This window comes from Micromys minutus (assembly GCF_963924665.1).
Source record: "Micromys minutus genome assembly, chromosome: 1".
Taxonomy (NCBI): Eukaryota; Metazoa; Chordata; class Mammalia; order Rodentia; family Muridae; genus Micromys; species Micromys minutus.
This window is the reverse complement of record NC_137969.1, coordinates 231422455-231566633: the sequence shown is the minus strand read 5'-3', so window position 1 is coordinate 231566633 and position 144179 is coordinate 231422455. Positions and strand designations below refer to the sequence as shown.

The 144179-nt window shown below is 45.8% G+C and overlaps 1 protein-coding gene across 5 annotated transcripts; it reads right to left on the bottom strand.

Annotated features, from left to right (window-relative positions):
- Positions 1–28984: 28984 nt before the first annotated feature.
- Positions 28985–127158, bottom strand: ADCK1 (aarF domain containing kinase 1). Of its 5 annotated transcripts, none has more exons than XM_080924547.1 (11): positions 127099–127158; positions 119266–119411; positions 116179–116262; positions 86424–86627; positions 59083–59241; positions 49291–49449; positions 43961–44077; positions 35005–35154; positions 33673–33870; positions 31392–31585; positions 28985–29681 (listed from the first exon to the last, which is right to left on the bottom strand). In XM_080924547.1, the coding sequence occupies exons 2-11, from the start codon at positions 119398–119400 to the stop codon at positions 29510–29512; spliced, it is 1572 nt and encodes a 523-aa protein (XP_080780673.1). In that variant the 5' UTR covers positions 119401–119411; positions 127099–127158; the 3' UTR covers positions 28985–29509. The 5 variants fall into 5 exon arrangements, with proteins under 5 accessions (XP_080780673.1, XP_080780675.1, XP_080780674.1 ...); XM_080924549.1 differs by lacking the exon at positions 127099–127158 and adding an exon at positions 126922–126973; XM_080924548.1 differs by lacking the exon at positions 127099–127158 and adding an exon at positions 126727–126851.
- Between the last annotated feature and the right edge of the window lie 17021 nt (positions 127159–144179).

Sequence of the window (144179 nt, the reverse complement as noted above, 5' to 3'; positions counted from 1 at the left end):
TCCGGGCCAATGAGAGACCCTGTCTCAAAAAGCCAAGAGAGAGTATTTGAAGAATGACAGCCCACATCATCCTTTAGTTTCTACATGTACACACACATACATACATCTTCACACACATGCGCGCATACACAAAAAGGAATATCAAATGTAACTACGGCTAACTAGAAAAGAAAATAGCATCAGATGAACTCGATGGTCAACTTGGGGGTCTTTCCTCTTTGGATAAAAGGCTCCTTCTTCACTGACATTATTTGGTGTAACCATAACCTCTTCTAGATGGAAGTACATTGTTGTTGTCCCTAATAGTAATTAAATGTGAGCAAAAGGATAGACATAGGCACTAAGAAGCCAATAGCCTATGCTGGTGTACTAGCTGCTGCTACTCATATCTCTTGCTCTCCCTTTCACCCTCCCACAGGGAGATAAGACCGGTAGATCCCAATGGCTAGACGCTCTTGGAAACTACTTTTCTCCCCCAAATGAAATCTGACTACAGTTAGCTTCTGCCAATAAGATCCACTCACAAGAGATGTGAGACTACAGAGGACAGAGGTGGCTCTCCATTCTGGTGGCTGCTCACAAGCAGCTCTTGGTCACTGTGACGTTTTGCAATGGCCATCTGTCTCTGGTTTCATGGCTACAAAGCAGATACAACATTGGCTGTAGCGACCTATCATCTGGGTCAAAGCACCAGCATTCAAGAACATTGGTGATAGCTGGCAGCAAAGAGTCATATAATATCAACTCCAGGAAGAGTCATATAATATCAACTCCAGAAAGAGTCATATAATATCAACTCCAGAAAAAGTCATATAATATCAACTCCAGAAAGAGTCATATAATATCAACTCCAGGTCCTCCAGACCTTCCAACACATTTACTGTTGCATCGTCCCCTGTGTCTTTCTGTTTGAAATATTTCAGATGCCTCCTGGCCTCTGTCCTTGAACTCTTCACAGCCTTCAGACTGCCCCGAGCTCTCACAGAGTTGGCTAACTCCTGGAGCATCTTGCTCCCATTCAGATCGATTAAAAAAAAAAAACCCACAGGTGTCCCGATCCATTTCAATATGCATTTAGCTCATTACAAGTGACAGTGAGTGTTTTGTCACAGGTCTAGAAACCCCAGGGGTGTCCTTTTGTATGTGTTTTGCCTCTAGCTCACTGTGCCACACAGCTGCAGCCCCAAGGCTTAGACTGTAATCCTGGATCGTGCAGGTCACCAAAGATCTTCACGTCACCGATTCCAATCAGCCAGCTGCAATTCTGTTTTCAGCAGCATTTCACAAAAATCACCCATGCCTCTCCTTAGACACTTCCAGCATGTGACTTGCAGGTCCATCTCTCTGTCCTATGCTCTGTCCCATCATAGCTCCTCCGTGTTATGTCTGTAAGCTGCTGCAAGTCCCGATCCTCATTCCTGTCTCTTAGCTTTTGACTATCCCTATACCAACGGTCCCTCATTTCCATCTCCGACTCTAGCCTGTCCTCTCAGAGGCTTAAAAATTATCTTAGACTCACTGTGCCTAGATCACTCAACCACACACACATGTGCACATGCAAACACATACCAAGGCTTCCTCATTTTCAGCTCATTGTTCCCAGGAGTCCACCAGCTGCCCACAACAATGTCAACCCCTCTCTTCTCATTGCTCTCTCTATCATCAGAAATCTATCATATTTTCCTTTAGAATCTATCTGAAACATGATGTCTAAAGACCCACCATGACTCTTGGCTCAGTGCAGTAGCCTCTAACTGGTCTCCCAGTTTCTATTCTTGTTCTATAAGCCTTCTCAATGTAGCCGTTGAAATGACAAGCTTAAGTCATAAGTCATATCATATTGTCACTTCTCTTTCTCTTTCTCTCTCTCTCTCTCTCTCTCTCTCTCTCTCTCTCTCTCTCTCTCTCTCTCTCTCTCTCTCTCTCACACACACACACACACACAGAGAGAGAGAGAGAGAGACAGACACACACACACACATGCAGGACAGGGGATTCCCAGTATAACAACTAGCCAGTTCTGCAGTAGCTGAAAAGCAGGGGGCACAAATGAAGAGCTACAAAAGAGAAGAACCATATATGAGAAATACCAGCATGCACAACTAGACAAAATACTGGCAGTCTAGGCTGAGGATGCATGAATGAAGCTCTGGGTTTGATCCCCAGCATCATATAAATGAGGGGTTAAGAAAAATATCTATAATGACAGCATTTGGGAAGAAGAGGGACATCAGAAGTTCAAGGCTATTCCTGGCTACTTACCAAGTTTAAGGCCAGACTAGTGTGTATGGAATCCTCAGAAAAGGGGGTAGGGGTATTAGTTTCTAAGATGGACAGAGCCCAATGGGGAGCCTGTGAATATGGTATCAGGCAAGCACAGTAAGCAGTGGTAAGCAACCTGTGAAACACTTCATGGCCTTCTGAGGGCTAATCAAGCCAGACCACACTGGGAGTTAATTGCTCATGCTGTGTCCAATCCACAAAGGAGCACACAGGTTTAAGAGCTGTCCCAAGCACAGCTTTGTACCTTGGAACTTCCATTCAGCTTTGGGTTCTGTACATACTTTCTTTGTCCACCTATGTATACTATGAACACATGTGAATATAACTCTCCTAATACTGCACCCAGATTTCCCTTGTCACAGTGAAGACAGAATGGGCCCATGAGCAGAGTCCAGGCTAAATTTCTGAGTAGGAAGGCTAACTTGGGACACCAGGCCTGTTGATCTTCCTCCAAAGTTCTGGTAGTGTTTCAGTGTCATGACAGGTCACTTCTCTTATCCTGGACACACATGTCTGTGTGTCTTCCTAAAGGATAGGACCTCTTAGAGATCTTTTTAGTATAATAATTACAATTCTAAGCAAAAATGGCAGAAGAGAAAATAAGGGTAGAAATTCTTGACCCTCTAGATGGTGAAAGACTGTACTTCCCAAGAGGAAATATTTAGTGCAGACACTGCTGTCTCTAAGTGAAGCTGGAGTTGCTTTATGCACACAGCTGCCCACACTCTTGTGCCTATGTGCACACACTAATACATGTGCATTTCATAATTCACATATATATAATTATATATACTTCATAATTCATATATATATATATATATATATATATATATATATATATATATACACACATACACATATGCATGCTAGGAGTAGTCAGATATAGGTTTATATGTTGGAGTCTGGTCCTTTAAAATGGAGATAATGACATTGAAATTATTCTAAGCTTTTCAAAGACCTTGGTGACCAAACTGCTGCCTGCCTCTGAATTACATTACCAGAAAGAACTTAATAACATGCTATTATCGCTTCTCCACATTGACAGGATCTCTGGGCTGAAAACGACAAACAAGGACCACACTGAAGATCCGCACAGTCACCTCCACTGTGCAGGGACTGTTGCTAATTCCAGGTAAATGCTTTCCCAGAGGGGAAACCTGGGGCTGGTAACTCTACTTGGTCCTTGGCAACTGTTGCTAACACTCTAGCCTGTCCTCTAAGACAGGCTCCAGGGAGGCAGCAGAGGGTACCATGGGGTAAAGGACAGTGAAGAGAGACTGCATTGTGGAAACACAAATAGAATTTCTCAGTTCAACAGAGATAATGTAGGTGAAACTCCTTGTAAACTGTACAAATAAGACTGAAGCAGGGGTGGCAATCGGGAGTTGGTCCCTCTTGGGCACAGCTACCCAGGCTGTGCACTATTCAGTGTCTAAGTGTGCCATTAATAAAAGAATAAATGAATGGATAGCAGATGGATGGGGCCCCCTGGATGTCAGCTCCAAGGGAGACCGGGTATGGTACTTATAGGACAGCACTCAGTGGGCAATCCTTTCTAGGATACAGGCCATAGGAAGCTGCTGGGAAAGTTTAGTGAAGGCCATGGGCATGTCGTAGGTTCAGCAAGAAACTATTCAGGGATTTGTGATGTGCCTGGTCCAGTGCCAGGTGCTCTGGAGATGAAGCTGAAAACTAAACAGAACATAGGTCTTGGTGTTTGACATTATTAATCCACGGTTTATGATTTCATGAGTGATATGTTTATTAAAATGTAAAATAAACCCTAATACCAATGAACAGAAAGACCTGTCACGGATTCCAGGCTAAAAACACAGGTTTCTCTTCCCTATTTCACTCATCTGTGCAAATGCAATTGAGGAAAGTGGGACACATTTCCTCATAAATTTCCTCAAAATGAGGAGATTATGACTATGAGGAAATCATTACTATGTGCAAGGTTTGTCAACAGAAGATTTAAAAACTACTGTATTTAAAGTTCATAGCTTGGGCTGGAGAGATGGCTCTGCAGTAAAAAGCACTTGTTACTATGGTACCGGAGCCAGGTTCTAGTCCAGCATCCACACGGTAGCTCACAACCATGTGTAGCTCCAGTGCCCTGGATCTAATGCCCTCCTTTGACCTCCATAGGCACCAGGCAGACATGTGGCACACATGCATGCATGCAAACACTTGCACACAGAAAATAAATCTGAAAATATTCTAAACTCATGGCTCATAGCCTGACACATGATAAAGGTTTTCATAACATTGATCCTGTACAAAATTCTACTTTAGGGTCTAAGAGATGGCTCAGCAGTTAAGAGTTCTAACTGCTCTTGCAAAGGATAAAGATTCAGTCTCCAGAGCCCATATTAAGCACCTTACAACACCTAGACGTTCAGATCTGAGGAATCCAATGCCCCTTTGTTTTGTTCTTCTGTATAAATAGACTTGGCTGTCCTAGAATTCACTCTGTAGACCAGGCTGGCCTCAAACTGACAGAGATCCTCCTGCCTATGCTTCCTGAGTACTAGTACTAAAGGCATGTGCCACCACCACCTGGCTAAGGAAAATTATATATATAGTTAGAACTTTATTTTAAAAGGGAGCTGTGTTGCCTTATGACCTCAGAGTGCAACTTCAAGTGGTAGGCTTGAGACACTACAGGATCCAGGGCCTCAGTTGGTATCACCAGGCCTCTGTCTCTATCACCACCCTTCACAGAAGCTTTCCTTAGGGGTTAAAAAGATGTACTTAGGGCTGGAGAGATGGCTTAGAGGTTAAGAGCACTGACTGCTCTTCCAGAGGTCATAAGTTCAAATACCAGCAACCACACGGTAGCTCACAACATCTATTATGAGATCTAATACCCTCTTCTGGTGTGTTTGAAGACAACTACAGTGTACTTATATATAATAAATAAATAAATCTTTTTTTTTCAAAAAGATATACTTAGTCCCAGAAGAGATTCTTTTCTTTGATAATGGGAATGGTGTCTTAGAGAAGACTCTGATTAGTCCAAATGAGTTCATCAGACCATCCCCTTACCCAATCAGTGTGCTTAGCATGACTCAGTGCTATGAGGGCTGAGGCCTGAGTTGTGTGTTCCACTCTTAAGCATGATCTTAAGAATTTAGAATAGTCTTAAGATCACTCTTAAGAAACACCCTGTGCTGTTTCTATGAACACAGATAACAGATATAAAGGGCAGCGTCGTAAATTTGGAGGTGGTTGGGGAAAACCCGGGTTTCTTATGGAAACAAAAAAGAAAGAAACCAATGCTTCTGAGAGTTTAATCTGCCAATGTAGCATATAGATTCCCTAGGCAACTGGGTCTAAAGATTACCCAGTTTGACACTGCTGACGAGCCTGAGCAAACAAGCTGTGATTTGAGGCCCTTGGTGAGCAGGCTCTGTACCAACCAAGAAAGCCCACTGGGATAGCCTGTGGCTATTAAAGGAGAAGGTCAAAACAAAGCCCTGGCTGAGGAGGACAGTTGGCAAGCAATGGAAAGGAGGAATCCAAGACTGGATGAGAAGGTGGGAAGGATGTGTAGAGCTCATGGTTCTCCACAGGAACAGAGCTAATAGAATGAATTTCCATAGACAGAAAGGGGGTTCTTAGAGTGGCTTACAGATTGTGCTCCAGATATCCAACAATGACCATCTCCCAGTGGAAAAATCTAAGAACCCAGTAGTTGTTCAGTCCATGAAGCTGGGTCTTCAACACTCACCAGAATCCCAGAGTCCCACAGAAATGGGCTCTAATGCCAATGAAGTAAGAGCAAGGACAAGCAGGCAATGAGCAAATGCTTCCTTCTTCCTTGTTCTTCCCATAGGCTGCCACCCAGTGTGGCTCAGGGTTAAGGAGGATCCTCCCACCTCAAAAGATCTGAACTTAGGGAGGGTATTCCAATTCAGATAAATCAGTCAAGAAAAATCCCTTAGATGTGTTCCCAGCTGCTTGGCTTTTTGTTAATTCCACAGGTAGTCAAGTTACAAGCAAAAATAACTTCCTACTATCACTCAACCCTTCCTTCCTGCTGATGTAACGTGAACAATGTCCTCATGATTCCACCAACATGATTTCTTACCATGATGGCCTGAACCCCCAAACTGTGAGCTGAAATGAATCTTGCCTTTCCTTCCAGGCTAGGCTCAGGGTGCAAATATTGACTATGTATGCATTAAACATCCACCATAACCTCCTCTCCCCCAGGTATTTACAACCCAAAGACTACTCCTCTAGAAAGATGACTTCTGCCTAGATTAGCTAAACTTGTCTTCTTGATCCAGCTCTATACCAAAACCCCTGCCTCCTCATTTATCTGAATCCCACTTCCTGGTCCAGCTGTATGTAATAACCTAGCCTCTCTGTTCAACCATAGAAAGTAAACACTGAATTTCCAGGTGCTGGGGTGTCTCCATCAGAGACCCAAGACCACTTGACCCCAGCATTTGCCTGTTTATCTTTGTTTGTCCTTCATTCTCTCCCTGATTCTGTCAGGTCAAGTCCCTGGAGTCATGCAAGGATATGATAAAGTAGCACCTGAGCAGGGACCCAAACAAGGACAGGAACACAGACACTGGCTACAAGGACCTCTCGTTGCTTGGATGAGGGGGACACTCCAGAGAGATGAATGCTTATGCAGGTAAAGGAAATAATGATAATAATAATAATAATAATTAATGACAATAATTAATAATAACAATGAAATAGTTGATAAAAAACAATGAAATAACAGCTCTAAGCACTGGGTGTAAAACACTGGGACAAGTAGAATCTAGAGAGAGACAGGCGGCTCAATGTTCAGACTTGGTGGGAGGTAGAAAGTAGAGGTGAGTGGTTAGATGTCTGTGCTTTGGGTGAGATTTGGGTAAACCTCGAAGTGAGCTGGAGACATTGAAGGTTCATTGGTTCTTGGACTGTGAATGGGAGGCAGGCCCTTGGTTTCAGTAAAGAGGGGATAAATTTGGCTAAAAAAATATATATATCTGAGGAATGGCTGCTGTGAATGGCTCCTATGAGTGGCTGCTGTGGTGGCGCACAACTTTAACCCCAGCACTCAGAAGGCAGAGGCAGGTGGATCTCTGTGAATTCAAGGGCATCCTGTGTACAGCCAAGGTTAAAGGAATGGATATGCAGACAAGGGACCCAAACACATTCTTTCATTCTCTCATTCTCTCTCTCTCTCTCTCTCTCTCTCTCTCTCTCTCTCTCTCTATCTCTTTCTCTCTCTCTCTCTCTCTCTCTCTCTCTCTCTCTCTCTCTCTCTCTCTCTCTCTCTGCTTTCAGTTTAGCTGCTTTCATGTTATAGTTGGGGAAAAAAAATCAGTGTTCAGGTGATAGATGCAAGAGACATGTAGGCTGTGGGCTGGCTCTGGCTGGCTGTGTGGGCTGCAGTGTCAGGTGCCAACAAAAGGAAGCAAGCAATAATCCTACTAATCGTGATGCCTATTAATGTCAACAATGACCGGTGTGGCCAGATACCCCTAATGGTACAGTGGCACTTACATATCGGTGGTAACCAACAGCTGTCAAATTGGAATTCAGGCCTGCTTAATAGGAGTGAAAATATGTCTGATACTGGAAACCTAGCCAACTTCGTGGGTTAGTGAGATCATGAATCATAGGGAAGAACGTATTAGTGCCACTTTTCTGAACAGTATAATTCCTAACTGCATTCTAAATATTTATCTTTATACCCACAGATAAGTGCACCCTCATTCCCTCATCAAAGATGCAGCCAAAATCATTACAGAAAGACAAAATTGGTCAAGATGCAGAGAACTCTTGGTGGGATGCCCAGCCCCAGTCCACACACAATGCAACTCTGGCACCCAAGGTTCAGGGAACAATGCAGAAGAGGGACAGGAAGAGTAAGAGCCAGGAAGTCAGGTGCAAGTTTGTTTCTTCTAGATAAGGCAGGGAAGAAACACTCATAGATTCTCAACAGGCTGACTAAACAAGACGTTCTTCTCAAGCACAAGTTGATATCCCTACAGGGATAGGGAAATCTCAGGGGAGTTATGCCGGGATGAAGAGCTACACACAGTTAACAACAGGGGAAAAGTTAGTCTTCTCCAGGGATGAGCCACCTAACTGGTTATTCAATACCAAGAAGTGGTCGGACCTAAAACATATACATATGATTTACACTAGACAGACTCAGCAGGTTATATTTATATACTTATAAAACAACAATAATTAAAGCAAAAGAGGCCATGGGTTTGAGAGGTCATGGATTTGGTGGTGGTGTGAATATGGGAAGTGTTGAACAGAATAGAGGGAAGGGGGATTGTGTTAAATTTTAATTTCTAAAAAATTAGGCACTAAAAATAATTAAGAGCTTTTCTTGAGTTTCAGGTCTTCATTTGCTCCCTTTGATTTTATTTCTGTGTAGCATGAGAAGCAGAAACTTATACTGTCGTCACACACATGTGGGGACCCAATTTTCCCAGCTCCACTCATTGAGAGAGGCCGTCTTTTCTCCAATACATGCTTTCTATCAAGAATCAAAGGTTACAGCTTTACAGATTTAATTCTGTATACTCATTTTTTTTACCACTGGTCTCTGTATCTGTTTATTAGGCCAATGCTATGTCTTTCTGTTGCTATGTCTCCATAGTGGAATTTGAAACCAGGAGTTGTGACTCTACCATTTTTATCTTTTTGCTTGGTTATTTGGGATTGTTTTGTAGTCCTGGGGGTTGACTCTTTTTTGGGGGGGGTGTTGACTCTTTAGGCTTTCAATGGGGACTGCATTGATTGCTTCTAATAATATGGCCATTTTCACTGTACTTACTATGCTAATCCATTAATATGTGAGGTCTCTCCATCTTTTGTTTTCCTTACAGTTTTAATTATGAGTTCTTTTCCCTCCTTGGTTGGATCTATTTCCAGGTTCTGTGTTTGAGTCTACCATAAATGGGATCAGTTCATTGATTTTTCTCTCAGTACATTCATTACTCATATGTAAAAAAGTGGGTGGTTTCCATATGTTTATTTTATGGCCTTCTACCTTTCAGGAAGCATATATCTGACCTAAGAGGTATTTATTGTTGTTTTGGGTTGTTTTTGAGGGGGGGGTTGTTTTGTGAAGTTTTGGTGTCTTTTAAGATCATATGATCTACAAAGAGGTACAATTCAACTTCTTTATTTCTTATTTGTAATCCTTTTATTCTTTCTGCTACTTTATTCCTCAGGCATTATATTAAATAGTGAAACTGGAAGCCCATGTCTCATTCAGAGACATGCTTTCAGTTCATAATACACAATATGCTGCTAAATTACCATGTGATGTTGAACACTGGTTCTGTAGGCAGGGTTTGCTCTCCCCTTCCTACTTCAGGTCCAAGCATGCATATTCCAAGTGTCCTCCAAACTGGGGGAGGCTATCCCCTATCTCCATGGCAGGAACAAAAGACAACAACAACAACAACCAGCCTAACAATTAAAACAATGTCCTAGAAAACAAACAGAAGGTAAGACATTTTCAGCAGAAGTTACTATTATTTTTACCCTGGTATAAAAATGCCTGCAGTGGGAACTGGATGCCAGAAGTTCATGTGAAGAAATCTCTCAGCTGAGCATCTCAGCCAACTGCCTCACCTCAGCTTCCCTAGCTAACATCCCCTGACTGTTGTAAGCACTAATTTGACAGTGTTAACTTTATTGGCTCTCTCAATTCAGCTACTCCAGCCATCTCTGCTAGATGTTGTAAGAACCTGATGTGATGTTTTAATATCTATCTGTTTCAATTCGAAATCAAACATAAAGCTATCGTGTCTCGTTCTCCAGACCGTACAAAACACAACCCCCACTCCACCCATTCAGGACAGTATTAATTATTGGTTCTCTTACATAGCATTAAGGTATGGGTGGGCCTTCTAGCCCTACTTTTTGCAGGGTTTTCATCATGAAGAGATGCTTGATTTTTTCCCCCAAAGGCTTTTTTCTGTCCTTTGAGAAATCATGTGGGTTTTGCTCCTGATTATATTTATGTGCTATTTTACATTTATTGATTTGCATATGCTAAACCACCCTTATATCTCTAGAATCAAATCAGTTTGAGCATAGTCTGTAATCTTTTAAAAGTCTTGTTAAATTTGGTTTTCCAAGTACTTTACTGAAGAAGAAAAGTGTTTTGTAGTTTCTGGGTTTTGTGGTATACGTACATACTGGGCTTTGGTACTGAGGAAGGTCTGGCTCTGCAGAAGGAACTTGAAACCTCCCCTTCTCTTTCTGTTTTATGGAATATTCTGAGGGTTATTGGTACTAATTTTGCTTTAGAGAGTTGGTAGAAATCATCAGTAGATATATTTGATTTGGGGCTTTATTTATTTATTCTAATTTCCAATTAATTACAATTAAGTATTCATAATATTCTCTATTGATTCTCTGAGTTTCATTGTTATCTGTTATAAAAGAGCGGATCTATAGTAAGCACTGAAGTAACTCACTATTATTGTATCTGGACCTGTGTCTTTATGCCCAGTAGAACATGTCATAGAACAAAAGTTCTATGAATGTCAGCAATGTTCAGTGTGTGTATATATATTCATGATTATGATATCTTCTAGATTGATTTATAAATATTGAACAGCCCTATTCACTCCTTGTCATTCCAATGTGATGTCTACTTTGTCATATGTGAGTACAGCTATTCCTACTGGCTCTCAGATTCTATTTTCTTGGAATATCATTTTTCATCTGAAAGTATTTGTTTTATACCTTTGTTTCACAGGTAAGTTTTTTAAGATAGCAAACCATCAGTTTTGTTTTGTTTTAATATGTTTGTGGTGATTTGGAAATGTTTGGCTCAGAAAATGACACTATTCGGAGGTGTGGCCTTGTTGGAGGAAGTGTGTCACTGTAGGCATGGGCTTTAAGACCTCCTCCTAGCTGCCTTCAGAACAGAACTCTCAGCTCCTCCACCACCATGCCTGCTTAGATACTGCCATGCTTCCTGCCACAATGATGATGGACTGAGCCTCTGAATTTATAGGCAGCCCCAATAAAATGTTGTCCTTTCTAAGAGTTGCTGTGGTTGTGGTGTCACTTTACATCAATGAAACCCAACTTAGACAACATTTTATGGTCATATTTATTTGAGGTTCAAAATGCAGGTTTCCTGTATTCAGGTGTCCTTATCCTATCCTGGACTTGAGAGACTTTCTGCTGTAGATTTTATTCAATAGATTTTTCTGTGCCTTTGGTCTTATCTCTGTCACCTCTTGTACATCACTGGCTCACTGGTTCATCTTTTAATCACATCTAAGAGATCTTAAACATGTAGCTTTATTTGATTTTTATTTAACTCCTGTCTGATTGTAAGTATTCCCTCAAACTTGGTCTGGTCTATTGGTAATGGTTTTCATTCCACTTTTAAAATGTTACTTCTTGAACTTTTTATTTTTATGTTTTTTTCTGAATCCCTATTTCTACTGAATTACTCATCCACATTGTTAAACATCTTGGGTTGACTTCTTTAATTCCCTTATATATGCATCTGAGTCCTTTCTGACATCATCAGCATCTTAGAATTACTTTTGTATTCTTTGTTTGGCATTTCATCTATTCACATACATATGGGTCCAGTTATTGAGCATTCATGAACCTTTGCAGAAATTCTGTTGCCTTCACTGTCCATATTCTTATTTCTATGTTGCAATTTGCACATGTGATTGCCCATGTTTTTTCTAGCCAGTGATCCAATTTGGGACCCCAAACTATGCTTGACCTCCATCCTGAAATAGGATTTTAGTCTTTGATGGCCAAGTATTTTCTGACTTGAACACTTTAAAGAAGACTAGCCATTCACTTGGCAAAATGTGCTTCTATTTGAGCCTATAATGTTTCCTCATAACTAAATTTATTTTGTGCATCTTGGATAAGAACATCTCAATCAGTGCTGGGTCCTTCTATAGACACCCACATCAAAAGGTACATTTTGTCCATATTTCTCATTACTGGAGACATGATGATTGATGTTAACCTAAATCACTAGAATAACACAGTGAGTTTCTGTACTAACATATTTTTTAAACTTTTAAATAATATCTTATAAGATACAAGTATTTGAAAATACTCAAATATCTACCTGGTTTTCCTTGTGCGTTCCCTCATATTAGTCTCTACTGATGATCCTGCTCTCAACAATTACTACTATTTGCCAAGTGGTGATTTTTCTTTCTTTTTTTTTAACAGGTGATTTTTATAAACTTATGAAACTACACCTAGATAAAGACATAGACGATTATGTGTACTCCGGAAGCTTCCTTCCCACTTCTGCCCAATCAACCTTCCCTTTCTCTTCTTCCTAAGGTGACACTATGTTGACTAAGTCTCCATACACTGGTGGTCTTCGACCTTCTCTCACTCAGTTCCTAGTGTCTGTAAGATTATCCATGTTGTTACACATCAGTCATCTATTGCAGCATAGTGAGTTTCTTTTTTCAGTTTCCATCATCTCGTATACATTTGTGTCCAAGTTGCTTCTGGCTGCTATAGAAGAATGTCATGGGCTGGATAGTTAAAGAAACCATTCACTTCCCATTCACATGGTTCTTGTGGCTCAAAAGCCCAAGATCAAGACACAGACAGATCTTGGGTGTGATGGGGGCTTTCTTGGTGTGCACATAGCAGCTTTTTTGTTGTATCCTCATATAGCAGAGCAGAGAAAGGCATCTTTAGTCTGTCTTCTTGGAAAGGCAGAAATCCCATCATTGGGCTCCACCCTCATGACCTCATATAAACTTGACCACCTCCCAAAGGTCCCATCTCCTAACACCATCCCATGTATGTTATGTTTTAACATATACATTTTTAAATGATACAACCTAGGGTATATACTAATTAAAATTCTATCAGAAGCTTTTCTCATTTAGTTGTTCAACCACTTACTTGTCATTTATCAGTATTCTGCTGCCTCAGCCTTGGAGGATTGAGATTACAGACTAAAGTTTCATTATTTCTAGGCCTTCTTAACATAATTAGAAATTCTATGTACATATATGCATAGATTAACCTACCCACCTACGCAAGTATTAACTATTACATTGACACCTCTAATCAATTACAGAGTTCATTTTAATATCTCCCTTGCCTTATTCGCCATACCATCCTTTGCCAGTGAGAAATGTGACTCTCTTTATCCATGAAGTGTTTACTTTGTTCAATCATGACGTCAGCATCTCGAATCCAAACTCCTTGTGTAAACTTTATTGATTAGAGAACAATATTTATGAGTAGCTCTTTATCTGTGGCTTTACGATATACATCACCCAATCCTGTTTTTAACCCCCCCCCCTCTGTTCACCACTCTTCAGTGGAGTTGTATTACTCGGTTGTAGAGTAAGACCCATTTGTACCTGTTTGCTTCCCATTGTGACTTCCCCCATGTTCTAGCTGGTTTGAATGATTTGGGGTTACATAAAATGTTGACTTGATCCCAAAATCAGAGTTGCGTAGACAGATCCTAGCTCTGCTGAGTTTTGTTCCTAGTGGGGAGTTCAATTCCCCCATGCTGGTCTGAGCCTGTTTAATTCTGTGGAGAGAAATGTTTTTCACATTCCCTCTGCCTCCTGGGGCTTTACTCGGGGAGTCATTTTTACCCATCCAGGCCTTCCGGATGGAATTAGTAATAATTGTGTGAGTTCATTCTTTGTCCCCTAATCATTTGGGGAATCTTGGTACAATTCATCAGATTCCTAGTTCAATGGAGCCTTTTCTACCAGTGCAGAATAGCAAAGTGCAGGTGCTGTGGGTGGGGGGAGGGATGACAAGCTCCCTGATGGGGGTCTCCCTGAGTGGGATCTCTTGTCTGATGGGATGGTGTGTGGCCTCTTTTTGCTTATTAACCCTTTCACCCCTGCAGCTCTTCCTTCCAATACATGCCTTCCATGATGGCAGCTTCACACATTCCACACCCTTAGTGTGACCCAAAGATGGGTGATACCAAATATTCAAAATAAATAAAAGGGAGCCTTCTCAAACATGCTGCCTCAACCCACAGGGCATCACTGTAAGCACAAAAAGGTCTGGGAAGATAGGGGCTGGAGGAAAATAAACAAAAAGGGACAACCAGCGAAAGAATGGGAACCTGTCCAGAACAGGCCTAAAAGAATCTGAAAACAGAAAAGAAAGGAGAAAAAATCAAAAATCAGTAAGGCCTCTGCTAGACCCAAGCAGAGCACACGGCTTCTAGTGGAGAATGGGGTAGAAAGGAAGAGGGAGATATCACTTGGCAGCTGGAACTCCCATAAATCAAAACAGACTGAACCACCTTCCTGTAGAGTCTTCAGCAAATGGAAGACTTTATGAATTTATGTCGGTTAAAAGCTTTCCCTCCATTCTCACCATTTCCTTTTCCATTTCCTTCTATCCCATTCCAGTAACCAAACCAGACTTTTTTTCACATTCACTTTAGGGAAGAGAGGAGACTAAGACGCAGAAGTCAAGGGAGAATGGCAGGGAGCTGTCACTGGCATTGCAGATCAAAATGCCAAGTATCTGAACCTTTCTTAAGAGAACAGAATGTTTACACAGTATAAGCAAAGAACCAAGAGAAGAACATCACAAGTAAAAGTGACATTCCTTTCTTCTGCTGCCACTCCCTTCAGATCTGAACTGAATATACATAAATACATACATAAGAGAGGTAGGTAGGCAAGTGATGTAAATATATAAAAGGAAGATATGATAGACAGATAGGTAGACCTGTATAGACCTCTGACTACAAGCCAGGCCTTTGGACAACAAATGGTCACAAAGCTTAGATGGGTTTGGGATCTCAGAGCCTCACCGTGCCCCAGCACGGCTCAGGCATAGTAGATCCTGGAGTTGCTGTACTCCAAAGTCATGAACTACCTGGGGTAGAGAGAAATGAGAACTGCTACCCAAGCACATGACGTTAGAGGTTTACTAAGTCTGTTCTCCGGGAATAGCTCCAGGGGATGGAAGACCTGACTTCCCAAGCTGATGCTTTCACAGGGGGAAACATCAAGACTCAAGTTTCTAAAGAAACTCTCAGGATAAACTGTCATCCAAGAAATGAGCTGGCAGAAAAGGTGATGATGAAATCTTCCAACTCAACAGGCTTGGGTGGAGATCCAAGGGCCATTTTAGAGGACCTCCACCTCCCTGTGGGTTATTGGAACCCAGGAAGGGAAGAGAAGAGAAAAAACACTGTGGTTAAAAAAAAGTTGGGGGAGGGGACATTGATGTGTATGCTGTGGGTCTGGGAGGGAAGGGAGACACCAGCAGAGGGGCCAAAGCTCCTGAGGTTCTCGGTCTGACTGAGGAGACTTCTCAGACCCACACTGGCAGTGACAATACACTTGATGCTCTTCCTCTTTTCTCAGTCACTAGTCTTTCCCACTTTTCTGAAGGCCTGGGAACTAGCAACCTCCTCGGGGTTTGCTAAAAGCAGAGGACAAGGGACATGGAGTAAAGCAGAGGCAAACATGGAGGCCAGGGGCGGAGCTTGAGGGGTGTGAGCTGCTTCCTGGGGCCCTCTGACTCCCAAGCAGACTGTGCTACCACCAACCCTGGTAAAGTGGCCGGACCAGCCCTCTGAATCAGGGATGGCACAGCTGGTCCTATGGAGTGCTGAGAACACCGTAAAATCACAAAGTAGCCTGCCTTTCACCCCCACTTTTCACCTTTGTTTTTACCTGTGTCTCTTTCCTTTGAGGGCCCAGTATTTCAGGGGCAGGCAGAAAGAACAACACAATAGTCACTCAACAAATCTCTAACCTGGTTCTGGAACAGGTCATCTTTCTTACCACACCCAAACTCATGAAAACTTTGGTGAACCACTTAGTACTAATTACTACAAGAAGAAATAAGATATCTCCTGCCCTCAAATAAGAGCACAGGATAGGGAAAAGCTCCCAGAGCAAGCGGACAGTAACTGTCCCAATATGGGAAGCCATGGTACAGCAATCTCCTTGTTGAACACCATGAGCAAAACTCAGGAACATGATCTGAATGTTTGTAAACCCCCCCCCCTCAACCCCCAATATAAAGTTGAAGTCCTAAATTCTAACATGGCTGCATTAGAAAGTAGACTGCTCCACCCTCATGACCAAGATTCATGGCCTTATAAAACAGACCTCAGAGCAAGTTACAATGAGACACGTCTGTAATCCCAGCTGTAGGGAGTACAGTTCCAGACTAACATGGGAAGGAAGGAGAGGGTTGGGGAAGAGGGGAAGAGAAAAAGAGAGACTTGACTTCTACCATGTGAGAACAGGAAAGCAGAATTCATAGATCAGGAAGCAAACTGTCACCAGCAAGTGTGCCATCAGCCCAATCCCATGCATCACAGCCCCTGGGACTGTGAGAAATGAGGCTCCGTGTGGATTCAGTCACTAAGTTCTCAGTATGTTTTTGTCACTTCCCAAACTTCAGCACTCAGCAACTCTGCTCTGACCTCTCCCTTAAGGAACAACAGTTAGAAGATGCTGACAACTCCAAATGCTTCCCACGGGCAGCTCTGTCACCACCAGCTGGGAGGCAGTGGATGAAGAATACTCTTGGGTGAAGCAGGGATCCAAATGCATGTTCAGGTTTGAGGAACAAAGCCAGGGGCTACAGTATGGTGGTGGGAGAGGTAAGAGAGGTTTAGGAGAAGGGAGACTAGAGAAGAGATCCAGAACACAAGAGTTGGCAAACACTCATTGTAGGAATTAAATTTTGTTTTAAACTTGGGACATATCATTTACCCAGGATGGGTTTGAATGGCAAACTCAAGTGGCCCTCTTGCCTCAATGTCCTATGTAGTCTGGACTACAGGAACAACCATCACACCTAGCCAGTGTCGATTAATATTTTAATGAATTATTTGAGTCAGTGAAAGTGAAAACCAGAGAGACCTAGATTATATTGTGTGATATCTGATGCCAAAGCCAGCTTGCCCATTCCCAGAGTGTGGGCCACATGAGGTTTTCAGTGTACAAACATTCAATGGTAACTTCAAAGTCCAGCAGGATTTACCCAGTTCCCCTTTTTCCCACCAACCCCCCTGACTACAGCCAGCTGTCCCTAGATGGCTTTCCTCAACACCCCCCACTTCTCCCCCTTTCTCCCTTCCCATGAGAAATTGACCAATTCCTACTTTATTCCTAACACAAAGTAGGCGCTCAATAATTGTGTGCCACATAATGAAAGTGTTGTGCTAGCAGGGTTGGATCAATTAGTGATTGTAATTGAAGTTGAATGTAATTAATTATATAATTTGGAGCTGTTCAAGTTTAATTCCATTCAAATTGCATCATGAAAACAAGGCATGAGCAAAGACTACGAATAAAAGGGAAGGAGCCACGTGCAACACTCCCATACATAGAGGACACATTGGAATTGGGTACTTTGATGAGGTCAGGCTATTAAAGCAAAAATACCATAGGCTGAGTGGAAGAAACAGATGTGTTTCTCATGATTTTTGAAGGCTGAGAAGTTTAAGATCAAAGCACCAGCAGAGCTAGGAAAACCTGTGTCCTGACTTACAGCCACCTTCTCCTGTGTCCTTCCAAAGCTAAGAGAACTCACCTCTTTTACATGTGTGTGTGTGTGTGTGTACATACCAATCTTACAGACAGGCTCTACACTCATGTCCTATCCATCATATGTCCCCAAGACCCCACACTTCAGACTTAGGTCTCAACATATATAACAGGAGCCAAGGGCAGAAACATTCAGTCTATAACACCTACATTCTTTAAATCACAATAAAACATTTAACAATGTTTTAAAAGTCACACAACTAGTAAGCTCTGATCCTGACTCCTATTTAGAGTCAGAGTTCAAAATTAAGCGCTTCTCTGTGGTACCTGAGCTGTACAGCAGAGTTCCATCTCAGCAATGAACACTATTCATTTTTACCATTTTCCCATGGCTGTGTGTTTTCAGTTTTCCATGCTGCCCCTCAACTCTCATGGACTGAGGTTTTAAAGCTAAAAGGAATCTTTAGACTAGTGGTTTTTAGCCTAATGAAGCCCAGTCACTTTTTACAACAAATTCTTGGTAATGTCCCCTCACAATGCGAAAGTGAAACTTATGAACTATAGAACTTATAACACTTATGAATACCCACACATTTAATTTTCTTAAGTCATACTGATACTGAAGTCTCCCAAAATAGTGAGCAGAGAAACAAACCCTTTATCCCTGTGATCACTAAATTCCTGGAATACTTAACAGGCGTTAAAACCATACAAAGACTGTTTTGCCTGTAAGTTTTAAAACAGAATCAGGTATAAACAGGACTTTTGCTACAAGAACATGCTTAGTAGCATCTGGAAATCAAACTTGTCACAGAAAAAGTATTTGTTGAATGAATCCAAACTGACTGCAGAAAGACATCTGGCATCTGTGACCCCCAACCTGTCAATCAGTAGGAGTGGTCAAATAAACAAACATATGCATGCATCTGCAGAAATCCCCTAAGGGGATCCCCAGCTCCATCAGGAGCCACTGACATAAGGTGGGATCCTTAGATGACAGGTGCTAACTCAGAGGAAGGGTGGGGAACAGACTTTTCCCTAAGTTGCCAAGTGTTTTAGTTAGGGTTTTACTACTATGAACAGACACCATGACCATAGCAAGTCTTATAAAGGAGAACGTTTAACTGGGGCTGGCTTACAGGTTCAGAGGTTCAGTCCATTATTTTCAAGGCAAGAGCATGACCAGGCAGACATGGTGCAAGCAGAGCTAAGAATTCAACATCTTCATCTAAAGACTGCTAGAGGGAAGACTCACGTCCAGCAGCTAGCGTGGGGGTCTTAAGCCCATATCCACAGTAACACACCTACTCCAACAATGTCTCTAAGCCAAGCATATAAAAACCATCACACCAGGTGATCAGCAGCCATAAGCCTCAACATACGGTGATCCTCCCCAGGAACATAACTACAAGAGATGGGCTCTTTCAGAACTACTTTGGGCTCCAGTGCAAGTGACTCAGGATGATGTCTTAGTTGGAATTTCTATTGCTGTGGGAAAAAAACAAAACAAGAAAAACAAAACAAAACAAAACACCATGACCAAAAGCCATTTGGGATGGAAAGGGTTTATTTCAGTCTATAGTTTCATATCACATCATTCAAGGAAGCCAGGGAAGAACCTGGAGGCGGCAGCAGAAGCAGAGGCTATGGAGAGGTACTACTTACTAGCCTGTTCCTTCTTATACACCCCAGGACCACCAGCTCAGGGACAGAAGCACCCACACTGAGAAGGGTCTTTGACACCACAATGATCAATCAAGAAAACGTACTTCAGTCTTGCCCTAAGGCCAATTTGATAGGGGTATTTTCTCAACGGAGCCTCCCTCTTCGAAAAGGACTCTGGCTTGTGTGGAGTTGACATAAAACTAGACGGGGCAGATGGATCCTCACACCTCACAAGAGCAAACTCCCTGCAGAAGACACAGCTACATAGCACAGTCTCTAAACTAGAGACTGTTGCCACAGTGCCTCTCTCATCACCGAAAGACAGGAGTGTTCTGACACAGTAGAGGAGTTAACAGCTCATTGCCCCATCTTCGAGAGCCCTGAGTCTGTCTGTCCGCAGTAAAGAAAGGCTCTGAGTTAGACAAGCCTCAGTTGAGTCAAAGTACCACCCTGCTCCATCCATAGCAGGCATTTGCCATGCTGTGTGAGAAAGGGTTCTGGGAACACATCCCAGTTTTGAAGAAAGGATGCAGCCATCCATCTCTGGAGTCACCATCATCCATAATGGAAATGGGGCAGTACCATGCTGAGACTTGTCATAACTGTTCTAGAGCCCCAGACAACGCTGGTCTACTGCCGTGACCAGAAGCTCACACGTTCTTTCCAAGCTGGTAGTCTATTTCATCCCATCCATGCCTCTCCATCGGCTTCCTTAGAGCTGCTGCAACCCAGTCACCTCTTCTTAGTTCAGTCCACGTTAAGTACACACTCCATCCCAGTCACTGGCTACAAGAAGAACTAACATACTTGCTGCATCACATATATAATCATCATTTTGGGGGGGGGTCTCTAATTTGTGGTATGAACCACAAAACTCAATGATGATACTAATTCCCTCCTTTGGAAATTAATGTGCCCTTAGTTAAGTGGGTTTTATGAAACTGAGTATAAAAAATGATTATAATTAATGTCCTAGGTATTTACTGCTAGGGCAGCAATATTTCTCCAGAAAGTGTCTTTAGGTACAATATTGGTTATCTTTAAAGTTAATGGAAGTAGGTAACCTAGAAAAATATATCCATAAGAACACAAGATAATCATTCACCAAATCTGTACATGTAATAAATACTAATTAGAAATGTACAATTAAGTCAAATGATCTTTCATGAATTGGCCATAAAAATCTTTAAAATGAAAAAAAAAGGCAAAGTATTAACAGAAAGGTCAAATGACTCTGAAAATAGTCAAGAGTATTTAATTTTAGATAAACTGATCTTTGCAAGAATTCTCAAACAAATAGGTTTGGGGCTCTCTACCTACAGGCAATTAAGTAATTATGACCTATAGCAACCTATAGGTCAGTGAGCAATTTTGGGGGGAGAAGGATAGAGATAAGGAGGGACAATTCAAAGGGTAAAAAGGCCACAAGGGTACCAGTTCTGAACCACACAGTAAGGGGATAAAGAAATAATGGAGAGTTGGTGGATAAAAGAGATAAAAAAGGGTAGTGTCTGGGGAGGGCGTACATCATTTGGGGTGTATGATGTAAATGTCAAGAGGAGACAAAGCTTGAGACCTGGCCCTGGCCTTTATGCAAATGACTACTAATGGATCTATTCACTACCCCCCACCCCCGTGCCAGTGAATCCATGACCTTTGATCATAATGAAGTTCTTGAGACATTCTGGTCTCACAGAGATGATCTCAAGGCCTCCTTCCTGGTAGGGCAGCCAACAGGAACTATTCCCACCTGCTACAACTTCCTCCTGCAAGAGCCAAAGCCAGAGCCAGTCCCATCCAAAGCTCCAGGCCTTCAAGGCAGCATCACATCTAAGTAACTTGGCTTCTTCCAAACAGGACAACTGAGGCCAAGGCAAGTGTAGACAGCCGCATGTAAATGAGCTTTTGCCTCTGCTGTCTTGGGGTGAAAGGGTCTGGGAGAAAACCATCCAACATGAGCCTTGTTGTCTGGGGACAACAATCCAGGAACGACTGAAGGGTAAATGACTGAAATGGAGAAGAGGGTCAGAGGGACTGAGACAGGACAGGTCAGAAGGGGCACGGTAGTCTAGAAAAGTACCCATAAAAGGAAAGCAAGGAGAAAAGGGCTTGAATCTACCTGAAGAGCAGAGTCTGGTCATGGACCTGGGGTGAGCCTACTATTATCTGGAAAGGCCAACATGGACATTTTAATGGATCTCTAAACAATGACACAGGCAGACAGGTGACAACTCTCCAATGGGTTCTACTAAACTCAATCAGACATCCTGGACTGAGGAACGGTGGGAGGCAACCCACACACAACCCCAGTTCCCACACGCACACAGGGTTTAGCTAGGTCCTACGAACTAGCCAGCTTTGTCCAGAGCAGTAGGGTGAGGAGTACTGTGGGAGTCTGTTCTTGTCCTAACCATTCCCAAGGATGTCTGTATCAAATAATGCGGTGATTAAGGAACCAGCTAGCGCCAGTCCCTGGGGATCACCTGTGTAGACACCAGCAAGCAAAATCAATAGGAAAAATTAAGCCAAACAGCCTGTTCTAACTTCCTTCCCCCAACCTGGGTTATTAGAAAAACAAGACATAGCTAACATACAAACCTGTCATCTAATGTGACAAGGGTCACAAACGGTATGTAAAGCACTCAGTCCACAGCCAGGAGTCATACCTTCAGAGCAGCAATGACAGTAAGAATGTGTGGCCACTTAACCAATCGTCTGCTTTCGCTCCGCTCTCCGCAGAGTGCCTAGCCCGTGGATTCATGTTCTATAAATGTACAGAAGTTTGCCTCTAGACTAAGTTCTCTTATTACCTTCCAACATGAATCTAGGCCCCCTAGGAAAATGATCAGGACTTCCTACCTCCAAAAAAACAAATGACCAACTTAAAATAACTTATATAGAATAACAGAATGTCAGAGCACAGTTGGCAGGCTTCAGCTGTTGGTTCATATATCTGAAAACTAAAGGGAGCATCTGGCCTGCAGGAATGGGGGGGGGGGCAGGATTAGCTACTGAAGCTGGGGCACATGGGAAGTGGTCATTCTCTACAGGTCCCAATGGAGTCTGCTCAGATGGTACTAGAAGCCATCCGTGGCCAGGGCGTGGTTGTCTGTCTGCCTCCCTGGTATGGGCAGGAGCCAGTGCTCTTGTAAGGATGGGTATCTGTGAAAGCTTCAGGGCTCCTAGGAGACAAGCTGTCAGGGCTGTGCTGCACTCCACCAGGTTTAGAGCACAGCTTTTCCTTGTTGCCTTCCTCGGCTCTGTTCACAGTCCCCACAACCTGTCAAGAACAGCACCTGGGGACGGCAGCTGCCATGTCACAGCAGGGAAGCTGCAGCTCAGAGACCTGGTGACAAGAGAGCTGAGAAAACTGGGCTGACCTCTGGCTGCTTGAACCAGGATGGTGATGCTGGCCACGACCAGAGACACGGAGCCAGGCCGAAGGAGAAAGGACCAAAGGTTACCCAAGGCATGGCTGCCATCATATTTATGTGATGATCAGAATTACTCCAAGACAGAACTCACCTGGCTCCTCCAAATCTCCTGTGGTTTCCCTCCTAATTAGTTCTCATTCTGGTCACCCTCTCTGAATTCTTCCGATGGAGAGAAAGAATTAAAAAATCACAAGTACTTCTATGCCTAAAAAAATAATTGTACTTCTGGTACTAACTCTCCTTTTGAGAATTTCCTGAAAGGATGTATCCTGGCCTGCAGTGTTTCAAGGAGCCTGGCTTCCAAGGACCCAAGGCCTAGACAAGAAATAATACTTGCCGGTTACCCTTCCCCAGCTGTACCCTGGGCCAGTGCCCAGCAACCCCAGCCTGAGGAGGCTTTGGAAAGCCTGATCAAGCTGTGTACTGCAGTGGAAGAGAACAGAAAGTCATGTCATGCAACCAAGGGCCGAGCCCAAGTTCTGACAGAGGACCACCCCAGTACAGAGTCTATTTCTACTACTGGTTCCTGGCTTTCTCCCACAGTGACATACGCCTTCTGTGCAGTGTGTCCATTTGTCCCATGCTGACAGAGATGCCACCTGTAGAGTTGTCACATAAGCCGGATGCACGCAGAAGGAACATGCGATCAGTGCGCGAAATTAGCTGTTATTATGTTTATTGCTTTAAAAAAAGTTTTTATTGACTGCTCAGTCTCCCACTAGAAACAACACTAGGGTATCACTATCAGCTATCAGTACTGTGAAAGTTAGAGTGTTCCTGCTTTTGGTAATATGCTTAAAGGTGTCCACAAATGGTACTCTATTGTAGGAGCACTTTGTGGAAGTAATCCTAAAAAGGCTTTTTGACAGAGGGAGATTATTCTGGGTTATTCTGATGGCTCCAGTATTCATTTTAACAGTCTTTCTGGAGAGAATTGGAGGATCAGAGGAGAAGTGTGGTGACAGAGGCCAGGTTGGAATGATATGGCCACAAACAGGAAATGCAGACAGCCCCCATGACCATAAAAGACCAAGTAACACACTCACTTCATTCTCTACTCCTGACCAATGCCTCGTTTCAAACTTCTGACATTCAGGAGAAACTGAAGCTATGATAGGCATGACACTCCTTAGTTCATGGGAATTCATTACAGCAGCTAAACAAAGCACCTACTCCTAATACAACCTGCTAGGCTGTTTGAGATCTAACAAAGATCTCCCGATGCCAACCACAAACCACAGGCTTAGAGGCATCTGAATAACAGACATGGGGTCCTCCTAAAAGCTCCCCAAAGCCTCCTAGTCCATTTTATATAACAGATATATATCCTGTGTCTACTCTCATAAATAGCCATGGTCCCAACCATAACACAATAAAAAACAACCGCCTGTCTGTCTCTCACAACAGGTCCCATTCCAGATGGAACCTGAGCCCTTTCCCTGGGGAGTCCTTCTACCTTGCATGACCTGTGTAATGAGCTATAAATCCCTGAGTTCACAATGCAGCATTGGTCTAACAGGCACAAGGTTCTGACATGAGACTGCCCAGCATTTGGCAGAGAATGGTTGGTGCCTACGTTCTCCGAGGATGCCATGTCTAGCTACCACGGACATGTTGCTTCAAACAACAAATTGATTTCTCAGTTCTGAATGCTGGGAGGAAGCATTGCTGAGGCCCAGTGACATCTCTCTTCCACCAAACAGCTGCCATCTCTCAGTCTCACATCCCCTCTAAGTAGGTAGACAAGGAGTCGATATCTTCCTTATCTTGTTAGGATATAAGTCCTATAGGATTAGAACCTTTAAATTTTGGTTTAGGTTGAGTTAACCCCTTAAAGGCCCTACTATCAAATAGTCACACTAAGGGTAAAGGTTCAACTTAAAAGTCAGAAGGAGAGACATAATTCAGTCCAAAGTGATATGCCAATAAAATAGCATATTGTGCTCAATTGTCTTAAGTTCATAAAATAGCTGCTACAGATCCAGACATCCCAAACCACACACCAGCCTCCCATGCTGAAAGGAAGAGGCAGCACATATAAATCATGGGTGTTTGCTTCTTTTAAACATTTTCCAAAGAAAAAACTTTGCCACTTTCCTAAGATTCCCCTTCAACACTCATGCCATGAGCCAGCTTAGCTTCAAGGGAAGCTGGGAAAGAGAAAGCTCAGCTTTTTATCTCTCATGTACTTAAATTTTTGATATATTTATTTTATGAGTGACATATTTATACATGTTTTTCCTGCATGTATATAAGTGTACCACAGTGTTCCTGGTGCCCATTGAGGTCAGAAGAGGGCACTGGATCTTCTGAGCCTGAAGCTCCTGATGGGTGTGAACCACCAGAGAGGCACTGGGACTCACGCCACATCTTTTTCAAGAACAAGTGATTCACAGGAGTTGATAGTCAAAGTCTCAGAATACAAAAGGATTTGAGAGACTAGGCTGTTACAGATCAAAGGACTCTGAGGGGCTGGGATAATGAAATGCCATCATAGTCCAGACAGGATCCACAGCACGGGGATGATCCCGGCAGGAATCTGGCTGGGTTGGCATCACTTGTACTTGAGTTACACTGTACCAAGTGAATGGCCATCTAATTAATCAAGGCATCCTGGTTATGTGAGATGTTGACACCAGAGAAGGGGAAGGTAGTGGGTTGCTGGAAATCTAAAATTATTTCAGAATAAAACATTAACAGATTTGGGGAAGCGTTTGGCCTGTGTTCAAACCAACTTACTCAGAATCTCAGGCCCACGAGGCTCTCCAGAGGTTCTGCTGTGTAGGAAGCACTGAGAGTCATCAAGGTGGAACCAGAGAAGTAAGCATGCATCCGAATACCCTGGAAGAATTATTAGAGCAACTGGTTGCCTCAGGCCAGGGTCTGGTTCAGTGAGTCTGGACAGGGACCTGAGAGTCTATCTCCCTAACAAGTTCCCAGGAGATGGATAGGTGGCTGTCCTGGGCACACACCCCAACAACCACTACTCTCAATCCTTGCAACGCACTGTGGTCCCTGGTTAAGCAAGACTACAATCCTATCGAGGCTGATCACCATCGAATCGTCTTGGGCCCCACCCAGGCTCACAGAGGCAAAAGTCAAGACTTAATAGGACCCCAAGTGGCTGGCTTACACAGGAAAATCTATAGAAAGATCATGCATGGTGTGGGGATGAGGAGCAGGGAGGAGCTGGAAAGGCCGGGCTCAGTGGTGGGGGGCCAAACACCCACCACTGTGCTGGTCTCAGCAGCCTGACTCTTCCCCAGGAGAGAGAAAAATGGGAAGAAATGTCAGAGTTCTTCACCTAGAAACAGACAGAGCTGGAGGGAAGTGCTCATGATCCCTGTAGCCTTGGCCAGTGACAGCAACTGGGCAGAGGGGAGGCAGGCTGGCTGGGCTGCAATAGCATTTCCATGAGCAGCCAGGCCTGACCAGAAGGCAGTGACCCTGGAAAACGGCAGTGGCAGCCCAAGGCTCCCACTGCCTCTTCTCAAGGCTGAGGCCTGCTTTCATCCGCTAAAGACAGCCTGAGCCCTAGAGAGGGGCAGAGAGGAAGGGGGGAGGAAAGGAACAAAAGGAAAAGTAAAGGAGGAAAATATGGGGAGAGGGCAGCAGAGGCATTGGGTTGCAAACATGGCTGTAGGGGCCTCCCTTAGTTCACAAAGCAGGAGCAGTAGCACCTGGTCACCTGGTATTCAAGAGCTCCTGTTAAATATGGTCCCTCCCATGCGGCCAACATGGCCAATGCGGCCTATGTCCCCACTGCCAGGAATGTACCACACTCTGGTTTTATTCATCCTGCTGGTTTTGAACTTACAGGTCACACCCTGGCTCAAAGCCCATCTCCTGCTCCAGCCACAGTTGTCACTATCATTACCTTTCGCATACCAAGAGCTGCCACAAGCCTCCCATCAGCTCCACTACTGGGAATCTATTTGGGAGCCTCTTAGAGCATCTCTGTCCTTCTAGGGCATCCCTGTGCAGTAGCAGGAAGACCCCCATAGCCTGCAGTGGCTGACCAGCTCTGATCCTGCTGTAGAAAAGATACACTGGGGCTATTAACCTGAACACTCTGGAAGCGCCTCCTGTGAGCCAGTGGATGTATATGTAGCTTTTCAAAACAAGTTTAAATTCCCTGAAAACCGCAGTCTGCCAAGACTCCCAGTATGTGTATGCTTACCGAGCACTATGCAAAGGCCAGGATACCTGTGTACTGGGTACGTATAGGCACTCTGCTCAAGCACACAAGACAATTCATGGAGCATGCAGAATCTATCTACAGTACTGTGGGAAGCCACACACAAGTGTTGCAGTAAATATTAAAAAATAAAAATCGGTTTATCTCATTACCGGCCCTGAGGTCTCGCTCCTCAGGCCCGACCCTGATATGGAACCCCACGTCCTCTGGATCCCAGTTTGAGCTGCCAACACGGCCCAACTTGTCTGAGACACTCCCTTCCCTTGGCGGTTTTCTATCGCCTGTTCCCCACCTCTGTCCCGGGGTATTTCTGTACCCCAAAGTCCCACACAAGCACAGCTCTAAGGCCCGATAGCTTTTATACAGGTTTATATATTCAACTCTCAATCCACAAATTCTCTACACAACAAGATTGTATCAAATAGACAAAGATACAAACTTCCCTTCTATATGAGATATTAGACTTGTAAAATCCTTACTGTTCATAGCTTTTTAACACCAATAGATCCCACCTGGGTCCAGCTGGGCCTTGGGAAGCTCCACGTTGCCACGAACTCTAACCTCCATTGTCTGACCTCCTCTGGTTCCCGAGAAACACTCTGGGACAGAGGCAGAGAACAGGCGATACAAAACCGCCAAGGGAAGGGAGTTGTCGGACGAGCTGGGCCGGGTTGGAGGCTCAGACCGGGCTCCAGAGGGGGTAGGGTTCTATATCAGGGTCGGGCCTGAGGAGGGAGACCACAGAGCCGGTAAAGAGATAAACCGTTTAGTATGTTTTAATATTTACTGCAATACACAAGTGTCATCCTACTGATGGATTTTCAAACTTCCCTGTACTCCCAACTCTGTTTTTACCTTTCCTATCCCTGGAAACTAGTATGGGTGTCAGGTCTAGAGGCAACATGCTGATGTTTTAAATCCCAGAGTGAGACAACCATTACATCCAAAGTGAAAAGAGACCATTATCTCAAACAGAAAGGACATTTATATTTACATCAGTGGCTGTAAAAAAAAAAAAATAGAATATGCAGCATGTATCCTCATGATTAATAACAGAGCTTTCGAATTACACTCCTGGGCCCATGGGTACATCCAACTGGTCACCAAGAACAATTAATTCTTTCAGAAAACAAAAGAGTGCAAATAGTCTCTGCTCACTAGAAAATCTGCTTGTTTTCATTAACAGAGAGAGCAGAAATGAGGTTCAGATTTTCTGATCAGATAGTTATCCATCTGCAAGATGGATGCTTGTGGAGGCAGGACCTTCCACACATAGAGTCTCAGGGACCTCTAGACCACACACACAGGAGCAAATGATGAGCTTGGGAGATGTGAATGCTGTCAGGGAAACAGACTAGAGACAAAACTTAATCAGGTGACATGGATATGTTAGAATGGGCACAGCCATGGCGACTGTGGTATCATCAGGAAGGTTGCTGTCTCCAAAGACCTGGAAGGACCTAGTACAATCCTAAACCTGAGACTTAAGTCACTGACTAAGAACCAGAGAGCAAGTCCTGACCCGACTAGTTGAACGAGGCAGGTGCCTCAGTCATAGGAAACAAGTAGGGGCCGCCTCTGCCTCTAGTTCCAAGCTTTGGGTTCCAACCAAGGTCTGTGATGTAAAAGGCAGGAGATGTTTCCAGGAAGCAGGATGTGGCCCTGTGACTGCAGGAGTCTTAGTGCCTGCACGGCTTTGGGAGGCAAGGTCTCGGGGTACATGGTGTTTAAGTCTACTGTGAGCTATGCGGATTTGCTCCCAACCTAGCAAATACATTCTATAACCACACCAGACTTCATGCTCCTAGGCCTTTCTGAGAAACCTAGGAATTTCCCAAGGAAGCAGCTAGCAAGAGCAACTAAAAGTCCGAATGGAGCCATTGAGTCAGAAGGGACAGTCCCGGCAACCTTGAAAGGGTTTATTACAATAAACAATACATACAATGCATACAGCACTGAAGGTGTCACCATGACAGATGAACCCACAGCGTTCACTCTCAGATGCATCCTGCCTCACTGAGGTAGGACACCTTTAGAAGTGATATGGCAAAAATACAGTCTGTTCTCAGCAAGTTCTGAGACTCTACTTACTCCCTACTAGTTAAACATAGCCCTGTGACACACGTGGTTGGTCCATTCTGACAATCCTCATTAAAGTAGGGATGACCAAGTCAATGGCACATACAGAAGATGGGAGGGAGGTTGCTTTATCCCCTCCCTGGAGGAAAGAAACTCACTCTCCAGCACATTCCAGGACCCGAGGACAAGGCCACCACAGGCAGGGGCTCCAAAGGTAGAGCTTGATGGTATCATGGACAATCACCCTGGGCATAGGCCAACCGTATGCAGACAGGAAGTCACTGGGTAGTCTGAGCATGTAGGGAAGAGTGAGGTGTGGAAGGGGCAGGGAATGACAGTCACATTCAGTGTGGAGCCCGAGTCAGCCAGCCCAGGAGAGCTGAGACCCAGCAAGCCAGCCTCAAGGCCTTCACTCGAAGCAGAAGTTCATGAAGGTTGATCTGCCATAGGCTAAAGGCCTCGCTGAAAGATATCTGGGTCCTTCTGAAAAATGAGCCGGCATCCCTCTTCCTGTGCCTAGAGTAGGGGTGAGAAAGAAGGAGGGGAGAAAAGAAACAGGTAAGAAACTCCAGCTCAGAACCAGAGAGAAAATAAAAGAAGGCAGGTGGCCTGGCCAACTCGCCAACTCCCTGATCCCATAGACCGCTTGGGTACCCAACCATACCACTGCCCAGTCAGGGGCCAGAGGGACTCAAATATCCCAAAGAAGGTTTGAAAGCAGTAAAATAACAATGCACCAATCTCCAATCCCCTCATCCAGTGGCTTCTTTTTCTACTGAAAAAAAAAATTGTTGTGGTCAATACAAATTCTGAGGTCAGGTGACTGAGGAGGCTAAGCACTTTGCCAACCCAACTTAGTCTCTCTGTACCCAAAACAAAACATGGTAAAACTGGGATTTTGTGACAATGGCCTCTTGTTAGGTTTGGGGCCAGGATCTAATCAAGCCACAGAAGTCTCTCTGTCACACATATGCAGCTACTATAAAAGAAATGACAAAACTCCCTATTGTGAATCTGCAGACACCTAATAGACTCCCCAGGTATCTGGATCTCAGGAGATTCACAGAATCTAGAATTCTTATTTCCCCAAGGAAGTCTGTAAGCCCATGGTACCAGATTTCAAGACATCAGAGAGCACAACCCCCTCAACTCAACGTGTCCTTCTTCCCTCACATCCTCAGGAAATGTGGCACCCCTGCTCCAAACCCCTGCAGCCTGATAATCTGGGACAGCCTAGATAGGTCCCAGCTGTGGAGTACTGGTCAACTGTATGTCTCAAAGCCTCCCTCTTCTTAAACTTGTAGGAAGGATCTCCCAGTCTGCGACACAGGCCTGAACTCTCCTTAGAGCTCCTGCTAATCTGCTGCTGTCTATGGTGGTAATAACTCTTCAGAAGAATCTCTTACCCTAAACAGTATTCTATAGCCAAGACCCCACTGAGCTCCAAACCCAAGAGCTTTCACTACTTAAGACTTGGCTTCCACAGCCCTCAGAGAAAAGATGAATTATACCCTACCCCTCATTGGTCAGGGTTTTTTTTCTGGACTCAAATCTTATATTTGCTAGTAGATACATGATCTATATGACCAAATCTGCTACTTTCCCAGAACGAGCCATTCCTTCCCCAGGATGGACAGGCTGGGACGTGACCACATGCTAGGCCTCCTCTCTAGGGTAAGAGTATTCTGCCAGAACATGGCCTTTCTGCTGTATTCACTGTGCTCAACTGGAGGCTTAGAACATGCTCCTCCACACTCCTGCTGAAGAAGTATGGTTCTCCTTATCATCTTTGTCTCAAGAGTGCTAAGGCATCTAGAAAGATCTGCGACCCTGAGATAGCCTAGTAGTCACACAATCCCAAGTCACAGACACATCTCCAGGATAAGAAGCAATGGTCTCACTGACTGGACTGGTCCTGGGAGCCAAGTCACAGGGCCAGTAAGAAATAGGGTCATATTGGGGCTTCCTGACCACAAGTCCAAGGGACACCTGGATCTGGAGTTACTCAGAAATCAACTTCAAACTTTCTTAGGGGAAAGAATCATCTGGAAAGCTGGCCTGGGAAGATGAGACCCCAGATGTTGTCATTTGGCAAAGCACGGCATTCCAGGCCACCTAAGACACTCACTGTCTCAAGGCATCCGCTGTCACTGCAGCTCATTTTGCCCCAAGGATTCCCTGAAGAGAAATCTAGAGCTTGAGAGGCCAAGGTGGGAGCATACTCACTCGGCCAGCGCCCTGATACAACACCGAGACATGTTGAGGAAGGAACTGGCACTGGAGCGCGTGCCCAAGACGGTCTCAATGCTGCGGAGCAGATCATTGGTCTTCAGGATGAGTAGCATCTGGCGAGGCACATGGTTAAGGAGCTGGCTGATCTCGGGCAGGTAGCTGGATGCATTATTGCGAATCTCCGAGTCCTGATAGCAGCAAGGGGACATGAGAATGGTTGATATGGCACATGAAGATCAGGGTGCCAGGAGTGTGGACAGCCTGTGACCAAGAGAGTACAAATAAGCTCCAGGTAGGAGCTTCTAGCACAGCTGCCTTGGAACCCTGTAAAGAACCCAGCTCCGCAAAGGAATAAAAAAGCATTTGAGTCCTGTGGCCTGACCACCCAGATGGGAGATCCCAACCTGGCTCCCAGGCAAGTCCTGGAAACAGGACTAGGGTACATTGAGACAAAGGGTTCTCTAAGGCTTCTTTATTGGACACCAATTTCAAGCCAGGCCTGGAAGAAGTACTCCCAGTTAACCAAGTCCAGCCTAAACCAGTCCATGGACAGAACATCCAGGTCCCACCCAAGCCTTGTACCACATCAGATCTCCTATCCCCTGTGCTCTCCCTAAGCCTGGGTCCTGATGGTGAGTGCATGCCTAACAGCCAGCCCTTCTCCTATGTTAAAACCATCCCAGTTCTGTTTATCTGGCCCTTTGGGTCAGGAACTTGCTAGGCCCAGCCTACTGGTATCTTGTTCAATCTCGGCCAGTGATGGCTCTGAACACTTATTCCCTCCTCTGTGACTGGCTCACTGTACCTCAGTCAACAGAAACCCTTAGCCAACAGGTCTTAGCATCTCCTGCTCAATAACTTGCCAAGGGCTTCACTTCCTCCTGGTAATTGAGTCCACACCTCTTTCCACTGCACCTAAAGCCCTGAATGGGGTTCTATGTGGCCCATCACCCTCTAGACATACCAAATTCTTTGCCCTGGGCCTTGGTAGCTTTAGTGGGCCAACAGTGCATCTGTCAGGCATTCCCGATGGGCAGTATCTTCCCTGTCCTTCACACCTTAGCTCAAATGTCAGCCAGTACCCCAGGTCTCTGAGCCAGACAGGCTCCCAACCCCTTCCTCAGATCTTATTTGTCCTCTCCTCAGATCCCCCTCCCCAGAGATGCCTGTAACCCGCAATTATCCCACTTGCCTATTGGCTCAGTTGTTTACTGTCTGGCTCTCTCGACCAAAGTGTGAATTACACAAAAGGCCTATCTTGTCTGTTAATCACAGGATCCTTTAAACATGCTCAGGGGCCAGCTAAAGCAAATGTTTATTGAATGAATGAACTCCAGGAGCTGTGAGTAGGTACTTTGCATGCATTGACAGTAAGACAGAATGCACAGCTCCTACCATCCCTAGACTACCCCCCTTTCTAGGATGCACTTGAAGGCTATAGAGCCTGGAGCAGCAAGTGCTCATCACTGCCATTAGGCCTGCTGGAGAAATATGTCCATTTGAAGAAAAACAGAGAGACAGATTCTTTAAGGCACTGTTTAAGACTCCGGATCCAGCCTTTGCTAGAGGTGCCTGTGGCAAAGCAGCTTGCAGGGAATGACCCTGAGGCCCGTAAGTGACACAAACACCAAAGGTTACAGAACCCGAAAGACGGGATCCTGGAAGCAGAGCCCAGGCTTTCCAACATCCTGAGTAGGATCTCATCTCTTCCTACAGTGAACACAGGCCTCAGTGGGGCCTGAGTCTCCCCAGCACTGCACCGAGAAACAAGCAAATAAACCCCCATGATCCTTGGCAGACAAACAGAAGTAGACAGGAATATGGGGAGCAGAAGCTTCCTAAGGTCTGTGTCCAGTCTAGACAGTCCAAGTCCATGAATGAGGTGGGAAAAGGAAAGAGGCTGCTTTACGTGGACAGGGCTGTTTATATATGGAGAGGAAGTGAAGGCTCTCCCTGACATAAAGCCAGAGAGTGCCCAGTGGGTAGAGGTGGTGTGGGGGCTGCAGGAGTATGGTAGCCACCGGGAGTGTTGGAGGAAGCCTGGCATCTTACTAGGACCTGGGATTTTTAAGCCACAAGCCTTATCTCTACTCCAGGATGAAAGGTCCCAGGGGCCAAAAGAGGCTATCCTTCCCCTGCCTTCCTCACCCTCTCCTTTCTCCTCCTCACCCTATATGGCTCCAATGCAGCCCTCCCTACAGACACATGGTCCAATCATGAACCTCAGACACTGGATTGGAAGAGGCCCCCAGGCATCTGGGACAGGGTCACCTACCTCAGTAGCAGAGACTGGAGCTTGCCCAATGCCCCGTTTGACTGAGTCCCAGGACCGGGCTGTCAGCATGCAGGCAAACAGTGGGTAGAGGTCTGCAGCTCCCAGGCGCTGGCTGTACTGTTTCACCCTGTCCATGTCGGTCCAGATCAGAGACTGCCACAGATGGCAGTAGTCCAGGCGGAACTCCTCTGTGAGCACCTGTAGCCCGGGCAACACAGGCAGCAACTGTGTCTTTCTTGGCCCAAGGCCTGAGCCCAGACTAGTGCTGACCACTACATGGGGAAGGGGGGACAAGGAGGACCATAGCTCCCCAACACTCAGCCATTCCTAGGGGCCCAAGTTCAAAATTAAGAGAGCTTGAATATTGTAAATCTGAAACTTCCTAGACCAGAAACGCTCTAGATTTCAGTCTCTTTCTCAGATTTGCATATACATAATATCTTGGGGCTGGATCACACATCTAAGCATGAAATCCGTTTGTTTCATACATGCTTTACACACATGGCCCAAAGGTAGTTTTGTACAATGTATTTAGCGATTTTGTGCATGAAACAAGTTGTGTGGCATAGAATTTTCTGATGCCATAGTGCTCAGAGGCCCTAAGCACTGGCAGTGTAGTTTTTGGATTAGGGTTACTCAGCCTATACTGGCAAGCCTTGGTCCTAACTGGCAACGACAGCTAACTCCCTTCCAAAATCTATATTGTCATCTCCTTTTTAGGTATAGGCTATTTCCCTGGGCTCCAACAAACACAGATGCAGTCCTATACTCAACAGTGACCAATGGGGTGGAGTGAAAACCTCACCTCCTCTTGCAAAGCTCGGAAACCCCACAGGTTTCTGAGCCTCCCCTCTGCCATCACTGCCTGTGAGTCCAAGAGAGGAGAACCCTCTGAACTCCATCTACCATACCCAAGTGTGATGGTTTGTATATGCTCCACCCAGGAAGTGGCACTTTTAGTAGGTTTGGCCTTGTTAGAATAGGTGTGTCACTGTGGGTGTGGGCTTTAAGACCTTCATCCTAGCTGCCTAGAAATAAGGATTCTGTTAGCAGCCTTCAGATGAAGATGTAGAACTCTCTTGCCATGTTCCTGCCTTAATGATAATGGACTGAACCTCTGAACCTGGAAGCCAGCCCCAATTAAATGTTGTCTTTATAAGAGTTGCTTTGGTCATGGTATCTGTTTACAGCAGTAAAACCTTAACTAAGACACCAAGCCAGTCTGAGCAAGGTGACTCTCCTCTGCTACCTCAGCTATCTGCCTCCAAGCTGCAGGTTTCTGGAGAACATCAGTGGGCTCCAACTCCAGAAAGGAAGAGAATTTTCTCCTACCTGGTAAAGCCCATGGTCCAAGAGAACAATCTCAGCTTTGCCCGTGTCAGGACGCTTCCGCACCAGCACGTTGCCTGGGTGGGGGTCACAGTGCACGAAGCCATTGACAAAGATCATCTCACTGTACATCTTGCCCAGGTGGCAGGAAATCTGAAAGAGAAGCCACCCAGTGGAAGTTCTGCCCTGCCCGTAAATGCTCCAGGAGCTTCATACCCCCTAGGCTAGTCACTCTCAAGAGATGACAGGAGCCATTGAGCCTGAGCATAGGAGAGAATGGAGTCCTCACATCTAAGAAAGAAGCTCCAGTCCAACCACACATTAGAACCACTTGGAGCTCAGACATGTTGGGACAGCCCGAGACACCAGTGCTTTTTTGAGTGATCTCCTGCACACAAAGGGAGAAGATTGGCTGCTTCTCTATTTCCTGATGGCTGTCAGTCAGTCTTAACCTCCCACAACACCCTGCTCACATCTGTCTCCTCTCTGCTCTTTTATCAGCTCCTCTTCACTCTTTCCCAAAGGTGAGAGAGTGGGTGGTGGGAACAATCCCACCCACTCCTTCAAAAAACAGGGCCGGGTTAGGAACGGGTAATACATACAATGTCTCTCTCTTCTGGAGCTGCCCTGCTGCCAGACTAGTCCTAGACAGACCCAGAGTCCAGGACCTGCTCCCCTCTCCCCATCCCCCAGAGCCCAATGCTAATCTGATTTATGATGTCTGTGTGAAAGAAAGACACTGGAGAGGCCATTTAAATCATCCTGTCAGTCCTGCGAGCCCTGCCAAGGCAGCCTTCTTATCTCTACTCCCTTTTTTTATTAAAGCTAAAAGCCTCTTCCTTGCTTGGGAGCAGCTGCTGAATAGAACCAGACCTGGGCCCTCAGATGATCTGTCGATGGACATGCAGGGGATAAAGATATGCTCAGACAGAAGGTAGATGCTCCAGGACACCAACTGTCCTTGGCTTTTCTTCTAGCCTCAGTTGAACCTCATGGTCATTAACAAATAAACAATAGGGAAGAGGAAGGAGACAGGGTCCAATGGTGAGGGGGCTTCAAGATTAAGAGTCCTCCTCAACCCATAAGCTGTATGTCATGAGGTCTTGCCTCTCTCCCTGTTCTCACCTTACAATTCACCACACACACACACACACACACACACACACACACACACACACACACACACAGACTTCTCCAATGATCCCCGTGCCTTCCTACCTCAGGCTTTTTGGTGCAAACCATCTCTGCTGCCACAAGCCCTACCATCTCCCCATCTCCAGGTCCATCCCCACACTCCTAGAGGATACTGGATTTTTTTTTTTTTTTTTTTTTTTTTTTTTTTACAGCACTAGCAATTACTCGTGTGATCATTTGACAAATGACCATCTGGTTCACCATCGTAAACTCCTAGGACAGCAGGGACTGGCTCTGTTTTATTAAATGGCTTTATTGAGGTGTAATTGATGTGCTATAGACTGGCTGTATTATGCATGCACTTGCTTGTAACAGCACCACACAGGTAAAGTATGGCTCTACACGCAATGGGAGTGAGTTCTCCATGGTCTTTGGAGATGCTGTGTGTATCCAGTGTGTATCCTAACCCTATCAGTCTCCTAAGCCTCACACATTCATAGTCAGCACCAAGTTAAAAGATCAAGAATGGTCAAGTGTGGTGGCACAGACATAATTTTGGCACTTAGGAGCCTGAGATGGGAGGGTCAAAAGTCCAGGGCTAGCCCGGGCTATAAAAGACTTGATTAAGAATAACCCTGCATTTAAATAATAGCCATCATCCTTACAATGCTCAGAAGTACAATTATGACCTCCTCCTCACTTTTCAGACAAGTGAGGAAACCCAGAACACTGAGGTTAAAGATGCTCATGGCACAGCCCTGTTTCTTCCAAACAGATATGAACCCCAGCTGCCTAACTATGCCCTTCTATACAGGAGCTCCTTTCCCTTGAGACCTCGACACAGCTACTTATACTTCTGAATTAAGTAAGTAATAACTCTCACAGGTGGCTGCAGAAGTGAATTAGCATGTCACAGGGCCTGGGATCCAGTGACCTCTTGTAGATACCCCTGTGGTTCATCACTGGTTCCTGTAGTGATGAAGATGCTGAAGGCTCTGCCCTACAACACCAGCACTCGGACTCCTGAAATTTGCCACATACCTTGGGACTCTGTCATTCTCATTAGGAATAGGACTTTTCCTTGGGTTGAATTTTAGACTCATTCTGAGATGACAGGGGTTTCCAGGGCTACTCTTTTCTGTTTCCTAGGAGGTGGGCCTCAGCCAAAGCAGGTCCTGAAAAACCAGCCAGTTCCCCACCTCTGTGCTACCAATAATCCTTTTTGTTAGGCTTCTTGGAGCTCCTCAGAGCTACGCTTCAGAAGGCCGTATCTGACAAACCGATTCCATTTATTAAGTAATCATTCATTTTTATTTGTCAAGGACGCATATAAAGTCCAATCAGGGCTCCTGATCAGCCCAAGATAAGCAGCACAGCCAGACTGAGCTGACGGAATTCCAGTCAAAATGTGGAGAAGTGACATTTCATTTAGTCTGGGCAAACCTGTCACAGAGAGATGTATGATCTCCCTTAAGCTTTCTGAAATATTGTTAATCGCTCTGGGCCCCTTATTTCTACAATGAAAGATGGCCCCCAGGGGCATGGTGAATCAGGGTAGGGGGCTCATATCCGTTAGGGATGGCCTTTCATCCGGCAGCTGGGGGTACTGCCAACTACTACCCCATATTTGAATGGAGCTACCAGAGAGAAAGAGCGCACGCGCGCACACACACACACACACACACACACACACACACACACCATTTCAATGCACGCCAGCCAGCTGCCACTTGGAGGCCTTCCTACTTGGGAGGCTTCTCTGGATGTTCAGTTCAACCAGATGTCACCAGGCCCAACAGACAAAGCAAGGAGCAGGAACTGGCTGATGCCAACAACTCAGCACTGAAACCATCTTGGCGATGCCACTTTGGGTACGGGTGACCTGAGAGATAAGCCACCCTAGTCCTCTATCTCCATTAGCACTTAACTAGGACTAAAGTCACCTCCTCACAGGGCACCCTCATGGTTCAAAGTCAAATACCATTACTCAGTGTTAGACACACAGATGTCACTGTTTTGGCTTTTCATTGCTTTAGACATGGAGGAAGATGCATACCTGTTACTACTAAGTGCAACTGTCAGCCTTATGAACACAGCTCACAAACACACAGAGACTGAGGTGCTGAAAGCTTTTAGCTCAACTGTTGGGAAGCAGGTAAGATGGTACAGCTGCTTCTAAAACAACTGTGAGGGAGCTGGGACTTACTCAAAGCATTTAAACAGAAAGAAAGGGGACTTCTTGGATGAAATGTGAACTGCTTATTGTCCTAAAAGACCTTAAGAAAAAAAAAGTTATCAATATTTAGGACAGCAGTTCTCAACCTGTGGGTCGGGAGTTGAATGGAACCCTTTTAAGACCATTAGAAAGCAGATATTTACATTACAGTTCATAACACGAGCAAAAGTACAACTATGAAGTAGCAATGAAAATAATGGTGTGGCTGAGGGTCACCATAACAGGTATTAAGCTGTATGAAACAGTCGCAGCATTTGGAAGGTTGAGAACCACTGGTTTAGGGCTATCTTTTCTCCTGAGCAGTAACTATCTGTATCTCAACTGGAAAGAGCTACAGGTTGGTGCATGCCTTCAGTCTGAGCTCATAGTTCTTGATTACAAGCACAAAGAAAAGCCCATTTCCCTAGAGATCAAAAAGTCCTTGGGGGAAGGGAGGTGGAACTGGCAGTTCTGGTTGAAGTGCACTCAAGAACGGCTTGGACAGAGCATGCCACTCTTGTGGCCCCATTTTCTTAGTTTTGGGTGAATTCTCTTTGCATCTTGCAAAGCCAGGCTAAACATGCTGACAGGCAGGGGCACACGATGGGTCCGGGCCCTGCTCTAGAGACTTAGTTATTCTCTGCAAGAAACAGCGGAAGGGGTGATACACAGACAGCAAAAAGCCATTGGTCACTTGCTCAGCAGTCAGGTGATCCATCAGGTGACCTAACTCCAGAGGATAAGTGTTCAATGGCTAGGCCACCTGACTCTCCACTCCAGGGAAGCTCTCACAGGAGTTGACTTCTAAGGGACCTTGGCATCCAGTAAGGTGTCTGTCTGAAGAAAAGGATGTTGGTAGGAAATTCTGACTAGGTGACTCCCCCAGTCCCAACCTCTAAGCAAAGGCACAGAACAGCGCTTTTTACTAAGAAGCCACGGAGAAGTACGAATTGTTCTTTGTGAAAAGGATGTGCCACTCATATGGGATTTCATTAATTACAAATGCCTCTAACAGTGGGTGAGAGGGAAAAACCAGGACTCCATAAAAAGGCTGAGTAAAGAATTAATTGAGTAAATAATATTTAAATCAAGGAGTTATTTTGGGACTTTTCTCAAGGCCTGAATTGGCTGAAAGCAGTTTAATTGGTCTATAATTGTGTGAATTAATTCATTCCTACCCCCAAGGAAAAGTCTATGTATGTTCCTGGGTGGGGGTGTGTCCAAAGCAAGGCCAGTGTCTGTGAGAGGAAAGCAAGGCTGTGGTTGTGCGGTTGTGGCATCTGTCCGCAGAGCCTGCTACCTGGGACACAGCACCACCATGCTCTTCCTGTCCCCAAACCAAATACTGGGATCTAGAAGCTGCAGGCCTCTCCAGCTGCCCGGTGGCACATGGTGATCTCGGATGAGCGAGCTGGGAGATGATGTCTCTGACCACCCAGCTGTGAACTCCTCAGCCTCACAGTGGCAGTGGGGACAAGAAGAAGATCCCAGTGAGTCACAGAAGACTGAGAGGTGGCTCTGATGGTGGCACTTGGAAAGCCTCCTGTTTAGACTTAAGCTTTAAACATCCACCACACGGTGATGCTCTCCATACTTGGTCCCCAGCTTGTGGCATTTGGAAGGTGATGAAGTTTTTCTCAAGTGGGGCCTTGTGGTAAAAAGAGGTCATTTCAGGTGATGAGGTGAAACCTGCCACTAGTTCTGGCTGAGACACTACTTTCTGATCTCTGGCCATATGAAAACCCTCTGTGTCATGGCCACTCCAATCAACATGTCTTCCTTGCCATGCTGGATGCAACCTTTTGAAGGCATGAGCCGAAATAAACTCATCCTCAAATTACTTCTCTAACTACAGCTGAGTATTTTATCACAAAAAGAAAATCAATGCAGTGTCTTTAATCAGGCCTTACCAGGCTTCACATGAGACACAGACACAAACATTGCAAAGCAAGAAAGCCTGTGGATATCTACCGCAGGTGCTCTGCAAGGCACCCCAAGTTCAGGGGACTCAAAGGTGAGTCCCAGGGGTCATCAACCATCAGAACACACATGAGAGGAAGAAACTCCTGTTGGTAACTGGCAGCTCCTCTCTAGGGTGCCAACTCACCCCACAGATTCCATCCCCTTCCGGCTTGCTTGGGTCACCATAAAAAGCCAGGAAAAGGATTTGTCGCTACTTTCCCTGCCCTTTGATAAACACTGTCCTGGTGGCTCCAAGGACATCTGAGAGATGGAGTTTCCGTGTCATTGTGTATTGAACATATACATCAGGCTCAGTGCTGTGCCACGTGTGCTGTGCTTTGGTTATCAAAGATCTCTAGGTCACCCATGGCCAACTGCAGACAGAGAAACCAGGGTTCCTAAAGAATAGCAACCCCACAGCAGACTGGCTAACAAATGACAAAGCCTGAACTACTTTGGACCAACCAAACAATACCTCTGCTCTGAGAAAACAAACAAATCCCCAGGAACTACCTGGGAGTCCACTAACACCCATGAGCATCCTAGAGTGATGGGGATTGGAGAGAAGAAACTGCTTTTCTTCTAGTGGTTTCAGAAATTGGGTCGTTAGTATCTTTAGATTCCAGCCAGCTGGAAGGACCAGGAGGTTGGAATGATGCTGAGCACAAGTGAGAAGGTCCCATTCTGTCCCCATGGAGCAGTGACAGAAGCAAAGGTAATCAGGGAAAAGGAAGAGGCTTCAGCTTTTCTGAATTAATTAGCATGCCAATCAAGTACATCCAGATCTATGCACTCACAGGCCAGAGACAGAGGACAAGAAGGGAAGAAAGGTTCTCAAAGAGTCTATGGAGGAAGAGATGCCTCCGTAAGTGACACCCTCATGAATTATAAATTATGAAAATGTTTTGACATGGCCATATTGCTTATAAAACTTGGGTGATGGCATCTGTCCCGTAGCAGAAAGGATGTGGCCTCCTCTCTCAAGAACTTGACTTGAGGCCACCAGAGCAATGAATGGAAGAGCCAGGTGTCCTCAGGTACCCAGCGTGTCTAGCACCAGGCCTCTTAGAAACCCAGTGCTTGGTTCTGTCCACATTTCTATTCTAGCACAAGTGGGCAGTGCCTGCACATAGTAGATTCTCAAAGCGTACACTGAAAGGTGACTCTGAGATCCTTCACTGTTCCTACAATGACAGGAATGGATTTCGGAACTACTTCAAGAAGTAAACAGAGTAAGGGCTTCTGGCTACATGGAGAACAAAGCCACAGTCTCCACTCCATTGCAAATGCCTCTAAAATGAGAGAAAGAAGAGGCAACACACCCAGCACAAGAAGAGCAAGAGGCATAACCACAGCAGCCAATGTGAAAAAGGAGGGCCATGGCCTGGGACAGATGGGGACAGGTGGTAACAGAGCAAAGGCTGAGGATCTCAACTCCATGGAGGCTCGGTACCCAAGCATCCCTGCAAACAGGTTTTGGGGGTCTTAAAATGGAAGATTAGTTAGAAGGTTTGAGCTAAGTCCTAACTCTATCCGCAGAAGTTTATTCCCTGGAGAGTGAAGGGACAGACCCCACACTTCTCTTCTGCCTGGGATCCTGACGACCAGGGCTGAATCCAAGACCACATAATTATGTCCCTCTTTTCCAGACACCACTCGCTGGCGGTGTCTGTCCCTGGGGCCTCTGGATCCAGTCAGCCTTCATAGACAGATGATATCCGCCCACCAGGTCCCCTGAATCCGTCCCTGCTGCCCTGTACTACCAATGCAGTCACCTTTCTCGTGGCTAATTTCATGCCAACTAAGCTGGACCTCGGCCCCGGTGGAGTCTTCAACGCACACTCACTGAAATTCAATTAACCTTCGATAAAGGTCTCACACTCAATAGTCCTCTGTGGCTAGAAGGAGCCCGTCTGTCTGCAGAAGACTCCTGCATAACCTATGCTTTAAATGAAATCAATGGCAGTTGCTGTCACCCTCCCCTGAAGTTACAAGCAAACATGACCCTGGACAGATGTCCTGGACAGATGTGCTACCATGGTCGGGGATATAAGTAGAGGGGCCCCAGCAGGCTGAGGGCTCCTAGCAGGTGAGCACAGGAGGGTAGGTGTTGCGTGTACAAATTCAGGTGAGCACAGATAGCTCAAGGGCTTTATACTAGACTGAGATCCTCTGCAGATTCACTAAAGATGCTCTGTAACCCTTCACACCCCAGATTCTCATTTGTACCCTGGGGTATCTGCATAGCTATACAAATTCTCCTACGGTTCTGAAATAGATGGCTCTTGAGCCAGCCAATGCTCACTAAGCCAGAGTCATGGGTCTATAAAATATTCAAATACAAACGATCCTTAATTGGAGGTCAGCTGGTCCATCACCTGCACAAAGAGAACTGGGGGCCAGAGAGTGTCTTACTTCATTCTCGAAAAATTAGATGTCTACTAAGGTTTCTCAGTCTGGATACTGGCTTTTCTCAGTGGCAGGGACAAAGAGGCCCAGACCCAGAGGGTCCACCCTGCTCAGACTCAGGGTTTCCAGCTGACTCAGTGGAACAAGCCACAATATCAGAGAATGTACTTAAGTATTTACACTCACCCTGGAAAGATGCCATCACAGCCTTAATAGGTGTGGGTGGCCCCTGGACTGGAAGTCCATCTCTGCAGAAGGAGAGGCCAGTGATGAGGCAAAGATTCTGGGTCTCCCAATTAGCAGGCAGAGGCCCTACTTCCTTTTAGGAAGGTCACCTAGAGGTGACCTCCCAGTAGGACCAGCCAGTCCCCACTACAGCCAGACTCTGTAAGCTACCTAGGCACTGTCCTCCTCCCTACCCTAGGAGCTGAGAGCAAGGGAAAGTATTGGCAATGCTCAGTGTGCTGGTAACAAAGGGGCCTATTCAGCTTTCCTGCCGCCAGTTTCCTGGCAGTTACTGATCAGCTGCCCTCAAGTGGCTGCAAGTTCTACTGCGGACCCACATGTGTCTCTGGGAGGGAGATAGAGAAGATGGAGGAGAAAGGACCTGGGTTCTAATCCTGGTTGTAATCCCCTCTGAGGAGTTAGCTGATGCTGTCTGATTCCAGCATGGAGATCCTGAACACCCAGACCCTGCATATGAAGGGACCGTATTAACAATGGATGTGGGTAGAAAAGAAGTACAATCCCCTCGTTCCTAGGGGCCTGTGGTGACCAAGAAGCAGAAGGTTGGAGACAGAACCTGGTCCACTAGCCAGATTCCCTGATAGCAGGGAAGCAGGAGGTAAAGACACAGCCCCATCTTCTCCCTTGCTCAACTGATCAGGTGATGGCTGCTGCTCTCTAGATTCCGCACCTTGGCCTGGGAGGACAGGGTGGGAGTTGATGGATGGCCCCTGTGCTGCTCACTCATCTGTACGGACTTAGCTGCTGTGAGAAAAGAAGCCAGCAACAACCTCATACTCAGGGAGGCTTGCTTGTCCTTGTCCCCACTCCAGGCCCAGGACTGGATGGGAAAACCTGGGAGAACTCTCCCTGGTAGATATATAATTCTTTTAAAGGCAGTGGCCAATCTCTAGGGCCTCAGAGCCCAGGCCTAGGAAGCAGTCCCAACTACCCTCTGTCCCTCTGTCCCTCTGTCCCTCTGTCCCTCTGTCCCAGCACCAGCCCCTAGCTCACCTCATTCACATCAATCTGGTTCTTCTCCATGTAGGCCCTGTCGTTGACCTGACCTCCCTCCACAAATTCCATCAGGAGCACCCTCTTGGTAGACAGCTCCCAGTGGATCTGGGGGACCTGCAGAAGGAAAAGGTGAATCACACAGAGGCTGTGCGCAAGCCCATCCCCTAGTAAAGTTCTGGGAGCCAGACAGTGGCACACACTGCTGTTTGGACAGAACCACTCAGGCTACCTCAGCCAGGTGCCCTTACAGCAGAACTCCTTCACAAATCCTTCATGAACGGAGGAACAACTCCCTCTTCCCCCCACTGCCATCCCTAAACCCCTTACCTTCCACATTCTTTACCTCTCACCCCTACCCATCCTCCATTTTACTGTAAGCCACACACTATAACAGAAATGGGTACTTGGGAGAGAAATGCTCCTACCTGGAGGCTGCTATTATTAAGACTTTAACTGAAAATGTTCACTGCAGGCTCATTACGCTTTAGAGCCTGGTTCTCAGCTGGCGACGCTATTTTGAGAGATTTAGGAACTTTTAGGAGGTAGGTCCTGGCTGGTGGAAGAAGGCCACACTGGAGGTGGATCTCTGATACAGGAGCCCAGCCCCCATATCTAGAAGTTCTCTTTCCTGGACCCCTGTAATGGAAAGAGCCTCCGGTATTGCCTTCTCAGCCACAAGCTCCACAATGACTTCACCACCATGATGAGTGAAACCCTCTGAAGACATAAGCCAGAACAAATCTTTCCTTCTTTAGGTTGTTTCCATCAGGTACTGTGGTCAGTGTTACACGGGCAGCTAACACCAGTGCTAAGAACTGCTTCCCTCTGCCTCTCCCTCAATCAAACCCTGGCCGGGCCCTAACCCTGCTACAATTTCTGCACCTGCAAAATAGACCTATTGAAGCTATGAACCAAGTTTGAACCAGAGAATAAATTCTGTTTTCTACTAGATTCTTAACAAGCTTCCTGTGGATCTTAACCCAATGTCTAAGAAACTAAAACCTGTTCCCTGCCTGCCCCATAGCAGGTGGTCACATGATGCAGTTCTGGCCCATCAAATGTAAGCCACACTTTGTTAGAGGATTCAGGAAAAGTTTAGTTTCTCTTTATAAAAGGATGCTTATGGTACTATTGCCCTCTTTCTCTCCCACCCTGAAAGCAAATGTGATTCTTGGGACAGTAACAGCCATCTTGTAACCACAGAGGAAGGAAAAAGAAGTCAGTCTTGATGCTGTCACAGTTCCAAGTACCACCAGCATTTGTGGAATACCATAAACATTTTGTGGAATGTTTTTAATGATGTGTATGGGGGGGGGGGTGCAGATAATGTGCCTGTGCACACAGGTGCCCAAGGAGGCAGGAGGCTCTGTATTCCCTGGAGCTGGTGTTACAGGCAGTTGTAAGCCACCTGATATGGTTACTGGGAACCAGACTTGGGTCCTCTGGAAGAATAGTGCATGTTCTTAACTTCTGAGCCATCCCTGTAGCCCTAAAAATAAGCATTAAAAAAAACAACAACAACAACAAAAACACAATACAATAACAATAACAATTAAAAGAAACCTATAGTCCCAGCATTAGGGAAGTAGGGGCAGGATCTTTGTGAGTTCAGGGCCAGCCTGGTCTACACAGCAAGTTCCAGGATAGCCACGGCTACACTGAGAAACACTGTCTCAAAATAAACAAACAAACAACCTGTTGGATTGGGCTTTGGTTATTTGCAAACAAACCATACACTAACACACTCCTACTCTCTGTGACTCTGAAAACTCCTAAAAGCAAAACAAAACAGATTTCCTCAGGAGCAGCAAGGGGTCAGAGGGCACCACAGGCTGCATGATGTCACATAGCAGGTACCACCAAAGCCATGATGCTTTCAGCATGCTGTTTCTCCAAACTTTTGATGACTGTTTCCTCTTAAGGATAAAAGCCAAGGGCAGCTTATTCGAGTGTTTCAGAGACTGAGTCCTCCCCTTCCCCATTCCTAAGACCCATGTAGACAGCCCTCACGTCCAGCCACATACTTCTCCTAGTTCTTCTGAGAAAGCTGTGCCATCGATCACTCTCTTACCTTGTGCCTCAGTTTCCTTTCCTGGCAAGGGGCCCTGCAGGGCACAGAGCTACCCACATCTGAAGCCCTTGTGCTGAGAACCAGATGAGTGTAAGCTAAGTTCTCACTCTTTGGAAATCCAGGCTGATCAAAACATCTCTGCCTCTCTGTTGTTTTGAATGTAAGATATAGACACACTTGTCAACTCAAAGCAACTCTGTTTGTCATTGCCATTGCTCCTGGTCTCCAGAGGAAACATGCACTATTCGAGTACCTTTGGTTAAGTTCATCCATTGATTTGGAAGCCTGAGCTTGGCAGTGGGCCCTGAAGCTCTGTAAACATTAGGCTAGAGCCCCAGCAGGACCTACTGGGTCACTTGGAGGACAGCCAGGAGAGCACCAAGGATGGGGTAAGAGCCCAAGGCTGATGTCTCTCTAGGCTGCCTGGGCAGGTGCAGGGATAAGCCTGGGCCTCCCTCCCATACCTTCATTCCCTGTGATGTGACCATTTCAGTCTGATAATCACATGCCCTTCTCAGCAACTCGGGGCAGTAGGATAGAAAATCACAAAGCGCAGAAATGCATGTCTTGTCTCTCAAGTCCCCAAATGGCTACGTCTCACCACTGCCTGTCTCCTTCGTCAATCCAGGAAGGTAAAAGCAAGAGACAAACATTGGCACCTGGCAATCAAGCAAGCAAGCTCTGGGAGGGACTAACTGGCCCCAGTAGGACCACCTCTGGCCAATGGGACACTGACTCCTGGTCTATGTCATACAGGACAGGCCCCCACAGAGGCCCACCTGAAGGCTCCACCTGCTCCCACATGAAGACTACCCCAACCCTACGAAGGGGGCTATAAAAAGTTCCATGACCTTGCTTGGGTAGCCTGGACCTCATGGTGGGGCCTTGGCTATCTATCCTCCAGGGTACAGTCCTCCTGAAGTCAGAGCCTAGCCAAGCAGAACACAGCTCGACCTCCTACTTGCTGTATTGACTGTGGACACATGCATAATTTCTCTGAGGCCAAGTGCACTCTTAGTAAGATGATGTAGATGGTTATAGAAGAACCTGCTTCACCACACTTACCACAGGTGCCCCACACAAAACCAGATGCTGAGCTGCTGGTCAAACACTGGCTGTCCTGTGACTGCTCTACAGTGATTCATGAGGATCCTGATCCACCTCAGAGCTGAGTCAATGCCATACGCTCATACCCTCCCACAAACTTGGTTGTCCCTGTGATTCAGAAATGTTTCAAACCAGTAGAACAAAGGCAGTTTGATGTGCAGGCTTTAAGCCACTCTATCTCCACCCTAGCCTTGCTTTTGCCCCTTGCTGGTTCACTGTGTAACCCTAGGCTAATGACTTGGCCACTTGGGATGTCTACCAATGGTACAGGATTTTAAATGGCACCTCCTTTGTGAGGTCGCTATACATATTAAAGAGTAAACACATGTGAAACACTTTTTGGAGTGTCTAACACATTAAATGGTCGGATGTTACCATACATGTTGCTCATCTTTGAAGTCTAATGAGCTATGACACGTCTCCAAAATCTCACATATCCCTCAGGCTCCTGACTTCACACAAAAAACTCTGGAGTGACCCTGCCTGATGCGACACACTCTGGTCCCCACTCAAGCTCTTATCTATTCTAGTTCCAAACCTATGCTTAGACAGCTTTTCCCTGCCTGCCTGTCCCCAGCTATGCCCCAGGTTAATCCCAAGCCTGACTGCCTGGCACAGCCCGGTTCCATGCATGCTCAGATCCGTACTGTTTAGTCTGGCTGCCCTTCACCTTCTTCCGGCCTCCTCTCTATTTTATTCAGAGATGGGCTGAGACCCAAAGACTTACCGTAAAGGGTCGAGGACCCCCCTTAAGCATTGGAAGGGGCCTCACAGATGAGAGGCAAACTCTTTGCTGAGGCTTAATTATGCACAGATGTTGGGATGGTGTGCCAGCATGCAAGAGCAATCTATCTACAGTTTTAAAAGCTGAGCTGGGTTCACAACACAGAATTTGCTTCCTGCTTATGATGTGCTTAGGCAAAATTAATTACTCAGAAGCCTTCGTTCCTCCATTGTCTTAGGAATGCTATGTGAGTTCTGGCAGCAGTGGGTCAGATCAGTATGTTAATTATTTACCAATTTGGCATCCTTGTTTCAAAAATCTGTGTTGTTGTTATTATTATTATTATTACATGTCTTGGTCTGGCAGTTGCTAGTTGGCTCCAACGAGAGGATGATTCTGCAGTTTCCATGGAAACAGTGGAGGAGACTGTTGGGTTTGTCTGGCTTGGCACTCTGGCATTAAGGGGCACCTCTGCCAGGTTAAAGGTAGCAGACACTCTGAGGTGAGCAGCAGACACAGAGTCAGAGAGCCTGGGCTAAAACTAGAACTCTACCTAAGACACAGCTGTGTACGGGGCTGGGGGGAGGGGGTCACCATCAGGATGTGTCAGCATTCGGTCAGTGCTACAGTGCCTGGCATACCGAAACACTCGCTGAACACTTCCTTCTGAGCTCCCCGTCCTAGGTAGATTAAGCATTTCCTCATGGGAAGCCACCGAAATAAAAATGAAGATCTGTGAGCAAAACACTCGGTATGTCAGGCAACAATGTATCTGCTTGCTCCCATTAAGTGGGAAGTTTCTAGAGCAGCACCAACCAGGGCCTCCCACAGCACACCAAGAGATCAAGAAAACAGTAAGTATAGGATAAAGAAGAAGAAAAAATGGTTCACGCGAGTGAACACACATTTGAGGGACCAAACCCTTCTTTTTCTGTGTCACGGATAAGGCTGTGGAGTGTTATGCCTCAGGCCTGTTTCTCTGGTGACCCCCAAAGTTCCTGTTGTACAGTTCTGCATACTGTAGTGTTGGCTAGAAACACTGTTGTAACAGAACTGTGTATTACAGGAGCAAATGTCACGGGCATCTTTGGAGAAGGATCAGGGTACACAAGTGTTAGCTGTCACTGTCACTCACTCCATGTTCTACGGAGGCAGAAGCCACAGCACAAAGGCCTATGGGGTACTCAGTGTGGATTATGCAATGATCAACTGTTCACTTGACCGGCAGGCAGGTCAACAATCATATTAGGGTTCATTCTTTTGGAAATTCTCTTCAAGGGATTTAATATGAGTCTCCAATTACAAATCACTCACCTTAAGTAAGAAACTCTGGCAAAGAGATGCCCCAACTCAAGCTAAGTAGGAATAGCCAGGGTAGGACCCAATCCCCCCCTGCACTCATTCCAGACTGACCCGCCCTCTTACCTTTAGGAAGTCAAAGTGCTTGAGCATGTGGGCCACTTTCTCAGCGTTCTTCCCTTCATTTAGAAAGTCCAACTCGAGAGGCAGATTCTTCTTGGCTTCATCCACCAGCCACATGAATTCAAAATCTGGGAAAAGTTGCTTCACAGCCAAGACAAGCACCTGAAATCCACCAAGTGACCTGTCAGTCCACCCACGGAACCCACCAAGGAAGGTGCACTTCCTACCCTGTTGGGGGATGGCTTTGTGCACTGTGTATTCAGGTGCTGATTATTGTGCCCAGAGATCTGGTTGCAGACCTGACAGATGTTGGCACTGTCAAGCATATCCTGTCTTACTCTTGTTAAAAAACTGTTTTCTATCACCTCTGGTTAGTTAATAAAAAGCTGATCAGCTCATAGCTAGACAGGAGAGAATAAGTGAGATTCTGATCCCAATGAGGGGGGTCCTGGGAGGAAGAAGGAGAGGAGGGAGTTGCCATGAGAGGCTGTGAGAAGAGTCACCATGGAAAGGACTGACAGACGGAGCAGGAACAGCCAGAACAAGACTAAGATGGAAGGTGGCTGGCAAGTAGACCAGACCGGCATAGTTCGGTTAAAATAGATGAGAGCCCTGTCCAGCTAAAATACAAGAAGCTTTTGAATAAATAGACCAGGTCTCCATGTCATCATTTCAGAACAAAGGCAAATGTAGAGAAGCCCCCAGCTTTTACTCTACCCCGTGCCTGGGTCTCCCCTCAAGTACACACAGGAGAGGGAACTGTTCTTCTGGCCTCTGTCACTATAACTGTGCCAAGTCCAAAATGTTAAGAAGCTAACAGCATCCAGAAGTAACCTTGACAACTGTTGGCTAGGTACTGCCTAGCTGGGTACCCAGCATCATGCTGAGCGCTAATGTTCCTCCAAATCCACACAATTGTGGGAGATATGTAGGTACATGTCATGTCACTAATCGGGGCTCTGAAAGTTCCTGTGATCCTTTTTCCAAATCTATACAGCGAGGAGGCCTTGTTCAAGGCAGCCCATATTTGTTCATATTTTGTCATTATTTTGGTGGCAGTGGTGGTTGTTGGTGCCAGGGACTAACCCAGGGTGTTGAACATTAGGTAGGTGGGCAAGCTCTCAATAACTGACTGAAATCCCTAAGCAGAGCTGTTCTTGGCCAACTTGTAAAGGCTGTAGAGGAGGTGCTTCCTACTGCAGCTGACACCTTCACTTGCTTAAGCCCAGAGGCTAAAACTGAAGTGGCTGTGATATAGACTGAGCATGCCTGACTCAAGGTTCTGGCATCAGACTTGCCCCAAGACCTGAAACTTCCTGAGTGAGTACATTACATCACACATGGAAATGTCCACATCAGACCTCATGACAGGCTGCATTCAAAATGCAAGAGCATTAAAATTATTATATAAAATTTACCTTCAGGCTATAAGTGTAAAATGTATATGAGACATGAATTCTGTCCTTAGACATGGGACCATCCCCAAGATGCCTCATTATATAAGTACAAAATCCCAAAAGGATTCCATAATCTAAAAAGGCCCAAAACACTCCTGGTCTCAAGCATTTTTGCTAAGAGACATACTCACCCTGCCTTATTTTCTATGTTGTCTGCATAAAATAAAACTTTATAATTTTTTAAAAAATGGAATAAGGAAGCATCCAGGCTTGACAAGAACAAGGCTTATCCATCTAGATGAAGACCATTTTGGCACTTGGTGCCCTGTGGACCCTTGAGTGATGACAGTTGTGGGGGTTCTGACCTGGCATCTGGGTGTGGCTCTGATGATGTGAGTTAAACATCAGAGACAGAGGACAAGAGCCCAGTGGGAGGAGCCAAGCACATACCGTGGCCCCACAGGCATGGTGGGTTCAGTGACGGTGTCCACTCACTTCCTACACTCCATTTCCAATCTCCAGAAAGACTATCTGCACCCCCACTGGCAGGCAGAATCTGTCTCCATTTGCTGGTTATGCATACTGTACTAGATACTCGAGAAAGAGAAAATTCAAAATCTATTGCAAAACCATCACCCAAAAGGCATGTGCTGCTTTCTTTGTTTGAAACCTTATGTCCTCTGTGATGTACCAGGTGCCACTCTGAGAACTGTCACACTGGATTATCACGGTCAATTCTTAACAGAACCAATTTTAATTACACTGGGCCGTTGTCTAATTTCTTTTCCGTCTTGTCTAGTCACTCACAGGCTAAACCTGTGACCTTACACCAACTTCATTTGTTGTCTTTGTTTGTGTCTCGTGAAACATACAGTGCGCCAGGGTACCGGGCATCAGACCCAGGCACCTGGACAGAGCAGCCTACGTATACTGCATCGCATCAGGTATCTGCAGATGACCTTCAGCTGCCACTCAAGTATGGACAGAGCAAATGCACAAAAAAGAAAAGTGGCTATCCTAGGCCTAAGCCCAGTCTGAGGGCATCGGGACCACTGAAAGCAGCTGAATTCCTCTCTCTGGGTCCAAGTTCAGACGAAACAAACAAACCTACCTCAAGGCTGTTTGCTCAGGTCTAGACACGGAGCCTTACCTAGAGGCTCAGGAGAGGCCCAAGAAAGCAGCCCATGAATTCCCTTACTTGTACAATCAGCACTTGGCCCACATAGGGTGGTCTATGAGAGTCTACACTGGCCTATGCTAGGTGAAGCTACTGACCAAGCAGCCATTACCCACTGCTTTCTATAGTTCATGCTATTTATGAAATTTTTAATTATCCTTAATATCCAAGCATAGTGAGAGGTATTTTAAAGGTTTTTCCATCACTAATCATTCATATAATTAGTCAAGCCTAATGCTACTGGTCACCATTGGTACTCGATGCCATTCATCACAAAGGCGGACACTTTATTAATATTCATTGCTAACAACTAATTAGTACATTAATCCATAACCCCAAACCTTCACGGCACTTGCAGATCTGGGTTCCAAGTCACTGTGGGTGGCAGGTCCGACAGTGGCTACACAAGGCCCTCTTACCAGGGGAGAATACAAGAACCCTGTGGGCATCGAAAACTGCAGATGATATAGTCCTTTAATTACTGTTCTTTCCTATACATAAAGGCTTATAATTCATAAATGAGGCATAGCAAGTCATAAGAATGAGAAGTAATTATAATAATATACAGATTCAGTCTCTCAAAATTGTGCCTTTTGTGCTAAATGGACTGGTTGGCTGTGGGAAGCTGAACCACAGATACCTAAAATTTCTGAAAAAAGATCAAGCTGGGAAAAGGGAGCCTCTATCCTTCAAATGAGAGGTTTTCAGGCCAGTGAGAGGCCTCAGGGGGCAAAAGCACTCACTGTGCATTCTGATGACTTGACTTCAATCTCCAAAATCCACAGTGGAAGGGGAGAACCTGACCTCCATACAAGGCCATGTCATACAGGCACCCGCATTTATTCTCTCTCTCTCTCTCTCTCTCTCTCTCTCTCTCTCTCTCTCTCACACACACACACACACACACACACACACACACACACACACACACACACACACTTTTAAAAATGAGAGACCAGTTCAAGAAGCAGGAAGTGTCACTGTTTCAGGTCACCCTCCTCCTATGTCAGGTGACCAACTTCACATTCTGTTAACAGTTATGAAGCCCAGGAAGTACATGGTTTTGCCCCTAGCTCAGGTGTTCACCAACCTCTGGGGTCCATTAGGTGAAGAGGAGGAAGGGAAGGGTCATGGGGTGCAGGGGTCTAGCTGAGGGCAGGTCTTCCTTTCCCAGGCTTACAAGAGTAAAGCCCTCCTTCACCTTCCCCATTCACTGCTCATCCATCCAAGTGCCTAGCCTAAGTACATTCATTTTGGTTTGTTTCTGACAACAGATGCTGCTAACGAAAATAAAACAGGTGTTATCTTCTGTTTGCCTTTTTAATTTTTTCCCCCAAAACGCACTTCCTCCATAAAATTCTCCCAGCATCCAGGGCTCTCACCAGCAGCCAGCACTTACTCAACACTCGCAGATGTTTATTGGACACTTGCATGAATGAAGAAGTGAATCAGCAAATGAACACATGAATATTTCAAAGTATTCAGCATCTTCAAGACAATTACACGCAAGGTTGAGTGATGGGAATGGGCTGGGTTCGGGTTTGGGGATTTGGCTGGGGAGAGGGTTACCTCTGAGTTCCTGAGAACAGAGAGCAGCTGAGAATTTGCTGTCACATCTGGAGACTGATCAGTCAAGGTACAGTCAGTAACTAATGCCTCTCTCAAGATAAAGTGATTAAAAAGAGCAAGACACTGTGGCCCATGCCTGTGATGCCAACACAAAGGGGAGCTAAGGCAGAAGGATTGCTGTGAGTTCACAAACAACCTGGGTTACAAACTGAGATGCTATATCAAAAAAAGAAAAGAAAAATACAGGTAACTAAATTACTGACCTATATAGTACTGCCTCGCAGTAGAGAAAAATCAACTGTAAGACAGACAAAAAGAATACCAAAAAAAAAAAAAAAAAAAAAAAAACCACACACACACACAAGATCAGGTGAAATTTTGAAAACCAGTGACAATTATTTCATTTTATTTGTTATTTATTTACTGGGTTTGGGAGTTGGTTTGGGGAATTTTTTGTTTGTTTGTTTTGTTTTGTTTTTTAAATAGGGTCTCTCCATGTAGTTGGAAATACTAGAGCTAACTATGTAGACCAGGCTGGCCTCAAACTCAGAGATCCTCCTACCTCTGCCTCTCACGTGCTAGAATTAAAACCTTGCACCACCAGGCCCAGCCACAGGGACAGTTGTTTATAATTCCCAAAGGAAAGGAAGGAAAGCACTGTCACTTAAGGCCCACCCTGTACCAGCTGTATGCTACAGGAACTCCACAGACCCTGCCCACTTCACAAACAAGGAAAGCACTTCTGGGAGCCCTGCCAAACCCTGAAACAGTTCATAACTACCTCTCCAGAATCTGGACCCAGGCTTTTCTCAGCCCTTTCTAGTTCTCCTTCATACAGGCCAGTGCGAGCTAATACAACCGGAAGCTTTGGTAAAGGGCAAAACGCTATGAGAACAACAATGCTCCATGGAAATCGGCACACAGAGGAAAGGCCCACACTGATCCGAGCTGGGAAGATGGGTGCTGATAAGGTCAGACTCTACTCAGAGTACGTACAGCCTGCCACTTGAAGGATCTTTCTTAAGTTAGAAATCTCATGCCTTTTAGAACACAAAAGTAAAGAATAAACACAATTTCCCATGGGATAGCTTGCATTCCTGCATATTTATGTATCTGTTTCTTTTAACTAAAATCAGCTGTTAGATTCTGTGCTGATACGGAATTACCTAGCCACCTGATACAGAATTACCTAGCCACCAGCTCAATCTGTACATTTAGGAAAGAAACAGGATGACAGACAGTGTGAATGCTACCCAAAAAGTTAACAACAGGACTGTCACCAGTCAGCCATCCCCTGGGAAAGGACAAGTGACATCAAGCAATAGATCAGACACTGGCACTCAGGCTTGAGAAGTGTGCCTAAATGCATCAGACCACTTGGGGACTGTGGCACATGCATGGAGTGGCATTGGTCACAACGAATATCCTTAGGGGGTGACAGAGTGAGGGCTATACTTCAGCTGCTGATGCAGCTCTCCAGACAATGGCAGATGGAGATGGGTGAGGGCAGAAGGGAATGATGACACAGGGTGGTGCTGTGGAACTGGGGACAAAGGACTCGTCACCAGCTTACAGGCCACTTGACTGCCACTCTGCTCCAGCAGTGACTGTGGCAGTAAATATGGCCTGCTGAACTCCCACCTCCTTGGGTAGGAAGGAACTGCAGCACTGGCCAGCAGGTGGAAAGATGGTGCCTGTCCTCTCAGCTCTTCCTGCTGAATCACCGTTCCAATCTCGGGGCCCAATTAGTCTGGCTCCAAACAGCCACAAAAATCAATAAGCGTCACTAGCTGCACATCTAGAAATGGAGTTACCCCCAACTGCTCGGGGGACAGTATCGGGTGATAATGACAAAGCGCGAAAGCATCCTGGCTGCACCTCTCTCTCCTAGACAATGTCACCGGTGTCACCAGGACTGTCAGATGTTGTGAACTGAGTGACTTCCCTCTCTCTGACATCTCTCTACACTCTCTCCCAGAGATAGTCCCCATCCCCAAGGGTCTGGTTTGCAGAAAACATCAAACCTTAGGGTGGAATGTGTTCCTGAATACCAACCCAGGAACCACTCCCCAGCCTTTCCAGCTCAGCTGATACTGGTGCATCCCTCCTGTCCATCAGGAAAGACAGGGTCTCTCTTGCCAGGACAGCCATTACCTCAAGCAACAACAGATGAGAAAATCCCCCGGGAACTCTTTGTTTGTTTGTTTGTTTGTTTGTTTGTTGAAAGATTACAAGAGAAAGCAAGCCTTCCTTGGCATCTAGATATCACCAGAGCTGTGCAGCTGTTCGGAGCCCACAAGGGACACTATGTTAGAAGGACAAACCAGGGAGCTGAGGAAGCTAGTGACCAACTAGAGAAGCTTGGTCCTTACAAACCACGATGAGGTGTCAGATCAGTCAGCCTTGGGACAACTGGTACAAGTGCTTCCACACCTGAAAGAATGTGAGCATTCCATTTGCATCATTTCTCCATGGGCACTCTAATTATTGCATCCCAGTGGGGACAGTCTTCAATCCTTCATGTCCTCCATCCTCACATATGTTCAGATTTACAAGTGTGCCTTCCTAAAAAAGCAAATATCCAGAGGCTAAGCCGATCAGTCCCTCTCAGTTTAGTAGGAATTGTTTTAATCAGATTGACCTTCCTATGGTGAGCTGCAAGCCTGAAGGCATATAATACCTGGAACTGACATGGAAGAAAGCCCAGCAGTCTATGCAGATAAGACAGACACCTACACCTGCCCACAGGCTTCTGAACCTAAGGTAGCATTAGTGTCCCCTAGGAGTAAAGCATTCTCCTGCCACACAGGTGACAGCACCTTTCTAGAGGATTGTCATCCCTAAAATAAAGATATAACTTAGATCTGGACTTGGGGAAAGAAAAGCCCTCATTTCAAATGTCAAACAACATAAGCTTTCTAATTGAGATCTTGGTTTTCCAGTGGAGAAAGGTAGCCATGATAGGACTTTCCTACCTAGGCCCAGGCTGCTGATGGCTGGGTGGCCCTTCTAGAGATGCCCCCCTAGATCTCTGCTCTACCCGTGCTCCTAATCCTAACCCTTCTACCCACTGCCAAGAGACACAGTATGTTCTGCAGAGGACCTGCCAGGCATACTTCCCAACAAAGGCATCTGCTGCTTACCTTGGGAAGGAAGATGCCGAACTTTTACTACTGTTATCCACTGGCTTTACAGCCATCATTTCTTAACAAGCTAGTTGAGGATCTGAACGGAGCAAAGTAACAGCTGTCCTCCTAACCCATGGGGGCCATGATACATTGCTGGATGAAGGCAGGCTCTTGCCCAACATTAGAGCAGTCAGAAACTCATGGGTCCTCCCTGGCTCTTGTTCTCTGCCAGCTATGACCATGCCTTCAGCTACCAAGAGAATCTCTAAAACCTCAGGTATACAACACATGACCAAGGCCACTCGGCAGCGAAAGACACGCAGAAGCTATTCCAAAACTTCACCCCCTCGAGCCTCCAATGCCACCTCCTATCCTCTCATTCTTGGCAGATGGTCTGGCCTCCTACAGCAGAGAAAAAATAGAGGCTATCAGGCTGGTACACGCTCCGCTGCCCACCTTCCCTCCCCTCTCCAGGGTCCCACACGCTCATCCATGCTCTGCCTTATTGCCTTCTACTTTCAAAGCAAAGACTCATCAAAGGCCAGTGTCTGCCTGGACTGCTCAGCTATGTTTCTCTGTTGGGACTGCAGCATCCCTTCCCCATCGGCTAAGGCCTACTCATGCCTCAGGAGCACTGAAGCCCGTGCTCCTCAACCTCCCATGGTTGAACACTGGAAAGGAGAATTTTATACGGCGCCTCCACTTTCTTGCCTCTCAAATCTCCTTCACCCCTCAAACCTTCACAGCAGCTCTTCTCAGCACTTCTAAGATACCCCCAACTCAAAATCTCCTTCTCTGTGCTTTCCTGGTTTGACCTCCCTCTTGACAATGCGAACTAATTCTGGGAAACTCTATTTACTAAAATGGCTGCAGCAATACTCCCATCCCATTATGCTTCTGGAACCTTCTATACTAAATGATTTCCTATCCCAGAGCGATGTCTTTTTCCCCAAATAGACTCGAGCTGATATACGTAGGCAAAGATACCCAACAATAGTCACGCACACCAGAAATTAAAGATGCATTTCTTTCTCTTCCTTGGCATCTCCCCATGAAGAGCTGGTCACAGGGTCTGGAGAACTCCCCCACTGGAACCTAGCTCTTTCCTCTACTCCCATGATTCTGTCTTGCTTCCTGTTCTATCTCTCTCGCACCAGCACAGCAGCTCCCGGTTGGTCTCCTGGCTCTGCAGACCTTGTGCTTCCCCAATGCAGTCTCCTGACTGCCAACCCACTTTGATTCCCAGCACATATCTGATCTTGACAGCCTCCTGATTAGAATTCTTAAATGGTTCCCCACTGACTACGGAGAAAATCAAATGTCGTCAGTCAAACGAGTATGTCACTATTGACTGTGGCTACTGCTCCGCACCTGAGCCTGGGGTAAGGACCCTCTCTTGTCCTGCCTGTCTTCCCAGTGTTACTCCCAATCACTCCCCATCTGAGCTTGTGATTGTTCTCCACGCTCTGTCTGCTTCTAGCCTTGCCCCCCTACATGCTAAGCTATGCATGTACTGCCCAGCAGTCTCATGAGTCCTTCAAGTGCACAGGAGCACTAACCCTCCAGGGAAGCCCCCTTGTCAACTCCAGGCATCCAGGCACAGTGCCTTGCTGTGCTGAGAGCTCAGGCTCCTACTTGATGGTTGTTTGTTTACATGTCTGTCTCCTATACTGCATGGGAAGGGTGGGGACAGAGCTCACTTCCTCACATGCCTTCAGCACCCACAGAACAGGTAACAAGAAGAGACCTCAATACACATGTTTGGTTTAAAATGAGTTGAAAGTTGAGTCTAGATTAAGAAAAAAAAAGAAGAAGAAGAAAGCCCAGAAAGGAAAGTCAGACGTGCAGAAGCAACAGACTGTTGACCTCCATGTAAGGGTACTGGCTTCTCCAACAGAAGGAGCACACACTCTCCCACACATACACACCCTGGTCTAGACACACATGTAGAAGATTCCAGGGGCACACAAGGCCCTCTAAGCATTTCCCTAGGGCCATTTGCAAGCATCTAGGTTTGTTAATTCAAAGCAGGTGCCAGACAAGCAAACGAATCATCCGCATGAATGTTTCTGTGTGATCTGCACACCATGCACACATTTTTCTGTGCCATGTCTTATCACATGTCCTCTCATGCTATAATCTAGCACATCCTGATACAACTCTGTCTACCCCTGAAGCCATCACCTTTGGTTCCTCTCATTTCTCCTGCATTTCCCTGGAGGTATCCCTGTGACTCGCGTCTGCATCAGGACCTGAATCAGCTTGGTCCCGTCAGCTTGTGCATCGTGTTCTGAGACACATCCCAGAGCATTTCCAGGATGAACCGACAACTGACCAACCCTGCCTGGGTGTGATTCCAAGCTCTCATGACACAGCCTTGGTCGTGTCTCAGCTCTCCTCTCCCACTCTGCTTCTCAGAGGCCACAGCCCACCCACCAGCCTGGGTAACTATCTGAGTAGCTGTCTGGCTCCTGAGGAAAAACAAGACTGAGGAACAGGAAAGAAAAAACTGGGGAGCACCCACCTCCATCAGGAGAATGTCCTTGGAGCTTTGAGCCTGAACCTTCGGGTGCTGGACCTTAACTGCCACCGTCCGACCATCATGCAACACCGCCTTGTGGACCTGGGCCAGGGAGGCTGCCCCCAGAGGGGTGTCGTCGAAGCTCAGGAACAAATCATGGATCTGTCAGGAGTAGAAAGAGAAGACATTAACTGAGGGAAGCGTGGCCTGATTCAGTGAGAAGGCAAGCCAGAAAGAAGAGCCCAAGCTGTTGAGTGTCCCACAGATTTCCTGCCTTGTCGGTTAGTTCTGTGGATCCTAGATGGCCCTTTGGCTAATCAGAAATCACACTAGACTCATGGACAGGGCAGGGCAGGGCAGGGCAGCAGACACATGTGGAGACCAGTTTACACAGGAGCACAGAAGCCCTGTGACTCCCATCAAAGGCCAAAGAAACACTGTATCATCTGCCCATTTAATGATCCACCACTGAGTCTGCTGAATCATAAAAAGTTAACAGAACTGGAGCCAGAGCAGCATGACAGGCCAGATGGAAGACATTCCAATCCTACCATCCGAGAGAGCTCGGGGACCTTTAAGAAGGAGGCTCCAAATCACAGCCATCAATTACCTTTGCCTGAGCAGCAGCCTCGATCTCAGGTTTCTGGGCCACTGCTGGCCTGGCTACACTCTTGCAGGTTCCCCGGGCTGCCAGACACCTAAAGTGAGCCTCTGGGACTGCCCTTGCCTCTTCTGTGCCTCGGTTTCTTTCTGCATGTCATGGAAATTGCAGTTTCTTTTACATCTTCTCTTTCTGGCTACTTGATCACCACTATCGAGTCCAAATACAATCGCCCTGCCCCTCAGCACTCCCCCTTTGCCTCCTCAAATGTGAGATGCCAAAGGCCCACAACTACCATCCCAATCTTGTTTGCCAGGACACACCTGCTAATCACACAGCACAGATGGTTCCCACCTCCTTGCCACCATTTCTGTACCTTCCTCTTAGTCTTATTCTATTTACTAAAATTCTGCAGAGGCCAAGGCCCAGGAATCAAGGAAGGACCTTAAGAGTTGGTCATGAGAAACAGCTCTCCAATGGATAGCTTTTCCTCTGTGAGTTCTGGGCTCCTGAGGACAAGATTCTCTTGTGTTATCTACTCGCTTCCTCTGGGTCTCTCAATGAAAGAACGTTCATCACGGAATTGCGCTTGAGATGGGAGAACATCATAACCACCTTCCTCATAAGCTCACGTAAGGAGTGAACTGGGGGTTGCTGTTCCAGTCACTGCTGTTCCCCCTGCAGTTTCTACAGAGATGGAACTAGTCCGAGTCAAACAAGTATCTGTAGAGTGGCAGTATTCTTTCCACTGGAGAACAGAATCAGTCTAGTCTTCCCCTTAAACTGCCCGGTCATCCAGCTCCTACACTGCTACTAACACAAGCATCCCAAAGGATCACTGTCTATCACAGGAAGGAATAAACCATCTGGGAGCTTTCCCTGGGCACCTGTTACTCAGCCTGGTTTGTCAGAACCCTCAGCAGCCCCAGCTACCCTGGTTGTCTCAGAAAGAAGACATTTTGACCAACTAGTACAACCAGAACCACTTTCTCTGTGTCTGTTTAAAAATGCTTTCTATTGAGCCTGAAAAGAAAAAACACACAACCTGGGGCATGCCAAAGGTCACAGAAAAGAAACAAAGAAGGCAGAGCCAAGAAATTGGAGAAAATCCTATGGCTCCTTAAGCTAGCCATCCCTGACTGTTTGCTTATATAAGTCAATTTGAGCAAAGGTTTGGGACAGAGACACAGGGGCTCTGACTAACACAATGTGCTCTCCGGTACCCATGAGATGAGTGGAGGGAGGCCCAGGCCAAGGCCTCTTAGACACTCAGTGGCTGTGGGTTTTAGCCCCTTTCCGCCCCCTTACTGGGACAAGGACCCAGGAACAGTATGAGGCAGGGATTCTGCTACTGCATGGTGAGATGTACACAGACCCCTGTAGAGATCAGTGGCACTTGGAGGACCACCAAGGAGGCCATTTCTCAAGGAGGAACCATGGGCCAGTCTTCCTATGGCCTCATTCCCCAACCCTAGCCTTTGCCAGGCCCAGGGAACATCACCTCCTTATCTGAGAAGGACAACCAGTTCCAAACCTGTGTCATTGTGGGGACACTGCAGAGTCACTGCAACTGAAGAGTGACATGGCACCTCTAGAACTGTGTGACAAGAACAGCTGCCAAGAGCACCCCACAGGGAAGTGGAGGGGGAAAAGGGCTGAGGCAAGCAGATCCTAACAATCTCTGGGATGAGAGGAAGCCAGGCTTGCCATTTCACCCAGGGATAGGAAGGGTCCCTACAACCTCCTGTTCTCATCAGGAAATGGAGAAAGCCCTCAAGGTACTACCTAACCCAGCAACTAACCCAGCTCTGAGCCATCTCTAGCAGTAAGGGGTTAACCAAATTCTCAGTTTGACCAAAAGAAGCAAAGGAGACACAGGCAAACCCCTGACCCATCCCAAGCATCCCTGCACCCCAAGCACCGCAGCAGCCAGGCAGCCATCTTTTCCTCTCTAGCTAGAAGTAACTCCTATACCCTCCCATGCTCATGCTAACATATGCACACATGCCAACATATACACACATAATACACATACACAATAATTGATCGCTGGTGGATGCTCCTAGCTGGCTTATTAAAAAAAAAAAAAAAAGGTAATTAAAGATCGGTGCTGAAGCCTGTAATTAAATATGAATAAAGTATCTCTAAATGGAACCTTAATTCAAAGTGTTCAGTGAAAGTACTTTATGCTGATAGATAGTAAGAAAAAATAGACCCTGTCCCGAAAGCAGAATTATACCCCCCGATTCGCTGAAACAAATGCCACCCCTCCCTTCCAGTTGCCTCGGACCTGCCTCCTTCCCTGGCCCTCTCGGCAGAAAGCCCATCAGCAGAAACAAACTGCAGCATTTTCAGCAATTACATTCAAGCAGGGCCCTCGGCTGCCTCCAGTCTCTCATGGAAACTTGTCTCCTTCCACCTCCTGCCTCCCTGTTCCTTTTTCTTCCTCCCCACCCCCCCCCACCCCTCCCTGGGTCTGGCGGCAAAATCAATTAAGTAAAACAGCTGAATTTTAAAATGGCTGGTTGTGTGCTTTTTAATTACCATCGGTCTGAGATTCAAATATACTGATATGATCATCTAGAAAAGAAAAAATTCCCAGGGAAAAAGTTGTTCCAGCTCTGTGGAGAAACAGAGCGAGGGAAAGGCAGACTGACAGAACATGAATGTAAAAGGGATGGTCTTTTATAAAGAAAGACATCGGCCAGGCAAGAACAGGAGTCTGCCTGGAGCTTTAGTTGCCCAACGTGGGAAGAAGGGATCCCAGGACCAGAAGACCAAGGGACACTGCCTATAAAGGCACATAGAGATGTCCAGGCAGTCAGGCCTGTGGGTTCCCAGAAAGTAAGGCCACTGGGCATCTTTTCCAAAATGCCACGTAGAGTGGCTAAGACATGGCCAGGAGCCTCATTTGATTGAAAATAAAATGACAAGAGTCATTTTGCCTTGAAGAAGCTACAGAGTTCTGCTTCAACTCAGTTTCTCAGCCAGCCACACCACTGGCTCAAGGTCACAGGTTAGGGCTGGGTGAGGATGGACTTTCTTATAAAGCCCAGCATCAAATATCCCATCCCATGGTCCCCATGGTCAATCATCATCCTAGGTTTACTGCATCTCCCTGACCCTGGGCAGCCAGGCTCCCAGTGAAACTAGGAGTCTGCCTCAAGCAGGCCTAGAGGCCAAGGCCAGGCAGCTGAGAGCAAGGGGGATGCCTTGGGTGCCTGACACAGACCAGTGCAGCAAGGTTCTTGGTGAGAGGTGAAGGCAGGTTACCATGGCATCAGCAACCAAGAACATCTGGCTCTCTCTTGTGGAGCTGGCCCACCCCATATCTGGCTGGGCTCCAGCTGCCATCCAGTCAAGCCTGATGGGCAAAGTCTCAGTCTCTGCTAATGGAGTAGCTAGCATGAGCCTCAGCCTAAGGCAGACAGGACAGCTCCAGCTAGCCCAGACTCTGCAAAACGCCTTGAACCAAACAATACCAATGCACGCTGCCACTTTTCATCACCACTACCTGGAGCCCATGATCCACCCAGCTTCTCTAAGCCATACCCCCCAGAACACACCCTGATTTGTAGCTCCTCCACCCCCACCTTCAAGGTCTTGTCTCTGCCTTCTAAGGTCACATTTGACAGCAATAGCAAATGAGTAGCTGCAGGGGTGCTCTCACTCCCCCTGGAAACATCTCTTCTGAGGAGTCTATTCCCTTTCCCTTAAGTGTGAACTGGAATTCATGACCTGCTCTAAGTAACAGAAGCATCCTAATAACCAATCACTCAATCTCCTCCTGACTCCCTCCCTCCCTCTCTCTCTCTTTCTGGTATATGTATGTGTGTGTGTGTGTGTGTGAGAGAGAGAGAGAGAGAGAGAGAGAGAGAGAGAGAGAGACAGAGAGAGAGAGAGACAGAGACAGAGAGACAGAGAGAGTGTATATGTATCGCCCTTCCTCCCTCCCCTCCCCCTATTGTATTTTTTTGGGGGGAGGGAACAGCTGTCCTGCCACAGGTCATTTCTATGGTAAGGAACCAAGCTTTCTGACACAGGGAGCCCCCTAGACACAGTCTTTCCAACCCCAGACAGGTCCTCAGATGACCAAAGCCTCATGAGAACCCCTGATCATGATTACCAGGGTTAAATGCCAGTTTGACTGAAGTAAGTCCCACAGAGGGGCCCAGCAAAGTGTTCCTCTGGCTGTGTCTGTCAGGACATTTCCAGAGGAGGATGACCTGGGGGTCAGGAGAATGAGAAGACCCATCCTCTGAGTAGGTACAGTCCATTTAGCTGAAGATTCAGACTTAAGAATTTTCCTTCTAGAGGTAGAACCATGTTCTCCCCAGGCTCTGTACTTTAGAATCATGGAGACCCCAGGAGTTCCTCGCCTCCACAGGCCCCTCTCCTGGGACAGTCCAGTGGTTATTCAGCTCTGAGGTTCTCAGTCTTAAGCTGAAGTGTCCATCTTATAGGCAGTCTGTCATGCGAGTCCTGGTCCTCCATGATCACATGAGCAATTCCCCTAACGAATCCTTCTTGCATGTTCACCTCTATTGAAATGTACCCAACTGGTTCTGTCTCTATGAAGAACCTTAATAACCTTGATCCAGAACCAGTCAGTAAGCCATTCCTGAACTCCTGGCCAACAGAAACTTAAAAAAATTTTAAAAAATGCTTATTGTTTTAAACCAGTGGGTTTGGGGGTGGGGGAACCTTTTATGCAGTGACAGCCAAGTGATACATCCAGCCATACCCATGCCAGACATCACTAATCCATCCAGCATTTGTTGCTCCTGTAGTCCTGAGATGCCTTACTAAGTCTCACAACACAGTGCTCAAGGCAGCCACTGCCAATGGAGCAGAATCAATACATCATTCCTTCACCTAACGCAGACCTTTAACATGGCAGAAACCATGTTTGTGCTAGGCCACTGAGCCAACAAAACACCATCTTTCTCACCCCAAAGAGACCTCAGAAAGAAGACAATCGCCTCTTTAAAAAATACAGCTGTGTTTTAGGGCTTGCTACAGCAGATAATACACCTGCATTCACCATATCACCTAATCCTGAAGGCCAACCTGGTGAGCTAAGACAAGAAGACCTCAAGATCTCCAATATGGCTTCACAGACCCTAGGTGACCAAGAAGAGAGCATAGCATCGCTCTTTCCTTTTCCTCTTCTGCATTCAAGGCTTGCTACACCCACTTTCAGCTTCCCACTCACAGCCACCACCTAAATCTAAGAAAATCCTAACAGCAAGAACATCCCAAGAAACATGGGCCTTCATGGTCTGTGGCATGCTCTCTCTGGGCTCTAGGGATCACCTTGTCAGCTCTGAAGAACCCTTGGCTATTGCTATCACTGAACTGGAAGGAAATGAGGGACCAGAAGCAGACTCTTAGGTCAACTTGGCAACAGTCCTAAGGAGGCCAGCCCAGTGCAACTTCTGCATTTGCTGATGGCTCCAGACTTAGGCAATCATCCATCGGGCTCTGCCAAGGGCCTCTCCACTCAGACCATGCATCTTTCTTTTCTATTCTTGTTTGTTCTTTCTTTTCTGCTTTTGGTTTCATTTTGAAGAGAAGATCTCAGATAGCCCAGGCTGGCCCCAAACTCATTACACAGCTGAGAATGATCTTGAACTTCTGATCTTCCTTTCCACTGCCTCTCAAGTGCTGAGATTACAGTGTATCCCACTGGGCCACTTATGTGATTTGGAGGACCAAACCCAGAGTTTGCTGCATACTAGGTTAGCACTCTATCAACTGAGCTATATCTCCTGTAGGATAGTGGCAAATGCCAAAGACCTGGGGGCAAGGACACACTATGGTGCCTGTGAGCATGCCTCTAGAATATGGTCAGCAGCTGGTCAAGACAATCAGACCTGAGCGGCAGTGAGCTATGAAGATTCCTATATAAGTGCTGGTGAATATCTAGGTTCAGATCTTGATTCCATGATGTACCAGCTCCAACAGGTCACATACCCTTCTGCCTGTCTTTTTCATCTATAAAATGCTTACTGTAAAAACAATTTTGTAGGGCTGACGCAGAACATCATAGACACAGAGGGTATAGAATGGTATAGACCACCAACAGCTGCACAAAGGGTAGAGAGGATGTGCCTGCATGGTTCCAGCCATGGGGACACAGTGGCATTATGCAAAGCATGGGTCAGAGATGCTCAACTCCATCCTACTCGGTCACAGTATAAGGTACTACCTTCATCTACCCAGAGCTGGCCTCCTAACCAACTCATCCAGTTAGACTCCTGTCTCCTCTGATCTATCTTCCACCACAAACACATCCAGACTATGTCACTTCTCTCTGTGCACATCACCTACCAGAGCCTATGGTCCAGATCCCTAGCAGACCCACCAGGGCTGTGCCAATCTGCCTCTGTCCCAACCAGAAGACTTTCTTAGACCTGCATTACTCTTCCCTGGCCCCTACCAGTCTTTGCATATGTTATCCCCTCCTGAAAGACTCACCTTCCCTCACACAACCCTCACTGCCACCTCCTCAAACAAACCTCCTAGGTACATCTCGTAGCTCCCGTGCCCTCCCTGAGAACAGTGGCCATGGCTGCACATTTCCCTCCTCATCCTCAGTCTCCCTCATCCCCTTAAATTAGAGGTTTCTGGGTCTGCCCAGGATTGCATCCTAAGTACCTGACCCAGAACTATGCTCAGTTAAGTACTTCCTAGTGAGTGTGTAAAGCTGAAATAAGGTTCCCTGTACTCATATGGAAAAGGTATTTAGGGTCTTCTCCCAACCAGGATCGCTGAAACACTTCCCCAAAGTGACCACAGGTCCTTCTAGGTAGCCATGGGAGTCTCCTTAGCACTGAGTATCTTGAGAATTGTGGCTGGGGGGACTTTAGGATTTTTTTTTATGTTAATAATGATTAATAAAAAGCAGATAAACACCCAGTGTGGCTGGCCAGCCTGGGAAGCCATCCCATTAGAGCTGTCATTCATTAGTGGTGGGGGAGGGGCAGTCCAATCAGATTTCTTCAGCTTAAGCAAACCTTCTGTAAATTGTAGGCTGCAGGCACTGACATTTGATAAATTATTCTTCATAATCCACCATTGCCTGTCATAAATCTAATCCTTCAACTTTCCCCATCTTAATAACTCCTACAGCCCTGGAGGGTGGTGCGTATATGCTCCTGCCTATGACAGAGGTCTCTGAGACAAGAGACCAGAGATCCTAGATAAGAAGATTATGAGATCGAGCCCCTTCCCCACCCTGGCCAGGGCACAGTCTGAGCAAGTGTCCCTGGGTGATCAGAGCATAGGAATGAGCCACTCTTGGAGCTGCAGTCACCAAGGCAGGCGAAGTGCTCCCATTCCACCAGATACAGTCCGAATACATAGGACCAGAGTCTGGAACTTTCTGCTTTCCAGTGACAGTTGGCACACAGAAGGACTTTCCACCTCAACGATTCTGAACCTAGGTATGCCCAAGGGAACATCATGAGAACGTAGCTTCTCAGGAACAAGATGTTCAAATCAACCACAGGCAACGTGTTATATTTGCATAATGTTTAGTGTCCTCAAAGTACTTTTTACCTAATTCCCCACTATCTCTGGAGGTTAGTTAGAGGAGCTATTACCACCCTGTTTTACAGAGGGTGGCATTATTCCTTTACACATACAACAGAAATTTGCTAAGAGACTAACAAGTGCACGGCACTGTGATTGTCACTGGGGACCTAAGGAGATGTAAGTACAACATGAATCAGTCACCATCTTCTGAAGTCACTAACAGAGTTTAAGGGAAGTGGGGAGCAGACACTTGTCAACTCATTGCAAATGAGGAGTGCAGTGTCTGGTCCTCCCGAGCACGGAGAAAGGAGAGGGACAGAGAGAGTGTTCAGTGAACAGAACTTGGGCATGCGCAGAAATGCATGGGTTGCTGAGAAAATAGCCAGAGTGAGACCTGAAGACTGAGGAGTCAGCCAAGTTGCTCACAGAGGGAAAGAAGTGCCTTCCAGGGAAGAAAGCAATGAACTTAGCAACGGCATATGTGACAAGAAAGAGCCAAGGATCTGATGGCAACCGCTTCCAATACAGAATCCAGAGCAACGTGGGTTTCCTGGCCCCTCAGCAAAGACAAGGGGCCCTCTTCCACAGCTCCTAATGACAAGAGAGCAAGCACAAGATACTCTGTGCAGCTCATGAATCCTGAAACCTGCCAGACTCAGGTCACAAACCCCAAAGGCCTTCTCCAATCGCCCTCAGATGTCCTTGGGCTCCAAAGGAAAGATGGAGTACAATATGAAGTCTAGCTGCTCCCTTTGCTGTTGGGACAGGCTTCTGAGCTTTGGGCAGTGGCAGCATACCTGAGCTATGTTGCCATACCTCAATGCCCAGAGCAGAGGACTCTAGAAAAGGTGTGTAGCAAAAAGTTTTCTGGACCCTCCTTCCATGTAAAGAAGTTGCAGTGCCAAAATGTTTAAAAGGAAAGGAAACTCAGCTGCAGCGCCTCTACCGAAGCTACAAGGAAAGAGAGCATGCTACAGCTATGGGGCAGGGAAGAAAGCCCAGTGGGTACCGTGTTTTCTAAACAAGACAAGAATCTCCGATTGGATCCCCAGACCTACAAACAAAGCTGGGCAAAAGCACATGCCTGTATTCCTGGTGCTGCAGGTGTGGACACGGGTACACGGCCAACCAACCTACCCAAATCAGCCAGCTGTTCAGTGAGAAACCCTGTCTCAAAAAAAGGTTCGAACCCATTGTGGTGATGCACCTTTGATCCCAGCACTCAGGGGGCACAAACATGCGGATCTATGAGCTTGAGGCTATTCTGGTCTACAGAGTAAGTTTCAAGAGAGCACAGCTACGCCGAGAACCATGTCTTTAAAATACAAAACGGTGAAGAACAATAGATGAAGACACCTAATGTTAACCTTTGGCCTCCACATACATGTATATATGTGCACACATGTACACAGACCACTTACAGAGAAAAGCACACATACACACACATGCAAAATAGCTATAGGGTGGATGATCTCCTTGCCAACCTGCTAATGGCATACCCACTCATACAACTGCACAGCCCCTTCACACCAGGCAGGGTTGAACAACTGTGACAAAAAGCATATGACCTATGAGAGTCAAAAAACAGATTTTCTGGCCTTAGGGTAGGCAGGAAAAAACAATGGTCTATGTTCCCATCCCAGGAGGTGTAAATGTGATCTTACATGGCAGAAGAGACTGTAGAAGTTTGAGCTCGTGAAGCATCCAAGACCCAATGTCACAACTGCTCAGTAGGTAAAGGTGCTTGCTACTAAGCCTGACGACTTCATTGAAATTCCAAGCTCCCACATGTTGAAAGGAGAGAATCTCCCATAAGTTGTCCTATGACCTCCACCCAAATATATACGTATGTACACACACACACACACACACACACACACACACACACGTAATGTGATTACTAAGATGAAGAAGAGGAGGAAGTGAGAATTTAACCCAGTGGCAGAGAGTTTGCCCAGAATACATAAGGCCCTAGATTCAATCCTCAGTACTGAAGCAAAAATAAATAAAAAAGAAAGAAATGAAAAGGGAAGAGAGGAGGGGTGTGCATAAGGATCAGAATCAAAGAGAGGAGCAGAGCCTGAGAGGCTGAGCTAGGGATTTGATGGTGCTACTCTCACTGAAAGAAGGGGCCATAAACCAAGACAGCCAGCTTCTAAAGGCTACAAAAGGCAAAGAAGAGCCCCTCCTAGGGTCTCCAGAGGGAAAATGCCTTGGCCAACATCTTAACGTTTTAGGATTCCTCCCCACAAAACACAAGTACAATAAATAAGCAGGTGCTGACTTAGTCCATGGCATGCAGACTTGTCACCGCAGCAGGCGTCTTATGCAGGCCATTTACAGTGTCCTCTGACCCTGGCACACCGTATGAGTGCCCTTAAAGTATAAACAAGTCATAGCCTGTTGTCCCAGGATAAACATGTGTCAGAAAGCCGGGGACAATCCCAGGGCAATGCAGAACATGAATCTCACAGCATGGACCCAGGAAAGGATGCCAGAGCTTTCGTGACTCCCATCCCACTTCCCTTCCCAGGGTCAAGGGTCTTCTGTTCCCAGTTGTTTCTTCAGGCTGCCCCTTCCCAACCCCTGGGCCAAGGCCAAGCCCATGAACTTCAGCAGCACCCTCACCCCCAGTCAGGAGGCCCACTTTCTGTGCCGCTCAGGTAACCAGCCCTCACCTACCTGTGGCTCTAAGAGAGAGCTACACAACCCCCAAAAGCCTTCTGTCGCATGACTGTAGCCTGACAGGCAGGATCCCCAGCTGTTGCAATGAGCCTCTCCTTCTACATACCTGACTACAGAGAAACGCCCCAAGATACATGGCACCAGCATGCTAATGTGTTATTTCAACTTAAGTATCTAGAATCCAGACACCGAGGTCTGTTCAGCCTTAGTGCCTGTGCATGGTCATGCATACGGATGCATAAGCGAGTGTCTGCCAACCACCCTGCACAGTCCAGAGGACAACCTTGGGTGCCACTGCTCAGGCATTACTCATCTTTTGTGAAACAAGGTCTGTCACTGGCCTGACACTCACCAAGTAGACTACACTGGCTGGCCAGGAAACTCCGGTGCTATGCCTGTTTCTGCCGCGCTGGTGCTGAGATAACAAATGCACTATACCTCACTATTTCCCTGGGTTCTGGGGTCATACTCAGGTCCTCATACTTGCAAGGCAAGTGCTGAACTATCTCCTCGGGGCCCTCTGCAGCATCATTCCTACCTGAACCCAAGGCCACTCTGACCCTCACTACTGGTTTCTATCCTACACATGGGGAAACTATTGTAAATTCCAATAATACACCTCCTCAGGTGGCCTGCTGACACCCTCTTATATTGTCCCTTTGAGCACTGAAGTCAATACTGAGGTTCCTACTGTTCGTGTCTGAACCCTGAGGGTGGATCCTAGCACCTCCCTCTCCTGCATACCCACTCCACCTCCCCATTTAATTCAGTCTCCAAATATGCACACCCATCCTCTCTTGCTCCCTAGCCATGGTCCACCCAACATCACCTCTTGCCTGGATGAGCATGAGAGACACTTAACTGGTCTTCCAGATAGTTCCACATACATCAGCTACCACACAGTAGACCATGCTGCGCTCTTCTAGAGCCGGTGAATGGCTGCCAGTCTTACATCCCCTTAACACACCTAGCTCACTTCTGCAGCCTCTGAGTGCAGTCACCACCTCCTCGTCCCTGACTGAGGCCTCTGACATTTCACACTTTTCTGTTCATTAGCTACCCTAGGATCACAACTTCCAAGCCACTTCCTCTGAGAGGCCAGCTCCTCCTCCAGAAATTATCCAGAACACTGTGTGTTTCTTGTGACACCTATACAAGGGTCACTGAAGATTTATTGTTTGCCCATAACCCAAAGATGGGCTCCCTCGTGGAAGTTTGTCAATTGTTCTATGGCCAGTCGATAAGTCAGGAAGTGCATAAGCAGGCAACGGAAAGCCTTCACGGAGATGACAAACCCCAGTGACCCAGCCTTGCACTTACTCTCAAGATTCGCACACCTCCCTGAGGACACCCCTCCGTGGCACCCTGTCCTGCCTCAGTTGTCAGCTCAGGCGCTCGGAAGCCTTCCTGCTCATTCTCCTCTCCTAAAAGCTCTAGGCCATCCAGCTCCACACGCTCCTGTGGGATCCAGAAGCCCTGGAAGCAGAAGCTGGGGAGCTCATTCATGCTACACCAGCCTTACATTTCGGCATGTCACTGCCTTGTCTTGTTCCCTAAAGTGCCTGCTCTCAGAGATGTCAGGAGAGTTGCAAAGTCAAAAGGACTAATCGACCCCAGCGGTTCATAAAGTGCCCTACTCTGACTGTCACCCATGCACATGACCATGGAAGCATGTGCAGTCACTGGAGGACACAGGGGTGTAAGGAGACCCACACTGTCACCAAGCAGGTAACTTCAGGTAGTTACACTGCTTTTTTGGTTTGTTTTTTTTTTTTTTTTTTTTTTTTTGGTCTTGATTCCTAAACTACAAAAGGATAATGTTAGAAGATTCACTGACCTTTCAAGCTCCATGATGTAACCCTTTCCTTCCGATTTACAATTCCCAAACTATGTCCAAGGTCCACAGCAGCAACATACATGCACACACAGTCAATAGCATGTATATGCAAGCCTAGAACACTACCTAGATTCAGTGTATACTTCTGGTTTAAGATGTAAGATGTGTAGATGTGTGCACACAGGCACATAAGCTGAAACATGAATGTTTGCACCTACACAAATACACATGCATACCCAAGTGTGGTTCTCCATCTGAAGTCAGGCCACCTCCTTGGCCAGAGATGCACTCATAAATACTTGTGTACATGTGCAATATATGTGCAAACAAATAAATATGTGCACATATACACTTACACATACACACACCTAGACACACATGCACATGTGCCTACACTTAAATATGCATGCAAATATATGTGCACAAATATATACCTATACACAGATATATGTACATGCACATGCATTCACATACATATATACACAGGCATGCACACACTCTCTTCCCAAGAGACACTGGCCCCAAGGAGGCATTATCCTGGAGGCTGGGCCTCCCCAGCATATATCACCACAGAGGTCCAAATAGGACATGGACTTGTTCCTAAAGCTCCGTGAATGAAGCAGCAGGCCCACCTGGCTGATTCATAATCAGCATAGAAAATTGATTAGCCATTTCCAGATTAAACATTATTGTTTCAGTGGTGAACATAAATCAGACAGACATGCAGAGCCCAGGGGCAGCATCAAGTAGACAGCCAGTAGGGAGAAAGAATGACGGAAGCTCTCTTCAGAAGGGAGTGTGTCCCTCCCCTACAACCACAGCTTGGAAGCACAGGACAGCCATTTCTCCAGAGGAGCACACAAGAGCCTGACCACCTGTCCTTGCATTTCCTGAGGCCTCTACTTCGCCATCAGCTGACTGGCTCTTGAGGTAACCACTCAAGGGCAGCCTGGTACTGTAAGCAAGATGGCAGAACCAGGTGAGATCAGAGCAGGGAGAAGAGCCTCATGGGCAGACTGGTGCTGGCTCAGTCTAGCCTCACCAGCTGACCAGTGTGGCCTTGAAGCAGGCCCAGCCCCTCTTAGGGGCAGCCTGTGTAACTAGAGTGGGTCTAGAGTCAAGGGCCAACCAAGCTTTTCTATCCAGCCCTGGCTCATTCACTGCTGTGTGATCCTTGGTCATCCAATGTCTCTACACTGAATGCACCTTTGCACATCTAGGAACACTGGTGTCCTATATACATCCCTTGCTGAGCTGCTCTGGGACTAAATGAAGCCACATGCTTGAAAACACCCAGCGTCCATTTCAGACAGAAGAAGCACTTAATAAGTAACAGCAGTAGAAGCAGCAGCAGGAGTCCCTCGTCCTGCCCACCTTCTTCTTAGGAGTCACAGGAAAGCATTACCCTGCCAGGACAGGAACCCTGGCAAAAGGCATAGAACTCCTTCTTATGGAAAGCCAAAGTTTGTTGGAGGTAAGAGCCAAGATTCTACTCAGGCTCATGACTTGACCTCTCTGAACTGTTTGCTCGTTGACAAAATGGATTCCCCTCACAGGGAAACCAAAAGAATTAAGCCACAAGGCACTGCTCCCTGGTTCTTGTCACTTCCTACTGGCCCCTTTCATGTGAGTGTCTTGACTACAGTCTTGGGAACTAGCAGCTCCCGGGGCCAGTTTTGTATAAGGAGGTGAGGAAGTTGGAGCATTAAAGACTGTGTCTGCCCTTGTTCTGGATGTGTGGCACCATCTCCCAGTCATTCCACTGGACAAAGTCTCCTCTGCCCACAATGGCTGCTGGTCTAAGAGCATAGAGTCATAAGAATTTCCTTCTCTTCCCTTAGCACATGACAACTTTCCACAGTGCAACACCTGAGCTATCCACAAAATCCTCTCGAAGGCTTGTCCTGGAGTCCCCCTTACAAGGATGAACACCCACCATACTGCCAGCACTTGGTCCATGCTGGCAGCTGTGATGATTGGCAGATTGGCAAAGCCTAAACCCCGCCTCCAGCCATTTCTTCTTAAACCATCACCAATGACAAAGCCATTTGCGGCTCATGACCTATCACAGCACTGACCTAGCCCCCAGCAGCCTACAGGACCATTTCCTTTCTTATAATGGAGGTGAGGGGGCCTATAGGCTCTGTTCTGCGAGATGAAAATGCTGTAGCCCTTCTGACAGTTCTGGGGGCTCAAGGACAGCTGTCACAACGACCGTAACATCTGTCCTCTAGCAGCTGGTGACACTCATACTCTGAGATCTAGGGGTTGGCAGGAGAAAGGAATACCAACCTTGCCCCACTCCACAGAGCCTCTCCATATGGCACTGCACAGGTCCTTTCTATCTGTTTCTCAATGGTGGCTCTCTGCCAGAAACATCTTCAGGTCAGTCCTGGGCTTCGCCTGTATCCATGCCTGGATGACAACTCACACTCACCATCTCTTTCTCTCCTTCCCTTCCTTCCTCCTCCCTCTCCCCCTCCTTCCTGCACCCTCCTTTCTCTCTGATTTAAATTTTACTTATGGCTGTAGCCCCCACTAACATCTCAGGTCTTTGACTCTTTAACCAGGAAGAATGAATGTGAGAATATCACTTTGGCAGGATCTACGATGACTTAGGGCACAAATCTGAGTGTGTCTGATTGAGCGTTTGGACTGAGTTAATTGAGGTAAGAAGGTTCACCCTAACTGGGCAGCACCTGTGTAAGAAATGAGGTCTTGAGCAGATTAACAGGGCAAAACATTACCTCACTCCGATTCTTAACTGCAGATGCAGAGTGACCGGCTGCCTCGCACTCCTGTTGCCGTGGCTTCCTTCATGGTTGCCCACGTCCATGAGCTGTGCGCCAAATGAACCCCTCCTTCCTAAGCTGTTCCTGTCAGAGCTACCAAAAGGTAATGAATACAGAGAAAAACACTATTGAACCCTGTAGGACACCTGGCTAGGCAAAGAGTTCTGATCTGTAATGTCATGAAATGAAACAGGGCGGGCTCACTCTCTCCTGGACCAAAGCTGAGAGGAAGCCACAAGGCCAGGGGCAACTGGTCATGGAGAAAACCGTGTGACTTGCAGAGGGGAGATGAGAGGAGAGAGGAGAGTTCAGGAAGACTGCACAAGAAAGAACCCACCTCTGCCCCCTCCAGGTTTATGCCCTGGAACTTGAGCATGTAAGTTAAGACCCTTGCATTGTAATTAGCTAAGTTAGATGAGGTCATACTGTAGCAAGGTGGGCCAGCAGTCTAGTGACAAGTATCCTTATAAAAAGGCCAAGTGACAAAGAGTTAGAGGTTCAGGCCACACAACTTCAAATCAATGCCAGAGATTGGCAGCAGCTGGCAGGAGCTGGATGAGAAAGGGCAGACCCTCCCCAAGTCCTGCAACCGGGTGGAGGTGGCTCAGGCCCAGCTCAGCCTCTAGCCTCTGAAATCAGAAGAGAGGGAGCCAAACTTTTCAAGGCCTGAGCAGACAGTTACTGAAACTCATGCAAAACAATAGATATGTCTCTTCTCAGACCAGGACCTACAGTGAGAGGAATGGGGGAAGACCTGTGATCATCCAGCACAGGACAGATGTTAACCCCTAAACACAGGATTCTGTGACCTCGAGGGATGGGTGTATAAAAAATAATCTTTCTTCAGAGTCCACAAGAGACCACAAGGTCTCAAGGGAGAGGTGGAGGCTTCTCAGCCCTTGGGGTCCAGACAGATTGCTCAAGACCAGCCTCCCATGAGACACTAAACCTCTACCCAAGGCCATTACCATCCAGGTGGAACACGAGGTAAGAGTAGAGACACATGGGTTCAACTCTCCTGTCTACCACCCAGATATCCCACTCCAGGCAAGCTTCCTCACTTAGGATATGCAGGGTTGAACCAGAAGGTTTCTAAACCCTTGTGGTGGTTTGAAAGAAAATGGCCCCTTTAGGCTCACAGGGAGTGGCACTATTAGGTGTGCCTTTGTTGGAGGAAGTGTGTTATTGGGGATGGGCTTTGAGGTTTCAGAAGTTCGAGCCAGGTCTACGGTCTCTCTGTTCCTTCTGCCTGCTGATCTGGATGTAGAGCTCTCAGCTCCCTCTCCAGCACCATGTCTGCCTGCATGCCACCGTGCCTCCCGCTATGATAATGGACTAAACCTCTGAACCGTAAGCCAGCCCCCAATTAAATGTTTGCCTTTATAAGAGTCGGTCATGTTGTCTCTTCATAACAATAGAAACCCAAACTAACACAACCTTTATGACCCATCCGCCAAGGTTCTCATGGGTTGCTTCTGCCTAGCACACTTGCTTACAGACATCAGTGAAAGAAAAGAGCTGTTTGTCAAAGCCCAGGAAGACCCGGGAACCAGGAGCTTCCTGCACACACTCTGACGGCGCGATACGTCAGAAGCACAGCTGACAGTTCCTGCCATTTACTCTACAGCAAGCCCTGTGCTCCAGATGGTTATGTCTTTTTCTTTAATTGACAAGTACTACTTGTGCACAGTGATGAGGGTACAGAGATGACATTTTGATACACACATACAACAGGTAAGGCCCAAATCAGAACAGTCAGCATATCCATCACCTAGAACAGTCATTGTTTCTCTAGGGTAAGAACATTTGAAATTCTCTCTTCTATTCTAAAATATACGGTATAATGCTGCGGACAGTAGTCACTTTCTCAGGGAACACTGAGGCTTTTCCTCCAGCCAACCTCTCCATGTCCTTGCTTCCTCCCTACCCTTCTCAACCCCTGGTGACTATTCTGCTGGCTACTTTTAGGTGATGAACTTCTTAAGCTTCCACATATTAAAGAAAACACGCCAGCATTTGCCCTTCAGTGTCTGGCTCATTTCACCTAACACAGTGATCTCAAAATGATATGTTGCTGCAAATAAGGTTTCATTGTTTTTTCTTGCTAGATAATCTTCTCTCGTGCATATGTATGACATTTTCTTTTGGGCACTTAAACAGGTACCTACCATATCTTAGCTACCATGAATACTGCATGGCAATACAAGTGTCTCTTTGCATGATGAATACTTTAAACCCAATACTACTAACTACTGAATCGTAAGGCAGTCTGATCCAAGCTTCCTGATGAACCTTCACACAGGTTCTGCAGTAGATCAAAAAGTGTAGGAGAGGCAGGGAGTGGTAGTAAACACCAATAATCCCAGAATTTTGGGGAACTAGGAAGTCTAGTCTATATAGCTCATTCCAGGGAAACCAGAGCTACACAGCAAGATCCTATCTCAAAAGAAAAAAAAAGAAAAGAAAAGGTATGGAAAATTCTCAGTTCTCTATATTTTTGTCTTTTTGCTAAATGTAGTAAGTTCTGGTTTCTTTAAAAACTCGGTTATGTTTTGTAAATATGATTTTGTTTTAGTCCCAGGTTTGGGATAAGAGGCTGCTTCACAGCAGGTGACTATGATTTGCCTGGTGCACTAGCAGGGGCATGATTTTCCCCAGCTACAGATAGTTTAATTCTGGGGACTCTGGAGAGGGTATAAATGGGAAAGCCCCAAGAGGGCCTGTGGAGCCTGCTGCTCACCCTGCTGCTCCTGGTTGTTGTTGTTGTGGTTTGACAAGAAGTTAAAGATATCCTGACAATGAAGATTAGACTTACCCCCCAAAGACCCCAATGTCCCTAATCATCAGGAAGTAGCCTAAAAAGGTCCCTTCCCTGACAACCTTCTTCCTCTTACATAGTGTGGGGGTTGGAAGGAATTAGGATGGGATGAGAGTTGGAAGGGAAGTAGAGGTATAAGAACCAAATAAAATAACTAAACAAATACACCAACAGAGCATATGTAATTGGTGTGAGATATCTAATTTTCAGGAGGCTGGCTGTGAAGAGACTGAGACAGAGTCTTTGCTACATTTCCCAGGCTACTCTTGAACTCACTATGTGTCTCAGGCTAAACTCCAACTTGCAGGAATCCTCTTGTCTCAGCCTTCTGCTGGGCTTACAGGGGTACACCTCCACTGTCAGTGCACATGACTTGAATGAGCATTTCCCTGAGGAGCAATACTGAGTGTTTTCTTCAAATATTTATTAGCCACATATATGTCTTCTTTTGAGAACATCCACCTGTTTCTTGTTGTTGTTTTGTCTTTGTGTATCTCTGGTTGGCCTAGAACTCACTCTGTAGACTAGGCTGGCCTGAAACTCATAGAGATCCTCCTGCCTCTGCCTCCCTTGTGCTGGGACTGAGGGAATATGCCATCACACTTAACTCTTAGTAAATGTTTTTTTCTACTAAAGTGGGTGTAGGGATTTTTTGTTCTGTTTCTGATAAACCATGAATATTATTCCTTTGTTGAAGAGACAGCTTTCGGATATTTTCTCCCACTCTGCAGGTGGTGTCTGCAGTCTGCTGACTGTTTTCTATGTTCTCCTTCTGTTGGGTTCTGTACCTGTCTGTGCTTCTGAGGGCATCACTGCCCAGGCAAAGGTTCTGAGGCATTTCAATATGGCTTATATCTTTCAGTTCTTACACAGCCCTATTAATACACAGGTTCTTTGATCACCCATGACTACAGACAAGGAAACTAAGGCTAGAAAGATCATACCCAGGGTAACACAGAGCACCTGGAACTCAAGCAAGACTCCAGTTCCAAGTCAGAATCTCCACTCACCTAACACTCCTCTGCTAGGTGGCTTTGGAATCAAGCCTGGGGTAGTGCCCTGAGGGAATCCCCAAGACCATAAGCTAGCACAGAGAAGACCAGATGACCAGCCAAAGCACAGGACCTGCATCCAGGTCATGTGCTTCATATCCACAAGAGGGTCCATCTACCTCCTTGGGGGGCCAGTAAAGGCTTCAAGAACACAGAAAGCAACCCAATACTAGAATTAAGGAACATTTATTAAAACCTACTGCACACCAAGTCCAAGTTGGTTACCATAAGAAACTCAGTACTGGGAAGTGATAAACTACAAGTCCCCAAAAAGTGCCACTGATCCTGACCTGAAGAGGCCACAGAAGAAAGCTTCATAGGAAGCTGTTCATCAGGCACTCACCTGGAATAGTGGCTACTGGCTAGCAGGCAGGTAGTGATGATTAGACACAGTGGTTCAAACAATGAGAACAAACCCAGTGAGCTCACGGGGTAGTGGGTAGGGGTGAGAACGTCATGAAACAGTACAGATGCAGGAGGCAGCTCAGCAGTTAAGAGCACTCACCACTCTTACAGAGGACCCCGGTTCACTGGCTCTCACCCATATGTACCTCAATTCCAGGGGATCTGACTCCCCCCTCTGATGACTGTGGGCCCAGGTATGCACATGGTGCACATACATGCACGTAGACAAAAGACTCATACACATAAAATAAGTAAAGTGAGAAGACAGAGGAGCCCTAGAGCAGCCCGGCCAGGGTAGGCTGCACGGCTGCACGGTTCCTGCTCTTCCCACCGTGGCACTTTCTTCACAGACAGGAGCCACCTGAGCCAGGCAGAGTGGTGCTGGGGCAGAGGAGGTAGATCTCTACGAGTTCGTGGCCAGCCTGGTCTGCAGGGTGAAACCCAAAACAGCCAGAGCTACATAGTGAGACCCTATCAAGAGAGACAGAGAGAGAGAGACAGACAGAGAGAGACAGAAAGAGAGAGAAAAGTTACAATCATCAAAGGGATGAGGGACAGTGCCTGGAGCCAAGACTGAGCAGTGGGGAAAAGGAGAACAGACTGAGCTAGGGCAAAACTAGAAAATGGCCGACGCAGAGACTCAGCAGACAGAGAAGGGCAGATTAAGGAGAACAGGGCTAGCGTTGGGGGACATCAAAAAAGAACCATCCAGGCTGCATGGCCACCCTCCACCTCGCCTGCCTTTCCTCCAGTGACTAATGGCAGGCCATCCATTGTGGCTGACATTAATGCTAACCACCATCCGTCCCCTACTCATTAAATTACCATTTTATGGCCAAAATCTTTCTCTCTCATAATTGATAAAAATCTCCTTTGATGTTTGGCATTATTGGGGGAAAATGTTTTTTATTCTTCATTATGTTTTTAATATAATTTTTTTTTAATTGAGATCTGCTGGGAAGGCAGGATGAGGACAAGCCAGAGGAAGAACTCTCCCTCCCCCCTCACCCTCTTCCTTGTACCAGCTGCGTGGCTACCAGATCCTTCTGTTCCATTTCCAGAACACTCACTTGGTGGCCTTCTTAGAGACAATCTGGGAGACAAGACAGTGCCAGGACAAACAAAGGTGGCATTCAGGCCAGGAGAAGCAGGTCAAAAGACAGCAGAGCCATACAATGAGATCCTATAGATGACTGCAGGCCAGTGAGGCAGGCTGACCTCTGCAGCAGCCCTGCCAAAGTAAGAGCACCAGGACCAGCTCCAGGTAGCAAGGACCTCCCCCACTCTTCCACAATACCTGCACAGGAGGAACTCAATAAATACCGGGCATAACAGGAGGCCAGGGGGCAGTCAGAGAGCACACTGTTCTAACAGAGAACTTGTGCTCACCCACACAACAAACCCACCTTCCAGAGTCTACAGAAAAAGAAGCAGGAAATAGCCCAATGCCACAAAACTAGTAAACCAACAGGGAGTTTAGCTCCTGCCCCTCAGTTCTACTAAAACATCAAGTGTCATGTGAAGTTCCCCTCAAAGGCCACACAGAGGACTGAGGCGATTTTTCTATGCTCCATCCTGGCCGGGTCACTGTGCCCAGATATTAGCGTAAATGCTACTCTAGACGGGTTTCCCCCTTTTTCCTTTGGCCCAGTGCTGAGGTCAGAGCCAGAGCCTTGAGAAAGCTGGGCAAGCACTTTCCCACTGAGCTACATAGGAAATCCAAAACCCAGCCCTTGGGTTTTAAGACATTGCCTCACCATGTAGACCAGGCTGGCCTCCAACTCAATCCTCCTGTCTCCACCTCCACAGTACTGAGACTACAGATCTTCGCATCCAATTTATTAGTAAAACAGGTTGCCCTCCATATGTGAGTGGGGCTCATGTAATCAGATGATGTCCCTGAAGCAAGCGGGAATTCTGCCAGCAGACGGCCTTCACACTTGAACCTGAACTACAGTATTGTCTCTTACTGGCTCTTACTGGGATTCAGGCAGGGCCACTCTGACAGCTCTGGACTTACTATCCTTAACAATCACATAATCCAATTTCTAAGTCTATCTTTCTACATATTTATATACACGCATACATACTGAAATGCATACAAGCAGGTCCCATCAGTTCAGTTTCTCTGAATAACCCGGAGTAACACAGAACTGGCAGAGAGGTAATAGCCCAAAGGAAAGGCTGCCTGCCAGGTACACTTTGTCCTACTTCTCGACAAGATTTCCCTGAGCCAGCAGCAGCTCCCTGCCCAGGCTGTCCCTTTTCCTACCTCTCCTTCCTTCCTGCCTTCCTTTGTTCTGGCTGGTCCTTGCACCCTGCAGCATTGTCTTTCTGGCCAGAACCACCATGTTGAATAAGCAGCTGACATCTTTGGGGCAGGAGTTTCCTATCGTTTCTGAACTTTTGATTCAACCCAGAACAAACCATGACCAATCCTCCTCCACATGCCCCGGGAGCTCATACAAAAGTGGGTGTGTTCACCTGGCACGCATCCCCATCTCTTCTGAATCTCCACAGACCCTCCAACCATGTGTTCCACAAAGAACACTAAGCCCCTACAACATATAGCACTCTTAAAAACACATTTCACCCATCCCTAGCAACTACTAACAACAAAATAAAACCAATTCGATATCCCTACAACCCTGGTCGGGCAGTTCAATGGCAAAAGACTGAAATAAACATGTTTCAGAGGACACAAACCTCACAAGGGCTTTCCTTAACAAACATTAGAGTTTCCAGACTACACTGTAGCCAGTGACATCATTCTCTTTAACATTCTTAAAATTTCAGAGGTGAAACTCTTACCTGGCACAACTATGTTCCATGACAATAATGAAGATCCCTCTGTCCATGGCTTCTCTTCTGCTTGCTCTGTTTTCTTTTCCTTTATCTCAGCATCAGCTCACTTACATATCCCAGGCTGGCCTCAAACTAATGATCCCTGGCCTCTTGAGAGCTATGATTATGGCTCTCCAGACCGTATCCACATGCTTGGATCATTTGTAGAAACGTGTTGTATCCGGACTTGCTTTTGTCCATGGGCAGACATGCCTGTGCAGGTGTGTGTCTGCAATTAAAGATGGCAGTGCCGGTGTAGCTGACAATCATGATCGCTTCCGAGTGCCACTATCCCTGAACTCTGCTCACTTCATTTGCCACTTAGAAAAGAACCACATCCGCTGGACATGGTGGCACGTGCCTTTAATCTCAACACTAGGGAGGAAAAGGAAGGCAGAGCTCTGCAAGTTCGAGGCCAGCCTGGCCTACAAAGCGAGTACTAGGACAGCCAGGGCTACACAGAGAAACCCTGTCTTGAGAAACAAACAAAACAAACAGGTGAGCACATCTCTGCATCGCTGAGACAACCAGACTCAGTCTCTCATGCTGTCCCTTCTCCACTGTCAGTCCTTTCAGCTTCCCTTGCCCAGCCCCCCCTCCAGTGCATTCACCCCTCAGGCTCACATCCCAAAAAGAACACCTCAGGCCTTTCAAAACACAGCTCAGCTCCTAAACACTACAGTCTAACCAAGAAAGCTCAGTTACTCCCAGCTTCTACCTCTTCTACCACTACATCTTTCCTGAGCAAGCATCATCCCCCAGTGCGCCCTTCCTCCCATCCGTAACTTCTCTAATCTTGTTCATCTTTGAAGAACCTGGACCACGTGCCCCATGCTTCAGAAAGTTTCTATTTGCTTCAATGGACTCCCTTTCTTTCCTGCAAACCCCTTGGACCCTCATGTGACCAGATATTACCTTGATCAACCTATCTCACACCATGGAGTCTGGAATGAGATCAAACCATAATTGGCCACATCAGGGTCTAAAAACTCCTGTTCCCACACATTCCAGCTGTTTCTACAAGCAAGAAAAAGAGGGAAAAAGGAAGGAACTGGCACTGAGCCTCCGAGTCGCGGGCTGTTAGAACCGGTGGTTGGGCTCATGGTTCTTCAGAGGACTCATGCATGAGACCAAAGACTGAGAACAGGTGGGAGAGGGGCACAACGCTTGTTTCATGACCAGGAAGCAAAGAGAGAGTAAAAGAGGCTAACAAATCCCTTCAAGGGTCCCTGTGATGGTCAATATTAGCAATCAATGTAATGGTGATCAGACCTGTCACAGAAATTAATATCCTCTGAGTGTCTGTAAAGAATTCTCTACATTGGGTTAACTGAGGTAAGAAGACACACCTTAAAAGCATGGGGCAGGCTGGGATCCCATACTGAATAAAAGGAGACAGAGATAATCAGTAATTATTACAGTTCTCAGTGCCCTAAGTCCTCCCAGGGGGCCCTATCTACTACAGGTAGAAAGCCATGACTCCAACGTGCAAGTCTTCTAAAACACGGACCTTTAGAAGACAATTACTCAAACTTTAGCAACAATCAACCGCCTCATGATTCAGGTTTGTACCAGCCCCATTCATGGTGAAGAGATATCAGTCTGACCTCCTTGGACCATGTCCAAGAATAAAAAGAGCCAGATCTCATCCCTCAGGGCACACCTTGTGAGGAAAGGGCCAGGGCTCCAACATACATCCCTGACTTGTAAACTTAGGTGCCATCTTCTGGCCAAAGGAGGCACTGCATTTGGACCTGTGGCCTACCTGTGGTAGCCAGGAAAACAGCTAAGATACTCAGTCAGAACAAGGTCACTTCTGAGACAACAGAAAATGTCCCTCTCTTTATGGCCCAGCTCTTGGGCCTCCTATTGTTTTCTGCTGCTCTTCACTTGGCCAAGTGGCCCCAGAACTCTTCTGAGACAGTCCCTATGCAAAGATGAAGAGCTTTTGTGACCTTTTTCTCTACAACGTGGTACCACCTGATGTCCAGAGGCAGGAACTCACCTGGACCCAACTGTAGTCGTGGGGCAAAGAGTCCAGGAATGATACTGTCTCGGTCTTATATGCCATCCCTATAGTGGGGACACCCTTTCAGGCCAGCCCCAACAATCTGGAACAGGAAAAGGTTTGAATACACAATGACTCTCAGGGACTCTGTGCATAAAGAAACATAAACTAAGCCATCAGGACCAAAGCACCTACCCCAGAAGTAGGTACACTCACACAGTCTCTGAACTTAGGACGACCTTAAAACCTAGCCAAGGACAAGGAAAGCTAAGAAAATGGTGAGTGCTGAATATTCAGCTTCTTCCAGCTACGTCCTGGAGACCAGGGGTGGAGCCTGCTGCTGCAGGAGTCCCTACTGCCAGAGGGGCAGGAATTTGTAGTTCATCGACTCTGTCCTTAAAGAGAGAGTTCTTCCCAAGCAGTTCAGGGAGGGGCTGGAGGAGGAGGGCGTGCAAAGTGAGTGATTTCCTCCGCCCTCACTCCCCCACACTCACCTACTCTGCCTCCCACACAGCCTCTTTCTCCTCCCCTCCACCCACAGATGACAACGTGTGTCCCCAGAGAACAAATACCACTTTCCTGGGAGTGGGGTGGGGGGGAAGACTCTTGACTGGGTACTTATGGAACCTGTGGTAAGAAATCTGAGGTTTCTAAGTTCCCCAGAAATAAGAGACAGCCCCCTCAAAACTAGAACATGGACAAAAGTGACACTATCTCAGGAGGACTACAGACAAACTGGGGCAGTGGCCATGCAGTCACTGGGCTTAGGCCTACTCAGCTGGAGGAGGCTGGAGAAGACACCATGAATCTGCAGGAAACATCTTCCAGGTGGGCCCACCATGACTGCCCAGACTGACTTTTCACCTCCCTCTTCCTTGGCCTAGTCTCTCAAAGCAGCCATTGACCTGTTTGCCCCACTTCTTCCTCTGAAGCTTCTAAGGGTTAATCTTCTCCCCCCTCCCTCACACCCACCCCTGCTGAGTTACCACATGCCAGCAATGATATGTTCAGCACTGTTATTACAGTGACTTATTTCGTTTTAGCCAGGGGAGGGGGTGAATCTCACACTGCTGGAAGCCAGAGGCCAACAGTCTCAGCAAGAAGCAAAGGCATGCTGGCTAGCACCAAGGCCCACCCTCTTGTTGCTGCCCAGGGTTCCTCTATCCAAGCCCTGCTCCTCCTAGCCTCCAGCTTTCTCCCTGACTACAGCACTATGTCAATCTGCCTTTCACTCCTTCTGAATGAAGTGTTCCTTAAAGCAAGGCAGTTGGAGGCATCTGTGCCTGACCAGGGCCCCACAGATCATGAGCCTCTGTAGGCCAAGCCATTGCTAATATGCAGGATCTCTGTAGCTGGATGCTTAGCTGGGTGCTGAATGTTCCGCATATCAGTTAAAAACAGTAAAACAAACAAAAAAACACGTAAGCTAGGAAGGGTCATTTCAAACACTGATTCCTAGTTTACACCATACTATTTGGTGCTTCAGGTCCAGAGGAAATGCACCGCCATGGTCTTCATCCCTGAAGGTTTTCTGAGTGCAGTAGAATGGCCTAATTCCAATCAAGCTACAATGCAGCACCACTGTGGGGGCTGAGTTATGTGGGCCTGATTCAGATGGTCTAGGGAGGTCAAGGACTTCCCAGGACAGCTGCAGTGTGTATAGGATAACAGCACCTAGCTCTCTGCCTGGCATCTGCTAGATGGATGGACAGATGGACAACTGGCCTAGAATCACTTGGCAGACAGCGACTATAGTAGGAAAGCATTCCAGGCACCAAGACCACAGGCACTGCGGGCGCACAGAGGGAGCGAAGGGCAGAGCACAGTACGCGACCCTGTTTGCTCTGCACTCTCCTCCGTAATCTTCATGCCAGCACTGTAAGGTGGGCACTGCGGTCTCCCTCACCTTACAGAAAAGCACATAACTGTGCTAGGTCCAGGACTGTGCCTCCAGAGCCCTCACTCTGGCCACCAGACCCTCCCATGCTGCAGCAGTCATAAAACAGGCAGGGGGAGGGGCCAGGTGCAGTGTGCAGGCGTGCATCAAAAGAGTTATTATTTTATTCTCTTTGCCCCTGTGTGAGAGAGACAGAGACAGAGACAGAGAGAACATGCTGCCCTGGAACTTACTATGTAAACCAGGATGGCCTCGAACTCTCAAAGATCCACATGCCTCCATTTCCCAAGAGCTGGGATTAAAGGCCTTGACAACAGCAGGAGTCGTCAGCGACCAACGAAAAAGAATAGAACAGAGGACCTTGCACCTTGGTGGCAGATAAGAGTAAATGTCCCATCCCTGGGAGATCAAGCAGGATGCTTACTTAACCTTCTAGAGAGGCCAGTGCAGTGAACTGGATGAGGTGCTGATGCCATCTTAGCACAGTGTGCTAGCCCCCATCCCTCAGCTGCAAAATGCAGTCAGTAATAGTTCTCACCCCACACCTGCTGTGAGGACCAACTGTGACAGTGTAGCACACAATAGTTATCAGCCTGCTGTAAGCCTCCAGGGGCTGACAGACAGAATTAGATTGAAGCAGCCGAATCCTCTTAGGTTACCAGCCAACACTGTGGAATACAGACATCTCATATTTCAGCTAGTATTTTTTAGTGAGAGTCTCTGAGGCTCCTTCTAGCTTCTGGTTCGGCACTGAATGTTGCTGAGACATTTGATTCTGCATCAGTGATGGATCCTAGGCCCAGGCAAAAGGAACTCTGCTGGAGCCTTTCGTAAATCTGGTCCCTCCCTGCTTCAGAACAAGGTACCTCCTTGCCCAGGTCTTCTCGGATGACCTGTCGGACCTCTTGCATGCTGCTCTGTGGGGCCTGACTGTGCAACACCTTCAGCGTGCTGGTGTACTCTTCCGGCAGCAGGTAGTCCAGAGACCCCAGGTGCTGGCCCACCTTGATGAAAGTGCCCCGGTTGGCACAGCAGAGCTCACAGAGACGCCGGGCAGAGCGGAGATGTACCTGCAGGAGACAGGCAAGCCAGAGGAGTGAGTGCCTCGTGTTCCCTGAACAGCATTCCATTCTCCTGCCTCTCTGCTCAAGCACTCTTGGTTACTCCCCAATGACCCAAAACCAAGGCAGATACACACCATGCACACACACATAACACACACACACACACACACACACACACACACACACACACCCTCTTTTTTCATCTTTTACTTTAATGTTCTCCTTGTCCTCAGTGCAGCCAATTCTAATCTCACACCAAGCCCAGCCTCAGTACACAGCCTGGAGCTTCCAGTCTCCTCCCATTCCATTAAATGGTTGGAGCCTCACTCCCCACAAATGAGTATTCACAGCTATTAACCAAGCCTAATAAACTGACTCATTCAAGGGTATACTGAGCTAACACTTTTGCCACCTACTCCTCGACCATGTAACACTTCAAGTCACTCCACCAGTGACAGGATGATAACAGTAATAATAGTAAATAATAATAACAGCTATTCATATATATCATGGGGTTTTTTTTTAATCCTCAAAGTAGTTCAGGGAGTTGATACCTTCAATGATAAGAAAATCAATTGTCTTATTTAGAAAATAGAAATGAATCCCAGACCGAAGGCTACAAAACTGAATTGAGGACTTTATTCATTCCCTCACGTGGAGCAGACTTCTGGGCAGGTTATCAGTCATGGGACCCTTCATTTACACCCTGATGTGACTCGTTCTAATAGAGCTGAGAGGTGTCCTCACAAGCACCCAAGATGCTCCTCCTGAGCTCTCAGCCCAGCCAAGCTAAGGGTCTTGAGTTGAGGTGAGTCCTGCATTGTAGGATCTACGGCTTCTAAAGAAAGATGCACCTTACATATAATTTAAGAAACAGTGAGTTCCAGTGTGCTGTGGAGACCTGCTACCTGCTTCTACCAATGAAGTAACAAAGGCGTTTGAACACTGAAGGTGAATCTACACTCTCCAATGCTGAGAAGAATAATGATGTAATTGGCAATAAAGCCATGTGAAGAATTTACAAAAGTGGAAGAAATGTCTTCTCAAATAACTAGTTGTCAGGGGAGCCACACAGCAAACTGTTGCTTTAGATCAACAGTTCTCAACCTGTGGGTCATGGAAGTTTTCACAGGGGTCACCTAAGACCATCAGCACAGATATTTACATTACGACTTGTACCGGCAGCAAAATCACAGCTATGGAGCAGCAATGAAAATAATCTTACAGTTGTGGGTCACCACGACATGAGGGACTGCGTTGAAGGCCACAGCAGTAGGAAGGTTGAGAACCACTGACTTTAGACAATGAGAAGAGAACACTGGGAGGTCTGCAGAGACAGCTCAGAGGTTAAGGCTGCTCTTGCAGAGGACTTGATTTTGTTCCCAGTACCCACATGGCGGCCCACAATCATTTGTGGCTGCAGTTACAGATCCAATGCTTTCTTCTGACCTCCATGAACACCGGTCACATACCTGGTGTACATCCACACATGCATCCAAATGCTGAGACACATAAACAAAAAAGTTAGAAATTTAAAAGAAAGACCTCTGCAGTCCTAAACGCCCATGTCTCAGCTCTAGGCTGTCTTCAGTCCCACGGGAACCCAGTCATTTCTAACCCCGGTATACAGTTCTGATGCCCATCACAACCCATTCTAGGGGAAACATGTTCTGTGGAGTCCTCTGGCCTTGATGCAGACAGGGTCCGAGAGGCACCATGGTAGTTGTTTCCTCTAGCAGGAGACAGTGAGAAAGAAGTTAATTCTAACTTGGAGAGTGACCCGAAAGGAAGTGGAGTTCAGAGGCAGGGAGATTGCCTTAAGACATGGAGAGCAGAAAAACACCCACGTAGCATCCATAAGGGTTGCTTCAACCCCAGATGACAAAGAACTGAAAGCAGGACAAAGCCAGCCAGTGCCAGGCAGCAGACGGACATATGGAACTGGGTAGAGCAGGAATTACAGCTGGCCAGTGCCAGGCAGCAGACGGACATATGGAACTGGGTAGAGCAGGAATCACAGTTGGCCAGTGCCAGGCAGCAGACGGACATATGGAACTGGGTAGAGCAGGGTCCACAGCTGGCCAAGGCTAAGCAGTAGTTCTGAGAAGTGGTCAGTATAAAGATTAAACTATTATAGACAAACATCTCAGCTTGTGTGAGCACCTGTGGAGGGCAGTGGCCGACATCAGGGGTCCCCCTCAATTGCTCTCCACTTTAACTAAAGAGACAGACTCTACACTAAAAGCTGGACCATCCATTCCTCCAGACTGACAGGCCAGTGAGCTCCAGGAGCCCATTTACCTGTCTCCTGACTCAACCAATGCTGAACTTACAGATGTATACCACCACACCCAACTTTTATGTAGGTGACAGGAGTCCAAACTCTGGTCCCCATGCTTACACAGCAGGCACTTTACCAATTAGGCCATTTCCCCTGCCTCTAAAGGGACAAAACCTTAGTAAATCAAACCCCTGTAGGTGGGGCCGTCTCCACTGCCTCTCAGTTAATGGACTCACAGTTTCTTTAATCCTATGGCTATGTATCAGGTTTAGGCAGCTGGGGAATCCTATGAAGACCGAAAGTTGCCAGGGTCATCCTTCATGGTTTTAGTATTCAGCAGAGACGGGCACCAGCAGGGGCAGACACTCACTCCAGGGAGCTCAAAGATCAACAGCAGCCTATGGCTGTGACCTTTCCTACAGATTAGCTTGTGCGCATACCTACTAACAAGTTCTTCCAGCAGCAGCAGGCTGCCCAAGATAGAGAGAACTGAGCTGGGTCATCAGGCCCAGCCCTCCTCTCTGCCCTTCATCTCCAGGGATGGATGCTGTGCCTGTTTACTGTCACCACCATTAGAATCTCACTGGATCTCTTAGAGGTTAGTCATCTTCCACTACTTAACAATTCTTCACATTCAATTTCCCCTGTTCCAATTACTTGTGTAATTAGAAGCTGGGTGCTACATAGTGCTAAGCCTTGAAGTTAAATTTGCAATGGTTAAGATGAAAACTGAAGGATTTTTCAGATCAAGAGAAAAATTTGAGCCACAGTTTGTGTGTGTGTGTGTGTGTGTGTGTGTGTGTGTGTGCATGTGTGTGTGTCACTATGTATGTGCATCCTGAAAGTTGAAGCTTGTGTTGCTTTGTGCATACATGTATGCTGTGAGGTGCCCTGGGTACACGTGGGCCTGCGTGTGTGATTTGTGTCTGTGTGTTTGTGTGTATGTCTAGATGTGTGTGCACACACTGCTGGCAGACCTGTCCACTGTATTTTTTTAACATCTACATATCTCAATTGTGGCGAGTCCTTAGAAAGCACTGTCTTCATCCTGTGCAGCCCTTCCAAAAGGAAGCAGAGTTCATTGTCCATCACCTGTGACTTGAAACAGTGACAAATGGCTATCTCTTGACACAAAGGAATGGTCACCTTTCAACAGTGTCTGAGCAACATAGAGATCTTTGGTTCACTCAAGTCTGGGGAAGCCAGGCAACCCTGGCTCACCTGTTACCTGGGACATCTATCAGCTCTTGGGTACAGCTGTGTATCTATAGTATGTTCTGTGTACCTTAAGCTACCCAGATAACTAAAGATGTAGACTGGTGGCAAAGATATGTCATATACTCCCAAACCCAGGATCCATAAAATTGAGTCAACATCTACTGCATATGGTACCCTCATTTCCACTGAAGAAGCCCTGAGGTCATCTTTATCCAGCTTCTAACACATACACAGTTACACATACTCATACACACACACACATGCCCACACAGAGAGGGGGGTATTTCTACTTACTAAAATTGTAAAAATATTCTCTTATGGTGAAAATGCAAATGTCACTAACAGAGTGACACTCAGACCTCAGGGTCTCTGCTCTGGTCCAGCTCCCATGGGTCCACTGTCCTTTTGGATCAGAAGCCAGGCTTATTCTTTTTTTTTTTTTTAAGATTTATTCATTTATTCTATATAAGTGCACTGTAGCTGTCTTCAGACACACCAGAAGAGGGCATCAGATCTCATTACAGACGGTTATAAGCCACCATGTGGTTACTAGAATTTGAACTCAGGACCTCTGGGAAAGCAGTCAGTGCTCGTAACCACTGAGCCATCTCTCCAGCCCAAGGCAGGCTTGTTCTAACATAAGGAAAGTTACTGGCTTAGTACAAAGCTTCTGACTTTCACCCACTCCACTTGGCACAGCGCGGCGATGAGCCGACTGGCAGCTGGGAATCCACGGAGGGATAAACAATTCTATCTTCCTGGATCATCTTCTAGCCATACATGTATTACCGATTAACAAAGCTCCTAGGATCTCCTGACTTCCTCATCTCCTGACTCTGATCCTTAAGCACACTTCCTTGAGCATGCACCCTCAGAAGTGCAGGAAGGATGGGCTGACACACAAGGGCCAGCTGACAACATACTGCCCAGTGGACTTCCTGGAACATGGAAATGCTCTGGTCTAGTGCCTACACAGTGGCTAATGTGCACCTGAAATGTGGCTAGTGTGGTCAAGAAACTGCCTGTGAAGTCACTTAAGATGAATGATTACTGGAGTGATTTTTAAGGAGTTAGTGGCTGCCGAAGTGGACAGCTGAGGCCTGTCAGCCAGCAGCAGCTATAATAAATGCAACAGCATTTTCCAGTGCCCTAGTGTAAGTATACACCTGTCCCACAGTAAACACTCAAATACAGGACTTTTAATCTGCATATTACTTCTGGAAACAGGATCTCTCCCTTCCAACACTATGTCTTTCTCTCTGTATCCCTCCTCATCTCCATCTGTCTCTGTCTTTCTGTCCATCTCTGATCTCTGTCTCTCTATCTGTCTGCCTGCCCCCCTCCCCCTGTGTGCGTGAGTATGAGTGTGCATGTGTGTGTGTGTGTGATGTGGTGTGTTTCAGTGGACAACCTCAGTTACCACTCCCCTTTTGTATAAGAGAGTCTCCTAACAGACTGGAACTTCACCAAGCAGACTAAGCTGGGTGGCCGGTGGCCCCAGGGATGGATCTACCCATCTCCTTGGCTCATCTTACCATCACTGGGATCACCAACACATATCACCATGCTCACCTTTGTACATGGGTTCTGAGGATCAAATTCAGATTCTCATGCTAGCAAGGCAAGCATTTCACCAACTGAGCCATCTTCCCAGCCCCAGAGCAGAGGTCTTTGATATGTCCATAAAGACTCAGAAAGTCATAAAGACACACTGAACTCAGAGTTCAGTGACAATCTCAAAGCCTCACAGCCAATAGAGGAGTGGTCCAAGCCTTCATCCTCTAGACACCCAGCCCTGTATCCTCTGCACCATGTGCAAAAACTGAGCTTTGGTGTGGGTTTTGTGAGTCCTGGGATTACAGTGTAGGAGGAGTAAATGTAAGTCCATACAGCCAAACCTGTCAACAGCAGGAAGGTAAGCTAACTGCCCAGTCACTCCACATGACAGGCACTGGATGGTCACCAGGTTAGGAAGTGAGGTAGCCCTGACAGTTGGATATATTTTAGAAGGATAGAAAGGGTATATTCACCCCTAAACAGACAAGGATGGTCATGTGACTTGCTAGTCACTGGCACGGAAACTTGAGTCAGGAAGACTTGGGCCCTAATCCTACTTAGCCACTTAACTGTCATCAAACCTCGATAAACCCAGAACTTTGGTCTCTTCCTGAGCAGAAAGAGACAATAATTATGCCACCATTGTGGTTAAATAAAGTAAGACCTGAAGTCAATCCTAGCTCCTGGTCCAGCACAGAACCAATGCTCAAAAATTAGCACAAAGACACAGAAGGAAAAAAAACCAATCTCCCCAGGGAACTAAATGTCTAAAGCTTAATAAAACCGAGAGTTCCCAAAAAGATGAAATACAAATGGCTGGAAACATCTTCAAAGTGTTAAACATCTTTAGCCATCAGGGAACTGAAAATTAAAACTACTTTGAGATTTCATTTTTATCCCAGTCAGAATGACTAAGATTCAAAATACAGCCAAGCAGTGGTAGTGCACGCTTTAATCCCAGCACTGAGGAGGCAGATGCAGGAGAATCTCTGTGAGTTTGAGGGCAGCCTAGTCTACAGAGTGAGTTCCCAGGACATCCAGAACTATATAGAGAAAGTTTGTCTGAAAAAAAGCCAATACAGACAGACAGACAGATATATATATATATATATATATACATATATACATATATAATACATACATACATACATACATACATACATACATACATACATACAAACAAAAACATTTATCTATTCCCTCCCTTCAGTCTAATAAGCCTGGGTCCTATAACCTAATAGAAACAAAAGCTAATTTCGCTGACTGTCACTTAATGTAAAGCATCAGTATATAAAAATGCAAATAGCACCTGAAGCACACATTTTCTAATCCCACAACTTGTAGGCTGAGGCAGGAGGCTCATGAGCATGAGGCCTATCTGGGTTAACTAGAGAATTCTAGGCTCTCTCACAAAAAGTTAGGAGGGGTTGCAGTGAAGGATAGAGAGAGGGAATGAAAAGATAGAAACACACACAGAAATGGAGTATTATTCTAAACATAATTTCAGGGACTCCTCAGAGATCCCCAATTTCTGTGTCTTTGCATCTGGTACCCATTTGCTCACTGGACACGAGCTGTGCCCTTACCCAGTCCCTGGCTTTACTGCTCAACTGGATGTATGGGTGTGGTGCCTCCTCACCAAGAGGCCAACATCAGCCTCTCATACCCACTTACCTACCACAGAGCAGCTGGCACTGTGTCTCTGCCCAGGCTCCTTCCTTTTCACTCCCAGCTCAATAACATGCCTTATGATTACCTCATTACCAATAACCGTGCTATAATGAGTTTAATCTGCCTCATATTAATTAAAAGCATTGTTCTTAGCCCGGTTTGTGGTTTGAGAGTGGGGGACAATGAATGACTAATAAGATAAACTCTGTGCCGATTAATTAATGATTTGAGCCAATGAAGCAAAGGCCCAAAAAGGACCATTCTCCTTTCCTGAATCCCTGGGAGGAGAGGCTCTACCTCCCCAAACTTGGCAGAAAGGAGCCAACGCCAGACTGAATCCATGGGGGCCACATCAGAACTAGGCAAGGTTTAGGGATGTCATGAGACATAGGAACAGATATACAAGTGCCCTACAAATGATAGGAAGAAGTAGAGGACAGTGAAAGACAAGGCCATTGGTTCCAAACAGAGCCAACTCAATCTTGAATCTAATTGGGTATAGTGTTTGACAATGTCATAGTGAACTCATTACACTGTACAGTTAACATATACCAAAGAGGGTGAAGAGGATGAAGATGAGGACAATGTGATTATGACACTGAACTGCAGCAGCAGCACCATGGGCAAGTCACAGAACCACTCACAACTTGGTCTTCAATCAATCCATAAACAATATCTATCTCATGAGGTTGCTGGGAAGTGAGGTCACATATGTGCTTAGAATAAGTATTCCTATACTTACTCTAAAGGACCCTGAGAAGTGCTTTAATCAAGTATAGTAAGATGCAGAAACATGGACACACTTATCATGAAGGAAGTTTAAGAGCTTTTAGTCATAATCCCTGGAAGTCATGGCATGCCACATAGAGCTACATGGAAAACTACCAGGGTAGATAGAAAGTAGAGACACAACCCTTTGTTGTAAGTTCTATAGGAAAGATGGGGTGACAGTCACAAAAGAACACTCATGGTATGTACTCACTTATAAGTGGATACTAACCCAAAAAGCTCGGAATACCCAAGAAGCAATTCACAGAACTTATGAAGCTCAAAAAGAAGGAAGGCCAGTAGGTGGATGCCTCAGTCCTTCTTAGAAGAACAAAACGCTCATGGGAGGAAAAAAAGGGACAAATAGAGGAGCAGCGATTGGAGAAAAGATCATCCAGAGACTGCCTCACCTGGGATCCATCCCATATGCACCCAATAAACCCAAGCACTATTGCTGATGCCAAGTAGCATTTTACATGATATAGATGCCTCCTCAGAGGCTCTGCCAGAGCCATACTGATACAGTGGAGAAAGAACTGAAGGAGCTAAAAGGGTCTGCAACCCCATGGGAAGATCAAAATTATCAACAAATCAAACCCACCACAGCTCCCAGGGACTAAAACACCAATCAATGAGTTCGCATGGAGAGACCCATGGCAGCATTTTCTGACATCAATGGGAGGAGAGGCTTCTGAACTAGTGAAGGCTTGTTTTCCCAGTGTAGGGGAATGCCAAGGTGCTGGTAAGAGATGGTGGTTGGGAGAGGGAGCACCTTCATGGAGGCAATGGGAGGAGAAAGAGGAATGGAATTGTGGGAAAGGGATAACATCTAAAATATAAATGCAGAGAATTTCCAATAAAAAAAATTGAGGGGAGATGGGGTGAGACAGGACAGTTTAGGAATGTCTGGCTTAAGTCACTACTGCAGGCTCTGGGGAACAGGAGCTATGCCTAGCTATCTGGGACCTGGTCCTGGACAGTCAGAGCTATGGAAATGAGGCCTTGACAGTATTGTGAATGGAGGTGGCTGGAGAATAGGGGTTCTGCACCAGTTGGTTTGCATAAAGAAGTCATACTGCCAGGAAAGGTATGCTCTCTTAGAATCAGTTACTGAGAGGAAAAGCCCTTCTAGTGCTCACGAGGACACCCAAAGCTCCAACGAAGACAGAAAGTCAAGCACCAGCTAATACGACTCTCTAGATTGCTCCCTCTGCAGTTTCCCCCAGTTCCACACACTGAAAGTGCACAAACCAGCATCACCTACCCAGATTGCTCCCCTACCTTGAGCAGGGCAGATCCAATAGCCTCTCTAACATCACACTAGTGTCCAACAAGTGCCTGAAACATAGCATGTCCTTCCCACTACACCTGAGACCATAAAATGTCATCCAGACCAGTCTTCCCCATCTTAGGAGATGGCAAATCTAAACCTGGGGGTTCTCCCAGGCCATAAGCCTTAATGTCCTAGAAAAGAAACTTCTGTTACCTTCACATTCACATTGAAAACATAAAAGAATGGTTTTCAAACCCTATGCATCCAGCAATGGTGGAAGAAGGAAGATGAACCCTACAGTGGCCCCAGTTTAAAGCAGAGTCTGTGGGAAGCATCCTAGAGCTGAGAGATGGAGAGAGAAAGAGTTCACAGTGGAGGAGAGGCGTGAAGACAAACAATGCTAAAGGAAAGCTGGCAGCCTGTGCAGGGCCCGTCCCCTGGTGCTCAGCTTAAGGCTCATCAGCTTACACACATACAAAACACACACACAAACCCCAAAAGATTAGAGTTAGGTTCTTACCATCCAGACTGGAAAAGCTTCATAATTCATACCCAGAAAGTCCCGGCCTCAGGAGCCAGAAATATCCTAAATACTATCTCATTCCAACTAACAAATATAAAAGCAAGACCTGAAAAAAAAAAATCTATCCCCTTCAAAACACTTAACAAGGCCTCAGATCAAAAATTTAAGACCATTCATTACAAAAATATATGATACCCAAAAAGATAAAACACAACATCTAACAACTATTGGAAACTTAGCAGCCATGCAGACGATGGAGAAAGCATGCCATACTATTTCCTAAGAAGAGGGACAGATATCAAGCAAAATCAACTAAGCTGAAACCAGTGCTACAGTTAATAAAGAGCAGCATTAAAGCCAAGCCTGATGATGCAGGCCTGCATGCCCAGCACTCAGAGGCCAAAGGATCACAAGCTCAAAGCCTGTCTAGACTAGGAAGTGAGTCTAAGCCAAGGCAGGATTGTAAATTGGATGGCCAGCCATCGTACTTCTCAAGAAGAAAAAGAATTAAAATCACCGTTTCCAGACCAATGAGTGCATGTCTGAAGCTCCTTCTGTAAGTGCCTTAGCAATGGTGTTTTATCACAGCGACAGAAAAACTATTAGAGTCTCACCATACAACTCCAACAGGCATGGAACATACCATGTAGACCAGGCTGGCCTCCAACTCACAGAGATCTGCCTGCCTCCTTCTCCCAAGCACTGGGTGTGCACTACCCCATTTATCTGGTTTTCTTCAAACATGGCTTCTGGGGACTGAACTCAGATCCTCGGGCTTGCATAGCAGTGAGCCGTCTCCCAGACCAATGCCTATAGCTTAATGGGGAACGGAGGTGGAATTAACACAGCCGACAATAATTTAGGGAGATATGAAGCAAAAAAAAAAAAAAAAAATTGTCCCAGGATCCCTGGAATCCCAACAAATAAGCTGTCATGACCAACTACAGCACTCAGCAAACGGTAAGGCTGTTGCAAATTTAAGGGAATAACAATGCTATTACTGGCAACTTGGGGCTCCCCTTGCCAAAGAGCAAGCATGCCTGCACAGATGCCCACAGGAGTTGGGGACCTGCACTTGTCAATCTGGAAAGTATCCATTTGGGAACTTCGTGGCCAGAAAAGCTACAGAGAACCCTTCCCTCCATCTGCCCCTTAATCACACACAGTGAGAAAATGCATAATTAATTTGTTCTCACAGTTGCTCGGCGACCGGAAAAGTGGGGGCATTTCTGGAATGGCTGTTACAGACAAGAATAACAAATGGCAAGGCCATGAGCAGAATACCAGGCCCAGACTGCCTGCATCCCCTCTTGGCTCCCTGTGAGTGCTCAGGATACCCGCCTCGATGCAGGATGACAGTCTCTTCTTCACATCTATACAAACAAGCCCTGTACTATCATGGCTGACAGCAGAAATCAAAACAAACTCTCAAAAGATACAGGCAAGAAGGCCAAGCTCCTAGAAGGACAGTGAGGCTGAGCAGGTTCAGGAGCATGTGGAAAGCATTAGGTAGGGAATCTAGGGAAAGCTGACCTCAGTTAGTGGCTAGGTGATGTGATTTCAACTTGAGTGGGTCTGAAATCAACTAAGAGACACCCTTCCCCAGGAGAGTTATCTGAAGAGCAAGGTTCCCCAGAGTGGAACCTTCCAACAAAAGCCCAGATGGAAAGAAAGCTGCTTTTGCCTGCTTGCTTTTGCTTCTTATGGCTAAGTGCATCTACCCTGCCGCTGTGCTGCTGACACCACCACTGCTGCTATCCTTCACTAACACCAGAACACAGCTTCATGAGCCTTCCTGAGAGGGCTGATGATTGGTGGGTCTCTGGGAACCTTCCAGGCCTTTGGTGCCAGACTGGAACTGCAAAAGCATGCACCCTCCTGCAGTCAGAATCTACAGGGCTTTCAGCCTTTCCAGTGAACAAACAGCCACTTTTGGACCACCCAGCCTATCCAGGCCAGCCAATCAAATTATAGCACTTTATACATATTTGTGTTGTGTCCTGTTCATCTAGAGCAGCAGTTCACAGCCTGTGGGGTCACAACCCCTTTGAGGGGTTTTATATCAGATATTCTGCATATAAAATATTTATATTATAATTCATAACAGTTATAAAGTAGCCACAAAATAATTTTGTGGTTGGGGGTCACCACAACAATAAGGAACTGTATTAAAGGTTTGCAGCTTTAGGAAGTTCAGAACCTAGAGAATCCTAATACAAATGACATTAACACTTGTTAATCTAATCACATGTACTAATGGCACTGTGATTCCTTAGAAAAGTGTCCTGGTTTAGAGATGTAGACAGGAATTACAGCTTAAAGTTCTTCAGTGATAAGTAAACAAGAGTCAGGTACAACATTCATTTTATTACTCTGTGCTTTGAAATGTCGTTTGGGATTCTTCATAGTGAGATTTGTTTTCCTAACAGACCCAACAGCAGTTCACACTCTGCAGAAGAAAATCAGACTGCTAATAATCCCACAATCCTGAGACAGGGAATGAGAGGGACACTGCCCAGCTACGTAGTGGTAATCACAGTGTGGAAGCTCCTGGAAGACAGACAAAGGTAGGGGTGCTCGAGAGAACTGGACCAGATGCTGCTGACCTTGAAGATGGGGAGAGGAGCATGAGCCAAGACACCTGGGGCATCTCTAAAAACCAGAAAACTCATCAGGTGTTGTCTCAATTAGGGGTTCTATTGCTGTGAGGGGACACAATGACTGTGGCAACTCTTATAAAGAAAAGCATTTGCTGGGCAGTCCTGGCGCACGCCTTTAATCCCAGCACTCAGGAGACAGAGGCGGGTGGATCTCGAGGCCAGCCTGGGCTACAGAGCAAGTTCCAGGACAGCCAGGACTACACAGAGAAATCCAGTCTTGCAAAACAAGTAATTAAGGAAAGCATTTAATGGGGGCCGTTTCAGAGGTTTAGTCCATTATTGTCATGGCGCACAGGCAGACGTGGTGCTAGAAAGGAGCTGAGAGTTTTACATCTGGATCAACAGGAAGAGAGAGTGACACTAGGCAGGCTTAAGCATCAGAGACTGTAAAGCCCATTTCTTAGAGACACACCTTCTCCTACAAAGCCACACCTACTCCAAAAGGACACACCTCCTAACTGTGCTGCTCCCTATGGGCCTATAGGGGTCATTTTCTTTCAAACCATCACAGGTGTGGTGGCAAACACTTTTCATCACAGCAGAAGCAGGGGCAGGAGAACCTTTACAAGCTTAAGGACAGCTTGGTTTATACAATAAGTTCTAGGCCCACCAAGGTTACATAGTGAGACCCTGTCTCAAAAACCAAAAACAAAAACAAAAGGAAGGAGGGAAGGAGGGAAAAGAGGAAGGAAGGAGAGAAGAGGAGAGAAAGGGAGGGTCAGAGGGGCATAAGGAGGCAGGGAGGGAGAGAGAGAGAGAGAGAGAGAGATCAGAAAAAAATTACTGATACAGATGAGGATGCTTGCAGCTAACCATCAGACTGAGCACAGGGACCCCAATGGAGGAACTAGAGAAAGGACTGAAGGGGCTGAAGGGGTTTGTAGCCCCCATAGGAAGAACAACAATATCAAACAACCAGACCCGCCAGAGCTCCCAGGGACTAAACCACCAACCAAAGAGTACACTTGGAGGTACCCACAGCTCCAGCCGCAAATGTAGCAGAGGATGGCAGTGTCTGGCATCAATAGGAGGAGAAGCCATTGGGCATCAATAGGAGGAGAAGCCATTGGTCCTGTGAAGGCTTGTTTCCCAGTGTCAGGGAATGCTAGGGCATTGAGGTGGGAGTGGGTGGGTGGGAGGGGGAGCATCCTTATAGAAGGGGGAGGGGGAATGGGAGGGGGGACTGGGAAAGGGAGTAATATTTGAAATGTAAACACATAAAATATCCAATAAAAATGGGGGGTAAAAACCCTATCTTAAAACATCAGAAAGAAAGAAATCAGAAAAATTAAGGAGCCAAACTCTTCTCCAGAGCCTCCACAGGGAGTGCCACCTGCTGACACCTGCATTTACCTTCATTTTGTCCACACAGAATCACGCTGGGCTTCTGACCTCCAGTACCCTAAGACTGTATTGTTTTCAATAGTAATCTGTTATGGCAACCACAGGAAACTAACATAGCAGCTACCTTGAAATGCTTTATTTTTGAATTGGTGTTTCTCAGTGAGATCTGAAGGTATGGTGGAGTCTACACTGGGACACTTTGCTCACACACACTCTTGAAGGCTATTCCCCATGCCCTGGTACACGTCTCTCCCAGCCCCAGCCTCCCTCCTCATCTCTGCCCTGGGATCCCTGAAGCTGCCCAGGGCGGCTTACATTCTGCCATTGCCTCCCTGCAGGGCTGCTGATACAGGCATGGTGAGAATCAGAGTCACACGGGAGCCACATGGCATCTATCCCCATCCGTGGCCAGAATGTCTATAGCAATGGACCTTCCACCACTTTCGGTGCAGACCCTGACCACGTACCAGCACAGGGGCTGCAAGCTCTCGAGAGTGCCCGTCATCAGTGCGACAAGGAAACAGACACAGGAAAGGAAGCTAGCTCACCCTTTCAACACAGCCCAGGGAAGTACAGACCTGCTCTGGCTCCTCTGAGAGCCTCCCAGGCTCCCTTTGCTGGACAGCTCTTCAGACACAGCCCAGGTCAGAGAGCCCTCCTCAACCTCACCTTCATGTGTCCTGTGACTACCTTGTATCTGCTTGGTGACACTCAGCAAGAGCTCAAAATATCTCGCTCCTTCTCTCAACAAAGAATATGTACTGTGCCTACTCTGCTACGTGCATGGTACAGCAGCAAGAGAGACCAAGTCCCTGTCTTCTGGAGTAAGTGCTCTTCTGAGTTCCACAACTCTTACTCACCTCTTGTTCCCCCAATAATGACCAAAAAAGAAATACCAAAAAGAAATCAAACAAAATGTAGCAGGGCAGTGGTAGTGATGGTGTACACCTTTAATCTCAGCACGCAGGAGACAGAGGCAGGAGGATCTCTGAGTTCAAGACCAGCCTGGTCTACAGAGTGAGTTCCAGGGCAGCCAGGACTGCATAGAAAACCCCTGTCTCAGTGGGCGAACGGGAGAAAAGGGGGGCCGTACCATCCCGTACCCAGCATCCCACACAATGGCTGGCATACCATAGCTGCTCACTCAGCAGTAGCTGCTCAGCTGTCTCTATGACAACTCTATATGACGTGGATACTCTGCCCAGTGATGAAGCACAGCGTGGAGATGTCCCTTATGATCATTTTGACGGTCAGGATGGAGATCCATCCCCAAGGAAAAGCTGAACAGTAGGTTGGGGGATGGGTCCAATACAGATGGGGAAAAGGCAGTACCACCGTTCCCAAACTACTTTGTCTTAAATTAGCCTTAAACATGTGCCGCTGTTGTCAGTCAACAGTCTATCTGGATATTTAAGCAAAATTATTCTGCTAATTGGACATATGTCTTGTGGCTCTATGAGGCAGAGTCTATTAAAAAGTCTTGCTGTAACAGGCAAGAGCTTGGAGAGGAGTTTTTATTTGGGGAGAGGAAGAGCACTGAGTGGATTTTAATTTGGTAGAAAATAGCTGCTTGGGGCCACGACAGTGAGAAGCAAGCAGGAAGAGCAGCCTGCTCCACTGCTACTCTAACGAGCAGTCAGACCACCTCCACGGCGGCGGTGGCGGCGGCAGTGGCAGCGGCAGCGCCTTCCTCCACACCTCATGAGGAGGGTCAGGCTATTCCCACATTCCTACTTTAGAGGAGCAGCCACTGAGGCAAGAGTACCACATCCATCCTACCTGCCCAGGTGCGGAGCTGTCCTCCCAGCCCCTGAGGCCTGGCCTCCTGAACACATTAAGGGATGAGAATTCGTAAATCCAGGATGAACACCCCAAGAACACCTCTTCAAGTGAAATGGCTACGAGCTGAAAGCATGAAGGGTGCAGAATGTCAAGAGTCAACAGCCCACACTCTGAGCAAGCAGAGGGATCCATGCCTGTGAGACTGTTAGCTTGGTAGTCCTGGATGCTCACAGCCAGGAAGATTTTGGAAGGGTTATACTGTGAACCTCAGCTGAGCTCCTGGGATGTGCTTAACAATAAACTACCAGCCCCCCCACTCAAGAAAGGAAAGGGGAAAAAAAAAAGAGTCACATTTTAGCCCCTGGAACCTATCATTGAAGCCGTATCTGGAAAGAGGATTTTTGTCAACATTACTGATAATTTTCAGATGTGCTCAGCCTAGACTATCTGGGAGGAAAGGGAGATATGCCTAAGACCAATGGCAACTGTCCTTACAAAACAGAGAAGGGAAGAAGGAGACAGACATTGCAGATTAGTCAAAGGGCTGCCTGGGGCTTCCAGAAGAAACCAGAGAATCTTCCCTGGGCCCCCAGAACCAGCACGACTCTGTTACCCTTTGACTGTGGACTTCTCGCCTCCAGAACCACAGGAGAATAAACTTCTGTTGTGCTAAGCCACTCATTTTAAGTCATTTGTATGACATCCACGGGGAGGTAGACAGTCACTTAACTAACCTCTGCCAGAGTTCCCTCATCGAAAGGGCTGGCTGGGGAAGAAGGAATCGGCTGAAGGAGGGACACTGCAGGGCACAGTGGGAAGGGGAAGACCAAGAAAAACTATAATGACATATTTATGAGGATGACACTGAAAACCCGGTACTTCAAATTCTAACCTAGGAAATTTACATTTTTAAGGTTTCTTTACAATGAGAACAATACTGTCTACCTTGCTAGATTGTCTGGGAGTCACCAGAGTCCTTAGCATCAGGCCAGTCTTGTAATTAGTGGTTAGTGCATGTGAACACCTGCTCTCAGCATCAGAAACCTGTCTCACTAGGCTGGGATGCATCTAAAATGGGCAACAGCAGGTAGACACTGGGTTTCCGCAGTTCCTGCCCTGCTGAGGGCCTTGCATTGGGTGCAGACTCTGCCGTTCTCCGTGGGGAATGGGATGGTGACCATCCCTATCACCCATGGGGACAGGTGGCAGGGACATCTCAAAAACAACCTGATAGGTCCCTCACAGTGAGAAGGGACTACATATACACACACACAGCTAATACAGAGACAGCACTCTTACCACCAGAAGTACAGGGGCCTGTTTCATATCACTAGAGCCACAGCCTTTGGAAAGTGTTGTTGCTTTGGAGCAGCAGAAGTAAACCCCATCCCAACAGGCTTCTGTGAGCCTGGTCCAGTCCCCGGAGATTAAAAAAAAAAAAGAAGAAAGAAAGAAAAAAGATGATCCAGGAGCATAGTAGAAAGGGAGTGGCCAGACTCAGCTGGGGAGAGAAGGCAGTAATGGCAGGTGGGGCCAGCCAGGGTCTAGCCCAGCATTCCCTAGAGATGCCTTTAGGCTTGCTTCTCAAAAGAGGACCCAACACCAGTGAGGAAAAAGGGGGTGCAAAAGGCAGCTGTGGGTAGTACACAGAATGCTATCAGCCCTGCACCAAAAAAGAGGAAAGGCGGTCAAGATGGCTCGGCAGGTAAAGATGCTCAACTGCCAAGAATGAGCACCTGAGCACACGGTCAGTCCCTGGACCTATATGGTGAAAAGAGAAAACTGACTCCTGCAAGACACACACACACACACACACACACACACACACACACACACTCCCCGTGTTTTAAAATATAAGAGCCATGTGCAGATATGACAAAATTGGGCACTGTCAATACATGGTCCCTAGGCCACTAATGAGCCTAGATCAATGACCTTGGGCCCACAGAGAGGCCAGCATAGGTGAGCCCAGTCCCTGGGGAAGCTGCCGTCCTGCCATGCCTTCCCCTAAAAGAAGGCAGTGTGGCCCCTAAGTCTCCCAGACTGCACCCAAGCCCACTCCTGTGGACATATCCCAAGATCAGAAAAGCTTCAGAATCAGGGCCCCTCCATAGAACTGCATGGATTTGTGGTGCTCAGAAAGACTTGGGGACACAGGCCAAAAAAAAAAGTGCCAGCTCAGTCACAGACCGACTCCCTCACCCCAGAGAACCAATCCTCAGATGACCCCACCCCAGAACACTGTGTGCAGCTCAGACTCTGCAGAATTTATTAGACTCTGAGAAAGCCAGTCAGAGATAGCAAGGATTCAATTTCCCTTCTCTACGCAATGTTTGCAGGGGAAGGCTCGGGATAACAATGGGGAGCAGAGAAAGAGGGTCTGAGGGGTACAGGGTGTGAAAATCCACTGAAAAGAGTCCACACCAGGTAGACAGGAACTGCATGTGCAGAGAGACAGTGGGACAATTACACAGTTCCCATGCTCAGATGAGGCTCCAGCATCTAACCACATGCAGAGCTCCTTCCTATACCCCTAGCTCGGAACCAGTTGCTAACAGGGGTTACCTTAGATCCACCTCCATCTCTCTTATTTCCTGCTGGTGAGCACCTCCCCTAAGGTTCACAGAAGCGGGGAGTGGGGAGTCTCAATAGAGCATGATGCTAACTCTTCCCTCTCTTCTGCTTGGGACAGAGGAATCACTGATTAGATTGGCGGGCAGTAGCATGTCCAGCTCATTCTACTTCCTGTCTTCTTTGCTTTCTGGATCTCCTTAACTGCCCTCATGCCCGTTTTGTCCATCCACAAGCAAGGGTAAGGACGTCTATCCAGTCTGGAGGTGATGCTCGGCAAGCTGACCCAAACCTCATGTTACAGCCCAGCATTTATCAGTAACACAGCTGACACTGATTGTCTCCTTATGGCATCCTGTGTCTCCTTGGCTCTGCTTCTCAGGCAAGAAGAGAATGGATTACCCATTACCTCCTCAAGGCTCAGTACTACAGCAATTAAGAGAATACACCCTGCTGAACTGAAGCACCTCACTCAGGCCCAGTGGTCTGCTCCATAACACAAGGTAAGGTCAGCTGAAAGGCTTAGTAGGTATGGTAGTGTCAGGATCAAAGCCCCTTCCTGTACTATGACATCCCCAGCCCCATCTCAGTCTCTCTCACACTTGGGGGGGGGGATCTGTATTTGTCTCTGACTCTATATGTGGGTGTGTCTGTATATCTGTCTGTCTGTCTCAGTCTCTTTCTTTTTGTGCTCTCTATCTCTCTCTGTGTCTCTGTCTCTGTCCCTCCCTCCCTCCCTCTCTACCTCTCTCTCTCTCCCCATCAACAGAATAAAAGCTGAAGAAATATTCAGTAACTAGTGACTTTAAACATTCTAATTCACTGAAGATTCAACAAAACTGTGCTTGAAAATATCCTATGACTTTCTACTCCATGATATGAAACCTGGCCTCGTATGTCCATGTTTGTCCCCAAAGGTTAATGTTTGAACAGTCTATTTCCAGCTTGTGTTGCTATGCCGAAGGCGGTGGGGCCTTCGGGAGGCGGGGCTTGGCTGGCAGAAGGTGGCAGCAGCAGGCCTTTGAAGGTTATGCCGGTTTGCAGTCCTGGCTCGAGTGCTCTGCTTCCTGTCTAACTGCATGTGAACAATGCTTCGTGCTCACACTGCCTGGCATGCATGCTCACCATGATAGACTGAAATGTCTCTGAAACTCTGAGCCAAAATGAATCTTCCCTACCTTAAGATGCTTCTGTCAGATACTTGCTCACAGCAACACAAACTGAAACACACCGAACTAATATCTGTATCTATCTGTCTCATGCACAGTTCCCCAAATTATACCCATGAGCCCCAGCCAAAATCACTTTGCTCCTGACAGTATATGTTTCTGGAAAGCTCCACCTTTCCAGAGTCAGCTTCAATACCGCCTTAATATAGAACCTCACCCATCTGAGGCCAGTCTGCTCTGGTAGGCCTCAGAGGTCGTGTCTGCCTTAGGACATCTGTCTCCGGCCACACCACCCAGCATATCTCATCTGTCTTAGGCTGTCTAGAGTTAAACCAAATAGGAAATGTACTAAGAAAGTAAATGGCTGGTTTCTTACTGTCAAAGACAAAAGTGTCATATAAGGAACAGGAAAGAGCCAAACTAGAATCTGGGCTGGAAGAAAGAGAAGAAGGCCCTTTCCTTCTCTGGATACACCGGAACATATAATCCCAGTGTATAAATAAAGATGGGGTGAAGAAAGAAAAAGGAGCAGGCTAAGGAGATGGATCAGACAGTGAAGTACCTTGGTATAGGCCGTGAGACCCTGAACTTCGATCTCCGGAACTTACCTAAAAGTCTATGTATGACCATAGACACAAACAAAGGAAGAGCTGGGCAAACCCCTGAAGCTCACTGGCCGGCCAGCTTGGCTGAGTCAATGAACCACATGTACAGTAATAGACCCTGTCTCAAAAAGTAAAGAGAGATCAAGGAAAGACTTCCATCGTCAGTCTCTGGTCTCCAAACACAAGCATACACATGCACAAGTACACACACACACACACACACACACACACACACACACACACACACATACACACACAAGTACAGACATCATATACACACACAACACAAAACATAAAATAAATAACTAAGGAGCTGTTACCCTGTGTTTCAAGATCTCATCTACAAAGAAAGTAATTCAGTAACAAGTTTCTCCTCTCCGTTCATTCAACAGCTGAGACCAAGACCATGGTCACGTTCTTACAGAAGAGAAGCAGAGGTCCTTGGCAAGGACTAAGACCAGGTTCCTGACCCATGATGGCTCCATTTCAACCCTGGACCACACAAACCTCTTCCTGTATCATCTTCCTTGAATTATTGATCGTCCTGCAATCTTTCAAAATGCCTATCATACTTCAAACTCACACATCCTTCTCCAAGAGTTCCTTGTATTACCAAGACTCATTGGTTTTGATTAATATTAGGTGCAAATCACTTTAATAAGAAAGAATTTACTGAGGACATAACAGGGAAGTCCAGTGAGAGAGTGGCTTCAAGTCCAACTCAACACAGGAACTTAAATAACGCAACTCTCTAATACCAACCCCACCCACAGATGGGCTTTCTCATTACAGTGGCAAGATGGCTGCCAGCAGAAACAAGCCAACAGCCTACGCTCTCAGTCAATCTGACAGAAAGAGAAAGTTGAAATTCCTAATAAAATGTCTTGGACCTAATATTAACAGGCCAGAACTGGCTCTAGGGACCACCCCTAAATCAATTTCTAAGACAAACTAATACAACGTGTAAGTGTACATGTAAGTGTTTGGGTGAAGAGAGACAGACAGATAGACAGACAGACACAGACACATAGATTACCAAAGAAAAGTCCAGTTGTTCCCTATAAAGAGAGAACCCACTACAGCCCAATCCTTCATTAAGAATCAGCTCCATCCTGACCTGTCACCTTCAGCCTTTTGACTGGATGTCTATACTCAGAGTGATGACCTTCTGGAGGGTGAACATGTCCAGTCACACAAACCTCAGTTACAAGCATCAGGCATCAGGAATCCAGTTCTCCAGAGCCCACCCTTAAACCCCCTGCTGCCTAGCATGGCGCCACATGCTTTCTCCATGATGCAGGAGTCACAAAACCACCCTACCAGTGCCACCCTTGAGAGTGCTGCAAGCCCCTGACTACCACAGCCTTGGCTCTAGCATACTACAGAACCTGGAGATGCCAGCTTGAGCAGCAACATGAGGGACATGACAATGCCTAGCCTCCGGTATCAGCCACCATGAGAACTCTCCTGAAGTATTTAATCACCCTGTTACCTGGTACATCCAGCCAGCACATGCTGCCCTCTCATCCAAGCCTGGCTTTGCCTTCCTCACAGGATCCCCAGAGTTGTTGTGGGTTGCCCTGGTGCTATTTGTATTCTGATATTAATTTTGCTTCCTCAAGAGGAGATGCCCTGACAAGGAGTGAACCAAATAAATACCCAGGTCATTTAATGCTAACCTTCTCCCCATTTTAACTGGTCAAATAAAGGCTAGAGCCTGTAATTGGGCAGTGGAAGGAAAAGGTGGGGCTGGAGGTTTCAGAGAGTAGAGTGAAAGACCAGGATAAATCCTGACCCCCTAACAGGTAAAGTAGAAGACCCCTAACAGATAGAGTAGAGCCAAAAATGTAGGATAGCAGGTTCAGTGACTCTGTTTCAGGAACTGACTGACCATAAAAACATAAAAGTTAAATAACACATCATAAACAATCTTGAGAAACCGGATGTTCCCCTCGCAATTCTTCACTGGTAATTTTCACCTTATAGGCAATCTTGAGAAACCAGGTATTTCCCTTATGATTCTTCACTGGTATTTTTGGTATTCTTCAATGACGCACTCCCCCCCCCCCAGTTGTGGTTTGTTTCCTCCTAGCCATTCAGGGTCAGACTCCTCTACTCCTGCGTGAGATATGAATCTCGACCCCAGTGCACTGGTCAATTAAAAAACCTCATGTAATTGCAGCAAGGAAGGTTTCTCATGAGTTCTTGGGGGGTCATGTTATCCTGAGACTTGACTGAGGGTCTCCCCTCTGTGGGGGTCTTTCAAGAGGAAGAGAGAGAAGGAGAGGAAGAAGACAGAGGAAGAGGAGATGGAAAGAAGATGGAACAGAACCTCATGGCCTGGAGAAGCCCCAAGTAGCAAGGGATCTCATAGCTGGGGGACAGAGAGTAGTGTAGTGGTAAATCTGCCCAGTCTGGGCTTGTGGCTTATAAATCTTGTAACTGAGAGGAATGGGTTTTACATGGGCTTACTGGGGATGGACTCTAGAGAACACTACACTGAACAAATGGGCACCCATCACGCAATCATATCAATTAGAACCCATCTACCAAGAGATAAAAGTCTACTGCCCCTCCCCCACTACTAATAAACAGCTGGGGCAGCGATCTAAGGCTGCAGCAGTGTGTGGATTGAAAGCTGATTGGGTCTGAGGAGTCCACAAGAGCTGCAGAGAGGCTACCTCCCCAAGCACCAGGCAGACTGCTACAGCCAGGGACAGCAACCCAGCCCTGAGCTGGACTTGGGAAGCTCCAGGGTCAGATTCCCAGGGACGGACAGGGAACCTTGGAACACAACTGCCTGCAAGGTAGTTTTCTGGTAGACACAGCGAGCTGACTAGGGTGTCTACACCAGAGGGAGCCTTTCCATGCTTCCCACACTGGACAACCAGACTCTCCCCACTGCTTGCACCACAGGATACCTGTGAGCACACCGCCAGCTGCAACCCAAACCAAAGACAGAGAGCCTGCTCAGAAGCACAGAAGCCTTCTCCATCTTAGTGAGGCTTCAGGGGCCTACATGACTCTCTGAGCTTTGCCATGCCGCCCAAAGGCAAGAAGAAAGATACCAAAGAAACTTTGCCAAAAAAAGACAAAGATCCAGTCCATGAATCTGGTGGTGAGGCCAAAAAGAAGTGGCCCAAAGGCAAAGTTTAGGAGAAGCTAAACAGTCTCCTGCTGTTTGACAAAGCTATACATGGTAAACTCCATAAGGAAGTTCCCAACCATAAGCTTATTACTCCAGCCGTGGTCTTCAAGAGACTGAGGATTCAAGGTTCCTTGGCCAGGACAGCCCTTCAGGAGCTACTTAGCAAGCTGGTTTCAAAGCACTGAGCTCAAGTCATATACACCAAAGACACAAAAGGTAGAGATGCCCCAGCTGCTGATGAAGATGCATGAACAGGTTCAAGCAGCTGTACATTTGGGGGAAAAAATTAATTATTGAATCAAAGAAGAAGAAGGAGGAGGAGAAAAAAAGAGGAGAAGGAAGAGGAAGAGGAGAAGGGAGAGGAGGAAGAGGAGAAGGAGGAAAAGAAGCACAGAAGACTCAGTTCTTTCTACAGTCAGCTCCAGTGAATAAAAGAATCAGAGGATTGCAATGTCCTGAATTAAACAGCAGAGGGAGACAAAGGTACAAAAGATTCCAGTTCAGGTACTATAAAACTAAAAATTGGTAATAAAAAAAAAAAAATATATATATATATAGATAGATAGATAGATAGATAGATAGATAGATAGATAGATAGACAGACAGACAGACAGACAGACAGACAGACAGATAGATCTTAAAGATGAGAAACACAATAAATACCTTTTGGGCTTTATAGGATATTTTGAACGGGTCAACAGGGATGGATTTAAAGGAAATAGACACCTTGAGATTTATGGTTACTGCAATATTTATTCTCTTGATTTTTCTATGTCTTTTCAAAGGGCAGGGCTCTAAATAAAAAAAATTACATGCCTTAAAAAAGGGACTTGAGCAAACACAGAGAAATTCATAAATGAGACTGAGCAACAGAGAGATAAACTTAAGACTTGGCAACACAGCCTAGAGGAGACACAGAACTAAAGGTTCAGAGTTTTATAGGTCAAGATAAGCAAGAAAAAGAGGAGAATAAAGGCTGGGGACAGGAGCTGGAAAAGACATTAAAAAAAAAAAAAGGATTCAGTAATTCACAGATCAGACTGAACAGCAAGGGGATAGATAAAATTTGGAACTAGAATCTAGAGATAATTCATTAAAGCTAGTAAATCAAAATAAGGTAGATGCTACAATATCAGAATTACAACATAAAGAGAGTTTCAAATGTGGAGGCAGAACCTTGGACAGAGAATACAGGAACTCAAGGAGCAGGAGGAGGGACAAAGGGGGAGATATGAAGCAAGAGCACAGACCTTATGGGAGGACCTTAAAATTTCAGTTGACGAAAATACCTGGGTAGAGACAGAGATAAAATGAGAAAAAGCCAACCAAAGGTTACTAGAAAACAAACCTTAGTTTATCTGCTTAGTACACAACAAAGGCCTCCAGAGGATGACCTTCCACAGGGTTAACAGGAACTAGAATGGAAACCCTTGGATGTGTTAGAACTGAGAACATTTAAGCAAATTGTCACTATTTTGAGGATGCATTTGCCATTTGCAAAACAAATCCTGACTTCTTGGGCTATTGGACATAGGATAATCTCCCAAGACTGGAAGGATATGGCCAAAGCAATCCTAGGATCTGCAGCACATTTACAATGGTTCTCATGGTGGAGAAGAGGTGAAGGAGATAGCACACAGAGGCAGCTGGTAGACACAGGAAATAGTAAGCTCCACGGAATGGTGAGGGTAGGGACACAGGATAAAGTGCTTCAGGGGAGGTTTTAAAAAGTAGGGATCTTTGAAATGGTCCCCTTAAGGGGTTTCTGGGATTGCTTTGCCTGGTATGACAAATCGAGCCTGAAATAGGCCTAAACAGTAAGTAAACAGGAATATGAAATAATAATTTAGGCCTGATGTCATGAAGATGGTAGAAATACTGTCTCATTGGTTAATATTTGTTCAGATTGCTTTATTTGCTTTGATTTGTGTTATTTACTAAAATGAGTCTGGACTTGGTTTTTTGTTGGTGGTGGTTTTGGTTTTTTGGTTTTGCTTTTGAAGGAAGTCCCTGCATTTGTGCTGACAGGAAAGGAGACTAGGCCCTGGACCCCTTCCAGAGCGCTATGGATCAGATGTGACAGGGGGAGACTCCCTGAAGAACTAGGAAGATTTCAAGAGAATCTCACAGGACAGGTAAAGATTCTCCATGCCGTCCTTCACATGGCAGGAATGAAGGCGTATCACAACTGCTTATTAATAAAACTGACTCATAAAAAAGGCAACTGTCTTTCACCTGCTCAGACGTGGAGAATTTCATCCCTGACTACCTGTGCACCCTGCACAATCCATAGGAATATCTTACTGGTACTAGAATTGTGGCCGTGAGAGTCATTTATCAGAGTGTACAGCTTTGGTGAGACTCATCCTCAGAGATGCTGAACTGACCTGCTCAGCTTCTGGTTGCTGCCCACACAGCTTTGGGATTTGCCACAAGTTCCAAGCCATCCTGCCTATCTAACCTTTCAGACAGATCCTGTCAGAACTTCAGTCAAGCTCTGAATCTCCCAAACATGCAGAGACTGAATAACAGGTGCTAAAGCAGCTTCCTTAACACTAACCGAATTTTCTGATTTCCCTACCCCTCTCCACCCCTTTGAAGAATGTTTTCATCGCCCGTATTCAGCAGGAAGACTTCTGAAGAGTCATCAGCCCAAGTCCCTTAGGTTGAAGTGGATAGTTCTGGTTATTTTATGAATTACAGGTATGTTGTCATATTACGCGAGATTTTACAAATGTAGCTTTGGACAGGAAGGAAACCAGAGAGCTTAGACTCGGGAATTTCTAACTTTCCTTTCCTCTTCTCTATCCTTCCTTCTCAGGTAAAGGAAAGGGGGTAGAGAAGGGGGATATAGCAATATCACAGAAATTAGAGGAATAAACAAAGAGGAATAGGTTATCAAATTTACTCTTAAACAAAACATTGTATGGCCATATCTTATATTGGTAGAAATCTTTATAATTAATGCAACTTGAAGTTAGACTTTTACACTGGTATGCAACTTATAGATGGATGCAGATTTAAGGCTTTCATTGGTGTGAATTTCTTATATTTGACACAAGATTTATAATTAATATTGTTACTCTTTGATAGGCATTGTGTCTGTGCAACTCATCCAAGAATACATGGCTTGGACCCAGTCCTTCTAATAATGGCCATTACAAACTGTTTAGGATAAATAGTAGCACAAGTTAAGGGCCAGACAGTAAACTCATGGTTATATTATATTCTGATTTAATTTAATAGTGTTTTTAATTTACTCAAATAGAAATGATTAAGAATAGTTATAAATAGAAATAAATAAATTAAAATAAAAGAAATTATAAATAGTTATAAATAGAAATGATTAAGAACAGTCCAGATATACTTGGCATAGATATTCTTCAACGGCATCAAAAGTCAGCAGAATATGACATTTAAGGCCATTTTGTTATTTTTTAAGACATTGTCTTTTTTTTTTTTGAAGATTTATTTATTTATTATATATGAGTACACTGCTGTTGTCTTCAGACACACCAGAAGAGGGCATCAGATCCATTACAGAAGGTTGTGAGCCACCATGTGGTTGCTGGGATTTGAACTCAGGACCTCTGGAATAGCAGTCAGTGCTCTTAATCACTGAGCCATCTCTCCAGCCAGGCAGTTTCGTTATTAAAGATCATTTGACTAGAGACTTGTCTGCTCCTAACGGCACCCCTTTCTTGGTTCAAAGAAGAAATTGAGCATCAGTGGCATTGTTCCAGTTGTGGCGAGATAGCCACTAGGCAAGAATTGCCTCAAGTCATCTATAGACTAAAACACTGTCCAAGAAAAGGGCACACCATGCAAAATAGTCAAGTGGTAGCTCTGCCAAGACAGGGTAAGCAGTCTTCATAATCCTGCTTTACAAAGGTCTGTCGAATGATGCTGGGCCAGAAGGCTGAGGACTGATTGAGGAATGAGAGACTGCACAGGTAGTCAGCTATGTTTTGTGCTTCCTATATTTTCAGGTAATGTTAGTCGTTCTCGGATTTCTGACAGGGTTGAAGACTGGTTGTAGTCTCGTAGCCAAACCAAGCTGTTTATCAGTGAGAAAGATGATACAGATTTGAGAGGATGATATTCAGATGGTATTCAAGCTAAAACCAGGACATAACTCAGGTGTCGAATTGTAAGCCTTTTAAGTTAGAATAGATGTTAGAGTGCTTTATCTAAATTGACAAGATCGATGGACTGAGTGTTCAGTCTATCTTTTATACTTGATAAATTGAATAACAGTAATAGTTGTGCTCAATTTATATCTGAGCACAACTTTTAATTGAACAGAAAGAGGGAAATGTTGTAGGTTACCCTGGTGCTGTTTGTATTCTGGTGTTAATTCTGCTTCCTCTAGAGGGGCTGCCCTGGAGAGGAGTAAGTGGGACACATACTCAGGTGATTTCATGTGAACCTTCTCCCCTGATCAAATAAAGGCCTATGACTGGGCAGTGGAAGGAAAAGGTGTTTTAGAAAAGGAAGAAAGAGGAGAGGAAGAAGATAGAGGAAGAGGAGTGGAAGGAAGATGGAGCAAAACCTCCTGGCCAAGTAGCAAGGGATCTCACAGCTGGGGAATAGAGTAGTGTAGTGGTAAATCTGCCCAATCTAGGTGTGCAGCTTATAAATCTTGTAACTGAGTTGTGTGGGTTTTGCACAGGCTTATTGGAGCTGAAGATTTACTGCAACACGGAGCTGTCAGCTTCCGGAGGAGCTGTGATACCTCTGTGTTTCAGATCACTTATATCCTAGAGAGCAAACTCCTCACAACCCACCTGCTCTTCAGATTCCCGGAGATAAACCCTACCCTAATCCTAGGCTGGAAATCTCTGGAGAATTTTAAAGGCAGCATCATGGAATAGATGGGGAACAGAGCAGAGAAAAGCAGGGGAAAACTATACCTCAAAGACAAGTGCTTTGAGATTTTACAATAACCCTTTAGCCTTTCCTGAGCACCAACTGTGTCCTAGGTGCCTGTGGTGCTGCAGACTTGGAAACTCACAGCATACACCACGTCCGTCTTCATGAAGCTTACCTTCTAGGAGACCTCTGACTTACCTTCACATCTGGTTTATCTTTCACTGACTCCAATGTTGTCTACAGACTCTTCAATGAGTACAATAACCATCTCTAGTTTACAGACAAGGAAAACAGAAGCTAGCTAGGGCTAGATGACCCTCCTAAAGCCAAGGTACAGAATTCACACTCAGGATTTCTGAATGCACACCTTACATTCTTTGTGTGGCCTCTCCAAAGGCAAGGACATATCCTGACACTGAGATAGACATGAAACCCTCTCCGTCCTAGGCATTATTGCTGAAGGCTAAATATACAAAGCAAGAGCCCCAATCTGCAATGCAAGAGAACCAACACTCTGGGAGAAAGATGTGTAACTACCGGTCATCTGTGGCAGGAATAAAGACAGAGTGATTAAATTAGAAGCAGACAGCTCTGAAAAGAGACACAGGAAATGATGATTACCTCCAGGCAGGAAAATTGGGTACCTGAAGAACAAGGGTCATTTTGTCCGTTTCAAACGTTGTCTATTTTGATTTGTGAGCCGCTTGAATGCATTTCCCATTAAATAGCACTTTGAGGTTACAGTCAACCAAATCCTGAATGTGAAAATTCTACAGGATAAATGATCTGGTTCTCCAACAAGTGAATAAATAAATAAAACATAAAATAAAGGAAGAGAGAAGAAATGTTATAGATTCTAAAAGACTCAGGAAATGTCAACAAAATGCAATACACAGACCATGTTTGTGTCCAGATTGGAACAGACAGACATCTCAGGGCTGGGGTACAAGAGCCCCCATGAGGATCGGGTTCAAACTCCCAGATTCCAGGTAAAGAGCCAGATTGCTGTCACACACCCGGAACCCCAGCATTGTGAGCATGGTGGGGACAGGAGGATGACTGGGTTTGCTGACCACCTTCCTCATTCTGGCTCAGAGAGACCCAGATTAAGGAAAACAAGCAAGAGTAGTAGAGAGGACACCTAACACACACACACACACACACACACACACACCTCACATAAAATACTTCAAACACATTACTGGGAGAAGGGCAATCTGGACATGAACTAGAAGTTACTGTGGAGTTGCTCATCTTCATACACTCGGCTTATCAAAGTTCTTTCTATCAGGAGACTCATACTGAAGAATGTGTATTTGAAACAATAAGGCACCCGCCTTTCATTTAAACACTTCAGAGCTGTGTAAACAAAAGCGGTGGGATGGGGGAGGGGGTCGTTACACACTGCTCAGCTCTCTACTTTTGTTACTTTTGTGGATAGCTAAAATGTACATAGTGAAAAGTTTAAATTAAAACGTTTTAACTAACTAATGAATCCAGCCACAGAGGCTGCCCGGAAGGAAAGCAGCACAGAGGAGAGCCCAGGCTGAGCCCAGAAACGTAACTAAGTATTCTCTAAGGACAGCAGAGACGTGCCAGTCTATCGCCAACCTCCCTCTGACCTCATGCTTCATCCTCCATCTCCCGCATCTCCAAACATCAGCATCAGCTACTACACTCTGACTGAGGACGCGTGTGAGGCCCACAGCTCCACTCCTACCAGAGGCCCCAAGTGGCCTTCAGAGGACAAAAAACAATTAACCTCTTTCTGCCTAACAATGCAGCTTAGAAGTTACTAGCCCTCTGGAGACAGCCGACATCCCAGCTGTCATCAGAAATACAGTGACCTCACCAAAAGCTCTTTATAGGTAATGACCTTTGCATGGGAGACTCGGTTTGATGGAAAGTGGCAGTCCTACTCACAGGTGCTAAGGCAACTGCACAGGAAGGAGGTGAACTTCCGGTCCCCTCATCCCAATCGCCATGGCCGTCAGTCACTACCTCAATGCCCGCTCTGTCCTAAGCCCAGCTTTCCCCAGGAAGTGAACTGGCTGTTCCCTGTTTCAAACACACCCCATCCTGGCCCAGCTCTGGGGGGTCCCCTGGGTCCCTTACCTGGGATCGACGCTGCAAATACTCCTCTGAGCCATATGGGACACTCCTCAAGGAGGTGAGGTAGTCATAGCTGATGACAGCTGTCTGTGAACCAAGGGAAGAGAAAACTTAACACTGAGGACATCAAATACCACACCTCTACCAAAGCCCTGAAGCAGGACACCCACATGAGAGATGCTGGCTCTATGGGAGTGGCTGGGCCCACCCCCTTTGAATGCTCAGCCACCAGATCTCAGCCTGGATGATCCTTCCTAGCCTTCAGGGTTGGACACACTAACACTCCTTCAGAGAGGCCAGTCTCAAGTTACCCTTATGTTCCAGCAACTGCCCATAACTGATTATAACCAAACACCTCCAAACTGATCTTGACCACTTGCTTCCTTGTTTGTGAACTGTCTGAATTCAAGGGCTGGGTCTTCCTGCTCATTACTGATCTCCAGCGTCTTTTACACTATACAGGTAGACATTCAATAAATCCTAACTAAATGAATGCTGTTAAACTTGAGTCTTCCATTCTAGATCTTCCGGCCCAAACCTTCCAGTGAGGGAGGCCTTTATCCACAGTCAGTCAGAAAATCACAGGCTTCCAACAGATCTCTAGCTTTTCAGAATGGAGCAACTAAGGATCTCAGAAACTTAGTTCTGAGACTTCTACTCAAAAGTGTTCTCTGCACCCCCACAAAGCCTAATTCTAGTCCACCTGTATGTGCTGAGCACGAACTACCAGCAAGGTTTGCCCACTGAGTATCAAACCAGGACAACTCACTGTTGGGTGAAAACTCAATACTTCTCCTTCTTCTTCTCTACCATGTTTTTCTTTTGGATGGTAGCCAGAGCCTCTGTATGCTTTCTCCCCACCCCCACCCCTTCTCTCTTTGGTTTTTGGTTTGTCTGTGTGTAGTTCGGGCTGTCCTGTCCTGGAACTCTCTCTGTAGACCAGGCTGGCCTAGAATAAACAAATATCAGGTTCCTTCTGCCACCTGAGTGCTTGGACCAAGATGTGTGCCACCACTGCCTAGCCTGGCTTGTTCACTCTCTTTCAAAGGTGCCATTCACACCATGGATGCCTCATGGCTGACTCTGCACCAGCTTAACTCAAACAGCATGGGTTTGCCTTTCTCTTCTCTGTCTCCCTCTTCTGGGCAGCTACTGGAAATGACAACTTGCCTGACCCAAACTTTTCCTTTAAGCTCTAATAAAACTGTCGTCAGACAGGAAAAGAATGCACAGCTTAGTGACTGATTGGTAAAAGTGCCCATGGAAACTTTTCTGCCTTTCTTCTAGCTAATTTAACCTTGAGGTTCCCCTCAAATTCTGCTTCCTTAGGATACTCTTCCTGACTCCAAGGCCCCAGTGTTCACTCCTGCATCTGACCAGGGCAGCAGTCTTGACAGGTGCCTGGTTTTAGGCTTATTTTTTAAAGCATGTGTGCACTCCATGACCAAGAGGCTCCTTCAAAGCTGGGTCTAGGTGAATAGTCTGTCTTTACCCCTCAAACAAATAAAAGAAAGCAATAGGCCCCCAAAGGCACTTGGTAAACAGTTAGACATGGTTTCATACACCACAGCCTGTTATTACAAAACCCCTTCGCTTATCTGATTCTTTAACTCAGTTTACCCTTGAGGACAGGTAAAATGTCAGTGGCCTCTCCCTGAGAATACTTGATGACACTAAATTCTCAGGAAATAAACTAAACAAGCTACATCTCGATGCAAAGCACCATGGGGCAGGGGGGAGGGGACAACAGCAACTGTTATCTATGTTCACCAGCAGGAATAAAGGAGAGAAAGCACGCATGCAGCTGGCAACAAAGGACACGGAGCCCCATCCGGGACAAAAGCTACCTGCAGAGTTATGAAGTCATAAGGAGCCGGGCAATGGTGGCGTACACCTTTAGTCCCAGCACTTGGGAGGCAGAGGCAGGTGGATCTCTGTGAGTTAGGGGGTCAGCCTAGTCTATAGAGTGATTTCTAGGACAGCCAGGGCTGGACAGGGAAACCCTGTCTAAAAAAAAAACAAAATAAGAAGAGGAGGAAGAAGAAGAGAGAGAAGAAGAAGAAAGGAGGAGGAAGAGGAGGCAGAGAAGAAGAGGAGGGGGGAAGAGGAAAAGGAAGGGGGGGAAGAAAGGGATCAGTGCTAGAGATAGAAAGATGGTCAATGGTTAAGTGTTCTTACTGCACTTGCAGAAAATCTGGTTCCATTCCCAGCATCTGGTGGCTCATGACCATCTGTAACTCCAGTCCCAGTGTATCTGACATCCTTTTCTGACTTCCAAAGGCAGCAGGCATACACATACATATGTACATACATACATACATACATACATACATACATACATACATGCAGACAAAACATTCAGAGACCCAAAATAAATAAATAAATCTAATTTTTTTTTCTAAAAAGACATGATAACACCAGATGATATTGCTATCGAGCTACCAGAGAAAACATCTAAAGTCAAATATTCAAAACAGAGTCTGGAGATGAATATCGTTCTCCCAGCCCCAGACAATGCACACAGCAACACCAAATGCAGAACTCCTCAGATTAGTTCGCTGGAGTGAGATCGAGTTTCCTGACAGAGTTTTTTTTTTTTTTATAAAAAGAATTCCTTCTGAGTCATGATGATTTCAGAGTGTTCATTCAGAGTTCAATTGGCCCCACATTCTTACAAGAACTTCAGGGTGGTGGAAGCCTGTGGTAAAGGAGGCCTCCCAAGGACTGCACCTCATGGCAGACGGGAATCTGAGAGACAGCAGGCAGAACTGAACTGCTAAAGTCCTCTTTCCACAGAGTCTTCTGTCCTTGGCCTTTTCCAAGGAGCCTGTGCCTCTGAGTCACTGCTACAGTAAGACACGGAGCCTCAGTGTGACAGCTTCAGAGCAGAGATATCATCCAATCCTGTGTTCAACTGCAGCGTGGCAGGGGCTGTGTGTACAGGAGTGAAGGTCTGTGAAGATGCCCACTATAGACAGAGCTGACACGCCTGCGTTTCCACACACGTCAGCACATACACCTGCCACACCTATGGAACACCTACAGGTGATGCTGTCACTCCTCTGCTACCCGCAAAGGAAAGAAACCCACCGTAGCAACAGCTCTGCCCACCCTGATGGCGCCAAAGTCATTAGGGTCCAAGTAGTTGTTACTGTAGAGGTAGACACCGGAGGCAGCAAGAGCCACGCTGGTCCACGAAGCAAGCTTGAGAGCCTTTCTGGCCATGTCCCCAGACCCTGTGCCAAAAAAGGAAGGGCAAGAAAGGTTAGCCATGAAGGGTGTCCGAGTGGACCAATTCAGAATCCAAAGCACAGCTCTGCCATTCACAGACTGAATGACCCATGTCATCTTCTTAATCTCATGGGACCTCTGTTTCTTCATTTATAAAACAGGAAAATGCCTACCTCAAAAGTAAGATAAAGTAAAATAATTACAGAAAGTGCTTAGCGTGGCATAAATCAACTCCCAACATCCTTCCTTCCGTAGCACCAGCTGCTGTTCTAGATACGGTGAAGGTGAGCAGCCTACAGGTCTTGCCTATGTGGAGCTCTATGGCAGGTTGGCAGAGAAGCAAAGAGATACATAACCACTCTCTGAACTGCCAGGAAGTGGCAGTAAGCAGAGAATGGGGGGGGGGGGTAATGGATCCAGATGAAGGGTACTTTTAGATAGGAAAGGGCGCTCAGTGTTGGCACTTGTAACTAAAATTACACCAGCACACAGCCCCAGGCACCATTAACCTTGAGGCACGGGTGGGAAGGAGGCAAGCCCCAGCCAAAATGGTAGCTGAGCAAAAGCAACCAGGAGTTCCTCCGTATGCAGCTGACAGTCAAAATGTTTACTACTCAGTGTAGACTGCACTCCCTGAGGAGGACTGATACTATTTTGTCCACATACAGTCCTAGGAGCCCTATTGGGTACCAAACTCTATTACTGGGCACAAAGGACTTGCGCTCCTTACTCATACCTCCTTAAGCTACCAGGTGACTACACAGATACCCTCTGGGGACACTGAATCCAAACGGCTACTTCCTCAACAATCCCTGAGTACCTGGTATTCGCTTGAGGCTTTGTCCCAGCTGCAGGTGTCTAGGGACAGCCCTAGACAGAAATGAACATCACCAAGCTTCCAGAGACACAGCAGCAAGATGCAGGTCGTCACCTTGGAGGTTTCTGCTCTGACCCCATTCTGTCATTGGTCTCCTCTCTGCATGGAGGCCGCTGCTGCCAACAGCCTCACCTTCGTTTGCTCTGGAGTCTATTCTGAGTCATGCTTCATAATACAGACTCAGGCTTTTTAAATACACACAAAGCATGCCCTTTTACATCCTTTTGAAATTCACCACCTTCTTCCAGCCCTGCCTGTTTTTCCTACCCATTCTGCCTCACCTTTCTTTTTTACAAGATTTATTTTATTTTATTTTATTTATGCATATATGTATGAGTCTGTACATGTTCAGGTGCCCACGGAAGACAGAAGACGTCATAGGCCCTGGAGCCAGAATAGCAGGCAGTTATGAGCTGCAAGACATGGGTGGCAGGAAACACGTCCAGTCCTCTGAAAGAGCAGCAAGCACTCACTCTCACCTGCAAAGCCATTTCTCTAGCCCACGTTCTCTCCTTCCTTGATTTTTCATGGGCTCAATGATATTTTCTACTGAGTTCTATTATCTTTCCTTTCACTGCTGCCTTAGTTACTGTTCTAACACTGGGACACCATGACCAAGGTAACTTACAGATGAAGCATTTAATTGGAGGCTTGCCTACAGTTTCAGAGGGCAAGTCTGTGATCAGCAAGGTGGGGAGCAAGGCAGTAGGTATGCAAGCATGGAGCTAGAACAGTGGTTGAGGCTTACATCCTGATCCACAGACAGGAGGCAGAGAGCGAGAGACTGGGCATGGAGTGGGCTTTGGAAAGTAACCTCAAAGTTTACCCTCAATGACACATTTCCTTCAACAAGGCCACACCTCCTAATCCTTTCTAAACAATCTACCAATTGGAAACCAAACATTCAAATTGATGAGGCTACATAGGGATAGGGGTAGGAAGGCACTCTCATTCAGATCAGAGCAGCCCTGTTTTCCTAGCCCAGCATTTTTTAAGTAGGGTCAGAAGAACACCCAAACAAAAATCAGCCTTTGTGCCATTTCAAAAAGCAGGTTGCTGGATCCCACCCTATGGAGCACTGAACCACCAACTCAGCTGTAAGATTCCATCTGTGGATAAGATCCTGGGGCATTTGGGGCTGGAGCAATGGCTCAGAGGTTAAGAGGTTAAGCTTTTCCAGAGGTCCTGAGTTCAATTTGCAGAAACCACATTGTGGCTCACGACCATCTGCAGTGGGAGCTGATGCCCTCTTCTGGTGTGTTTGAAGACAGCTACAGTGTACTCACACAAATAAAATAAATTAAATCTTTAAAAAAAAAAAAGGTAGTGGGTGATTTTACTCAAAAGTTCAAGTTAGCAAACGTCCTTCTTTCCCTACACTCCAAGTGTACACAGAGCTAAGAATATTTCATGCATTCACTCCACTTTATTATTCACTTATTAATAAATGCTACTCACGGAAGAGGCAGACGGAGACTAGATTGTTAGAGCTTAACCAAAAACAGAGCTAATTGATTAACATCTATCACCAACCTGATGCCTAACAGGTCAAAAGTAGATTTTATGACCTCTCCTATGATTTTAACAAGAAATGTTCCCCTGCAGGCTCATGTGTCAAACTCCTGAGCCCCAGCTGCTGGTAATATTTTGGAAGGTTCTGGAAAAGTAAGGAGATGGGGCCTAGTTGGAAAAAGTAAGGCTTTGAAGGTTAGACTGGTCCTGGCCAATCTCTCACTCTCGCTTCCTTTCCACCAAGAGGAGCCTCTGCCACATACTCCTAAACCATGATGCTCTAAGAGCATGGGAGGCCAAATGACCCCATGTGAAACTATGAGCAAAATAAATTCCTTCTCCTTTTGTTTATATCAAACAATATAACAATGAGAAAAGGAGCTATTAGGATATGAATGGTCCCATAGGCTCATATATTTGCCACTTGAGAGAGATTAGGAGGTGTGGCCTTGCTGGAGGAAGTGTCTCACTGGGGGTGGGCTCTGGACTTCAAATACTCAAGCTAGGCCCAGTGTCTCTCTCTTCCTGTCACCTCCCAATCTGGATGTAGAATGCTCAGCTCCCTCTCCAGCACCATGCCTGCCTGGATGCTGCCCTGTTCCTGCCATGATGATAATGGACCGAACCTCTGAACTGTAAGCCAGCCCCAATTAAATATTTTCCTTTATAAGAGTTGCCATGGTCATGGTGTCTCTTCAGAGCAACAGAAACCATAAGATACAATCATTCCTCTAAGACCTCGAGACCAAATCAGAGATAAACATAATAAATAACTCAGCTATTAGAGTAAGTTTCTTCCTCTAGTAGGGTTTTGAGTTGGTTGGTTGGTTAGTTGATTGGTTGGTTGATCAGCTGGTTGGCTGACTACTTTGAGACAGTCTATGTAGCTGGCCTGAATCTCACTATGTGGACAAGGCTGGCCCCAAACTCACCACCACCCTCAGCCTCCCTGAGTTGACTCTTAATGTGGAGATTAAATCCAACTCTGCACTTCTGTGTTCTCGGCTATTCCAATAATCTCTACTCACTCATGAAGAGTCTTAACAGATCTGCCTTCCAAAGGCCCTCTGGCCCTCCCTCCTCACCCTTCTTTCTACTCACTCTATTCCAACTTGCTAGTTTTCCACCATGCCACACAGCGTACTCCGAGAGTAACTACTTTTAGCTTTGGGGGCGACCCCACCTCTGAGGCAACTATTGCCAACTCTATTCTAACACAAAACAACCAAAAAGGACATGCAAAGCAATGGGCCTGGCTAAATGTGGTCCCCGGGTCATCCAAAAACATTTACCAACTCATTAATCAATAGATGGATCAACAATACCACATGAGGCCTGCTGGAACCAATAACAGCACAGTTTCTCTAGATGAATATACCCTGGGCCTCCAACTCAATAGTCATTCTGCTCCCATCACTCCCACAGCACCTCCCACCCTGTGCTCCTCTGAATCCCACCTTCCTGCTGGAGCATCCTCCCCTGCAGCTCCTAATGGACTTCATGAGGTATCCTCTACCCTTGACACTAGCTCTGGGTATATCAAAGGAACAGGGTGGCAACCCCATTTTCAAACAAACACCCTCAGTAATAAAAGTGGTGGGAATTGAAATACATAAAATCGATGATATAAGAGCCCAACTGTGTCTAAATAGATTGGAGTTGGAGTTTTCCAGAAGGTGTCAGAGAGTCTTCAACATGTAAATGAGCTGCTTCCCTCGAGGTATTTTAAAAGGCCTGTCACTCGTAAAATATGTCTGCCAATGAAAAATACCTTTTATTATTAAAGCTTCTTCTAATGAATCACCTGCCCTGTTCTGTTTACTTGCCTTGACTTTCACCTCTCATAAAGCCACACACTTTGCAGGTCTGAGCCTACAAGATAACCTCCTCACTAGATAATATTATTATCAATAACTAACCTTTAGAGTCCCCTCCACACACGTGGGGTCCCACCACAGAGCACACTTTTCTTGTTACAAATCCACACGGAGCAGTAGGGCAAACATCGTCCTCTCAGGTATAAATGAGGACACCAAGGCACACAAGGCACAGAGAAGGTGAACGTTCAGCCCCAGGTGGTTCAGCAAGCAAAGTGACAGACCTTCCCATTGCAAGAATTCAGTTTTTTGTTTTTAAGATATATTTTAGACTGTGTGTACATGTGACCATTGTGTGTCTGTGTCTGTGTGTGTGTACTTCTGTTTGCATTTGTGTCTATAGCTTGGTGTAGCTGGGTGTGCCTGCTTGCCTGTGTGCATCTGTGTGTGTGTGTGTGTGTGTGTGTGTGCATCTGTTTTTGTTATGTCTATGTGTGTCTGCATTTATGTTTATTTGGGTTTGTATCTGTCTATGTCTGTGAATCTGTGCTTGTGTTATGTGTGTCTGTGTATCTTTGTGTGTATCTATGTGTCTGTGTCTACATCTGTCTATCTGTGTGTGTGTGTGTGTGTGTGTGTGTGTGTGTCTGAGAGTCTGTGCATGTGCACAGGTGTCCATGGAGGTCAGAAGGGGCATATCAGAACCCCTAGGGCTGGAGTTACACATTTGTGAGCCACCCAGTGTGGGTCGTAAGAACCAAACCCAAGACCCCTGAATAAGCAACAAGTCTGAACTCACAGCCATAAGCCATCCCTCCAGCCCCATGTTCTCTCTTTTTTGAATGACATCTCTTTGATAAGGATGTCACTAAGGTCCTTGCTGCTGGTTTGAAGGAAATACAGCTGCTGCAGACAGAAACTATCATGTCTGACCTGCAGCCAAGCCCCCAAAGAGACAAGTCAGTGGAAAGCAGCGTTCGGAGCTCTGGAAATCAATAGCATGTCAAAGATCAAGCAATACCCCTTACTAGAAATAGCACATTTGAGCCTGAAGCAGTTTAATCATCAGATCAATGAGAATGAACTCGGTCTCTGGGCCAGAGGAGACACCTCAGTTCCTCATGAAACCATCTTCAGGAAGCTGGACAAGTGGAAGTTGATGGTCAATTAAAAATGTCCATCTTGGGGGCTGGAGAGCTTGCTCAGCAGCTAAGAGCACATACATGGCTGCTCATGTATGTCTGTAACTCCAGTTTCAAGAGATAAGACACCCTCACACAGATATACATGCAGATAAAACACTGCACGTGAAATAGAAATAAATAAATCCTCTTTGAAATGTCCATCTCAGGGATAGAACAAAATATGAAATCACTTACTGTAAATGGCCTTTCCAACTACCATCCACTGGCTGCCCCCCTTCCCAGGCTACATCCTGAGAATGCAGGTCTGAAATCATATCTTCATTCACCCCTACCTCCACCCCACCTCAGTGAGCAAGAGAATACTGCTGAAGGAAGTCATTTAGGGGGAAAAAAACTCTTATTTATGCCCAAAAGTGACCCTGGCTACCTTTCCAAATAAGATTATTGGGCAAATAAGCATTTTTTTCCTGTAATGTTTTCCAACCAGAAAAGACCCAAATAGACTCTTGGAGACAGCAAGTATGATGAGCCCATACCCAGAACCGTGGCCTGAGGAGGCTCCCCGTCTTCCCCATCCTACAGAGAGGTAATGTCCAGTGCAAGAGTGAGTTTTAACTACACTTCTTAGTGTGACATGGCCAGAAGTCGCTCCAATCAACACTAATTAAGTTAAGGAATCCCACATCAATGCCTAGGTTCCTCAGCAGATAAGGAAAATAAATCTCACCCAGCACAAGAGAACCTTCTTCCATTCGGTTTATCTTAGGAAAGGGGGGACTAACAACGCAAGGCCAAGAGCAGAGGGCAAGCAGCAGGTAAGAGGAATGAGCTTCCAGAAGGTGCTCAAATAAGTAGCTCACGCAACTTGCACAACTATATTCTCAAGTGCATACCACTGGGGCTTCTCTCTACAGACGAAATTGCCCAAAGGAGCCAAATGCTAGAGGCCAGAGTCTGGGTCACCAACAGAGCAACAGGTACATCTGACCAAGGAATTTGCTAGAGTGGCCAGTGGTTCTCTGTCATGGACATTGAGTCCTAGGTACCCAGTGTGTGTCCCATTGGGAGGCAAGGCAGGACTGGATGGCTATACCAAGCATTCTTCTCCTTCACCAGTCCCATCTGTGACAAAAACAGGGGGCGGGGGGTTGTTTGGAAAGAAATAAACTGCAAACTCTCTCAGAAGTAAAACCTCACACCATAAGGCCTGTTGACTATCAGCCAAATACCACGGTAAAATAAGTTAGAATTAAAAGGACCCAAGTGTCAAAACTACATGGATATATGTACATAAATGGGAGTTGGGTTGCAATGTGGAAAGTAGTCCCCAGGGTTACTACAACTACAACAGTAAAGCTAGCCACGGGGGGCAAAAACAACTACAAAAATCCATAACCATAACCAGGTGTAACAAATACATACATACATATATATATATATATATATATATATATATATATATTCCATATATAAAATAGCATTCAAACTTATAGTCCCCAGGGTCGCATCTCCTGGATTCATGTTGGACATGCTGATTCCAGAGTCCAAATAACACTAAAATCGGAAGTCTAAAGGGGAAGTGGGCTGAATTCTGTATAGTAACAAGCCCTCCACATAATTCCGCTGCACACTACCCAGCCTGTGAATGTGAACCACAGTGACAAGAGGACACTTAAAAGAAAAATTGTGACAGAACAAAATCGAATTCCTACCAACTCAGCAACTGTTTCTTGAGCGCCAGCTAAGCGCTAAGCTTCCCACTTTCGTGGCAAGTATATGTCAATGAAGTCTGGGACAGCCTTACTAAGGAAGCGTCTTCTACAGGGTTCTCTTGGCACATCAGCTGGAAGCACCGGAAATCTCCAAGGTACTGGGGATTAAAAGCAGACTAAGCAGACCGGCGCCTGTTGCAAGCCTAGGTGACCTGATTTCTGGGGAGCCCCCCTGCTCTTCACCACTCCATGCTCACCGCCCCAGCTCGTGGGAGCCCACAAGGCCACCGACGTAGGAAGGCTTCTGGCCGAGCCACTCTGTAGCCCCTCTCCACCTCTGTCTACTCCAGGGCACGCAAGGTTAGGCCACGCAAGTGGCCAGTCCACACTAACGACCGCTAGGGCACCCAGCCAGAGAGTCACAGCGGAGGGGGCGGGGCACTGCGAGTCACCTGAACCACGTGGTTGAGCCTGCTAGGGCGACAGGGTCACAGGCTCCAGCTTCGCCTGAGCTGCAGAGCCTGCGCTCAGACGACGCGGAGCACATCTGCACCGTATCCACCGCGCTCCACGTGCCGCGCGATCTGGCAGTAGGGCTGTCCCGGGCTCTGAGCGCCGGTGCTACTCACCCGAAGGGTAGGGAAGCTGCTCCGCCGCAGCCCGGAACCCAAACTCCAGGAAACAGTGCCTTCGCCACCAGAGCGCCTACAGAAGCCGGTGCCGCGAAGCCTGCCGGGAGTTGTAGTTCTCTATTCCCTGGGCACTAACCCCAACTAAAGGCCACAGCTGTGGTCCCTGAGCCAGATGGAAGTCTTTCCTTGTCTGCCTAAGATACCTGACACAGAATCGTACTCAGAATGTTTTTAGGAGTCAAGTTATAGATTCGTATTTAATGGAGGATGTAATTGTGGATCTGTAGGTTTTAAGTAGGCATTAGATTCTAATTAGAATTCTAATGATTAGAATGAGTCGGCAAAGAAGAAATGTATTGTTAGTTGTTAAACAGTAAAAATATGAGGATGGATTTGAGTTACCTGTGATCTGAGTATTGACCTCTGATGACAAAATGTGAATTTATAAGATGCACTTTGGAAAGATTTGCGATTCATCCATTTTATGAACATCTGGAGCTATTCCCGTTGCATCTTTCAATTCAATGCGATGAGACTGTAATCAAATTTCCAACTGTATTTTTACCTGACCCTTTGGCAAGCTGATCTAAAGGTTATATAGAAAAACACAGAATAAAGCATAAAAAAAGACATTATTGAAAAAGAGCATGCTTCAAGAACTTGGCCTTCTGTATTCCACATGTACAATTAGGCTATAAAAATTAAGACCAGGTGCTATTTAATTAATACCAGAGGCTGGGGTAAAGGAATGGAACCTCCTAAAGAGCTCAGAAGCCCCCCAGATCTCTGTGGAAGCTTGATTCTAGTAGGTAGGCATTCCTACTAGAGGTTTCCGGGTCATGAGCTGGGCACTGGTGATCTGCTAGACCCTTTAACTAGTTCCATGTGCAGGAACTAGCTTGACGTCAAGATTCCCACAAGGGAAAGGAAAGCATCCCCATGAATTCAAGGTAGGAAGAGTGTGGTGTGCACAGTCGTAAAGGGAGCCTTGTTAAATCTAAACAGCATTAAATTTAAGGACTTTGTAAGAATATTTGTCTGTTGTACATGGAAAACTCTGTTGTTAGCAAAATACACAGATTGGGTAGATAGTGCATTTGTCGGGTACAGTTGGGTGTGTCCTGAAGAGATGTAGTTTTGGAGTGCCTCTAAAAGCCTCAGTAGTTAAGAATGCTAAAGAATGGACCCTTCCTAGCTATTTTAAGGCTAGACACTTGAGCAAGGTCTTGTGGTCTTTTCTCTATGACCCAGGGGCAAAATGAACTCCCCACCAGGACCGTGACACAGTTCAGCCTGCCAAGGGTATACAGGCCTTTATTATTCTATGAGGAGTGGGCACATTCTATTCTTTATTCAAACCTTATCTTTATGGTAAAACAACTAATACCATCTTCATAAAATTATTTGAATCAAGTCAGTAATTGTATAAAATCATTAATTTATCTAAACAGCATTAATTCATGAAAGTTCATGTTCATTTTGATCTTCAGGAAATTTGCTCAATAGTGAGGGCTGATGCCCAGGAATCTTTAGGTTATGTAATCGGGACAGGAAAGGCATATCAGCAGCAAGACGGAATTCCAGCATAAAGTCCCTAAGGACCCTGCATTCTCAGAGCTCATGCATAGTAGGTCATGCAAAATGGTGGGCCATCCTCAGAAAATGTATTTGCATCCTTAGTTTTTCCAAGATGTCATCTGACAAGTAACATATTGCAAACTTAGCGTCCTTGAAAGGCATTATAAAAAGCCACATAGTTGGGTGTGGTGGCAGAGTGTGAGCTCAAGGCTGGCCTAGACTACAAAGCAAGTTCAGGACAGCCAAGACTACATAAAGAGACCTGCTTCAGAAGAGGGGTGGGAAACGTTACAAAAAAGAAAAGACAAAAAGCCACAAAGAGACAGGAAGACTAACTAAAGGATCTGGAGAAAACTACTTAGCAGAGAGCAGTTCTCACAAGAGCCTGAAGCTTCAGTACTAGAAAATCCAATAATTCCCTTCTGGTGGATTGAGGTAGAGCCCAGTTTTATAGCACATGCTTAGCATGACATGGTCCTGAGTTCAACCTCCAGGACCACAGAAAAGACATAAACTCTAAACACTAGATTAGAACTAATGGATGTATTTGCCTATCGTATGTGAGGCAGAGAGCAAACAACATGATCTGGTTGCTCTATTTAAGCACTAAGTTTAACTAAGAAACCGTCAGTGCTACAGGCCAGTAGTTATCATGAAGGAATAGAAAGTGTAAAGCACTTTCAATTTATATACTGAATGTGTAAACTTTCATATTAAAATGTAATTAAATTGATTAAGTTTGTAGATTTTCAATTAAACATGATACATTAAACACACCTAATTCAATCCTCTTCCTTCTGAAATCCTATTAAAATTACAAAAAAGAAAATTAAGACTATGTCTCACCCAAGGAGAACACATGAAAAGGCAAAGCAGGAAAATTAAAAGACCAGTTTAAGAAGCTCTAAAGTAGACAGGCAGTTGAGGCAGCTTTAAAACAAGTGGTAGCACAGCCCTAGCCAGTAAGATTCTGATTTTAGAGTCTAGTATGGGGTCTGGGCTTCAATACTTTCCCAAAAGCCCACAGGTGATTTCACCATGCCGGCCAAAGGGTGGGTTCTGGCAAGGAAGCAGTGTGTTATGACAAAAAGTATATAAGTTCAGAGTGGTTCTTAGCCATGTTGGAATTACCTGTGAAGCCCTAAGCATCCTCCCAGGTCATCCCTAGATCTGTCAAATCCAGGTTCAACTGGCAGTATCCAAACACAGTACTTTGTGGAACTTTCCAGTGGGTTTCAGTCTATAGCCAAGATTAACAATGCTAGTGCAGAGTCAATGAATTAAGCTTTCTCTCTCTCTTTCTTCCTTTCTTTCCCTCTTTCTTCCTTCCTTTCATTCTTCCTTCCTTAAGATTTATTTTATTTATATGAGTGTACACTGTAGCTGTCTTCACACACACCAGAAGAGGGCATATGATCCTGTTACAGATGGTTGTGAGCCACCATATGGTTGTTAGGAATTAAACTCAAGACCTCTGGAAGAGCAGTCACTGTAGTCTGAAACCACTGAACCATCCAGCCCTATAGCAGTTTTTTTCTAATTTGATGGTATCTTTATTTCCTTCTTGATGAGCATTCCATCTTCCTGGCTCCTACTTCTTTAAGAAGCTCTTATGAGAATCAAATGAATGCTTTGGCAATTCATGTTCAGAGTTATCACATTGCATTGAATAGCAAAATCCACCAATGGCTCTCTCCCCTGACTCACAACAGTGCAACTATGGCAGCTCCTTTTGTTTTCCCCAACATGCCAAGCTGACTGCTGCCCTTGCACTTTCTAACCCCATGTCTTCATAGGTCCACTCCATCCTGGAATATCTGTTCTCTGTGCTAATGTCACTTCCACAGACAGGCCATCTATGCTGGCTAGTTTTATGTCAACTTGACACAGGCTACAGTCAGTTTGGAAGAGGAAAACCTTAATTGAGAAAATGCTACCACTTGGCCTATAGACAAGCTTGTGATTCATTCATTCATTCATCTGTTTACTTACTTACTTACTTATTTGTTTATTTATTTATTTATTTTTGATGAATGATTGATATGGGAGGGCACAGCTCACTCTGATTATGCACCCTGGCCTGGATAGCCTAGTTTTTTTTTTTGTTTGTTTGTTTGTTTTTTTTTGTTTGTTTTTTTTTAAGCCAGGAGGAGCACACCAGTAAGCAGCATGCCTCTATGGCCTCTGTTTTGGCTCTGCCTCCAGGTTTCTGCTTTGAACTCCTGCCCAACTGCATGGATAATGCACACTTTCCTCCCCGAGTTGTTTCTAGCCATGGTGTTTTAGCACAACAGTAGAACCCTAACTGAGACACTATTCCTGTATACAACTACCCAGCTACCTCTACATTCTCTGAGACTTAATCTGTCTCTTTACAGCACTTTATCATATGAACTGATCTTTTTTTACTCGAAATAATATCATCAGTTTCTTCAAATGATTTTATCTGCATGCTGCTAGAATATAAAATCTCAGACAGCAAGGATTTGAATCCATGGTCCCATTCTTTGTTAGAGTTTTATTGTTGTGAAGAGACAACATAACTAGACAACACTTATCAAAACAAACATGTAAATGGGGCTGACTTACAGTTCCAGACTCTCAGTCCATTATCATCATGGCAGGAAGCATGTCAGCAGGCAGGCAGGCATGGTGCTGGTAAAATGGCTGAGAGTTCTACATCTTGATCTGAAGGCAGCCAGGAGGCTATCTTCTTCCACTCTAGGGAAGGCTTTACTGTGTCTATAACACCTCAAAGCTGACTTCCACAGTGACACACTTCCTCCAACAAAGCCTTACCTCCTTTTTTTAAAGATGTATTTATTTATTTATTATAAGAGCACTGTAGCTGTATCAGACACACCAGAAGAGGGCATCAGATCTCATTACAGATGGTTGTGAGCCACCATGTGGTTTCTGGGATTTGAACTCAGGACCTCAGGAAGAGCAGTCAGTGCTCTTAACCACTGGGCCATCTCTCCAGCCTAAGGGCACACCTCCTAATAATGCTTTTCTCTATGGGCCAAGCATTCAAACACATGAGTCTATGGGGGCCAAACCTATTCAAAACAACACAGTGCCTGGCATATAATCGGTATTCCATGCTGAAGGCAGGACGTTAACAAGAGGCAAAGTCCCTGCCCTTATAGATGGAGAGCAACATTTGGCTCAGGTGGGAAAGGAAAGAAAGTAATCAATGAAAAAATATCAGGATGGTTGGGTTTTGTACTAAATTCTCAGAAACCCTAAGCAGGAGTGTGTCACAAAGATAAACTGAGCAGAAGCCACTGGTCCCTTCTTTAGGCAGCATTGTCAGGTATAATCCCTGTGAAAATATCCCAACTTGAAAGGCGAGGAGGTCAGCCATGGTGGTAGGGAGGGGCCTGAGAATGTTCTAGGCTGTCAAAACTGCAACTGCAAAGATTCAAGGCTAATGCTTAGCATGTTGAAGAAACAGAAAGGAGCTGGTGTGACTGAGGCAAAGATGGTTGTGTGCAAGATGATGCAGATGGCAAGCTAGGCTATACCTCATAGGGAGGGTCAAGGATTTAGATTTTAGTCAATGCATGATAGGAATCCATTACAGAGTTATCAACCAGGAGGGCATCTGAAGTTCAATAGATAATGCAACTAAGCACCAAAGGCAGAAAGGGAACATTTCAGCATCTCCCCACGGCCCAGATGTGTTTCTGCAGCAGCAGGACCTGAAGCTGGTGATTGGGTATTTAGAATTTCATGCAAGACTTTGCATCTCTGTTCCAAAAATGAGACATCTGCAAGTAGAATCAAAGCGCAGGGTTCCTCTTTAAGGCTGTAAACAAAATCACTGTAGAGGTGGCCACAAGGAAACTGTCTGCCATGTTCTGGGGCAAAGGAAAGAAGAAGGGGTCTGGGGTAAAGAAAAGAAGCAAAACCAGTGTGGTAGTGCCCTTCTGGGAGAACAGCAGAAGCAGGGAACACCAACTGCAGACAGAAGGCTTGTCTCAGAGCCTGCCCAGAAGAGAAGGTTCCAACAGGAGCTACCCAAAGCTCAGATCCAATCTGGTCACCACCCAGCTCCCTCAGATAGTGATGTGACATCTCCTTTCCAGTCTCTAGCCCTTTTGCTCTGGTGTGCTAGGGCTGGAAGAGCAGAAACAGGGACCCTCAGAGGGAGGGTGAGAACTTTTTGTTCTGGACAACTAGGGACCTAGTCCTGTCAGGTGCATCACCTGCCCCACGGTATGGTCAAGCTGTTCTGGACCTGACAGAGGGCTAAAGGAATGTGTTTGGATATCTGAATGGAAGCAAATCAATGTGAGTGATCTAGAACTTCTGACCTGAGGGGTTGGAGTAGCATAATAATTAAGCTGAGGAGCCCTACAAAAAAAAAAAAAAAAAACCAACAACAACAACATAGCACCTGAGGACTTCACTGTCCTCATCTGTCCTGAGAAGAAAACTCCCTTATGAAAATAGGTCACATGTCTCGGTTGCAGCAAAAGCCACGTGAATTCTTCTGTGCATATGCGTGCATACACATGTGCTATGTACCTGTGTGTGCATTCGTGTGCAGGTGCACATGCTGGAGGTGTACAATGGGTATGTGTCCATGTGGCCGCCAAGAACAAGCTCCATTGTATTTATTTCCTTATGTGCCACCACCATTTTTTTAAAAAAGACAAGACCCCATTGCCCTACAATTTGACAAGTAGGTTGGCCAGGTTCTAGGGATCCTTCTATAGGTGCCTCCCTAATGTTGGAATTATGAAAATATACTGCCCAACATGATCTGTTTTCTGGGAGGGGTTCTGAAAAATCAAACTGAGGTACAAATGTTTGCAAGAGAGACTTTACTCAACTGGGCCATTTCCCCAACATCCTATATGAATCAGAATCCTAACCAAGTTTGTTGAAGTGGGATAGATCTGTATGTATTTGAGTGTAAGCCATGTGCCAGGCTAATCTGGATACGTTAGGTGTGTTTTTGCATTTGATCCTCATGACATATGCAATCCCTACCATTATTATACCCCATTTTATTCTTGAGGAGACTACGGTACAAAGTTGTCGAGGATCACCCCACAGACCAGTGGTTCTCAGCCTTCCTAAAGTTACAATCATTGAACACAGTTCCTCATGTTTTGATGACCCCCCTGTCTTAGTTAGGGTTTAACTAGTATGAACAGATACCATGACCAAGGCAAGACTCCTAAGGACAACATTTAATTGGGGCTAGCTTACAGGTTCAGAGGTTCAGTCCATTATAATTACTGTATAAGCCTATTTCAGGCTTGATTTGTCATACCAGGCAAAGCAATCCCAGAAACCCCTTAAGGGGACCATTTCAAAGATCCCGAGAAGTTATCCTGGCAAGACTTTTTAAAACCTCCCCTGAAGCACTTTATCCTGTGTCCCTACCCTCACCCTTCAGTGGAGCTTACTATTTCCTGTGTCTACCAGCTGCCTCTGTGTGCTGTCTCCTTCACCTCTTCTCCACCATGAGAACCATTGTAAATGTGCTGCAGATCCTAGGATTGCTTTGGCCATATCCTTCCAGTCTTGGGAGATTATCCTATGTTCAATAGCCCAAGAAGTCAGGATTTGTATTGCAAATGGCAAATGCATCTCCAAAATAGTGACAATTTGCTTAAATGTTCTCAGTTCTAACACATCCAAGGGTTTCCATTCTAGTTCCTGTTAACCCCGTAGAAGGTCATCCTCTGGAGGCCTTTGTTGTGTACTAAGCAGATAAACTAAGGTTTGTTTTCTAGTAACCTTTGGTTGGCTTTTTCTCATTTTATCTCTGTCTCTACCCAGGTATTTTCGTCAACTGAAATTTTAAGGTCCTCCCATAAGGTCTGTGCACTTGCTTCATATCTCCCCCTTTATCTCTCCTCCTGCTCCTTGAGTTCCTGTATTCTCTGTCCAAGGTTCTGCCTCCACATTTAAAACTCTCTTTATGTTGTAATTCTGATATTGTAGCATCTACCTTATTTTGATTTACTAGCTTTAATAAATTATCTCTAGACTCTACTTCCAAATTTTATCTATCCCCTTGCTGTTCAGTCTGATCTGTGAATTACTGAATCCTTTTTTTTAACGTCTTTTTCCAGCTCCTGTCTCCAGCCTTTATTCTCCTCTTTCTCTTGCTTATCTTGACCTATAAAACTCTGAACCTTTAGTTCTAATGTTTCCTCTAGGCTATGTTGCCAAGTCTTAAGTTTATCTCTCTGTTGCTCAGTCTCATCTATGAACTTCTCTGTGTTTGCTCAAATCTCTTTTCTAAGCCATGTGATTTTTTTTTTAAATCTAGGGCCTTGACTTTTGAGAAGACAATAAATCAAGAGAAAATAATATTGCAGTAAACATGAATTCTAAGATGTCTGTATCCTTTTAATCCATCTCTATCAAACCATTCAAAACTATCATCCCATAAAACTCAAAGGGTATTTATTGTGTTTCATACGTGTGTGTGTGTGTGTGTGTGTGTGTGTGTGTGTGTGTGTGTGTGTATGATTAATTCATAATTATTACCTGCTCTAGAGCCCTTTGTGCCTTTGTCTCCCTCTGCTGTTTGATTCAGGACAGCACAGTCCTTTCTGAATCATTTCTTTTATTAGCAGAAAGGGGCATGCTATAGAAAGACCTGAGGCTTCTGTTCTTCCAAGCAGGCTCTGTGTCTTTTGTTTGGATTGCAGCTGGCTGGATGTATGCTCACAGATAGCCTGCAGTACTAGCAGTCAGGGAGAGCATTTCTGGCTGTCCTGTGTAGGAAAACAATTGCAGAAAGACTCCCTTTGGTGTCGATGCTCCAATCAGCTCACGGTGTCTGCCAGAAAATTAATTCCCAGGCATTTGCACTCAGGGTCCCTGGTCCATTCCTGGGAATCCTACATTGGCTCTGCTCATGTTCAGCCCAGGGCTGGAGTACTGTCCCTGGCTGTAGCTGTCTGTCTACCTGGGGCTTAGGGAGGAAGCCTCTCTACAGCTCTCTGTAGACAACCTCAGACCAAATCAGCTTTCAATCCACACATTGCTGCAGACTTAGATCGCTGCCCCAGCAGTTTATTTGAGGGGGGATGGGTATGAACTGTTTCTCATGTTAGTTAGTTGGGTTCTAATCAATATGATGGGCACAAATTGTTGTAGTAAACTTCCAACCCAAATAAACCCATACCAAAACACACAAATCAGTTTCAGTATTTATAAGCTACATGCCTAGAATAGGCTGCCAAGTTCTGCTGCTTGCAGGAACTGGAACATGCCCCCTAATTCTATTATAAAACTTGGCTGTCCTGGATCTTGCTCTGGAGATTGGCCTTGATCTCAGAGATCTGCATGCCTGTCTCCTGGGATAAAAGGCCTGTACCACCATGCCTGTATTTAACCTTTTCTTCATCTAGAACTTGCTCTGTCCCAGGCTGGTCTTGAACAAATAGATCTGATTGGCTTTACCTCCTGGGATTAAAGGCATGTACTACCATGCCTGGATCTAAATTTAGATAGGTAGGATCTTGACCCAAAATGCTCCTCCCTTAATTTGTTATCTCCTTGAACACAGGATTCAGCTTCATTTCACTCCCTGGTACCCCTTTAATACTCAAAGCATATATTTTATATTTTTTTTTCTTTCCCAGCTTGCTACACTTGTATAAAATGCTCTTCGTGAGACTTAGCCAGAGAACAAACTCTATAATGGGCATTTCTGAGACTTCCTTTATCAATGCAACTCATCCAAGTCTCTAAACCTTAGCCTGATCCTCACTCTTCATACTGGAGCAAATAATAACCATTGTTCTTCACCAAAATACCACAAAACAGTGTCTAGGCCACATATTGAAATTCTCCAATGAAATCTCTTGGGCCAGGTATGCACAATTCAGATCATTCTAAATAACAAAGTCTTTCATATTCCTACTAAGTTATCCCATTAAGCCCCACTTAAAGCACTCTAATGATTTCCAAATACAAAGTCCCAAAATCCACACTCTTCCAAGCAAAAGAATGGTCAGGCCAATCACAGCAATACCTTAGTGCCTGGTACCAACTTCTGTCTTAGCTAAGGTTTTACAACTGTAAGCAGACATTATAATCAAGGCATCTCTTACAAGGACAACATTTAATTGGGGCTGGCTTCCAGGTTCAGAGGTTTAGTCCATTATCATCAAGGCTGGAACATGGCAGCATCCAGGCAGGCATGGTGCAGAAGAAGCTGAGAGTTCTAAATCTTCATCTAAGGCTGCTAGCAGCATACTGGCTTCTAGACAGCTAGGATGAGGGTCATAAACCCCACACCCACAGGGGAAAATATACTCCAACAGGGTCACAGCTTCTAACACTGCCACACCATGAGCCGGGCATACACAAGCCATCGTATCTCCCAACAATAAAATTATTTTGTTGCTACTTCATAACTGTAATTTTGATACTATTATAAAGTACAACAAATATTTCATATGCAGGTTATCTGATATGTGGCCCCTGTTAGGGTCATGAACCAAAGATTGAGAACCACTTCCATAACACAGAGTTGAAACCAAGCCTCATGAAGGGATTCCAACACTGCCTTCTGGAATTGGGAGGTCCACTTGAACTAATGATAGATTCAGAAAGAAAATAACTTCAGGCAACCATCTAAGACCAAAGAAACCTACACCCTAGGGTCTTAAGCTGTTTTTAATAAGAATTAAGCAAATGATGAATGGTACTACTTCATAACTAACCAGTCGTTGAGCAAGCCTGCTCAGTTAGTCAACAGGTTCTGCACAGCAGGGGCAAGGATTAAAAAGAAAAAAGACAATTAGACATTATTGTGGCATGACCCCAGCCAGTTCTGAGGCTGAGGGAGGTTTATTTTTTCCTAGTCTCCTTTTATACCATTTTAATTACATGCAAGTAATAAGATCAGTTCTAGGCTAAGGGAACAAGCAAGACAATAAACACAAATAGTCAAGGAACAAACAAGGCAACAAACCAAGTCAAGTGACCCATGTTTCTAAGGGCTCATCAAGATGATCAAGATAACTGAGCCTACTTTCCAGCCCTGACCCAAAGTCATGCTCTTGCCTTAAGTCTACTTCTTTGTTCTAGCCTAAAATTAGATTCTGGCCTGATCTTAACTCCCTGTCCTGGCCCAGTGTCAAATTCAGGCCAAGCAGCCCCAAAAGCACTCCCCAAGTTATTGACCACATCTTTCAAATTAAGGGACAAGTTGAGATTTTAAAATTCAATTCCAACCCTGCCTACATTACTAAATGACCATTGCGTCTTAGGTCTTCTCATGTAAAGCAAAAGAATGCCATGGTTGGAACTCTAAGGGCTCTTCTAGCCTTCATAGTTCATGATTCCTCAAATGTACAGCAAGTTCTGATCTCCTGTAGATGCCCACACACTGAAAATGTGATAACTGCTACAGAGAACAGCGCTGAGTAATGCCCTGAAGTGAATAGTCTCTGTGTTTATCCCAGAGGCTTTCTTCACCCTCCCTTCCCTGTGCCCTAGAAGGTTGGTCTCTAAACAGGCTACATGCCCAGGCTCAGCAGCTTTGTCCAAATACTTAAAAGGGAAGAGAAAAGTTTATTTTGATTCATGCTTTTGCTGATTTCTGTCCATAGTCAGCCAGGTCCTAGTAGAGTGGGACATGCCTTTGAATAAAATACCTTCAGCCTTGCCTTTTCTCTTGGGCTCTGTCTCCTGACTGTCCACTAATAGGCAAACAAGTACACTCCCTCCATGTGTTCTTGCCACACTGTTCTCCTTCACCATGCATGGACCTGAAGGATTATTATGAACCAAATCACCTCAAACTGGGAATTAAGTTTTTCCTTCTTTAAGTTTCGTGTAGAAGGTGCTTGGTCACAGCGATAGAAGCTTAACTACCATGGCAGCAAATACTTGACATAAAAGGGTAGGGTTTGATACTCGTCACTACAGCAGAGGGCAGGAAGTTTGGAGATGCCAAACCATAGAGCACTTGCCTATGTATAGACAGGTATACAGCCCTGAGTTCAATCACCAGTCCCTCTAACACAAAAATGTTGATGTGTGTATTTTATAGATCATATAATTTACATATATAAATGCTGACTGTGGCTGTGAAAGAGAACCAACACCTTTCCTTTGCATAGACATAAATTTTGTGGAACCTGTATTTAATAAGGATTCAAACTCTCCTCTAGTCCACCACCCACCAGATAGGTAGTGGAAGAGAAAAGTTACTAGGATATGGGGGAAGTGAACCTGTTCACTGGGATGAGATTCGTCTTCTATGGCAAAAGTTCATCCACACAAGCAAACACCAAATACAACTCAACAGCTGTAGAGCTCTAGGCAGGTAGACACTAGGCAGGAACCAGCGCCTACAGTCCAATCCTTTTGACAGATAGACACCAGAGGCAAACCACCAGCTGTCATTTAATCCTGAAGAAACCACATGGTGTACAACAGGTCTCAGTAAGGCCACAGAAATGGGCAGTTCTTTGGTGACTTTCTTTCAGTAGCAGCATGATTACAAGTTGAGCCCAACAATGCTATGTACGGCAAACCAATAAGTACATGTGTTTCATGAAGAATAAAGAAGTGGAGTAACTCAAACCAAGGCTCAGGCTAGTCTTGTCTCCCATTGTCTGTGGGGTCATAGTGGTACTCCTTCCTCACAGGTCCTTCCACATGTTTGCTATATCAAAGCATCCTTCGCCTGTGTTTACTTCAGGAAAACATTCTTCCATGTGTTTGTTTAGCAAGACATCCTTTCACCTGTGTGCCCTAGCAAAACATCATTTGATATAACTAGCTTACCAGAGATCTAAATGTTTCCACTTCACATTTCTGCTCCATTTAGAGAGGCTGTAAAATAGTGGATGAAAGGAAAATTATGTGGGTAACCAGGAAGGTATGTAGTAAGGACTGCTGACATGTATTGTTTGAGATCTGATTTTGGCAAGTGACAAAGTTGGTATTTTCATGTTAATGGGTCCATGGTAATGTGATGCGCGTGGTTTAAATTTTTATTTATAAGACAAAGAGACTGGCTTTCACAGAGGCATGGGTAGGGTTCAGTTTTGGGTTTTTTTTTTTTTTTTCACAGAAAGAACTTCAGAATGCACTAGAGGAACATCATGTTGTTGATAGAAGAGTTTCTTTCTGCTGTCTGTTTCATGTCCCTTTTAAGAGTAGTTGGTGTTCATTAAAAGATGAAGAGAGGGCAATGGGGATGCCTCTGGTGGACCCATTTTGGGAATCCCTTCCCCCTGAGGGACCAGCTACACAATGGTATAGCACAGAATAGAGTTTATTCGGGTCATGGGGAGGAGAGTTAAGAATGTAGTAGAGAGAGAAGAGAAGAAGAGGAGTAGAGAAGTAGAGGTCAGCCATGAGCATGTGAAAAGAGATGGGGAAAGGGAATGGGGAGAAGAGGGGCAAGGGGGAGCAAAGAGCAGGAACACGAAGGGGCAGCAAGTACCCCCTTTTATAGTGTCAGGTAGCTGTGGGGTGGGGTTTACCAACATTGTTGCTCTATAAGGTCTGAAAAGAGAAGTCCCCAAAGACTCTTCTTTAGTTTTGGTGTAGGGATTGAATGCAAACTGCACATATATGCTAAGTGCATGTTCTTCTGAGTTACATCCCCACATGAAAAACCCTTTGATGGCCTATCAGCGTGTATGTAACACAGATCCGTGGAAACTGCAGTGTAGGCAGAGGGGCTAAAACCTTAATTCCCATTGACTTAAGTTTCAGTTGAGGAGTAGAAGGAAGAAAACAGGGGCTTGAGTCACTGGGTATGAGTCTCCAATCTTAAAAATAGGTAAATTCTGCTAGCAATGTTTCTTTCTTTTTTTTTAAATTACCTTTGCTGACAGTGTTTCCCTCCCACAGATCCATGTTCAACCTCAAAAACCAGAGGGTTTGCACGGGGCTCAAACATCTGATGAAGAGAAAGATTTTTGACATGATCAGTGTACCATCCATTAAATGAACAAAACTTAGACTTTGTCTAAATGTTTTATTTGAAAGGAGCGGCAGTAAGTGAGACCTTTGTTTCCCCACTGCATGGTAGAAGAGCACAAGAGGGCAAATGCATCTGCTAGCATAGATCCAGTGTGTGGACATCCTACTCACCGTCTGGGGTGATGTTATTCATAAAGTTCTTACAGAAAATTTACCCCTGGATTAGCAAGTGCCACACACAAGGAACTAATTTTCTGTGTGGGAAGTGTTTTTCTGTAAGTGTTGCAAGATTGGAGAAGCACAAACATTACTAAAAAGAAAGTACTCTGAAAAAGAACATTCAATGTCCCTGTCTCCTGGAATGAAAACGAATGCTGGAATCACCCAGATTGGTTTTGTTTTGTTTTATATTTTGTGGGGTTTTGGGTTGTTTGTTTGTTTTGTTTTTATTAAGTTTCTTTTTAATTGAACTAATATATTTATTATTATCTTTAATAATCTTTTTTTACACTTCAGTCACTATCCCCCTCCCAGTCATCCCTTATCCCATTCATCTTTCCCCATCTACAATAAAATGTACCCCCACTCCATGGGGTCTCAAGTCTCTTGAGGGTTGGGTACATCTCCTCTATCTAAGGCCAAACCAGGCAGTCCTCTGCAGTATATGTCAGATTTGGATTTTATCTACTCATTTACATTGGGTTTCTCAATACTTCCATTGAGGGGTGGTGGACAGTGGGAGGGAATCTGGTAATTTTGGGAGCGATGCCCACCCCCCAAGGGGTTAACCAAACTTCCCACTTTTATACCTAGACATTGGGAAAACAACACACCCCCTTTGAAGTTCAGATCAGCCTACTCACAAGCCAATGATTCACACCTGTGTTCCTGTTTACACTGCCTGAGGTTACTGGTTCAACCCAGAGGATAGCTCTTCCACCTGGGAGCTAGGAGCTATATATATACTCCCTTTTATATGATTGTCTTGAGAGCTGGATTCTGAGAGTAAAATGGCATTTTGGTTACACAGATAACTGGGTTGTATTTTTCTTTTTCAATCCCTCAGGCCTTTGCCCAATTTGGAATAGCTGCTGACAGTGCAGGTGCCATCAAGTGGAGGTTCCATGGATATTCGGGAAAGAAAGAACATCCTGAAGGGTCACCCCACGGAGGCTGGCCAGGGCATGAGGAAATTGGGGTGTATTGGAAATGGGAACCACAGTTGGTGGATCGACTAGTGATTGTGCTTAAGGAAAAGGGGTAAAAAGAGGTAATGGTAAAATTTTTTTGTGTATGTGCTATGCTAAAAATTTAAAGGAACAAAGAGAATTCTCATTAGTGTTTTTAAGTCTTTGTACACCAATTAGAGATAGTCTAGTCCCTAGACTTGAGAGAGAATGGCTTTGAGAAAAGCAGTCCTCTCTGCCTATCTAGAAGATGATATGGCAAAAGAGAAGGAAAAATTAATGTAAACTGTTCCAGAGCTCTCTTAGGGCAGGAAGAGGTCAAGAGACATCCTGACTCTCTGGTTACCACTAGAGAAACGTCTAGTTCTGGTTCTGAGTTCCTAAGGAAGAATATCTGGATCCCTTTGGCAAATCTAGTTTTCTTCTCTCTCTTATGTATTGTATATTGGCACACCAATCTGTCAATATGTGTCAGTTTGTGTCTGTGTTTTCAGTGAGTGTTGCTTGTGTTTCATGTTCAAAAGAAAAATGGTTAAGACATTATCTTGATATAGTTTTAACTCCTGTCAAAAGGACACTTAAAGGTGTCAGCAGCTTCTCAGCTTAGAACTGTTTACTATTTTTCCCAGAAAAATCTCTGACTGTGTTATGTTGAGCTCAGCAGGTGACAAGGTGCTCCTCTCTTGAAATTATAGCAGAAAAGGTAAGACTTTTGTCTGGTTTAAATATATAAGATGTGTGGTCACTTCATGTTTGTTTGTGACTGGTTTTAAATGTATAAATATGCTCTGCATGTCTTGGTTGTAGATTATTGACTTATAAGTAATTGGGTATGATTTAAAAATTGTAACATTGGTAACAAAAATTTTATTTAAAACTAGTAACGTGGCTGGAGTCATTCTGGACAACAACACATGGAAGGGACCAGGTCTCATTTTGACTAGTGCCCAAGGCTCTGTTTGTGTCTTTCCTCAGGACGTGGAATCACCTGTCTGGGTTCCTGAGCCCTGTGTCCATCCTGTTAATCTGATGGAATTATACTATTAATATTAATGAAAGGGATAGTCTCAATTGTTCTCAACAGGAATGTTATCCGAGAGTTGCTGGGAGAGAGAAGACCTTGCAGTGGTAATGAGGATCCCAGGAGTTCCCTGTGACTGTGGAGTATACGGGAGAAAATCAACTGATTCTTTCCCACACCTAAACAATTTTGACATCACTTCAGTCATTATTGCTGCTGTTACAGCAGCTGTTTCTGCAGCTGCAGTGTTTGGGGGTTGTCCTTTCCCACTTTATTGCCACAGCCAGCACAAGGGAATTTTCTAGAGAAGTAGCTGAAGACATCTTCACTTAAATTCCTTTGAAATCATTCATTTGATTGGTTATACATTCAATTGGGAATGTTAAATTTGAACTAACATACAGCATAGTTGCAGGAACAACTCGTTATGTTTCGAAAGGCTCATAAGACTGGGCTAGTACCATAGCTCTGGGCACATTAGCCCTTTGAGCAGCATTGGTATCTATCTTTCCTTATGTCGCTTAGGCAGAAAACAAGCCTGGAGTCAAGCTGTCAGTTGACAGCCTGTGGCAGTAGGCAACTGTACAGCTCAAGTTCGATTGAGCATGAATAAATGAGAAGCAAACGACTACGTGGTGAAGGGTGGGGGGAGGTTGCTTGCAAACCTAAGCCAGAGTACCCACGGGGGCCTGAGTGGGTTTCTCAAAGATGTGTAAGGCAAGTGCTGACATCCGTATGTCACCTAAGCCAAGTGCTACTTTATAAAATAATTTAGCGGGGAGCTGTTGGGAGCGATACCCACCTGCCAAGGGTTAGCTGAACTTCCCACTTGTCTGCCTAGACATTGGGAAAACAACATTCCCCCTTTGAAGTTCAGATCAGCCTAGCCACAAGCCAGTGACTCACACCTGTGTTCCTTTTTACACTGCCTGAGGTTACAGGTTCAACCCAGGAGGTGTCTCTTCCACCTGGGAGCTAGGAGCTATATATACTCCCTTTTATATTGGGTATCTTGAGAGCTGAATTTAGAGAGTAAAATGGTATTTTGGTTAAACAGATGATCCTGTTGTGTCTTTCTTTTTCAAACCCTCAGATTTGAAAAATGCCCGATTTGGAATAGCTGCTGATGGTACAGGCACCATCATGGTAAGATTGAGCTAAAGCCCACACACACCACAGACCCTGAAGGGACAATAGGAGCTCCACCTGTTCCTGGCAACAGGCCCTTGTCAAGTCACCTCAGATGTCCAGAGAGATTTGTGGCCATCAGTCACGAAGGGGCCAAGTCTCAAGCCTTTCCTCGTGTATATGAGGAATCATCCCTAACATCTCAGACCAAGAGATGATAGGAAAAGAGACATGAC

Excerpts from the sequence above, each read along its gene's own strand:
- ADCK1 (XM_080924547.1), bottom strand. The coding sequence starts at position 119,400 with ATGGCCAGAAAGGCTCTCAAGCTTGCTTCGTGGACCAGCGTGGCTCTT. Across the intron at positions 86,628-116,178 it reads ATTTGCAGCGTCGATCCCAG|GTACATCTCCGCTCTGCCCG; the intron begins GTAAGGGACCCA and ends TGTCTCCTGCAG. Across the intron at positions 49,450-59,082 it reads AGGACATTCTCCTGATGGAG|GTGCTTGTCTTGGCTGTGAA; the intron begins GTGGGTGCTCCC and ends GGTGGATTTCAG.